Genomic DNA, 144,179 nt, shown 5'->3' with positions numbered 1-144,179 from the left:
GAAAAGGACCAAATAAATAGGAAAACATAAGCCTCCACAAGAAGTAAGTCAGTGCAACAAACATTAGATAATTCTTTAAGTAACTTATCACACTAATCACTTTATCATCATTTTCCTCCAATCCGATCAGAATACCACATCAAGAGCCGAAACCTGAACATCAGATCATTCACGATAATTATCACATCAAGTTTAAGTGTAGCAAATCAATCAATATATCAATAAGGCAAAATTTAACAGACATATCTGTGAAATTAAAACCCCCAATCAATAGATGAAATACCATTTTTAAAACATTTCAAATCATTTCTTGGCTTAAATTAATATTCCATTCACACAGCTTCAACTTCCATAGGCTTACTACACATATACTCGTTCCAAGCAGAAGGTGAAAACAAGAAACAATAATAAATAGAAGGATACCGAATAACACGTTTAGAACAGGAAACCAAGCAAGAGTAGAAGATATGAATGTTTAGAGCCAAGGTAAAAGGTTAATTACAGTTGGAGACATATGTATAATTCAGATGTAGGGTACGCGTAAGGTGGGTCATCAACAACCGAACTATCAGCAATTACCAGGCAATCAACACACAATATCAACACTTACACCGGGATAGAAAATGACCAGGAGAAACACGGGAGACAACACTATTCTGAAATCACATACTCCTTCTACAAGCCCCATATGCAGGTAGAGGATCGATGACTGCAATACCGACTGTACGAGGAGAATAATCCCATACTTATTCTTCTTCATGACAGAACGATAACTTACTATACCAACGACATCATTCAGATGTAACTCTCATTATAAAATGCCTTAGCCACGCAGGTTAATTAAAATGAACGTTTAAATCCACAAGCATAAGTAATATGACCTCAGATGAACAAGATATGGCAGAGAATATAAGAAGTTGAACCAAAAGTCAGGTAACAGACCCAAAAATAAACACATAGTTAAGAATTTTTCCAAAATGAGTTGTAGATACATAAAATGAGTTTTCACCAAATCCACCTTGACACCAAGAGAAAAAAATAAAAGGCAATGTACAACCTCCTCAAGGTGTCCATACTACAACAACCCACATAATAAGACTCAAATAACCACAATACATCACCACTCAAATGACCACCAGTGCCGATGTGTCAGCCACGAAGGTAAAGGACATACAAATCCTCGACAGCATCCCACAAATCACAGAGTGCCCACCCAATATCATTACAACAACCACAATAACACCATCATGACTTCAGAGGAACACAGTCACCTCTCAACGAAACCATAATGCCACCCCAACATAATTCCCAAAATCAAACCCATAATTCAAAACTTCACCGATACACAAGGATCAGAAACCATACCATAAGGTCAAAAGGAGGTACACTCCTTAGGTCATGAATCCTTTAACTATCTCAACATCACTTCACCATAACGGACAGAAGAAGTAAAACTCTAAGTACATTACATGAATCTACAACTCTAATTAAACAATATACAATAAAACAAGTCGAAATTTCCCCCGAAACACCTTAGAAAATGATGATAACAGCGATGAATAGGCAGGGTACCAGATCACCTTACAACGAGAAGTCCACATGGGTACAATACTTCAACAGGATGAAATCACTTTCCTTATACTTCCCCAGTTTCAAGATGGCATAAACACCTAATCAGTAGACTATACCACAATTTCAAAACACTAGAACATAATTGACAGACCAGAACATAAAATGATTTTTCAACTAACACAGGTTCAACTTTCCTCCACAACTACATCACCTAGTTGAATAAGAAGAAGGACAAGCAATTAATCCATAATTAATAATTGTTTCAAGTAACCTAGAACTAGATATCAAACAAGTAAAATCCAAGATAGAAATTGAAAACCATTCATAGCGAGGCATAAATAGGCACGATGAGTTGGAGACCACTAGTACTATTAGATGAAGAGAGCTCAATAAGTTTGTCATCACAACAGATCAACAATAAATGCCAAGGTATGAAACATGAGATCAAACAGGATAGAATTAGGGATATGAGAAACTCAGGAGGGAACACAATCTGGAATCAGGTAACCAGCCTACTTCACAGAATCACACATTCAATTCATCCCACCATGGAACATCCAACCAATTTTAAAAAAGGCAAATTAAATCCTTCAATTGGAAGAACCAACAGGGAAATAACGAGCAAGGACCCATACTACATATACCACGGTTGTCCTTTGCAGAACCTCGGCGTTACCCGGTCTATAAATATGTGATGTCAAGATCACACTGTCGCTCCACAGCAAAACAGGTACCACCCCCAATATTCCCCAGGGGACAAGGTAAATAAAATATAAGTAGTGGAATAGAAGTCAAGTCGATGGAAATGCTCAAGAATCTTTGAAAAGGACAGTTACACTGCAAATGGCCCCCATAAACCATCATTAGTAGGATTCCAGTACCGGCTAGAGGGTTTGTTATTTAGTCCCATACCCAAATATCAAATCCAATAACACAGCAAGATGACAACAACCATGTCAAGAAACATTATAAGAACCACTGAGAGAAATGCCATTGAGTGGCAGGTAAACATAAAATGGGCTTTACATAAAAAGGTTAAACACAAGAGGACGTCTGATCAACAGGCAATGCCTGAAGAGAGGAAGGAAGGAACCAGATCACATGAATCAGATACATAATTACCACGAGGGTGCACAATAACAACAATGCAAGGGACAGTCAGGCATGAGAAACATCAATCACCAAATAAGGTTTACCCCAGGATGAAAACAAACAGAAATTAAGAAAGGCCAGGTAGATTAATCAATACTCAACCAAGGAGATCACGATTAGAGAAACTTGAAGTGGCCCAGACACCTGATGAATATCTCACCACCAAGGTAAGAGGACTTCGACACACCAGAATAGCAGAACACATGCCAGCAATAATTAAGACAGGGAAAACCAGTAAAAACACTACGGTTTAGGTACGAGACCAACAAGTCATCCCAATCAGATATTGATCCACATGGCTCAACCATGATGGTAACTGCCCAATAAACAGTTGACATAAGGAGTAAACCAAATCATTAACCAGGTTAGTAACGATAGAGTCATACAAGGTAGATGGCATTCATATCCAATTCCACACGAGAGCGAAAACATATCACTAATTGATTGTGACATAACCCAGACCTAATCACACAAGAGTGGGTGCATATAACAGCACACATCAAGCTCACCACACATTAGAAGTGGGTATAAAAAACCAAATTTAAGAAATAACAATAATAAGTCAGATAAGGTTAATTAATTTCCAAAACAAGAACACACCAGAGCATAAAACCACATCACTGATTAAATAAATTTTCAAGAAACCATGATGTGCACACCCGATGATCAAATATCAACAATCAAGGTACAGTTACCGACATGAAAATAACAGTGGTTAGTAAAATATAATAAGGCCATAAGCATGCCATTTCTTGGAAGCAGAAGAAAGAACAATATGAGTGGAAACATTGTTAGAGCGCAATCAAACACAGGGAGGGGAATACCTCATGTGCCGGGACTCATCTCCATGTTTTACATCCTCGGCATATGTACAGGCTTCCTCAAGTTCTGCAAAATTACTTGGGCACTTAGTCAAAGATAAAAAGGACCGATATTGAGGAGTAATGCCTTTGATTATACAAGCTACCATCTCTTCTTCCTGTACCACGATTTTAAAAACCTCGCAATAAAATTTCAAATCCAAGACATAGGCCAATAGATTTTCATGCAAGAACTGCGTTCTATAACAATGTTTTGGAACCAGACTTTGTAACGCAAGGGACGGAATAAATCTTGCCAAGATTAACTCGTGAAATTCATTTACACTTAAATTACTGCTAATAGCCTTAGAAATTTCTCTTTTAAGTACACCTTGACAGTTGGGAAATAATACTCTAAAAATTCCCAGAGCATCCATGCAATACACATTAGCCGACTCAGATAATTCTACTAGAAACCGCAGGAATCTGATGGTTTCGTCAATGGAATCTACAGAAAAGGTCATTACATTTTTGAAAAGATCCTTAATAGAATTGGGAGCCGAACATGACCTAATCAACAAATTCTCAACCGCAGGACTAAGTCCGCAGCAATGAGATGAGGATGGATTATTGACGGTCTGAGGAGTAATTAACTCATTAGTGGCACCAAGGTTGTTACCTTCATTAGTTTCAATCTCATCACTTAATGATAACTGACCAACCTTCTTCATGTTAATCATAAAATCGAGTTCAACCGAAACATTAATTACTGAAGTCAACAACGAAGTGCATTGAGACATCAATTCACCTTCAGGTCCAAGAGAAATCAAATCTTGCACCCTGTTAATAAAGTGATTGGTACGAGCTTTTAATCTCCTCAATTGGTAATCTGATGGACTACACTCTTTTAACTGTTTTATAAACACTAATAATTCGTTAATAGAACTGGACATTGCATGCACTGACCTACCCAAGTCGATGCTCATGTTACCTGGATCTACAGGGCAATCAAGAGAGGCCAGAAGCAAGGTAACATCGCCTTCCATAGAACCAGTGGACACCAAACCCCGAATATCGAGCTCGTACAACAGCTCACCCTTCCTCAGCATTCTTGGCAACAACACAGCACGTGCACTCATATTGATATGAAACAGAAAACGCCAAGGTTAGCACTCGACACAAGCCTGTCTTTCCCTTCACAAGTTTAATTTCCTAGACTTAATTGATTTATTATTTCAGCCAAGGTGATATCGATGATTTAACGAAATAGCCAACAGTCACAAGAAACAAGAAAGAAAAATATGCTTTCATAAGATATCAGAACGTAGCTGTACAGAAAACCACGCAATCTGATACCAAACACAAATAACGAGAATAACAGAACGTAGTTGCTATGGCAACCACGCTCTGCTACCAAACACACTCTCACAACATAAGGTTAAAGTCAAGAGTGTTAGCACGACCAGGGATAAATAAGCAAAATTAAATGAAATACTTACAAATTATCCCAACAAAGGGCCGTCGCTGATTGAGGAAGCACTGGACACAAGAGGCCAAGCGAATCAACTTAAAATAAGCTTAATTAATTGGCTGAAATAATAATACCTTGATCAATTTAAAGAAAAACTTTAATAACCCAAAAATCGTAAGGAACATCTGACCTTCTTAAAATAATTTAAATTTTGAGCAATAAATGAAAGAAACTCAATTCAGAATTATAATATAAAAATCAAGTTTTAAGAATGAGGGCTGAAAATCTTCCAGAACAATAAATCAATGTAGTTCAGTTCAACCTAAAATGCTAAGTCAACCCAAATCATTTAAGGTAAGTACCAACTTTCAATCTGTAATTAATATTCAGATCCCTTAAGTAATGGGAGGTCAACTCAAATAAGAAAACTTGAATCAAATATTTCAATATGTAGGCTGAAAACTTCTCCAAACGATTATCTCGGTTACCACAAATGGTATGAGAAACAGTTATAACCCACAACACACATTACTTCAAATGAGTCAGATATAACGCAATGACATGGAATAAATCCACAAGTAGCACAATAATTAGATACCCCACAAGGAACAGTAACTTCAATAAAATCAGTCACACAAGACTGAAGAAAGGTAAGCAACACGGGCAAACAATCCTTCCCAAAAATCAGATGACAGTCAAGACATAATAATTACCCGACACTCATGTGTCAGACACAAAGGAGCAACGCCCCCTTTCGTTTGCATTCTGTTACACGGTAAGTGTAACAGAGTGACAACCACCATGATCAAATCCCAACTCAAGTACCGAGTAATTCATCAGAAAAGCTTTCATCCTAAAACTAATTCCTTTCCTCTTACTTGCTCCGAAGAGCTTAAATATATTTAAATAATAACATAATTATTACGATTTAAGGGAGGAAATAAAGTTAACCACCATAAGCTTAAGCAAACACTTCGTATATAGTAGTTAGTTGGGAGCTCCGCAACGTAAATATACTTTTACTAACATGGAAACTTCAAAACAGCATTAAAGCAAACATTAATATCTTTCATACACTCGAATTCAAATACCAAAGGTATGAGTATTACATTAAAGTATTACATAGATATGATGAAGTCCAGTTTTTTTTTTTTAACTCTTAAAAATTTTAAGCTCGAAAGTCCGAAAGATCAGCTGTAGAAAATCACACATATCGTAGTGTTTAGTAGTGTCCATGTCTCTTAACACAATAATTAGCAGCCTTCGATGGGGTAGGTTAACCATAATAGATATGCTTGAAGCTACTTACAAGGTCAGACGCAAGAAGAAATGAAATCTCTTTAAAATAACAAACCAGTTCTTCAGGCCCTTACGCCCTGATGGAGAAATGTTTATCCAGGATCAAATCCCACAATCATTTTCCTTCTCTTCACGGATAATTTATCCTCAGACCAGAACCAGAAGCGTAATTTTTCAAGGCGTCTTCTTCCAATTCACCAACAAGAATTAAAAAAACTGCAATCGATTTCATTATTGACAAGCCACGATCACTGGCCTAGCAGGGTTAACTACTTCCCGGCTAGATAGCAGCACCGCTTGGTCACCTTCTACGACTGGTTCAAACTCGAACGCCAGATGGCTCACCATTACCAAATCAGAGAAGGTTCAAGGAATCTTGAGATTTGAATTCACCGTGACGCAGACAGTAAGAGACGCATAAATAAAATGCTGAACTGATCGTACATAGCGAGGAATAATACTAAATACATTACAGATTCACGGCTCTGCCACGAAATTTGAAAAGCGGTACGAGGGCTGGAACGGGGTCGGCCCAGCCTCTGGAGATCAACTGAGTAGAGGGTGTCCGATTCCCTCCTCAGCCATCCTAGAAGTGGTTTGCCCTGGTTTCCCACTTCTCTCCCCGGTAAATGCCAGTATGGTACCTAACTTAAGGCCACGGCCGCTTCCTTCCCTCTTCCTATTTATCTCTTCCAATCCCCCCCCCCACAAGGCCTCTGTTCAGTATAGCAGCTAAGGCCGCCTGGGCGAGGTACTGGTCCTTCTCCCCAGTTGTATCCCCCGACCCGAAGTCTCATGCTCCAGGACACTGCTCTTGAGGCGGTAGAGATGGGATCCCTTGCTGAGTCCGAGGAAGAAACCAACCCTGGAGGGTAAACAGATTAAGGAAGAAAGAAAGAAATAATAATAACAATACCTTATCCAGGTTCCCGATGAAGGATGGTAGGTTCTGATGATACCTTACTGCCCTACATTCTCTACAGATACAAAGACAAATCTACATATTTTTAAAATATTTTGTTGTTGTGTTTAATAAGCTTTTCGGGGACATAGGAGCCGATGACGTAGATGTTAAGCCCCTTTAAACAACAACTATCATCACCATCATCATCATTTTTGGGGACAGTATGGGAACAATTTGCAAAAAAAAATGCGAACAAACATTTTAGCTGGCCCCGCTGTGTAGGGATAGCATGCCTCTCTCTTACCCGGAGGCCCCGGGTTCTATTCCCGGCCAAGTCAGAGATTTTTGCCTGGATTTAAGGGCTGGTTCGAGGTCCACTCAGCCTACGTGATTACAATTGAGGAGTTACCCGACGTTGAGATAGCGGCCCCGATCTAGAAAGCCAAGAATGACGGCCGAGAGGATTCGTCGTGTTGACCACACGACACCTCATAATCTGGAAGTCTTCAAGCTGAGCAGCAGTCGCTTGCTGTTGCACCATGCGGTTTGGTATGGACAGACATTTGGCGAAGGGTCCTTTGGAGGGTTCCCGGTGTGTCAGGAGGGGAGAGGGATTTAGACACTCACGTTATTTGTCTTATGCTTATTTGATGTTAAGGGGCAAAAAATTACTACCTGTATAAAACAGTAATTTGGGAAAATATTTGGGGAGGGACTTCTAGGTTTTTTTGTGAAATTAGGATCATAAATGATACGTCTGGACTATATCGAGTTTTGACCTTTACATGGTATTGTCACCCATACCTTTAAATGGAAAACAGCAACAACAAAAAATACAATAATTCGAACTAGCTGTAATTTATATATGATACTATACATAAGGTGTTTTCTTCTTCTGGCACAGACAGTAAGTGTAACTTGTTTATTTATTTTTTATTAGGGTTGTTTATAGTCGCTTAAACTCCAAGGTCTTATCGCAACTCTTACAGATAATTATAATTTTGTGTGGCTATTTCTAGCTGAGTGCAGCCTTTGTAAGGCAGACCCTCCGATGAGGGTGGGCGGCATCTGCCATGTATAGGTAACTGCATGTTATTGTGGTGGAGGATAGTGTTATGTGTGGTGTGTGAGTTGCAGGGATGTTTGGGACAGCACAATCACCCAGCCCCCGGGCCATTGGAATTAACCGAAGGTCGGAACGCTGACCATTCAGCCAACGAGTCGGGCACTCTTACAGATGATTACAGAGTAATAATATTGTAATTGTAAGGACAATATATAAATAAGTATAATGTGTGTAAATATACTAGATTTTTGAGTGCAAGCCAGTGTCCTTGAGGAAGTTGATGACTTTATGACTCAGTGCTGGAGAAGTCAGTGTCACTTCCATTTCCTTAGCTATGTTGTGGTATTAGCGCCAATGGTGATACAGTTGACATTCTGAGATGATATGCTTGACAGTAAAGGAACAGTTACATTTACTGCAGGTGGCAGGTTGTTTATTTTCTAGGAGATAATTGTGGGTGATCTTGGTGTGTCCTATCGTTAGTCGGGAGATTAGGACTTGTTCATGTCTGGTGAGTTTTTGGAGAGGATATATTCTCGTAGATATCATTTCCATTTCTTTTTTGAGGTTTGTGGCATCTTTGATACATTCTGTAATATTGAAATACCCTGTGTTAAGGGTTGCCATATTCCGAAACCCCAAAATGAGGACACCCTCAACGGGATTGATTAGTACGCTCTTACGACTGCTGAATCCCGAATGAAACATAATTAGTTCAATTTTATGGTGCCAAAAAGCTATATTTACATAAGAAACAAACAAAATAAAAAGATAACACTCATCTAAGATACCCACGCTGGACTTAATCTTTTTTAAACAGTTCCTTTTGTTGATACAAATATTTAAACTATTTTTTGGCAATTCACATGTCTAAAATTAAAACTGACCATTGCAAACCTTTTCACAGAATCAACTGCCAGTCTATTTCTCTCCTTTGTCCACTGTGCCTGTATAACGAGCGTTATGGGCCGGCACACCAAAGAAGAATACTGAGGAATTTTAAGTAATTCACTAAATTGTTCTTCACTATTATATGACTATCGCAGCAATACCGTAAACCAGAAAGAAACATGGCGTACATCTGTGGGCGACATGGGAAGTTGAGGGGAAGATTGTATTCCACAAACTTTATCTTGGTGCATTTGTGTACGGGGGTGAGGAGTAAGGAGGGAGCTGTGCCGGTATCGATAGTGCTGGCTGGTGCTGCCAACTGAATGAAAATGAAATCTGAATTGAATCGAGAATATGATCGATCGATATGAAATTTCTAAACCGTTATCATCTTAAGCCAACAACTATGTCACATACACATTATAAAACATTTCTCAATCCAAATCTTGTTCCTAGCATGAATTCTATACTTCGGCTTTGTTGTGTAAACAACAACAGTACTAGTACGTAAAGTGTTCGCCAGATGTCGCACAACGATGCTTAAGCGATTCATAGTTTGTGTTTCAAAGGTTGCCAGTACGAATCTCGAAGATCGCCGAGGTCGACCGATTCAGCACTAGGGTGTAAATGCACCAAGATAAAGTGTGCGGATAATACATGTTTATTCTGAGTCACCTAAAGAAAACATCACAAGTCGAACGTCATGAAATCCAACTCATTAACTCTAAATATGATTAATTATACATCAAAAGTAGCGTTATCGCGTAATTCTATTGTAAATCTAATCGTAATCTCCGTGGGAAAATAACGAAGGGAGAATTCTTTCATCAGCGTCAGGTTGAAAAAGACACACGCTATAAAAAATATTTCATATATGAAACTACGGCCAATAGATGCCGACAAATAACATTATTAACCTTACATGAAATACCATGCAACGTCACCATTAAGCATAGCCCATTACGAAAAGAAATACATTTCTCGAACACAATTTCAACTCTCTAAAATCCACCTGAATTGTTGAGTAGGTTCAGTGATATTTGTAAGATACACTTGAACATATAAAGCACCAGTCATCTAACTCACCTGAATTGATGTCACATCATCCTCTTGTAATTTATACAGAAAAAAAGAACGTAATCCTTATTTTCACTCACGAGAAATGAGGTTAGGTTTAGTTTATGCACCTCATTTGTAATACGCTGAAAACGATTAATTACGTAATTCTTGCACCACAGTTTAAATTTATTTTCGTCTCTCAATCGTAACTCTTGGTCACAATTTTCCGGATCTTTCCGGGGCTAATTTACTTTTCTTTGTAGTAAGGTACGTTGGCTGATATGGGAAAATGCTTCGACAGGCATTATTAGTTTTAACTTTGGAAGTTTGTGTGGCACTTGAATTGGATCACCACCTTATTTAGTTATAATACCTTCCCTCACAATAAATTTGGTATCAAAATGATCAATGCACACAACACTATTGAGCCTTATCATTTGGTTCGATTTTTTCCCTATGAATGCACTTAACCCATTTTTGCCTTAATACTGGATCTTTTAGAAATCTGAATATAGATACTTGTGCACTACCCCCGTAATTGGACTTATCTCCAGGCACGCAGCACATTAAACTAGAAACATACCACACGGGTAACTGAAAAAATAAAGAAAATTCTTTCAGAGAGGAAATGTTTAAAAAATGTTTTACGTCACACCAACACAGATAGGTCTTTTGCCTGGTGTGAAAATGTGAAACCACGGAAAACCATCTTCAGGGCTGCCGACAATAGGGTTCGACCCACTATCTCCCGGATGCAAGCTCACAGAATATAAATAAATGTAATTTACGATTAATAATACTCAAATTTCCGTAATTATTTGTATTTAAAAAATTGATCTTGATCGCAGCTACCTCTAAGCTAGCTAAAAAGATCGATACATTGATTTTAAGCAATGTAAATCTATATTTTCGGGTTTACTAGCATAACAAATCGATCGCAAGCGGATATCAAACGGTGTAATTCAATAACCAACGTAAAAAGTATATGACATTTTAGTGATACGAGATGAAAACAAACATGAAAAGATCTTACTTACAATAAGGCAAACACACCTAGCCAAAATTAGAAACTATCATCGTGGTGATGGTGACTCTACAGGGACGGACTGTTAGTCTGAATTTTCAACACAGTGATTTCGTCCTGTTTTTCAATTGTTATCAAACTGAAAATTTTTAGACTAAGCAGTCCGCAACCTCATTATAAGCATTTATTGTTGGTTTCTGCCTGTACCATCTGTTTTCATTTCTTTTCTTCTTAAGTTTTACACACTTTTTAGATTCAATTATGTTTTATATTAACCTTTTTTCATAGACTTTGTCTCAACGAGTTATTTATAGCTCCATATAATGATGGAAATAGTGTATATTGTATAGTTTTTATTTCCGTCATGTCTCATTTGTTTTTCATTTGTTCGTTAATTATGATTTTAGCACAGTTTTAGCTAGTATTAAGTAAATTACTTTACCCCCCCCCCCTTATTCACTGAAGATGGCTCAAACGAGTCGAAACATGTTTGAATTTTATTACTCCATTTAATGATGGAATTATGTTATGCATTGAATAGGATGATACATTTAATTTTTTCCTTTGTAAAGATCTTACCTCCCAAAAATAAAAAATGCGGGCATTATCAGAAAACATAAAAATGTAAGCGGAACGTTTAAAATACTAACAGATTCGCCTCTGTGGTGTAATAGTTAGCGTGATTAGCTGCCACCTCCAGAGGCCCGGGTTCGACTCCAGGCTCTGCCAAGAAATTTGAAAAATGGTACGAGGGCTGGAACGGGGTCCACTCAGCCTCGGGAGGTCAAATGAGTAGAGGTGGAGGTGCGTTCGATTCCCTACTCAGTCATCCTCGAAGTATTTTTCCGTGGTTTCCCACTTCTCCTCCAGGCAAATGACGGAATGGTACCTAACTTAAGGCCACGTCCACTTCCTTCCCTCTTCCTTGTCTATCCTTTCCATTTTCCCATCTCCCAACAAGGCCCCTGTTCAGCATAGCAGATGTAGCCGCTTGGGCGATGTACTGCTCCTCCTCCCAAGTTGTATCCCCCGACCCAAAGTCTCACCCTCCAGGACACTGCCCTTGAGGCGGTGGAGATGGGAACCCTCGCTGAGTCCGAGGAAATAACCAACCCTGGAGGGCAAACAGATTAAGAAGAAGATGAAATACGGACATGTTCGCATAAATGCGGGCGTATGATGAAACTACGTGGGTGGTTAATACGACTAATTGCCACGGATGCCTCCACCGAGAATTAACTACCTTTACCTACTTGCAGACGTGCGATCCAGTAATACATCCGGAAGGATTTTAATACAAAACATATGAGCTGTAACATTTAACTTACCACCAGGGTACTCTTAGGAAAATTCATGGCGTCGTCAGAGATCATTTTTCACCGGAGTAAGGCCTTTGGAAATGCCTGTGTTCTGGTTCTGTTCATTGCATCTGAGCACAATCTAAAAGCAGAAAATAGAAAAATCATTAGAATGGTAAAATTGACTGACAGAGCAAATGCAACACCAAGAAGGAGTGGTCAGAACTTTATGCCAATTGCAGGGTAGACAGACGTCACTGAGGTATGCTCATGATGTGAAATGCGCCGCTGTGCTGCGCACGTAGCGAACGATAAATGGAACACGGCGTTGGCGAATGGCCCACTTCGTACCGTGATTTCTCAGCCGACAGTCATTGTAGAACGTGTTGTCGTGTGCCACAGGACACGTGTATAGCTAAGAATGCCAGGCCGCCGTCAACGGAGGCATTTCCAGCAGACAGACGACTTTACGAGGGGAATGGTGATCGGGCTGAGAAGGGCAGGTTGGTCGCTTAGTCAAATCGCAGCCGATACCCATAGGGATGTGTCCACGGTGCAGCGCATGTGGCGAAGATGGTTGGCGCAGGGACATGTGGCACGTGCGAGGGGTCCAGGCGCAGCCCGAGTGACGTCAGCACGCGAGGATCGGCGCATCCGCCATCCGCCGCCAAGCGGTGGCAGCCCCGCACGCCACGTCAACCGCCATTCTTCAGCATGTGCAAGACACCCTGGCTGTTCCAATATCGACCAGAACAATTTCCCGTCGATTGGTTGAAGGAGGCCTGCACTCCCGGCGTCCGCTCAGAAGACTACCATTGACTCCACAGCATAGACGTGCACGCCTGGCATGGTGCCGGGCTAGAGCGACTTGGATGAGGGAATGGCGGAACGTCGTGTTCTCCGATGAGTCACGCTTCTGTTCTGTCAGTGATAGTCACCGCAGACGAGTGTGGCGTCGGCGTGGAGAAAGGTCAAATCCGGCAGTAACTGTGGAGCGCCCTACCGCTAGACAACGCGGCATCATGGTTTGGGGCGCTATTGCGTATGATTCCACGTCACCTCTAGTGCGTATTCAAGGCACGTTAAATGCCCACCGCTACGTGCAGCATGTGCTGCGGCCGGTGGCACTCCCGTACCTTCAGGGGCTGCCCAATGCTCTGTTTCAGCAGGATAATGCCCGCCCACACACTGCTCGCATCTCCCAACAGGCTCTACGAGGTGTACAGATGCTTCCGTGGCCAACGTACTCTCCGGATCTCTCACCAATCGAACACGTGTGGGATCTCATTGGACGCCGTTTGCAAACTCTGCCCCAGCCTCGTACGGACGACCAACTGTGGCAAATGGTTGACAGAGAATGGAGAACCATCCCTCAGGACACCATCCGCACTCTTATTGACTCTGTACCTCGACGTGTTTCTGCGTGCATCGCCGCTCGCGGTGGTCCTACATCCTACTGAGTCGATGCCGTGCGCATTGTGTAACCTGCTTATCGGTTTGAAATAAACATCAATTATTCGTCCGTGCCGTCTCTGTTTTTTTCCCCAACTTTCATCCCTTTCGAACCACTCCTTCTTGGTGTTGCATTTGCTCTGTCAGTCAGTGTAAAACGTAAATTAAAAAATTAAATTATGCGCTATGTGTATTTTAAGGAGGAATTGTAAACGTACTAGAAAATATATAAACACATTTTCAGTGTTAAGTTTGCAAGACTCTGCTTATAGTTTCCGATCTTTTATGTTTCATGTACTTTTACCATACGAGGAATAATAATGTAGTTATTCACGATAATAATAATAATAATTTCGTGTGGCTATTTCTAGCCCTCCGGTGAGCGTGTGTAGGTAACTGCGTGTTATTGTGGTGGAGGATAGTGGTATGTGTGGTGTGTGAGTTGCAGGGATGTTGGGGACAGCACAAACACCCAGCCCCCGGGCCATTGGGATTAACCAATGAAGGTTAAAATCCCCGACCCGTCCGGGAATCGAACCCGGGACCCTCTGAACCGAAGGCCAGTACGCTGACCATTCAGCCAACGAGTAGTTATTCACGATTATTACATATCATATCAGGAACTATCCAATCCATACCTCTGGAAAGGTTACCAGTTCTTTCAAACATCCCACCTCTACATCTCCGAAGACAAAAGTCATTGAAGAAAGAATGGCTTAATTGTTGCAACAATCCTCTCCTACAATACATTAAGTCTGCTCATATGAAGACCTTAGGCTGAAATCTAGGAACCCTTCTTGGCTGCTAGGCAAGAGACTGGTTCAAGATAAATTTAATGTAAATGCAGCATGACGCGACAGGTGGAAAGCTTCTAACCCAGACAGATTAGGTTTAATCTTAGATCCAGTTGAGGAACCTCCTGGTTTCAACTTACCGAGGAAAGTCTGGACGTCACTTAACAGAGTCAGAATCCAACATGGCAGATGTAAGTTTAGAAACACAAATGAATTATCATCAAGGACCCCTCCTGTAACTGTTCAGATGTTCCTCAGACCATCCATCACATCGTCATGGAGTGCCCACTCCGTAAATTTAATGGCACAAGGAAGGATATCCACGAAGCCTCCGTGAAGCTATGAATTTGTTAAGAAAATTGGCTATTCAGCTTGAATTGTACTGCAGCTAGTCATTAATTAGTCCTAATTTGTATTTAAATTTACTACTAATATGCACATATTGGTACTATCGCAAGAGTGTATTCTCTTGCCATACGAAATAAATAGATACTCTTTTTTTGCTTGTTGGTGCTTCTGTGTCTGAATTGTCGCAATTTGAGTGCATTTTTGTTGCTTTGTGATGGCTTGTGCCCCACTGGGAGGACCACTGCATTATTACCTTTTTTCGGAAAGTACATTGTCTCTTCGGAAAGTTTTTCTATCAGTTCAGAACTTCTTGAACATTTATTCTGTCTACTTGCGGGATCTGCTACATTGATCTGCTGTCTACATTCCATTCTATCTCGGCCGCGTTTAGATTGATATTCACGCTCTTGAGGTTTTTAAGTAATGCGTCGACCCAACGTTTCTTATATCTTGCCTTTGATCTTCTGCGGATCATTTCCAGGCTGTAACCCGTCTTGGCAATAACAAGTTATGTCAGCTCCAGCTGGTAAAACATACTCAAACCTTCGGAGACAGCTCTCACGCATTTTCTCGTGGATTGGTGCAACGCTAAACAGTTTCCTCAGCATCTTTGTCTCCGCTAGAAATGGGCGGAGTTGTTCTCTTTCTGGAACAGTTCCGGTTATTCTTCTTCTTTCTTTTTTTATCTGTTTACGGTCCAGGGTCGGTTTTTCCCTCGGACTCAACGAGGGATCCCACCTCTACCGCCTCAAGGGCACTGTCCTGGAGCTTCAGACTCTGGGTCGGGGGATACAACTGGGGAGGATTACCAGTACCTCGCCCAGGCGGCCTCATCTGCTATGCTGAACAGGGGCCTTTAGGGCGAATGGGAAGATCGGAAAGGATAGGCAAGGAAGAGGGAAGAAAGCGGCCGTGGCCTTAAGTTAGGTACCATCCCGGCATTCGCCTGGAGGAGAAATGAGAAACCACGGAAAACCACTTCCAGGATGGCTGAGGTGGAAATCGAACCCACCTCTATTCAGTTGACGTCCCGAGGCTGAGTGGACCCCGTTCCAGTCCTCGTACCGCTTTTCAAATTTCGTGGCAAAGCCGGGAATCGAATCCGGGCCTCCGGGGGTGGCAGCTAATCACACTAACCACTACACCACAGAGGGGGACCAGGTTGTTCCTGTATCGAAAAAATGCTGTGTTCCGAGTAATAGTTCAAAATAACAGTCAAACGTTTAGGCAGAGGAGAATAAGAAAATATCAACGAACCTCATAAATGCTCATTCGAAAGATTTTTCCTCGCTGCTTTAATTTTAATTATCTCGTAAACGCTAAAACGTGGTTTTATCACAACATGTTTTGTTTTGCTAGTGGCTTTACGTCGCACCGACACAGATAGGTCTTATGGTGCCAATGGAATATGAAAGGCCTAGCAGTTGGAAGGAAGAGGCCGTGGCCTTAATTAAGGTACAGCCCCAGCATTTTCCTGGTGGGAAAATGGGAAACCGCGGAATACCGTCTTCGGGGCTGCCGGCAGTGGGATTCGAACCCACTATCTCCTGGATGCAAGCTCACAGCCTCGCGCCCCTAACCGCACGGCCAACTCGCCCAGTCACAACATATTGGGTATTAATGAAATATGAAAAGAAAATGCCTTTGCTGGCGAGATGTAGTGTTAACAGTGCACTGTGTCTTCTGGTATGGGCTATATCAAATTTCTTACTTTCACTGACCTGTCTCAGTCTCATCCTTGGCTTTGACAATATGAAAGTGACTGAGTTGTGAGTGATGCTAGAAATACCATTCCTTATGCAGCCAGTCCCTTTTATGAATGGTGTGAAAACATCGCTCATATGATATTGATTTTTCACGACCGCATTGTAATCGAAACCGACTTTCAACCTATTAGGTCGTGTTGCGTACATTTAGTACGTGTTGAAGAGATGTTAAGTACAGAACAAAAATGGTCAACCAGCCACGAGAAACTACCTCACTCCACATTTCCCTAGTACGCCTCTTCAGTGACGCCTAGGCTATTTATAACAGCTGTTGGCGGAGTTGCAGAGGATCAAACCAGCCTTCAGACTGAATACCCAACATACACATGAAAAGAAACACCTTAATTAAATAAATTTTTAGGTTTGTTATGTTGTTCAGGTATTTTATACATTTTATTTAATCATAAATCAGTTTCGACAGACAGAAGAATCTAACAGTTTTATTATATTAACTAAGGTTTTAACTGACAAAGGAAGACAGGTATTGGAAAATATGAAACAGGTAGGCCTAGTTCAATAACATTTGGCATATTGACACTGCCATGTTTTTAGATATGTATATAGCCTGTTTCTAACTCTTCTAATGAACAAAACATAAACAGCCATAAATCTCAGTAAAAGAATGCTCTGACGATGCACGTGGTTTAACGCAGCGAGAATTCATACGAACAAAGATGAAAAATTAGGGTCATGCATACTTATCGCGGATTCGCTGTCTGTCAAAATGCTGACTAAGATGCGCGCCTCTTACAATTTCATATTTCGTGGGTTCCCTTTCCCTACCGCTAACGGCCGTAGCCGTGTTGAAACACCGTGATATCTCCGAAGTTAAGCAACATTGGGCGTGGTCACGATTTGGATGGGTTGCCACGCGCTGTTGTTGTTGTTGTTGTTGTTGTTGTTGTTGTTGTTGGTGGTGGTGGTGGTGGAGGTGGTGGTGGGTGGGGGGGGGTAAGGGAATGGAGGAGCGGAAAGGAACTGGCAACCCTCCGGCTGAGGCACATCTCTGCGGAGGTTCGGACCTGCCTTCGGGCAGAATATACCATTACCTTACCTTTCCCTACCCTTGATGCTCATCTGCTGGTAATTGCAGCCAATGACTAGTTTCAAAGAACATCGAAACCAATGTAGAGAACTAGCATTCACGTTCGCCCGGAGTCGGAACAATCAGTCAACCAGCGGAACATGCGTGGTTCTCAAACACGTAGACCAATCAAGACCGTTGGAGTCGCTCTTGGACCAATATATATTGAACCCATGACCTTTAAAAGAGTTCAATATTTGGAGAGTTACATCACAGCCAACCGGAGTGGTGGCCTAGTGGTCACCATACTTGTCTGCGAACCTTGAAGACGTGAGATTGAGTCTCGTCACTGCTATATTTCTTGTACAAAATAAATAATAGCTGAGGGAACATGAAGATAAAAATGGGAACAAAAATATTACATAAACTGCAGTACACTTTATTTCCTACCTGAAATTAATATAGGCCTAAACGTTCTCACATTTACTGCTGAATTTCTGAAAATGGGAAACCACGGAAAAACACCTTCAGGGCTGTCGACAGTGGGGCTCGAATGCAAGTTCAGGCCTGTACGCCACCACTTGGCAGCTAACGTACTAACGTGGCACCGTTTCAGAAATCTAATTTTATACGTTTTTTTTTTTTTTTTGACATATTTTTCAATATGGTGTCGCGTGCTCAAGCGCACCAAGGTCAAACGTTTGGGTTTTGTATTGCGAGGCCAATTTATAACTCAAAACTACCCGACCTTTTAGAGGACAAGCTCAATGTTTGCTACCTAGCATCTGAATTAATGTGAGAAAACTTACGTCCCACTGACAGTATATAACAGAGCATTAATTTCTGTCCACTCTGGTATAAAATTAATAATAATAAAATAATGAAATACCGTAAAATAAAAATAAAATTAATACCAGTGATTTATACTAAAGTCCGCCTATGTGGTGCAATGGTTAGTGTCGTCAGCTGCCACCCCTGGGGCGCGGGTTCGATTCCCGGCTCTACCACGAAATTTGAAAAGTAGTACGAGGGCTGGAACGGGGTCCACTAAGCCTCGGGAGTTCAACTGAGTAGAGGTGGGTTCGATTCTCACCTCAGCCGTCCTGGAAGTGGTTTTCCGTGGTTTTCCACTTCTCTTCCAGGCAAATGCAGGGATGGTACCTACTGTAATTTAAAGCCACGGCTGCTTCCTTCCCTCTTCCTTGTCTATCCCGTCTAATCTTCCCATCCCTTTCACAAGCATGTGAGGCCACCAGGACGAGGTACTAGTCCTCCTCCCCAGTTGTATCCCCGACCCAAAGTCTCATACTCCTGGACACTGCCCTTGAGGCGGTAGAGGTGGTATCCCTCGCTGAGTCCGAGAGAGAAAACCAACCCTGAAGGTAAACAGATTAAGAAAGAAAGTAAGAAAGAAAGATTTACACTAAAACAATACAAATGAATTAGGTACTGTACAGTCGCTGAAAAGAGAATCTATCTATCTGGCGTACGGCTTTTCGTGCCGGGAGTGTTCAAAGACATGCAGGCCTTTCTATTTGAGACCCATCCGCTACCTGGGTGTCTGAGTAATGGATGTGCTGGAGGCGCCGCTTCCGTTCAAATTTTAAATACTTCCATGAATTCATTGATTTAGAATTTCTAGGCGGTATTATAATTTTGTTTAACTTTCTCTAGTAAATCCGCATGTTGGCTAGGGCACGAACTCACAACCCCCATTTCAAGGTCGGCCGAACTTCAGAGCCCCAGTCCGGCTCCATGGCTAAATGGTTAGCGTGCTGACCTTTTGTCACAGGGGTCCCGGGTCCCGGGTTCGATTCCCGGCAGGGTCGGGAATTTTAACCTTAATTGGTTAATTTCGCTGGCACGAGGGCTGGGTGTATGTGTCATCTTCATCATCTTTTCATCCTCATCACGACGCGCAGGTCGCCTACGAGAGTCAATTCAAAAGACCTGCACCTGGCGAGCCGAACTTTTCCTCGGGCACTCCCGGCACTAAAAGCCATACGCCATTTCATTTCATTTCCAGAGCCCCATTGCAAGGTCGGACATCGGATGGTAGCATGTAGGAACACCCGAGCCCCATGGATGTGATTCTGAAGTTACAGGCAAGATGACGATGTTGTAAGAACGCATAGTAAAGTTATCTTCCGTATTGCTGTTTAGTTTTTCATCAGGTGCATTCTCAAAGTCAGTAGTATATTTAATTAGTGTATGGTGTTATGTATATCGGCGAAGTGAATTTTATCTTGCGCTAAAGGCGAATTAAATTATACATTTGATTCTCCAGTACGCTGCGAACTAGCGTAGATGTATCCCACTGAATCAGCGGGCAAAAGTGGTGTAAATACGGACTGTGGGTCATCGATTACAAAAGTAGTTGTAAGTGTTCAATTGAAAACTACTTAAGGCTCCTTTCCTTTTGTTAACATTTCATGAGAAATTCAATATTGTTGAAAATGATCCACCAAAGCTATATCTTTGTTGAAATAAACAAAGATATTTATTTAGCATTTCAACGAGCCCATTTATGACTATCCCGTGGCTGTGTGGCTGTTAATAATTAAATAGAATGTAGTGTTGGCCCTGCCTTTATTTCCCGAAAGAAAGGAAAGTATGTAACTCGCATGGGTACGACGATTTGAATAGCATTTATAAAGCATATAAAAGACGCAATTATAAAAACGCTTCAAGTTATCTGAAAAATTACGCGAATTGAGTTTTGTTTAAGAGAGTGGTGGTGGTTATTGTTTTAAGAGGAAGTACCACTGGGCAACCATCCTCTATCTTAACACTAATCAGAGGGAAAAAATAGAAAGAATATGACACTTCGAAAAATGAATGAATCGGCCAAAGAAAGACAAGGGCCACGAAGGGCGTGAAAATGAAAGACTCCCTATCCCCCGAAAACCTAATAGCGTCGGGGTGGGAAAAGAACAAGAGTTGACCAAGGAAGGTCGGGTAGGTTAGATGACAGTGAGGAGCCTGGCACAAGTAAATTGAAGGAGTGCCAGTACTCAGCTAAGGGGCCCGTGGTCACCAACCCACGCTCCAAAGTTCAGAGTCCTTGGGGTTTTCCTTTAAGAGAGCAGCATAAAATAGTTATTGGAAAGCACAATGAAACTATTAAACAGCACAGTGAAATTATGTGTCTTTTCATATCTACTGTTTTATTTTCTAGGCCCTCAGGGACCTGTTTTTGATCCCTTGGTTCAACGATTTAATATTCATTCTCTCTCTCTCTCTCTCTCTGAGGTGTTGACTATCACAGGCAAGGGCGCCCATACCGGAGGGCAAGGTGGGGCCGCTCCCTTCCCCCCCCCCCCTTCCCCTACCTCTCAGGGAAAGGCAAAAATCTAATCTAGTCGGGTGTTTTCCTTTCAAGAAAATGATTTAAAAGTCAATATTACGTAGAAGCTTTAGTACCGTTCCCCACCAACAGGCAGGGAACACCGTGGGTTATTCTACCACAGAATACAAGTCGCCATTTATCTTCCAAAATATTAAAAATACTACGTACCCCCAGGTCTGCCACCCCCCTCCCCCCTACAAACTGTCATATGGGCGCTGATGATCACAGGCGCGTTTTGTTTCCTTAATTTTTACCTTACTTATCTACGAAAAACCGGAGAGTTGTTCTAGTTTACAAGAAGTAAAGTAAGCAATATTTTACTTCAACATTTTCATAACCATTCAGTAACTGTTAACAACTGTGTTAGTTTTAACGACCATCGCAAATAAATTCAATAACATGTTTTAGTTGACAGCTTCCTCTAAGTAGAAAACCACGCTAGCCTACGCCCCTTATCCCTTTCAGACCGAGTACGCACAATTGTGCGGGTTCGTATTTTAGTTATCCCTGACCGTATTTGATGTTTTTTCGGCGCTACACCGGACTGCAGTGATTGTGCAGGACACGTGGCGTGTATTTCAATTGATTTTAGTATGCGCTTGACCGCCAGGGCGAAGGAAGAAGAGTTTAAAAAGCACAGTTGATCGGCGAGATGGCAGGAAGCAGTAGTGCCGAAAGTAAGTATTTATTTACTGCGTTTATATTAATCTAGAAGCTTTACTGAATACCGGAATATATTCAATGAAGTGTGTACATTGGTTAGTGAACGTAAATTTTGAAGCTACAGCATCGTACGTGATACAACGAGGTTTTGAATTTTGATACGCACAATTGTGTGGGTCCTGTTTTTCGGATGTTAGTTTTTATTTTGTAAAATAAACTATTAATATGTGTATTGAGGAGCATTTTAGTCAGTTCTTGACGTACAAACAAAAATTCACACCTCCAGTTTTCTTTCAGGTCTGAAAGGGCTATAATGAGGTAGAGAGAGGATTATTTCTTGGTGTCGGCACATAGCCTACTCCAGTCGAATGACACCAAAAAGTCAGTATAAAGCTTAACATCCCAATCCGATGTACGAATCACGAACGCTGCGGAGAAGGCATGCAATCTAGTGATTAGAAATTGAATACTACCACCTCTCCCACTCTGTCGGCCAACATTGAAAATGAATATCCTCAGCCTGTTTCCAATCATTCGACCGGGTCAGCAATGAAATGAATGAAGCCCTCATCTAGCGGCGAGGGTAAAAATTGTGCCACCTGCCACAGCCTGTCGCACTCCTCTGGGGCAATGATTAATGACTGGCAGATGAAATTAAATTATATTGGAGAGTGTTGCTGGAATGAAATATGTCAGAGAAAACCGGAATATTAAGACAAACCTCCCCCCCCCCTGGCTTTGTCCAGCACAGATCTCACATGGAGATTCGAACCACGGAACTAAGCGGTGAGAGACCGGCGCGTTACCATCTGAGCCACGGAGGCTATTTTCGGCCAATATTCTGATACTGACTTTTGTCTTCCCGCGAGCGGGTTTCGAATCGGTTAACCATGCTGTAAGCCAGGGCCTCTCAAACGTCCAAAATCTCACGCGTGCAAATCGAGGCGCAAGAGCCGAGTGCACTGTGCATCGGTCCCGCTCGGCTACTCGGCTCAACTAGGCTCGGATTTGGAGCGCTACGGAGCAAGTGAGGGAGACAGGGGGAGCGAGCGAGACAGGCGTGGGGAAAGAGAGAGGCAGCGCTATTGCTCCAAATCGATGAGTGGGGGTCTGCACTCTGGTCAACCAAGCGAAGTCGTCTTTTGCACCGTGCACAGTGCATGCACCAGGCGCATGCACCCTGAGAGGCCCTGCTGTAAGCCATGGAGACTTGACGCTTTAAAAATCATAGCCATGAAAGATGCTAAAGAACAATGAGCGTACAGTACGGTTCTGTATAAATTCCTGGCAGGTACACGTTTCTCAGATTAAATGCAAGGGACCTACAATACCATACGCTCATTCTTTCTTTCTTTTTAATCTTTCTTGAGGAAAAATGCATAGTAGATTGTCAGTTTTAAAGAACAGTTTAAAGTTTATAGCATAATTGAACTCATCATTTTACGATTGTTTTTTCAGAAGGACAATATTGTGAAGTAGGCTGTGTCTCTCTCTCTCTTTCTCCTCAACCTGATGGTTGGTGGGTAGCATGACTGTCCTCGTCCAACGACCTTCTATCCTGAGCCAGCTGCTTGATTAGTTGATATGGACGTAGCCCTTTAATGCCATCGAGGAGCCCTGCTCCTGGTCCTCCTCTTCTAGTCTTTCCTTCCAGTTTCCCTTCAAGCAGTGTGGTGTGCCATGATGAATGCCGGAATAAATGACCTATTCAACTACATCTTCTTTTCGTGATCATTTTCTCTACACTGATGGTTTCTTCAGCTCTCTCGAGAATTTCTTCATTTGTTGGCCTGTGAGTCCAGAGTTTTCACAATATTCGACGCCAGCACCACATTTTGAATGCATCTATTCTTTTCTTATCAGCCTTTAATAGAGTCTAGGTTTCAGAGCCGGTCGCAATGCTCCAAATGAAGCTCTTAATGAAATGCTTTCTTACTGGTAGGGATATTGCCTTGGAGGTCAACAGGTTTCTTTTTTTATTGAAAGCTTCTTTAGCCTGGGCTATTCGAGAACGGACGTCCTTTTCACACCTCCCATCAGATGTAATGATGCTTCCCAAATAACTGAACTGATTTACTTGAGCCAATTTTTCTCCTTCCAACCAGACATTAACATCCTGTTTACCATCCGAAGTACATTTCATTATCTTGGTTTTTGTTTCGTTAGGCTGTGTATAATGCTCTAATAATTGTTATCTACCACACCTGAGAATAACAAGACACTTGAAAGCTAGGGTTCTTGTAGGGAAAAGAGTAGATGAAAAGAAATGGCGTATGGCTTTTAGTGCCGGGAGTATCCGAGGACAAGTTCGTCTCGCCAAATGCAGGTCTTTTGATTTGACGTCCGTAGGCGACCTGCGCGTCGTGATGAGGATGGAATGATGATGAAGAGGACACATACTGGTACACCTAGCCCCCGTGCCAACCCAATTGTGGTTAAAATTCCCGTCCCTGCTGAGAATCGAACCCAGGACTCCTGTGACCAAAGACCTGCATTCTAACCATTTAGCATGGAACCGGACAGAGCATAGATACTGGAAATATACAGAAAAATATCTAGTTCGCCCATAGTTCGAGGTATGCAGAATAATCCTGCACGTTTTTCCCAATATTTATGAGTAGCGGGCTTTGAACTGGGGATCCCCATACTGGCTTTACAGAAACTTACTTTTCGTTACAAAATAATGCAGTATGACAGTAAATTTTCATTACTTACCCATATAATCCAAGTTCTCCAATTGCACGAAGACATATCACAGTGTATTTGTAATGATGAGGAAATTGACTCATTCTAAGTAATCTTGTCTGAACTTCCTTCCTCACAAATTCGCATGACGCAAATGGCAATGGTTTACTCAGCGCCGCCGCGACTGAGAGAAGAAGCAAGACCGACTCCAATCCTCAGACCTTAATGCTACTCTCGATCGTTCAAAGATGGCGAATCGAGTAGCCGAAATTGTTGGAAATGTGGGTTTGTTTTGGTTTGTTGTTATCGTATGTAGTCGGTGTAATTTTATTAAATTTGACGATAAATGTTAGTTTCTTTGTAGAATATAAGTGTGCGAGTGTATTTATATGAGTCGGTGGGTACATAGGATCTGTAATTATACGCAGTAATGTGAGAATGTGCTTGTTTTGATCGTATTTTTACTCATTAAAAAACATGAGTGCACTAGGTGGACCAGTTTTTAGTCTAACTATGGCAATGCCTCTCATACAACAATTCTTAAGTTTCCTACGAAACAGAACATTAGAAGAGAAATCGATTAGGAATATACATCGTGATTATTTTGAAGTCCATGGCAAAACCGTAGCGTGCATACATACGTAATTTTGAGAATAAGTCTGAGGTTAGGAAATCTAGTCCTCTACTTCCAAACTATTCGTGTTCCTCGAAAAATATTAACTTAGATAGAATATAATTGCTATTTTGTTATTCCGTCAGTGTCTATGTGCTTCAAAGTGTCTAGTGATTTAGATGCAAGTGTATTTTACAATAATCTGTGCTTTGCCTGCGGAAATGTTTGGCTGGTACTTGGAGTATAACAAAACTTATCAGTGTGACGGATGGAGCAATCTGCATACTGTTACACAAAAGAAATAGTGACTTAGAGGATTAACTGGGTTTGTAACGTAGGGTTTTACACTACCAACACCTTCCGATTCATGCTGTGACTATCAGTTATTAAGCTGACTGTGCCGAACTGAAGCTCGTGCATGTGGTTAAATATCAATGTTTAGTCAATAGAGTTTTTCCACTCATGTTATTTAATGGGTAAAAACCTATTAGGCTATATATTTAGTGTCTGAACGTTTCATTACTAAGGTTACTATCCTTGCGTGAAGTGCTGTTATGCCATATCATCATCATTCCGTGTCCGGTCAGCATTTCCAAAATGTAGCAACTCCGATGGCCTTGTTGTTCGCCTCGATTAGGTCCTGTGTAGTGCAGGGATGTTCTAGTAGGGGACAAATAAGCAGGTGGTTCGGATCTTGTGTTACACCACACTCGCAGGATGCGTCTCCATCAGCTGGAAGTATGGCCCATTTTTGCATGTTGGTCTTGCAAAGAGGTACGCCCACCCTAAGACGATTAAGTGATCTCCAAATAGGGTAGGGCAGGTCATTTCCTGGAGCTAGCTCTTCCTTTGCAGGAGTATCAGGCGGCAGCATGCTCTTCCACCTGGTGATGAGGTTAGACTCAGGTGTTCCTACCAGTGGTTGAGTCCTGGTGATGAAGCTCTTTCTCGACTTCGGTCAACAGACTACAGCCTGGTGATCATGCAGTAGGTGGCGAAAATCATTAGTCTGCTTTGTCCTCTCTGCATCAGCAGCAACAGCCCTTCTGATAGCGGGGGGAGCTATTCCAACAATCGGGTAGAGTTTGTCAACTGGGGTTGGCTTCAGACATCCCGACAAGATACGTACGGTCTCGTTGATTGCAATGTCAACCTCCTTGGTGTGAGTGGATGCACTCCACACAGGTGAAGCGTACTCTGCAGCGGACACACACAAAGCAAGAGCATGTCAACATAATCATTTCGGGTGTACTTGATCTGAGTGACACCGAGCTCGAAAGCTGCAGTCGCTTAAGTGCGCCAGTGTCCAGTATTCGGGAGATAGTAGGTTCGAACCCCACTGTCGGCAGCCCTTAACATGGCTTTCCTTGGTTTCCCATTTTCACACCAGGCAAATGCTGGGGCTGTACCTTAATTAAGGCCACGGCCGCTTCCTTCTCACTCCTAGACCTTTCCTGTCCCATCGTCGCCATAAGACCTATCTGTGTCGGTGCGACGTAAAGCAATTATCAAAAAACTAGCAATGATCTGAGTGACTCAGACGGTTAAGGCGCTGGCCTTCTGATCCCAAGTTGCTGGATTCGATCATGACTCAGTCCGGTGGTATTTGATGGTGCTCGTGTCGGTAGATTTACTGGCACGTAAAGGAACTATTGCAGGACTAAATTTCGGCATTTCGACGTTTCCGAAACCCGTAAAAAAATGTAGTTAGTAGGACGTAAAACGAATAACATTATGATTTCGGGTGTACTTCCCATTCATTGGGTGGTGAATTTAAGAAATTATCTACCACTTCAAAACTAAGGCAACAAGTTATGTTTGTGTTTCACAGTTCTCATGAGAGCGAATAAATCGAGGAATTTTGCACCTTAATTTATTTTGAAATATTCAAAATGATGATAGAAATATCATTTTAACAGTTTTATCACATATTTTCATCTATCCAGCGAAGTGAAATCTAAGAGAAAACGTTATTTGACGAATTGAAATGTCTAAATAATCAGCTTGTTGGTCTCTTTTCCAGTAGAATATATGTGATTCTAGTTGATTATATGTGGTGCGTACTTGTTAACGAAGCGATTTCATACGTGTAAAAGTGATTTTCCTTACGATGTTACATTTATCATATTAAATTACGGCCGTTTATATAAAATGCACGTGATATTTTCGTGTTAGCCAATACCAGCAATTCGACTACTTCGGCCGCCATGTTTTTCTTATATTACGGTCTGAGGATTGGAGTCGGTCTTGGAAGAACCACAGCACAAGATGACATAAGACTGACACAAGCCGTCTAATGCGACGTAATGTTTGAGACAAAATATCCAGCCACACTTGGAACTAGTTTCATGGAACGTAGGAAAGATCTTGGGTTCATATGAACTCGATAAGACGTACCGTACAAAGAGTTTATTTAGTTTATAAGAGAGAACTCCCGTGGTACAGAATACCTGTACCCAGTGATTTAGTTGGAACAAAATATTTACAGGAACTCACCTTATTAATTCAGAAATTTCCAAATGGACAAATATTGGGTGTCAAAATCAGCGGCCTCATGTTTCCGACAAGTGTTTCATCAGCTGAACGTCTCCCCTTTCGTAGCCACGACTTGACATATGGTTGTGGGTTAAATATATGCACAGGAGGTCCAACGCTGCTTATGAAAATAAGTTCGCTTGATCTTGCAACCAACAGCCTATTTCTCTTTTCGGTGTGGATCTCATTCATAGTACTGAAAACTCTTTCAGCTTCTGCTAAAGAGATGGGAATGGTCTGTACAGTCTTGATTAAAGGCACCAGCTCCACTGGAATTTCCTTGGTCTCGACATGCTTTGTAAAAGCATTAATGTACCTCCTCTTGTCTGACAGGAGTTGGATGGGTTGCCACGCGCTGTTGGTGGGGGGTAAGGGAATGGAGGAGCGGAAAGGAACTCCGGCTCAGGAACACCTCTGCGGAGTTTCGAACCTGCCTTCGGGCAGAATAACCCTTACTATTTTGTCTGACATGTGGAAAAAGTCACTAAGGTTACCAACACTCTCATCACCATAGCAGATATCCAAAGTAAGTGGAGGGCCAATTATGTTTGTATAGTATAGTACCACTGATAACTTTTGTCATTCTCTCATGTCTCTGCTGACTAGAGCTGGAAACAAGATGAGATGATGTGCACACATTTTCCATAAGCCTGTTATTTAAACTGTTCACAAGACTTCTGAAAAACTGCTTTATGTCAATTTTTACAACTTTTTTACAATCATGCAATCCTATGTTTCTAAACTTTTTGTTTTCTGCTGCTTTAAGGACTGTTCTATGGTATTCTCCAGAAGCTGAGTTACACATAGATTCTAACAATTTTATAGTGCGCTTCATTGCATTTTGAGCCTCTGTCAGACTTGTCTCTCTTTTCTGCAACTCTAATGACAAATCAGCTAACTCAACAAGAGCATCATACATAATTGTGATATTTTCTAGAAATTCTACACATGTTAACATATTTTCTAGCCCTTGGAATTTTGCCCTTTCTTTGGAGTCTCTCTGGTGGTCATTTTTGGCCTCACTAAAATGTTTTAATAGTGCACTATAGTTTTCCCAGACAGCGTTTACAGTTCTCTGGCTTGATGCTACCAATCTTACTGTAAATATTTTCCCAAACTTCTTAACTCTTTGTTTCAGTGAAGCAGCACAATTTGTCAAAGAAAGAATGGAAATGGTTAACACCTGTAACTTCATTTCTTGTATCAGAAACGGCCAATTCCAAGCGATGGTTTAAACAGTGCCAGCTTACTATATCTGGAAACAACTTTAAAAACTGTGCTCCAACTCAATTTTTTCTACCTAACATTACAGGGGCCCCATCAAATGCTACACCAACTAAATGTTCTGCCAGAAAGTTGTCATTCATCCCATATGAAGAAAGATTTTTCAATATCTCTCGAGTAATAACATCTGCTGTAGTTGATTCAAGTTCTATCAAGTCCCAGAAAAAGAAACAACTTCAGAATTATCTGAAAGAGCACATCTCAAACATAATACTAAAACAGTTTTTACACAGACTATTGTTGATTTGTCAATCATAATACTGATTCTCCTCTGATTTTCTGTTATAGATTTTGCTATTTTATTTCTCATTTCCTGTGAAATGTGTTCAATAATATTAGCACAAGTAAAATTTGTATGAAGAACTCGTCCCATATCTAAACCGTTTAATTGTTGAAGTTCAACATAAGCCTGTAGGTCTACGAAGGGTCTATTTCTTTCGCAATTGAGTATGCTGTTCAAAATACTCGAACAGTAGTTTCTAGGTGATTGACACTCATAGTGTCCAAGCAACTTTCAAATATCTTTTTATTAGATTCTGATTTTTGTAACATTTACTTGTACATATTACTCAGCTGTATCACACTAACGTCTTTCATTTCATCTACCACACTTCACATTGTAAATTATAAATCCATAAGATTCTTACCATTAAAATAACATGTTTTAGGATTTTGCCAAAAATTGTTTATTCTTTAATATGGCTGATGATGACCCCTAGGAGGGTCGAAACTAGTCCCATGTAATTTAAAATATTGTAAATACATCTTAGTATTGAATAGGTGGAAACCTCTATTGTGTTATAATTCATATGTTATTCTCAGTTCAATATGGACCAGCAACATGAAATTCATAACCCTTGATATCTTTGCTGTATCCTAGTACTATATTAACAGAAATCATATTATTTTTATACCTGAACATAAATAAAGCTTGAGAGTATTTAATCTGGCATTGTACTGGTAATATGTTTGTTTCCTGAAAAACATCCACAGATGGTTTTTGTAAATCAAATCCATACATAATTTTTAAAGCTCTCTTTTGGAGTATTTCTAGGTCCTTTACAGCTTCCTGTGTACAATTTCCCCCATATTATATTCATATACATAAGGTGTGAATGTATGAGGGAGGTATATATGTTTCTTAAGTGTTGGTTATTTATTCCATAGTCCTCCAATCTTTTCAGTACTCCAGTTACACTAATATTTTTTTTTTCTTTAGATCTGAGATATGCTCATTCCAACTTAAGTTATTGTCTAAAGCCAGGCCTAAATATGAAAACTGCTTTACTCTTTCAATGAGCTCATTGCTAATTTTTATTACATTACAGGTATTGATAATTTGGGTTGGTTTATGAAATATCATGTATTTTGTTTCTGAGGTGCTTATTACTAGATTATTTTTGTTCAGCCATGATGTTAGTATGTCCAGATTTTTTTGCATATACTCCGTAATCTTTTGTTCGCAACTGCTGTCATAAAATAATAAATATATCATCTGAAAAAATGAATATCTTAACTTACCAGTAAACTCAAGATAACCTATATCATTAATAAATATTAGAAACAGTAATGGCCCCAGCACGGACCCTTGTGGGACACCATGTTTAACATTGTACATGGGCCCTTTAGTTTCAGTGATATTAACATATTGCTTCCTATCAGTTAAGTAATTTTTAAACCACTAAAAGGCTATTCCTCTAAATCCTGAATTTGTTAGTTTATTAAGTAGTAGGATATGGTTAACTGTGTCAAATGCCTTTGCAAGATCTATGAAAAGTCCAGCTGCTATTTTATTATTATCTAATGCATTCTGTATAAGGGTCACTATGTCAAAAGCAACTGAAAGTGTACTATGTTTGGGTAGGAAGCCATACTGAAATTTGAAGAAGAAATGTGTTTTTATTAGGAAATTCAAGACTTGTTTTATTTATTACTACTTCAAGTACTTCTGCTAGTGAAGATACTATACATAGTGGCCTGTAATTACTGGGGTCACTGTTCCTTTCTTAAGAACTGGTACCACTCTTGCAATTTTACATTTATCTGGTATTACTTCTGTTTTCAAATAATTTGGAAATGTATCGAACATTTTGCTTCATAAATGATTCCAATCCCTAAGTTCCCCTTCCTATAAAAGAAAATTTGCCCCAATTGGTCCTCTTTATCTCCTCTCAAGCTTATTCGTCTACAAATATCATCCCACCATTTCTCTACTGACAGCTCAGAACATGGCGTTAAGTCGAGCAGCTCGTGTTCGTATTCCAAAGTCTTCCCACCCCCAAAGTAGGCAACAATTTCTTTACACTGCTGTGTCGGAAATCACCCAGAACAAGTCATGCTGCTTTCCTTAGGTCCATATTCACCAACAGGAGTAAGATAAGAAAACCGAGATAACCGTTATATTTTTGTTCAGCAACATTATCTCGGTTTAAAATTGTTACCGGAGAAAGCTTGGCCGGTACAGTAGAATATAGCCTTTCAAGATGGCAGCTCGTAGATGATTGAAATATTTAACTGAAAGAGAAAATCACAGCGACGAGGAATATAACCAAGATTATGCAACAAAATGCCCGAGGTGGATAAAAAGAACGTGCTACATACTTTGAGGATTATGATGACACTAATTTTCAAACATATTTCAGATTATGTAAAGCTTCATGTGTTCATACTCTGAATACATCCCGCAATTATTTGCATAGCTTGGTTGAGTTGTTTATCTATTTTCTTAGTGTCAGCACTATTGATCCAGGTTGGACAGCAGTATTCAGCAACAGAATATGATAGGGCTAAGGCTGTGGATTATAGGATGCTACTATTAGCTTCCCATGATGTACCAGCAAGTTTTTGAAGAATACTGCATTATTTCTAGTTTTAATTTTAGCAGCCACATTCGAGAGATGTTGCTTGAAGGTCAGAACATAACCTGGAATTCCCAACACATAGGTGAATTCTTAATGATAGATTATATTCTGTATGATACATGACTGGATGATTTTTTAATGAAGAACTAAGGTATATGGCCTCATATATAATGTGTAGTCAATAATTTGTTTTATTGTTCTCTATTGGTGATACAAAGCTGGAACAGGCAGATAAAATTATTTAGGTTGTGTGTTCTCTCAGGATGGTAGTATAGTAAGTGAGATTGCATCAAGGTGCAGTAAAGCTAATGCAGTGAGCTCGCAGTTGCAATCAACAGTGTTCTGTAAGAAGTGCTGATCTTCTTAGGGCTGGAGGTGGAATATTGCTGAGAACAGGTAGCCATAGTGTGTTCATATTCCGAATACATCCCGCAATTATTTGCATAGCTTGGTTGAGTTGTTTACCTATCTTCTTAGTGTCAGCACTATCGATCCAGGTTGGACAGCAGTATTCAGCAACAGAATATGATAGGGCTAAGGCTGTGGATTACAGGATGTTAGTATTAGCTTCCCATGATGTACCAGCAAGTTTTTGAAGAATACTGCATTATTTCTAGTTTTAATTTTAGCAGCCACATTCGAGAGATGTTGCTTGAAGATCAGAGTTCCATCTAGCGATATTCTCAAGTATTTTGATGTACTACAATATGGGAGTACTTGGTTTCTGAACCTAATACCTAGTTTGTATTTGGTATTTGACAGTCTGTTGTGTAAGTGTAATGCAGATACCACTGTTTTCTGGGGATTTAGGTGGAGCCACTGTTTCTTAAAGTATATATCCATGGCTTCGAGATCAGTGGATAAAATAGTTTCAGCATTAGGAAAGTCGGAGCACTGAATCATCAAACAAATGTCATCAGCGTATTCCTATAGAGCAAGCAGGATTCAGATCTGGAAGAAGCTGTAACGAGAAGGTATTTTCTCTCACTACCCCAATGGTCTTCCAAGACAAAGCTCACCCTAATTAGAACTCTGATCTTCCCTATCGCGACCTATGCAGCAGAAATTTGGACGATGAAGATGGCGGATTGCCGCAGGATTGATGCTCTAGAAATGTGGTGCTATAGGAGATTACTGCAAATACCATGGACAGCACACCGTACTAATGAATCGATCCTGCAACAGCTCGGCATCAGAACAAGACTGTCAACCCTTATCAGCCAAAAACAACTCGGATATTTTGGTCATATTAACAGGAGACAGGAGGCCATGGAGATATTTATCATAGAGGGAAAAGTGGCGGCCGAAGACCTATAGGACGTGCACCGTTACGATGGATGGACCAGATCAAGAGCTTGACCAGGATGAGCTTACAGCAAGCAAGTCACCATGCCCAAAGCAGAGACTCCTGGAGGCAGATCACCAAAAGTCTTGTCGCGTGATGCCACTGCACCCTTACGAAGGGTTGGACTCAAAGGGAGAGACCCCGTTGGTATTAAGTTTGAAAGCATAGGTAGCTTCATGTCCTTCATGGCCCTTCTCTTTCTTTTCCTCTTCTGATTAGTGTTACAAGAGGATGGTTGCCCAGTAGTACTTCCTCTTAAAACAATAATCACCACCACCCATATCATCCCAGTAAAATATAATATAACAGTACTGGACACAAAAGCAGTTGCTACAAATATTTATTCCCACATTATGGCTGCAGTGTACTGTCCACCTAAAATACAGGGAACTTATGAACAATGACAAGCAACCTTGATGTGGGAATATTGTTCAGTCATGGAAATGAACTAGCTGGTGATGATGATGATGATGATGATGATGGTGGTGGTGGTGGTGGTGGTGGTGGTGGTGGTTAAGAGGATGGAAGAGGGAAGAATGCTGAAGAGGAGATGAAAGAGACAGAAGGAGGGAGGGCAAGAGAGAGACCAAGACTAAGGTGGTTTTCATACGCATGGTCATCGTCCCTTATTGATAAAAAAGACAGTGAACAAGACCGTCAAAATGAGAAGGAAAAATTGAAGGAACAATCACCAGAAAAACAAGAAAAAGGGAATCATAAAAGAAAGAGAGGATGTGGAAGAGTGGGGCTTGGAAGCCTAGTCGTCGAATGCTATGACACTGGGTTTACCACATGCAGTATTATCCCTGGGATTTTTTTAATTGCTTTTTTTACAGACCGCCCGGCTAACATAACCAAGATATGTGCTAGTTACATTATATTAATACATATTTCAGTCACTGGGTGGTCCAAATTCAAATGTAAATACTGTAAAACTATTTATTTATATTATAAATCTTCAATATTGTCACCATAATTGCATCGGTTACATCAGAGTTTAAATGTTTAGCTTGACTGCGTGAGCAGTGTCTGGAACCGCATGAGAGCACTATTCTGCATGAAGTCACAAACCCACATGGCACCCCATAGCAATCAACTGGTAAGCCCTGGTGTTACATAAACGAGCAGCAGAATGTTAGAAGTTCAAAATATTCTGTTGTGACTTGTTTGTGATAATAACGCTAAAATAGTTGGATTTTGCATTTAATGTTTACCTGTCTGATATTATTGTTAATGCCCTGAAGGGAAAAAATTAAAAGTTTATCATATTCATTTTTATATAGTATTCCCTGCCCAGCTACTTATTCCTGCCACCAGGTTGACAAAAATTTCTGGAAAGATTACTGAACACATGTTCTGTATACCTAGTTTTACAAATGCAGTCATTTTGATTGCTATTTTCTAGATGGTTATATTTAATGTATTGATGTTATAAGCAATTTTTATGAAGCATCAAAACATTATACAACTTTACATTTGTATTCATATAATTGTGATAACAAATAATTCCATCTTCCAACACTTAAATTTATTTGCTAAGCTATGAATTACTACATATGTTTAGCTTCATGTCTTGTCATTTTATAATAATACATGTTTTGTTCTATTTTTTGAAACTTTTTTTTTTTTCAATTCAATCACTACTGATCTGCATTTAGGGCAGTCGCCCAGGTGGCAGATTCCCTATCTGTTGCTTTCCTATCCTTTTCTTAAATAATTGCAAAGAAATTGGCAATTTATTGAACAACTCCCTTGGTAAGTTATTCCAGTCCCTAACTCCCCTTCCCACAAATGGATATTTGGCCCAATTTGTCCTCTTGAATTCCAACATTATCTTCATATTGTGAACTTTCCTACTTTTAAAGATAACACTCAAACTTATTCATCTACTAATGTCATTCCACGCCATCTCTCCACTGACAGCTCGGAACATACCACTTATTTTGCAGGTTACCGGGTAAAAATTTAATTTTTTGTCCTTATTGAAGAGCTACTTGTGATACAAATTCTTATAATTTTATTAAATACCACCTATTCAGTACATAATAAGCTAATGAGGACTTATATCTTTATTAAATTGTTAACATAGTACGTGTTTTGCTCCTTTTTTGTGAGCATCATCAGCCAATTAACATTTACCCAAGGTTTAATAAGATCGTGAACATATTCTATTGAGCTAAAATACCGTATGCTTTGTAAATATGACTGACAAATCTTATAATATACTACAAATCATATAACAATAAAAATTATGTCTTTTTTTTTTTTTTTTTTTTTTTGCTAGGGGCTTTACGTCGCACCGACACAGATAGGTCTTATGGCGACGATGGGATGGGAAAGGCCTAGGAGTTGGAAGGAAGCGGCCGTGGCCTTAATTAAGGTACAGCCCCAGCATTTGCCTGGTGTGAAAATGGGAAACCACGGAAAACCATCTTCAGGGCTGCCGATAGTGGGATTCGAACCTACTATCTCCCGGATGCAAGCTCACAGCCGCGCGCCTCTACGCGCACGGCCAACTCGCCCGGTAATTATGTCTTTAAATAACTGTAGTTCTCAAAAGGCTGTGAGTAACACTAGACAATTACGCAGCAACAGGAAGGATATATCAACAAGCTCAATTTGGAAACGTACAGTGTTCATTCAAATTCTACTTCACATTAGAATGTTTTCATTTTACCTACAAATTCATCCAGAAACAAAACTGACGTATTGACAATATAGGATAAATGCCAATACATTTTGCACCAGTGTTATTCCAGTAACATTGAGAACAAGATAATGGTTCATAATATAGACAATTATCAACTGCATAAAATTGTTAATATAGTCAACAAAGGTTTAATAACAATTACACAAGTCAACAAATACTGAATCAATACAATTAGCCAAATCTAAAATGGTTTTTTAAAATGGTTTTAAAAGGATGTTCAACAGATGAGTTTCGTCAATAAATTTAAAGGACAATGTTAACACTAAGATTTTAGACAAATGTGTTTTAACTTAAAGACAATTTTTTTTGTTATATGATTTGTAGTATATTATAAGGCCTTCGACTCTGTAAATAGAAGAGTTATATGGCAAACACTTGAAGAATATGGTATACCACAAAAGATTCTAAATATTATAAAGGATATATACGAGTGTTATAAATGTCAGGTTCTGCATATGGGAGATCTTACTGAACCAATAGATGCAACTTCGGGAGTTTGACAGGGCTGTATTCTTTCTCTGACATTTTTCCTACTTGTGTTAGATAGTGTGCTGAGGAAAGTGTATCAAGGTCGAAAAAGGGGGATCCAGTGGGGCTTACAAGATAGGTTAGAAGACCTTGTTTTTGCAGATGACATCTGCCTACTGGCTCAACAGTTCAGAGATATGGAAGAGATTAAGTGGTTGAAGAAGGAGGTAGGGGATGCTGGACTTAAAATAAATATTAATAAGACCAAGGAGATGAGGGTCAATTCCAAGACTGATGATAAATTGTCTATAGATGATAAGGAGATAGAACAAGTAGACTCCATCATATATCTTGGGAGTATGGTTACTACGACTGGAGGAGCAGAAGAAGACATTAAGAGTCGTATCAAGAAAGCAAATGGTGCTTTTGTTCAATTGTATCCTATATGGAGAAACAAGAACATTTCTAAAAAAAAACTAAGCTACGTCTTTTTAACACAAATGTTAAGTCCGTTCGGCTATACAACTGTGAAACGTGGAAAGTTACCCAGAAGATGACTAAACAACTGCAAGTCTTCATGAATCGCTGTCTAAGACGTACCCTCAACAGAAGATGCCCGGATGTTATTTCAAATGAAGATCTATGGGAAGAAACTAATCAGCAGCCAATTGAAATGCAAATAAGGAAGAGAAAATAGCGTTGGATATACTTTAAGAAGCCCGCTGGAGCCATTGAAAAGACAGCGCTCGACTGGAACCCCCAAGGCGCTAGAAAGCGCGGACATCCGAAGAAGACCTGGGAAAAGACGATTGAAAAGGAATGTCTAACAGTGGGAAAAACTTGGAACGAAGTGAAGAGGTTAGCCAACAATAGGAACAGATGGAAGTGTTTCACAGAAGCCCTATGCTCCAGAGGAGCAACAGGAAATAAGTCAAGTAAGTCAAGTATATTATAAGATTTGTCAGTCATGTTTACAAAGCATATGGTATTTTACCTCAATAGAATATGTTCACGATCTTATTAAACTTTGGGTAAATGTTAATTGGCTGATGATGCTCACAAAAAGGAGCAAAACATGTACCATGTTAACAATTTAACAAGGATATAAGTCCTCATTAGCTTTTATGTATTGAATAGGTGGTATTTAATAAAATTGTAAGAATTTGTATCACATACCACTTAGTCGAGCAGTTCATCTCCTTTCTCCCAAGTCTTTCCAGCCCAAAACTTTGCAACATTTTTGTAACGCTACTATTTTGTTGGAAATCACCCAGAACAAATCAAACTGCTTTTCTTTGGAATTTTTAATACAACTTTTTTCATTGCGTGCTGATATAGAGAATACCTTAAAGAAATTGGGGTAGAGTTCCACTTAAGCAACATTTTCTTTTTTGCTAGTGGCTTTATGTTGCACCGACACAGATAGGCCTTATGGCGACGATAGGATAGGAAAGGCCTAGGAGTTGGAAGGAAGCAACCGTGGCCTTAATTAAAGTACAGCCCCAGCATTTGCCTGGTGTGAAAATGGGAAACCACGGAAAACCATCTTCAGAGCTGCCGACAGTGGGATTCGAACCCACTATCTCCTGGAAGCAAGCTCACAGCCGCACGCCTCTAACCGCACGGCCAACTCGCCCGGTCATGTAAGCAACACTTCAATATACGATAGAAATATTTATTTCATGTTGTTATACTACTGCAGTTTCGATGCCTGTGGTACCATCTTCAGTAACAGAGAAACAAATTTTTTTAAAGAATAAATTAGCATATAACAAGAATACTGACAATCACTACTGATCTGCATTTAGGGCAGTCACTCAGGTGGCAGATTCCCTATCTGTTGTTTACCTAGCCTTTTCTTAAATGATTGCAAAGAAATCAGAAATTTATTGAATATCTTCCTTGGTAAGTTATTCCAGTCCCTAACTCTCATTCCTATAAATGAATATTTGCCCCATTTTGTCCTTTTGAATCCGAACATTTTCTTCATATTGTGATCTTTCCTACTTTTAAAGACACCACTCAAACTTATTCGTCTACTAATGTCATTCCACTCCATCTCTCCACTGACAACTCGGAACATACTACTTAAATTAAGAACTAGTGTTAGGTCTAATGGTCCACCCAATCAATACACAAATTATGTTTGTCCAACCCTTGTCCTGTTTCTCTACGGGGTGGGATATGAGGTGAGATGAATCTGTCGTAGTGGGTTCTTATAACCAGATGCCATTCCTGACGTCAACCTCATAAGAGGAGTTAATGAGATGAAATGAATGACGTGATGTATGATAGCAGGAAGGGAGAGGGTGAAACCTGGGGCCAGCGCATAGCCTACTCCTGTCAAATAGCACCAAGGGGTCTGCTCAAGGCTTAACGCCACTATCCGATGGATGAACCACCATCAACAGCGTCATATGCCCTCATTCCATATGAGCACTGCGGAGAGGTTTGGAATTTAATCCAGGCTTTTTGCACACAATCTAGTGATTAAAAATTGTTTACCACCACCTCTCCTACCCTTCCGGCCAACATTCGGATGGTGAAAATTGTTTCGACCAATGGGACTCCAACCGGCTAACCACGGTGTCAGACCGTTTAGACTTCAACGCCTTAACGATCATGGCCACCAGGTGGGCTTAAGGGTAAAAATTGTAGCGTGATTTTTGGAAAAACTTGTATTCTGTGTAAAATGATTTGTCAAATGTGATATCAGATAAGATCGATGTAAAATACTGATAACGCAAAATAGGCCTAAATCCTCAGATGGCACTTGGCTGCATTGTGCATATCAAAGCATGCTAAAATAATAACCATCAAATGCCTTCATTTGGTGCTTAACTGATTGATGCATAACACCTACAGCATAATTTGTATCTAGAATAAGTATTATTTTGAAATTTCATTCATAATAATGTACATAGTTCACTTTCATGCAACTATTATAGATCTAAACATGGAAATCTTACTGTAAGTATAATTATCAAGTCTGTCAAAATCAAATATCCATTCCTTGGGCAGGTTTACAATTTGCTTTACGTTGAACCGACACAGATAGGTCTTCTGGCAACGATGTAATAGGAAATTGCTAGGAGTGGGAAGGAAGCGACCATGACCTTAATTAAGGTACAGCCCTAGCATTTGCCTGGTGTGAAAATGGTAAACCACAGAAAAACATCTTCAGAGCTGCCGACAGTGGGATTCGAATCCACTATCTTCCAAATGCAAGCTGACAGCTACATGACACGAACTGTGCAGCCGCGGTTGTACGGTACTGTTCAAAACTTCTGACTTATTTTCCTCTAAACTTCATGAATGGCGCATAGCCAGTTGATGCATAACACCGTCCAATTGTTCTGTGTTAAAAAAAAACATGGTGCAACAATACAGCAGTTCTTCGCCTGCCAAAATGACTGCTGCCTAGCCATATGGCCTGTAGATACTGGACTGCCACCTGGTCGGCATGATGAAATTCTCAGTTTAGCTCTCGTCACCAGAATGTTAAAGCATTTCAAAATTACTGAGAACTTTGTGAAGTTGATAAAAATTTAAGAGTGGTTAAACAAGGAATAATAGTCAATCCTCTCATGGATGGTTAATGTTACGAAGTACGTCCAGAAAGTAAGTTCCGTTTGGTAATAAAACTAAATTGTGTACAGATACAGAAAAAATATTTATTGCACAAAATTCTACAACTCTTAAACTACTTTTCCACATAACTGCCGAAATTTTGCAGCATTTGTCATAGCGGGGCACAAGTTTTTGTATACCTTCTTCATAGAAGTTTGCCGCCTGTGTCTTCAACCAGCTGGAAACATTTTCTTTCAGCTCTTCGTCACTGTTGAAGTGTTGACCGCCAAGGAAAGACTTGAGATGTAAGAACAGATGAAAGTCGCTAGGAGGAAGGTCAGGGCTGTACGGAGGATGGTCAAACACATCCCAGTCAAATCCCTGTAGGAGGTTTTTCGTCACATTTGCAGTGTGTGGTCGTGCGTTGTCGTGAAGGAAAACAACACCTTTTGACAGCAATCCTTGGCGCTTATTCTGCATTGCGCGGCGCAATTTCCTAAGTGTCTCGCAATAAACATCTGCTTTCATTGTTTGACCACGCGGTAAGAAATCAATGAGTAAGATGCCTTTGCAGTCCCAGAACACTGTGCACATCATTTTTCGAGGTGTCAAGATTTGTTACGGCTTAACCGTTGCTGGGGATGAAGTGTGCCTCCATTCCATTGATTGCCGCTTACTTTCAGGGGTGTTGTAAGAAACCCAAGTTTCATCTCCTGTGACTACCTGTGTCAGAAATTCTTCGCCGCCTTCATTATAACGGGTCAAAAACTGAAGTGCACTACCCATCCGTTTTGTTTTGTGTTGTGTTGCTCAGTAAAAATCTTTGGTACCCAACATGAGCAAAGATTACGAAATTTCAGTTTTTCGGTAACAATTTCATGAATTAGTGATCGTGAGATTTGGGGAAATTCCATAGCGAGAGCAGTAATTGTAAACTTGCGGTTTTCCCGGATCTTGTCATCAATCGCGTGAACCAGTTCTTCTGTAACCAAAGATGGACGCCCACTTCGTTCTTCATCGTGCACGTCACTACGTCCTTCATTGAACTGTCGGACCCACCTTCTCACCATTGAATCACTCATCGCATTTTGTCTGTAAACTTCGCAAATTTGCCGATAAATTTCAATTGGTTTCACTTTCCTAGCATTCAGAAAACGAATCACAGATCTGATTTTCAATCAACACCGACATTGTAAACAAGCACAACAAAGTTTACGTGGCTGACAGTGATCTCAAAATGGCACACGCTTGTTCTCCTTGATACAGAGCGTCTAACGTGCATGTGCGGAACTGTGATCGCACCTCTGCAGTGGAGATAAATTGAAACGGAACTTACTTTCTGGACGTGCCTCGTATTATTATTATTAGTCATATACAGTCGTACCAGCACACTAAATTTTATTTCAGAACCAGTTTTCGGACTCTAAGTTCCATCATCAGTGTTGACATTATTTTAAAAACATTTGATTTTACACGAGTGTGTTGTCACACTGAGTTTTAAAATACTTAAAATGGAGCCCTGTTGAGATCAACTGTAAAATAAGAAAAAGTGTAAAAGTATGCACACAATACATATAAAACTTAATAATGGTGTAAAAAATATATAACATACCATAGGAAGGGCTGGATTATCCTCGTGATCTAGATTAGACAAACGTTCAGCTTTAAGTATGGGGCACGCTGGAAGCACATGATAATACGTCACCTCAAGGTTGTGAACAATATGTTGCTTGCGACTGTTTTATTAAAAATTTTATCAGGTTCCATTATCTGCGCCAAGAATAAATATTTTTGTGGGTATTTAGTTCGTATCCATAAGTACATTTAACAAATAATTTCATGTACTTTTCGATCCCTAAAAAGTTATGATTATTGTTATAAATGTGGTCTGCAAAAGCTGAATATTTATTGTAGTTTATTGCCTTGAAATGTTCTTGATATCTTTGATTTAAGGCTCTGCCAGTCCTTCCTATGTAAAGCATTTTGCAGTCGTTACAAGTGAGCCTATATACTCCCGAATTGGTGTGGACATCTTTTTTGTTGATACTATGTGCATTATATATATATATATATATATATATACACACACACGAGTATGTTCTGATATTTTATTCCTGGTTCTAAATGCTGTTTTGAGTTGAAATTTCTTAAATATATTAGCAATTTTAAAACACTTGATTTCCAAAATGCATAAATGTTACAAATTGACTACGTTCAGACATTTCCTTTCTTCTCTCATGGTTTTTCTTTTTTTTTTTCTCCATTTTCTTTCTTACGTATAATGTTGTCTATCATTTCTGGGTTGTAGCCATTTGCTTTAGCAATTTGTTTTATTATTCTAATTTCTTTCAGTTTGTTTTCAATACTCATGGGAAGTTTTAATATTCTATTCATATAGCTGTTGTAAGCTGCTTGTTTGTGAGTTCCTGGGTGGTTGGAGTTTTTGTTGATGGTGGTGATGGACTGTGTGGGTTTACTAAAAATATCAAAATTTATCCTATTGCTGTTTTTTATTAATGTGAGGTCCAAGAAATATAACTTTTTATCGTTTTCTTTTTCCATAGTGAATTTCATGTTGCTGTCAAGCAAATTTAAACAACCCAGAAGTGTTTCGGGAGTAATGAGGTCTCCGTTTAAAAATACTACCATGTCGTTAACATAACGGACACATAATTTTATTTCCTTCTGATGTATGTCCAAGATGGTTTTCTCAAGGTTTCTCAAGGTTGACTAAGAAACCTGACAGCAGACCTTCCATTGGTAAACCTGTGTTTTGCTGGTAGTACTTCCCACTGAAATCGAAGTAATTCTCTCTCTCTCTCTTTCCTAGCGTTTATCCCAAATTATGAGGTACACTGTTTTGCTACATCTCCTCCATTTCGCCCTATTGCTGACATCTTCATGTTTTAAACCAACGTCACGCATGTCGGCTTTGATATTGTCAGTCCACCGCTTTAAAGGCCTTCCACGTGGTCGTGTTCCTCCCGGATCAACTTGGAGAGCTGTTTTAGCAACAGAGCCATCCGGCCTTCTCATAATGTGACCGTACCAGTGGAGACGCGCTTCCCTCACTTTCTCCACAATTGGAGCGACGCCAAGCCTTTGTCGAACATCTTCATTTCTTATGTGGTCACATCGAGTCAGTCCAAGAGTCCATCGAAGCATCTTCATTTCCATTGTATGAAGAGTCTGCTTGTGCTTTTTTATCATTGGATGACATTCTGCCCCGTAAATAGCTGCTGGGCGTACCACGGTCTTGTAAATTTTTGCCTTTAGATGGTGAGGCATCTTTCTATCGCAGAGGACTCCGGTAACTTGTCTCCACTCGTGCTCGTGTATCAAAAGTGACATCACATTTCGAAGTGACAACTGACCCTAGGTATTTAAAATGCATGGTTTTCTGCAAGTCTTGATTATTGATCCTTATGGTCCCACTAGTTTGGGGGCCACATTCTAGGTATTCGGTTTTCTGGGTGTTGAGGCGCAGACAATTCTCAGCTAATTTGTCACTCCAAGTTTGTTTCTGGTGTTGGAGTACAAGGCGTGTTTGCTGGGCAATTACCACATTATCCGCATAAAGAAGGGTCCAGGGATGCGCTGTCTGTAAGTCAGCCGTTGCTGTATCCAAGCAGAGAATAAATAATAAAGGCGATAGAGCTGAGCCCTGATGTACACCCACGATGATATAAAAAGGCGGAGAGATTCCATTAATGTATGAAGGCTTTCACGGCCGGTGTCAATATAATAAAATTCTTCCGGGCTGTTATGCCGTGGTCCACTCCTCTCGCTTCTCCCAGACGTTTCGACTACTGCTGCGGTAGTCATCTTCTGTGGCGTCGTGTAGATACGCTCTCCTGTATCCCGCTGGCGACTGCAAAAGTTGTTTGGGAAGCAGCTGTATTTATATGTAAGTGTGTGGCCTCCAATTGGTTCGCGCTGTGCAAACCGACATCTGATTGACTATCTGAAAGCACGACCTCCGATTGGGTCGCGCCGAGCAGCTTGACGTTTGGTTGGCTATCTGAACACACGACCTCTGATTGGTTCGCGCCGGGCATGGATTCTGACTGGGTCGCTCCGAGAAGAGATTCCAGCTGGACTTCGGACCACACGCCTGAAAAGCCTTACATCGGATATGTTTTTCACACTAGTTGTATTATGATACATAAGTTGTACCCTGCTTACATAGGCTTCCGGGACTTCATGACTACAAAGTGCTCGCCAGATGAGGTCATGCGGGAAATGCCATGTGTACACTCTTCTGCCTCTCCCTATGTTTTCCCATCAATAGACATGTAGCATGGATGGCATCGATTGTGCTGCAGCCCTTAACAAAACTACACTGGTTGGATGTTACTGTGACAATGTTTCTGAGCCTGTTGTCCAGCACTCGTTCAAATATCTTCAGTGTATGGCAGAGGAGTCAAATAGGGCGGTATGTTGAGCAGTCGCTCACGTCTCCTTTACCCTTCCAGATTGGGACTGTCGTGCTAGTTGTCCATGCACGAGGAAGTTTGTTCTCGATGATGATCTGGTTGAAGAGTGCGGGAAGGAATTCTGCAGCGGGCTTGCCAAGAATTTTCCAGATTTCTGCTGGTATGTCATCTGGGCCAGTTGCTTTACCATTCATCTTCTTTATCGTAATCATTACTTCCTCTGCCATAATCAAAGGCACGGGTCCATAGACGGGATCAGAGCTTGCAATTGGTGGATGATCAAATTCTTTGTTGCTGATATCTGCAAAATAGTCTGACCATCGTTGAAGGATAGCTTGTTGGTCTCATAGTAATTTGTTGTCAGCTCTCTTGATACGCATGACGTATCCAATGTCCTGGGTTGAACGGTTATGGAACTTCGCTAGGCGATAAACATTATTTTCTCCTGCTGGTGTGTCAAGCTGGTCGTACAGATCCTGGTAACAATGATGTTTTGCAGCAGCTACTGCTCTTTTCGCTGCTGATTTCAGCACTTTATACCTCTGAAGGTCAGTATCCAGGCGTGTCTTCCACCAAGTCTTAAAGGCTACCTTTTTCTCCTTGATAGCTTATTGGACTTCATCATCCCACCACCAAGTCTGTTTATCAATGTATTTTCGCCCGGGTTTTGTTTTCCCTAGATTTACTGTTGCTGCCTGATGTATCTGTTTTACAGCATCTTTCCCACATGTCCTCAACTGACTGGTCAGGCTTCACTAAGAAGATGGTTAATGCTGTCTTCATTTCGTTCTTGTGGACATTCATTTTCCACCACTTGATACGCTCAGGTCCAGTTTTAGGTGTCTTAGAACGTTTGACAGTTTTTCGAATATCCAGAACAAGCAAGCGGTGTTGGGGGGCAATGTTGTTATATGGGATCACTTTGGTACCATCTTCAAGTCTTGTTGTCGAACCATCCAGTAATCGATATGAGTTGCATGACCTCCACTGGTATATGTAGCTAGATGTGTTATCCTTTTCTTGAAAAATGTGTTGGTCACAACTAGGTCATGAGCCTCTGCACAATCAAGTATACGAAATCCCTCATCGTTTCGCGTGCCAAGACCATATCCTCCATGACATCGCCCATATCTATCCCGTTGAGATCCAACATGTCCATTTTATCGAAGTAATTATTGTCTAATATTAGATTTAACAAATTTATTGTTTCATTAACTTCTATGTGACTTTGTCTTGGTTCTGTAAGTTTTCTTCTATTAAGTCTATGGTTGGAATACATGTTGGTCATATCACATGATACCATTATAGTTTCCTCGTTTATTTTCGTTGATTGTATTTTGGAAATGGCTTCCAAAGAGTTTGATATTGATTTATTGTTTTCTAATTGATGTGCTTTTTTAGATGTTTGAGTAAAAATTTAGATGGTTGAAATGTGGGACTGTTTCAACAATTTATTTTGTGTCTAACAGGGTAGTTCTTAGTATATGACTAATTATAATAATAAGTACCACCATCAGCACTGTTAATAAGATGGCTTTGATGTTTTATAATGATTGTAATTGGTTAATGTTATCCAGTTTCTTACGAGACACCATAATAATAAACAATTTGCAGTAATTAATCCTAAACTTCGTACATATATTTCAAATTTCTTGAGGCTTACAAAAAATGTTATATTTAATTGTTTAAAAAAAAGTACAACAGTACTGAAAAAATTGTACCAATGAATGGCGATTGTTGTCTATGCAAGCACCAGAATATTAAGGAAGATAAATACTAACAAGTTGCAAAGACATAATAATTATTCTCCTCTCCAAGGGCTCATAACTTGTGGAGTGGAGCGGCAACTTCCTGTCACTCTCATCTCTTTCATCTTTCTGGCTGCTTAGTTTTACTTCCCCTTAAAGCAAAAATCACAAACACCTCTCTGATCTGTGCTCGCTAGGTCAACACGTATTCTCCCCTGAACCTGATGGTAATAATGTTATTGGTTTTACATCCCTCTTAATTATGTTTCTTTAGAGTTTTCAGAGACGCAGAAGTGCCGGAATTTCGTCCTCTGGGAGTTCTTTTGCATTCCCTACAGTGTACTAGCTTTGGCGGTACATATGTCTAATAATATCCCAGTTTCATACCTAACTTTTATACTATTGTTCCAACGACTTGTGGTACTGCTGGCCAGCAGCGGCAATTGGAAATTAAAAGTAGGGGGCCAAAAATAAAACATTTACAGTCAGCAAAGTACCTGGGTTTGTGGAATGGTGGAGTGGGGAAGGGGTTATACATCAAAACTGAAAGAAAAAAGAAGCTACAAAATTGTAAATTTTTACGCTGATTAAGCAAAAAATACAAAGTAAAGGTTGGTCCGCCTCTGTGGTGTAGTTGTTAGTGTGATTAGTTGCCACTCCCGGAGGCCCGGGTTCGATTCCCGGATATGCCATAAAATTTGAAAAGTGGTACAAGGGCTGGAATGGGGTCCACTCAGCCTTGGGAGGTCAACTGAGTAGAGGGGGTTCAATTCCCACCTCATCCATCCTGGAAGTGGTTTTCTGTGGTGTTCCACTTCTCCTCCAGGCAATTGCCAGGATGGTACCTAACTTAAGGCCACAGCCGTCCACCTCTGCGGTGTAGAGGGCAACGCATCCACCTGATTAATTCCCCTGGTCTGGGGACTGGGTATTTGTGTCGGCGTTAACATTCCTTTCCTCACATTCAACACATTACAGTTCCACCATTACATAATACACGCAGTTTCCTCACATATGGTGCCAGTAGGGGCAAAAGATCTACATAGATCGACGCCCCGAACTAATAGCATAAGGAAAAAAAAAAAAAAAAAAAAAGAAGGCCAGGGCCACTTCCTTCCCTCTTCCTTTCCTATCGCTTCCATTCTTCCCATCCCGTCACAAGACCCCTGTTCAGCATAGCAAGTGGGGCCGCCTGGGTGAGGTACTGGTCCTCCTCCTCCTCAGTTGTATCCCTGACCCAAAGTCTCATACTCCAGGACACTGCCCTTGAGGCAGTAGAGGTGGGATCCCTCACTGAGTCCGAGGGAAAAACCAACCCTGGAGGGTAAACAGATTAAGAGAGAACATAGAAAGGTTACCGAGCTCGATAGCTGCAGTCGCTTAAGTGCGGCCAGTATCCAGTATTCGGGAGATAGTAGGTTCGAACCCCACTGTCGGCAGCCCTGAAAATGGTTTTCCGTGGTTTCCCATTTTCACACCAGGCAAATGCTGGGGCTGTACCTTAATTAAGGCCACGGCCGCTTCCTTCCCACTCCTAGCCCTTCCCTGTCCCATCGTCGCCATAAGACCTATCTGTGTCGGTGCGACATAAAACAACTAGCAAAAAAAAAAACATAGAAAGGTAAATATTGACAGCCTGCCAACTTAACTGTGATAATAATAGTTTTTGATATTTTGATTCAGTACTACACAATACCTGACACTTTCATCAAAGGAACAACAATTACACATGTATTACAATTAAATAGAAGTACGGCGTGATTCTACAATTAGAAATCATTTAGTATTTGACTGCACAGTCAGTAAAAAAAAAGAAGAAATAAACAGACAATAAAGAGACTGCCAGACTGAAAAATGCGCGCGGCAAACGGGTGAATCGTACCTCAGCAAAGAGAATGTGTACCTCAGTGTCCAACTTAGCAAAGAATATCCCCTGCTTCTGTTCCTCACAGAAGATGCAAAATGTCCACTACTTGCTGCGGCGTTATATAAATAGGTTAACCACGACGAACGACATTCTATGCGTCTTTCCGCTGATAATTTTGTTAGTAATTAGCTGATAAGACAACAGGGCTTGTACAAATTGCTTGTTTTAAGAATTCCCATAATTCCTTGTTTTAGCCAGCTGAAGCTGAATACATATGTAATGTTTTCTCCCCAAAGTGCGGGGGCGACTGCCCCCCTTCGCCCCCTTGTCAGCGCTCCTGCTGATGGCCTTTTTGAACACTTCCAATTACGACCTGATTCGTCCAGGATCAAATCCACTGACTTAGAACCGTCTGAGCCACTAAACCTATGTCCGATGATATTAGCTTTGCAGGCTCAAGGGAACCTTTCATTCGCACGTCGTTCGTGCCCCTTCCCCGTCCTTAGAATATATTTTTGTTCCTCACGGGTCAAACTCCTGCTTCTTCCAGGATTCGTTTTAGGAGGGGTTCTAGTGTTCAGCAACTTGAAAGAACCTTCTATATCGTTTTCGAACTGAAGTTAAGCAACAATGTAACTTGACGCAATTTTGTCTAACTTTTAATCTATGCAATTATGAAATTAATAGCAGCAGAAGAGAGAGGCGAAATGGTCTTTCTGGAAAGTAAGAAATTGCTTGTCTCTTAATTATTCGTAATAGGCGGGCACTTTTGTTTGCATCGTTGGCCACACTGACGTGATTGAGAAAAATGAATGTAAGAAATTCAAAATGGCCGACATCTAAAAAGTGATAAATAATTTTCACGTGATAAATTATGCTTTTAATGCAACATTTCCTGTTGTGCCATCACATAATTCCTGCAGTGTCACATAGGTCTAATAATATCCCACTTTGATACCTAACGTTTACACCATTGTTACAACGAACTATGGTACTACATGAAGTGAAAGCCATAAGAAGGTTAGTGTTGGCGATTTGCCCGACTGATTACAGCCGGATTTCCTTGTACGATTTTTTCGTAGATAATGTACAACTTCAGCTTTTGGAATGCTTCTCATAAGGTTTGTATTTCTTTTTATAATGAGTATATTTTCTGGTTTAATGAATGAAGTACAAGTTCAAATTGTGAACTGTCATAAGTTTACCTTGAGGCTGTTTGGACCAGTTCCTGTCAATCATTGGCCGAAATATTTCATGTGTTCCCCACTCCACTCCCACGAAAATACTACCGAATACACCTGTCATAAAATGATTTAAATGCCCATCCCTCTGTCAGTGACTGACTGGAAAGATATTATATAATGTTAGCTTATTATCTTAAAGTAATGTTTATTGCTTCATTGGCAAGTTTATGTGAAGTTTACACACTTAGCCGTAAGGTATCCAGTGCGGTGTTTACACGTTACTGCATGAGTGATAAGTTTCGATTACTGTGTTATCATAAGCATGAATCAGTCCAAAGATACTAATTTTAACCGTTTCATTTCTGTTTTCAGTAGTCTCCGGATATTATGAAAGAAATGGAAGCACCTTTAATAGAATTTTTCATTCAACATCTGCTGAAATTTTGACGACAATTTTTAAAGATTTTCTAGGAAATGTAATTTGCATGTAATGATTTCTTTTGAGCTGTACAGAATTTTGAGAATATTTTGTAAGTCATTCAAGACTTCAATGCTTCAATGCATTTGTTATAAAACAATATAGGTGCATGTCAAGGTGTAAAGAGTTAGGATACCTTTACTTCGAATCAAGTACAAGAGGAAGTAAAAAAATGAGGTTTGAACCACCTCATGTTTATCATGTGCACTATTCTTGAAGGCTGATTTAAAGAAGATGGCAGGTGTGACACTAAAAGAATAAAGTACATGCCGTGGGATGATGGCTACATCAGCCACATCTAGGCAAAACAGGCGGTTGGATTCATCTGTCAGTTTCTCAAGGTCACGTGGACCAAGTCAGCAGACTGAAGATGAAGACGACGATGATGTCATCCAGATATCCTTGGCTGCTTACATCCAAAGCGATTTGGCTCAAAGCAGTCAAAGGCTGGGATGTTGTGGTGTATGTTTGCCTATACCATTTGAGCGAGCTGCCCGACAATCATGGTGGGATCCACGATTTGATTCTGAGATTCTTGAAGGCCAGTACAAGCGCAGTTCCTTCCCACAAGTGCGACTAAGATTCCAGTAAGTATATTATCATATGCATTTCTATTAGACGTATTGTCCAAAGTTTTATTGTGATTTTACTTTCAGGCAGCACAATGGTCAGATGATATTTATCATGGGTAATCTTATACTGAAGAAATTCAGTAAATGTAGTCCAAAACATATACTGGTTCTTCATTTATATCACAAGCGGCTCTTATAAAGATGTGCCACAGCATAAATGTCGTGCTTCTGTTCATCTAAATTATAATCCTAGTACAGTCTTCATGATGTCCACATATAGGCCCTACCACCTTATCTGATTACCTTTTATAAACTTAAACACCTTTCTTGTCGGCTATGATAACATCAGTAGTTGTGTTTAACTCTCCACGATTTTCTTGGTGTCAGATAGACACCTCTTTATTACAGTCTAAAGGTACCGTATGAACTGATAGTTGCATCAAGCCCAGGCAGTAGAAATAATGGCAGCAGAGGTTACCGAGTTAAATTATTAAGCTCTAAATTGTGATAAGATTTGCATCTCTTCATTAAGTGATAGCAGAGCTTCATATCACTCTTATCTCTCTAGTAGTTTAAGCTTAATATAAGTTAATATTCCTGCATCTAATTAGAAGTATAGGCCCTATCCTTAAATAAATTTGTTATAATTGTAGCAGATTAGCTTAGAAGTTATTTACTGTCAGGAGTTATAGGCCTAAATAAAAGCCTGTGTACAAACATAGAGAAACAAGTTTTTTTTTTTTACGTGATTTAGCATACCAGCCATATTTTTCTGAATTTGGTGTACGTCTCGGCAATTTCTCTCCCAAAATGTAGTCATAAAATTCATTAGGCCTACAGTTCAAGATTTTCATGTTACTCTGTAACAAGAAGATTGCTTTAATCAATGGTACATTTAATCTGTTAGGGAGACCACTGAATGTTCAGGAGGGAAAATATCCTGTCTACGTTTGCATTATGGCTAGGAATACAGAAATATAAAACTTGGCTAAATTTAGAAGTTCTGATACTTGCTCAGGAGATCTGCATCACTGAAAACATGATACCCGCTTTGCATCAGATTCCTTATTTGTGTAACTGTTATCTTGACTTTGAACAATATTTTCATACTCAGAAACAGGTGTGATAACATGAGTTTTTGTAGTGATAGATGGTAAATTGGCAAAATTAATATGGCACTAGTCTTGACTTTTCATAGTAAACTCTGAAATTGGAATTTTTATCAGTTTTGCAGATTTCTCGCAGGATACTTTTCTCAGCACACATAGTAGGAAAAATCCTGTAGGCCTATGAAAATCCTAAGCGCATTTTCCTGTGCCCTGTGTTTCTTGAACTGATTGCAAGGTGTGTTCCCTGATGGGGCAGATGAAGTCCCATCTTCACCACAGATGTTTTTTTGTTTCTTGTTTGGTCGGAGGAGCTATACCAGATGAATGGAGAGTTGCTATTGTAGCCCCTGTGTATAAAGGAAAGGGTGATAGACATAAAGCTGAAAATTACAGGCCAGTAAGTTTGACATGCATTGCACGTAAGCTTTGGGAAGGCATTCTTTCTGATTATATTAGACATGTTTGTGAAATTAATAACTGGTTCGATGGAAGACAGTTTGGTTTTAGGAAAGGTTATTCCACTGAAGCTCAACTTTTAGGATTTCAGCAAGATATAGCAGATATGTTGGATTCTGGAGGTCAAATGGACTGTATCGCGATTGACCTGTCTAAAGCATTTGATAGGGTGGATCATGGGAGACTACTGGCAAAAATGAGTGCAGTTGGACTAGACAAAAGAGTGACCAAATGGGTTGCTATATTTCTAGAAAATAGATCTCAGAGAATTAGAGTAGGTGAAGCTTTATCTGACCCTGTAATAATTAAGAGGGGAATTCCTCAAGGCAGTATTATCGGACCTTTATGTTTTCGTATATATATAAATGATATATGTAAAGGAGTGGAATCGGAGGTAAGGCTTTTTGCGGATGACGTTATTCTCTATAGAGTGATACAAGATTGTGAGCAACTGCAACGTGACCTCGATAATGTTACAAACTAAGTTTATTTTTATGTGAGAAGTAACTAACTTGCTCTAGTAAACCTAGATTGGTGGCTGTGGCATGTAATGCCCAATCTTGTCCATCAGGATAATAAACAGTGCCCCTTTGTCAGATAAGAGTTCTAAGGGACTTTTGCAGGAGTAATTTAAGTGTTAGGGTGGAAACAACCTCTGTACTGTAAAAGTGTAGCATAGTTAAAGGAACTAATCGTCATCGTCATTTCTTCGCTCCAGTAAGCCGGGTGCGTTTGTGTATGAGCCTCCTCCCGTTTGTCCCGTCCATCTACGGATGTTCATGTTTGCAACGGCAGTTTACATCTCCAATTTCAAGGTCACGAGGTCTTCCTCTTGGTCTCTTCCCAGGAACACTGTGGTCAGAGTATGCTGGAGGAGCCCTGTGGGGATCCATTCTTTTCATGTGACCATACCATTGCAATCTCTTCATTTCGAGGCTCTCCAGCGAGCTTCTTTCCAATCCAATCTGTTGTTGGATATCCACATTCCTTATTTTATCCATTTTTGTTCTTTTGTTTGCAAGAATGGAGGAACTTAATTTCTGTTGCCTGAAGACGGCTCTTTGTTTATCCAGTAAGTGTTCCTGCTTCCAGACCATACGTCAGTATAGGTACCAGATATATTTTGTACAAGCTGATCTTGAAAATTAACAGAAATGTTTCATTCCAAAATATTTGACGTACAGCGTGGATGCTTTCTGTATTCTTTTGCTAATGGTATTGTCTGAGGACAGAACAATACCTGAGTACAGGAAATTGTCTACAATATTCATCTCCTCATCTCCAATTCTTAGATGAACACTTGGAGAGTTTCTGCTCATCACCAAGCCAACTGTCTTGGTTTTTTTTTTTACCGGGCGAGTTGGCCATGCGCGTAGAGGCGCGCGGCTGTGAGCTTGCATCCGGGAGATAGTAGGTTCGAATCCCACTATCGGCAGCCCTGAAAATGGTTTTCCGTGGTTTCCCATTTTCACACCAGGCAAATGCTGGGGCTGTACCTTAATTAAGGCCATGGCCGCTTCCTTCCAACTCCTAGGCCTTTCCTATCCCATCGTTGCCATAAGACCTTTCTGTGTCGGTGCGACGTAAAGCCCATAGCAAAAAAAAAAAATGTCTTGGTTTTGCTGATTTTAAGACCTAAGGTATTAAAAACTTCATGCCAAAGATCTATGGCCAGTTTCTGGTACACCTTAGTTATGTATGAGTTACCTAAATGCGCTTGTAACTTTAACTGTGCTGCTAACTTTAATGAGTTTCTGGAAACTAAATCCAGATTTATAAGCCCTGGTAATGAACAGTACAGATATTGTCATGTTTAGTATCTCTCGTCCCCCAATAGATGTCCCTATGCAAATGTTTTTAGGGTTATTTTGGTTTTATCTCGTTACTTTTAATAGCAGAAGTTTTTCTATAATGAAAACTGGTTGGCAAACATGTACACAGTCATCTCAATCAATCTGATTCAGCATGTAATAATCACTCATAATATGAATATATTTATGTACGATCTAATAATGCAAAAATTAAATATATTTCCCCTTCTTTCTTATTCACAGTACACAGACATCTCTTAAATTTCACCTTGATCGTTCTCGTCAGTAAAATTGTACAAATACACCACAATTATCAAACAGATAACTTTTCACAGATCCAGAACACAACAAGCGCAAACAAAAATAATCATATAAATGAAAACGTGCAGGACACTTTAGAACCTATCATTCCGGCACTGAAGTTCTGCACTGATGGTGCGATATCCATTCGTCCTCGCTGCAGCTGTTGCAGACTTTTTTTTTTAGTAGACTGCAAACAACCGGAAACTCCCACTTAAAACGCGCATATGCTGTTTTACTCTTCAAGGATGCTGGACATGTATGGCAAGATCACCGTTTCTTCAGTTTTTCTTCCGTAGCTCAGCGCCGAGTCTTGCGTGCAAAGTGTTGCTTATTCCTGCTCGTATCTCTCTGGGAATTACATGTTATATTACATGTTATAAACCTCATTTTAGGTCCGTATTGAAAATTTAACAGTTCAACAATGATAAAGGTGTTTTAATTTATTCCACCTATTCAATACTTATATTATCACGTTTTAATTCGAATTTTAATAGAAGTTTTAGTCTCTGACAAGATTATAGTTTAATCATAAAACAGTTTTCCATTAGCATCTTTTTATTTTATCATTTTTCACAATTTTATTGTTCTGAATTTTAAGAACAGACTAAACTTTTAACTTCCACTTTTTATTTTAGTTGTATTTTTGATGATTGTATTTAACGTCCACTTTTAATTTAGTTGTATTTTTGATTATTGTATATAGGCTGAAGATGCCCTTAATTGAGGGCGAAACATGTCCCATGTAACTAAGAATTTAATTATGTAACAACTATACGTGATAATATAAGTATTGAATAGGTGGAATAAATTAAAACACCTTTATCATCGTTGATCTCTCTGGGAACTCGCTCATTTATCATTCTTCTTTGACATGTAATTTCACGTGATCGGAGCCAAACCCTTCAAGAATTCCATATTTTTTCGGGCTTTCATGGTACAACTTGAACAACACAAAAGCGTTACCAACTGCAATCTCCTATAACCAAAAGAAAGTAAGCATATCACTACATTTTTCATTAGTAGTTCCCTAATGTACTCCTTGAACTGATGATTTGCAGTTCTTAATAACTTCAACGGACTAGTCATGTGAGATGTTTTACTTACACTGACCACGCAACATGCATCGGCAAAAATACTCTCATAACTGCTGACTTGAAGTCCACTTGAGAATTTCAGTCGAATGTAGCAAGCTTACGCTGACCCAGGGTGTGAAGTATATTAACACAGATAAGAAGGTAACATAAACTACAGCTCCCTGCAAGATTTTTAATTAAAGAAGTCCAGATCTGACTCATTGACTGAATGGTCAGCGTTGAGGCCTTTGGTTTAGAGGGTCCCGGGTTCGATTCCTGGCCGGGTCGGAGATTTTAATTGCGTCTGATTAATCTTCTGACCCAGGGACTGTGTGTTTGTGTTCTCAACACTTTCCTCCTCATACTCAGACAACACACTACACTATCAACCACCACAGAAACACGCAATAGTGATTACATCCCTCCATATAGGGTTGGCATCAGGAAGGGCATTCGGCCGTAAAACAGGGCCAAATCCACATGTGCGCACTTCGCACCCGCGACCACATGGATGCGGGAAAAACTGTAGAAGAAGATGTTTTATGCTTATTGGGAGTCTAAGAGACCTCACGTCATCGGTTAAAGGATATAACAACATTAAAAGGAAGCATTGAAAAGTCAGTATTTATTATTCAGCAGGCTTATATTAAATGCATACCAGTACCTACAGTAAGATATTTATTATTTAGTACAAATGTAAATATTAATGGTAAATACTCCATAATTTCAGATTGGGTGTTCACTAACTGTTGGTGGGACTTATGATTCAAAGCCTGATGAAAGAGATCTTAACATTATAGCTGCACTGAAAGATTGATTTGAGCCTGATGAAAATCTGTTTGATTCAAGTTCTATTTTATTTGGCGGTTCATTTCCCATATTGGAAGATATATCTACAGTAGAGGTGTCATGCTCTGAGGAGAATGTAACCAAAACAGCTGGGACAGATGACACCGTACAAATGGAATCAGTGACTAAAGCCAGTGATAATGTGGAAGTAAATGTACTGAACGAAATATTTTTGACTCCAGCACACCCAAGCATGTTAAAACTACAATGAATGTCTGTAAATACAGTATATTATAACCAATTCATTACCACTTACTAATGTTTGCAAAACTAATATAAGACCTTGTACAAAACACTATGGAGTAATACCAGTATAGTTGGTCCATTATTGGACATTATAAATTTTCCAGCAAACTATTTCTGATTGCCAGCATTTTGCCCCAGTGTGTTAAATTGGACTCATCAGTTGGTAAATAGCACACCTACCGAGCAAGATGCATGGCTAGTGCATACCGTCGAGGCCACTGCGTAGGCTGCTTGGAGCCACCGGCAGTGCCAATGCACTTTGAGAGACTTTAATACCAATATAGTTGGTCCGTTATTGGACATTGTTAATTTTCCAGCTAAATAATTCCTGGTTGCCAGCGTTTCGTCCCAGTGTGCTAAATTGGGCTCATCAGTTGGTAAATAGCATTGGATAGGTACCTAATAGACATCTCATCTCTGTGATCTCAGTTCAATATGGAAACTTCAATGAAGCTCATATCTTTGAATAACTGTTGTTCTGGAAACTCATTTTAAACCTATCACCATGTTAAGTCTCTGATAACTATGCATCTACAGATAACTATCATTCCAGAAGCCGGCCACTAGTCTAGTTTGTACTTACACTTCCATCTCGCCCCATACCATTAAATCTTCAGAAAAAGCTCGGGCATTATTTGTTGGATCCTTCCTTTTAACCACTTTTAAAACTTCATCAATTATGATTATGAAGAGGAATGGTGAAACACTGCTCTCTTCCTGGACTCCACTCTTCGTTTTGAACCAACCCAATCTTCCATCCTAGACCTGGACACAACTCTTGGTTTCACCATTTCATCGTTGTACTCTTGCTATGATGTCATCAGGCACTTTCATATGTCTCAAACATTCCCATATACATCTACGTCATACATGATCATATGCTTTCTTAATGTCTAGATAAAACAGTTATAAGTAGGGTTCGGAATTTAAAAGACCTAAAGAAGTACAAAATATGCAAGCAAATATGCCCTAAAAACTAGCTAAATATGACATAAAAACTATAAAATATGACCTAAAAAAACTATAAAATACGACATTAATTTTTGGGATAAGTAGATTATCACTAACATACAGTAAATGTTTTAAGTGACAAAACGTGATCAGCGATAATACACCAGACACATTTAATCATACAAACTCACAGAGAGCTACAGTACATTAAAATTTTTAACATTCATTCAGTATCATAGCCTTGAGGTACAGTTCTTGCTCGGATTTCCTAAAAGAAAACAAAAAATCCTGAAGTATTAGAATGCTTTATGATATCTGTCGGCGTAAATTAGAAAACGCTGCCTAACAGGAAGTTTGAGTTCATAATCGTACATGCCTCTTAATCTTCTTCTTTGCCAGCATTGCACAGCACAACCATGTGCATTTCAGGCTATCGAAAAGAAACCTCTCTTCGAAGGTCGCTCAGTACTTTTTTTTGTATGGGAGAAGCTCCTTTCTACGTCACATGATGTCACAGGAGCGTATTTAAACATAGTCAGTTCACTGCTGCTTAGCTGCGGGTCGTTTTCGCCTAAACCAGATCCATTACCCTCTAAAATGGCACCAATTCTGTACATTGTTGCGTATCCTTCATTTGCACTCGCCACCTTACTAAGTTCGTTCTTCGCCGCAACTGTTTGTTCTACTTTCGATACCATGTCCTTTACTATTCCCAAACTCTCACATAATTCTAAACCAGCAGTTTCTAGGTGAGAGATAGTTTTCGATAGATCTCTATAATTTGCTAGTTGCTTTACGTCGCACCGACACAGATAGGTCTTATGGCGATGATGGGACAGGGAAGGGCTAGGAGTGGGAAGGAAACGGCCGTGGCCTTAATTAAGGTACAGCCCCAGCATTTGCCAGGTGTGAAAATGGGAAACCACGGAAAACCATTTTCAGGGCTGCCGACAGTGGGGTTCGAACCTACTATCTCCCGAATATTGGATACAGGCCGCACTTAAGCGACTGCAGCTATCGAGCTCGGTCTATAATTTGAAGAAATATATACTAATTGTCCCGACAAATCATTGGAAAACAGTTCCTGTGCAATTTTTATTGACGATGCCTCACTGTCAAAAGTAGAAACAATTTCTTGCACAGTTTCATAGTGTTCACCGTAGTATTCTACTGCATTAAGCCACGTTCCTCATCGGGTGAGCACTGGCTTAGGAGGAAGAGGAAACAAAGTCGCGTGATCTTTGAATTTTGCCACCTTCAGTGGAGCCTTCACGAATATTTTCTTGACGTTTGATATTAACCGGTCAACATCAGAAAAATTCTGCCATATTTCTTCAGCAACTCTGTGCAGTCCGTGAGCAAGACACGTTAAATGGACCATTTTTGGGTAAAGTACCTTAAGTCCCCTTGCTGATTTCACCATGTATGGTGCAGCATCGGTTAATAACAGCAAGATTCATTCTTGTTTAACTTCACCATCCCACAAAAGCTTCATGGCATTGTCAAAAAGTATTGCAATTGTGGAATGGTTAGCTGCGTCTGGATCCTCCGAATGAAGTAAATATACATCGCCCGGACGATCCACGAGAAGCATGACAATTATGACATTCGCAACATACCTACCACAAACATCCGTAGTTTCATCAACGGATAACCAGACGCTATTGTTGCCTACACCAATTCTAATTTTTCGAAGTGCATCTTCATAACAGGAGGGCAAATAACTTTTTCGCAATGTTGCCTGTATATTTAGTTAAGAATTTTCGGAAGTGTTTGTTGTTCACTTCGTTAAGCGGAATATTGGTAGATACCAACATTTCGTACAGGCCTTTTGAGAAATCGGAAAGTTTGGTTGACGAAGATTTCGCTGTATCAAACAAAAGAGCCTGCCTGCTCTGTTCAGAAGACTTTTGATTCACGCAGCCGTAGCACAGTGCTGTTTCTCGTTAAATCGGTTCATCGCTGCTACCTTAACTTCACACGCTTTACAAAAAAGAATTGTTCCGTCAGTACTGAACGTCTCTCCACCAAACTCTTTCACATACTTTCTTAACTTTACAGCTTCACTACACTTCACTTTCAGCATGATGGGGTTTACTGCAGTACTACAAGTGTGACCAATCTGTTGAAATCCATTGGTAGTGAAAGAGCAAGGCAGCTTTAACTCGACCCTGCAAGTAAGAACTGGGCGAGATATAACATGGCATTTCCTTGTTTGCTTAGTGCTTCTGAGCTAAATATATCTACTGGAGTGACATCCTATTGAAAAGCGGATACACACTATCGTCATGTTCCGTGACCTCACGTGTACAGTGTCGCAATCTAACTTGTCCAGAATGATGTGCTAAATGACGTCCGTAGAGGAGCGCCTTCTTAGAATCAGGTCTTCTAAACCTGCTACCTGCCTGTTCCGGGAAAAGAAAGAAAAATATATCAACTACACTATTCGGAAATCCGGTGTTTGAAACTCGACGCAGATAACGTACCTTGTTAACGACGCTTCAATTTAAACAAAAATGCTGAAATTGTAACCAAATATGACCTTATATCACTAAAATGAGCAAAAAATGGCCAAAATATGCATTTATAGGCAACATCAAATTGCTTTAAACGTGGTCAGGGACCCGTCATTCAAACTTATTTTTCAGATTTTGGACAAAATGAGCTCATATCAGACGTAAGGCTTTTCAGGCATTTCGTCTTAGATCTGACACTAGACTCATCAGAGTGGGATGTGTCAGACCCTGCCCACTGACGCTGGGGTGTAAAGAAAGCAAACGCCTGAGAAGCCTTACATCTGGAATGTTTTTGACATGCTCTATTGGTGAAAAATATCTAATTCCCTCCATGGGAATTTAGAATTTTCCATTCGGAATTGCTAAGCGGGCAATAATTCCATTGTGGAGATTTATCTCCCTTATGCAGTTATCAGACTGTGCCTCTTATAAGGGCTTCTGATAAGTTCACCTGCATACACCCCAGCGTCAGTGGGTGGGGTCTGACACATCCCACTCTGATGAGTCTAGTGTCAGACTTAAGACGAAACGCTGATTAATAGAGCAAACGCCTGAAAAGCCTTACATCTGATATGTTTTTGACATGCTCTGTTGGTGAAAAGTATCTAATTCCCTTCATGGGAATTTAGAAATTTAAAATGAGCTCAGCTTTTCCCTGACATCCGAACCTTAGTTATAAGTGTTTTACCTTTCTCCCAATACTAATATCAAAATTAAGAACAATCCTATTAATCATTGATACAGTGATAGCATTTCCCTTATGCTTGTGTTGTTATTGGTGGAAATCTAATAAATTTGTTTTTCTTTTGTTTCAGGTATGCCCTGTTATATGTGATAGTTGTTTCATTATCATGGTTGATTTATTTTATTGCTACTGGTTTAAGCGGAATGACTCACAACTGGATGGCGATTGCTGGAACATTTGCAGCTCTTCTTCTTGCTGTAGTTTCACTTTTTGTTCTGACATATACTCAGTTATATCGCCGTTACACTCTTCCAGTATCATTGTGTATTGCCATCACAATGGCTCTATTATCCATTTTATTTGTCATATTGGATTCTTCAAATAACAGATCTCCTGATATTACTCCTGTTGGACAATTTTCTCTTTGTATTGAAATTCTTTTGATTATGTACACTGTGATACCATTGCCCTTGTATGTTTGTGTTATTATCGGTGGCGTATACTCCATTGTATTTGAAAGTTTGACAGCAATGTTAAATTATTCAGATGTGAATGGTGTTAAAGATGGATATGGTGTTGTCGTTAGGGCTCTGCTTCAATTGTGTGTACATTTTATCGGTATACACATTTTGATAATGACAAATGTTCGTATGCGTGGCACTTTCATGAAGGTTGGGCAATCCTTATTGGTTCGTAGGCAACTGGAAATGGAGAAACAGTTGAAAGAGAAGATGATTCTGTCTGTAATGCCACCAAAAGTTGCCAATTGGTTGATGCTTGAGACTGGAGGTGGAAGGGAGGAAGATCATAGAGGATTTTCAACCCACATAGGATCTACTCAACATAGGGCCGGGGGAGACATCCGATCACTTTTCCGTCCATTCAACATGCATCGAATGGAGAATGTCAGTATATTATTTGCAGATATTGTTGGTTTTACTAGAATGAGTTCAAACAAAAGTGCTGAGGAACTGGTGGGTATTTTGAATGACCTGTTCGAACGTTTTGATGACCTCTGTGCAACAAATGGCTGTGAGAAAATCTCCACACTTGGGGATTGCTACTACTGTGTCGCGGGATGTCCAGAGCCCAAACCAGATCATGCCAAAGCTTGTGTGGAGATGGGATTGGGAATGATCGAGGCCATCAAACAGTTCGATGCCGAGACAAACGAAGGTAAGTTGAAGAATTCTAGTTAACCTACAATAATTCCCATTTTTAAGCAGTGGCTATATAAAATCTTCCCTATGTGGGTAAATAATGTCCCTATGTATTCAGCATGAACATTTACTAGAATAAAGGGTCACTCTGTGGATCAGTTGTAGAATTTCGGCTTCCACATCCTGGATACAAACCCGACAGAGGTTGTCACATTTTTTGAAGGCCGGAAAAAATATCCATTCAACACTATGTCATGTCATAATTTTTAACTTTCATTTCTATGTTGTCGTTTGCCTTAATATGATAGCAATCAGTCAAGGGATGTTCCACCATTCAATACTTTATACAATGTGTATCATTTATACCTTTAATAAATGAAGACCAGTTTTAATCCTCTTGGAATCATCATCAGTTCAAGTACATAAAACAGATAAGGTAGCAAGATTAACACACATTTTACATAGAATATGCCTTAAAAATACACTTCAAAGGATTAACATGAGTTGTATGTCATAAAAACATGTTGAATTTTAAATGACTTCCTTAGAGTCTAAGTCACTATAATAAATTGAGCACGAATATGTCATGTCATAAGAGTTGGCATTTTAAATACCTTTTGTGAATATTCTACATTCCACCCAACAAAATTAACTCAGCTCTGAGAGTTTTACTACAGCAGCAAATTGGAAGGTTGTTATTAGTACACTGACTCCTAGGTGACACCACTTTAGAAGGTTTGCAACTGGCTGTACGATAGTGGTGGTGGGTTTTTTCTTGTGGTTAATGTCGCACTAACACGTGGCAGGATCTCAGCAACGGAAGGGTGGGAGAAGGCTAAGGTTGGGAAGGTAGCGGCCATGACCTTAATTACGGTACTGAAAACTGGAAACCATGCAAAATTATCTTCAGGACTGCTGACAGAGTTTGAACCCATCATCTTCCAAATGCAAGCTTACAACTACGCTACCCTAACCTCATGATCAGCTTGCTCATTTTTTAAAATTATTACTACGAGGTTCCCCAAATTAATGTTTACACTTTTTCAGCATTGATAACTAGAACATGAATAACAAGAAGCATGAACTTTTTGTTAGTCACTAACCTTACAGTTACAAAAGTTAACAGTGGCTGTCATCAGTAGTAATAGATCACCTGGAATTATGTAGAAAAAAAGCAGCAAAAAGCTGATAAGGATTCCATGAGGGATTCGCAGGCAGTCACAGTTGCATCTCTCACGACATCCTGTGTCTGCAGCATTGGGTGTGCACACTGTTCACTGTTCTTCAGAGTTCCTACACATAAAAATCTAATGGTGTTAAACCGAGAGATCTGGGTGTATACTTGGCACTTTCTCATTAGCCTATCCACCTCCCAACAAAAGTTTCATCCAGGAGCACTCGTACATCTCTTTAGTAATGTTGTGCACAATTTCGTGGGGGAAAAAGCCTTCTTCATTTGGGTAGAGTTGATGAATGGTTTTTTCTTCTTGAGGCGCCTTCTCCTAGTGTAGATCCGAATGGGGGAATAAAAACTCCGGATAATAATTTTACGTTAAACAGAGCCATGCCATGTGAACTTAAAGGGATATCCTTCAGGATCTTTAATGCAGTGGTTTCCCGTTGCCTTCCGCATCCTAATGCCCTTGACCAGTTGTAGGTTCTTCCGCCTTTTGGGACCATTTCCTATCCCAAGGACAATAGAGTGCCCTAACCGCTACCCGCTCATCCACCCTCAAGGAGACTGTTGGCACTTGGTAGAGGGGATCTTCTTATACCAGAAGATACTCGGTCCCTTCATTCGTTACCGCCTGCAATAACAAAATTGTCATAAACAGTCATTGCCCCCTCTTTACCGCTGGGAGGTGAATGTCAGGATTTCACCGTCATTGAAACCATAATGGCTTTTCTCATTTTCTCTGGATCTTCAGAGAGGGATGAATGGCTGGCACAATAATTTCCTGCAATATTGTATGGTATCTTTCACCTGTCACTGTTCCTTCAAAGAAGAATGGCCTCACAAGTCCTCTGGCAGACATATGACACCACACTGTTAATTCAGGAAGATTAACAGCTCACTCTACCATTATGTGGAAATTTTCATTGGCCCAGTGCATAAAGTCATGGCAATTGACCATTCCATTTAATTTAAAAGTTGTGTCATCAGACCAGACGATCAGATTGATCAAACAATTCATTGCTGTTGCACACGCTCACAACCCACTCACAAAATTTGACACGCCTGTCTGGGTCGTCCTCATTTTTAGTGTGAAGTAACTTGAGAATGAAGACCCTCCATTTAATTGCTTTCAAATATGATGGCCATTTAATTCACATAGGGGCTGCCTGGCCTAGGCAGTAAAGGCGTTCTCGGTTCACCCGGAAGGACGTGGGTTTGATTTCCCATCAGGAATTATTACACGTGATAACATTCATTTTAGGGTCTGTATTGAAAGTATTTGTATTAAATAACACTAGTATGTTTTTATTGTTTGCCCACCTATTCAGTACAATACAATCTTAAAAATTAGGACTTTGTCCTTATCAAAATTGTTAACACAAAATTAATACATTGGATGGTACATGTTTTGCCTATCAGTAGTAGGCATCATCAGCCATATTTTTACCTGAGGAATAGATCAGGTACCTGATTGGAGATGACTTATGAATACTGTTAAAAACTATGTCTTGTAAAGTGGATTAGAGATTGTTAAACAACTATTACGATATAAAATGTAGTATACTATTACTTAATAATATTTGTGTTAATATTTGAGTCTAAAAACATGACAGTTATTTGAGCATTATGACATAGGTAGTTGATTCTTGATGTTAAAAGATATATTACAATAAAGTTAAAAATTAGAAAGCACAGTCCAATTAATTGTCAAATGGCGTGTTGTTAAAAACTTGAGGAAAGTTGAGCATTGGTAGTAGTCCTTGGTTCTTGAAGTTGATAAGTATTGATTTTCATTTATATGCTTATAAATTTTGAAGAATTTTCATATGGCATGGTTCTTTTTGAGATAATATTAGTTAGAATGCTGGTGCTGTAGGTTATAATGGAGTTTGTGTAGATGTCATTGGGCCATCTTCTTTGATGTAGTATTTGTGGGAAGAGTTTGTGAGAGGTGTAACTCTTTGCTGTTGGACGTGTTGAAATGAGCGTACTAGTCGAAAGGGAGCGTTGTTGTAGTAAAAGTTGTTGTCAATTGGTGGGTATTGAATAGGTGGGCAAACAATAAAAACATCCCCATCAGAAAGTTGAAAAGTTTAAGAAACAAGATTTCCACTTTCGGAGGAGCACGGCTCTGAGGTTCACTCAGCCTACACCAAAAATGAGTACCAGGTTAATTCCTAGGGGCAAAGGTGGCCGAGCGTAGAGCTAACCACTCTATCCCATAAAGTGTGAAGGTAAATTCAAACTCATGTCCTCACACCAAGGTGGTGCAGCTCTCTTTTCAGGCACACGCCCAATGGAGGTGAGCTTCATGTACCATTTCAACCACATACCAGCTCTCCTACCATTATTAAATTTCTGGCAGTACCGGGAATCGAACCCAGGCCCCCAAGGACGGCAGCTAATAACACTCACCGTTACGCTACGGAGGCGGACAAAAGTAAACGTGTGTCCTCATTCCGAGGTGGTGCAGCTCTTTTCAGGCACACCCCTAATGGAGGTGAACTGCATGTACCATTTCAACCACATATCAGCCCTCCTACCATTCTCAAATGTCCGGCAGTACCGGGAATTGAACCCCCCCCCCCTCCCGAGGACCGCAGCTAATAACACTAACCGTTACACTACGGAGGCAGACAGCACTGAGGTTATGGATAGTGGAAGCCTTTACTTTCCACCCTTCCAAGGACCTTCATGGCCTGTACAGAGATGGCTTTGCTTTGCTTTTACTTGATTTACTTACAGCTGACTCACGCGAACCCTACTGTATAGACTTTGACTTCTCGAGAAAACCGTTGAAAGTCTCCAACATTGATTCCATAGTTCTTTCATCCATTTTCATTCTCTTATTGTTCTGCTGTCCCTTCTTCACATCAAACACAGTTCCTTCACTCTCAGACTTTTCACACAATCTTGTAGTTATGTCGCACATAACGGTGGCGCAGTATCAAATTCTACCCTACATTGTTTCTGTACCTGCTGGACTGAATGGCTCAGATAGTTGAGGCGCTAGCCTTCTGACCCCAACTTGGCAGGTTCAATCCTGACTCAGTCCGGTGGTATTTGAAGGTGCTCAGATACACCTGCCTTGTGTTGGTAGATTTACTGGCACGTAAAAGATCTCCTGCAACACTAAATTCTGGCACCTCGATGTCTCTGAAAACTGTAAAAGTAGTTAGTAGGATGTAAAAACAATTAACATTATTATTGTTTCTGCACTTCAGTCATTTTCTCACATTTCCACTTTAAGTCCATTTATAATAATGTTATTGGCCTTACGTCCCACTAACTACTTTTACGGTTTTCAGAGACGCCAAGGTGCCGGAATTTAGCCCCGCTGGAGTTCTTTTACGTGCCAGTAAATCTACCGACATGGGACTAACTTGTTTGAGCACCTTCAAATACCACCAGACTAAGCCAGGATCGAACCTGCCTAGTTGGGGTCAGAAAGCCAGTGCCTCAACCGTCTGAGCCACTCAGCCTGACCAAAAAAAATTCATTTATATAAATCTTATTCACCTCAGTCATTTTGTCTACAATTGTATGTCTGCAGCTAGTGGTTGCAGATGGAACTAAAATCAACAGAATGATTATATGTGCTTGCACACTCTTAACGTTATCATCATTACTTGTAATTCAAACAGTCCCATCAGGTTTTCTTTGATGTTTTCCCTGTGGTAGTAATGTTAGAAGAGAAACCCGCTAGGTGGCCACGATCGTTAAGCCGTTGAAGCCTACATGGTCTTGACACTGTGGTTAGCTGGTTCGAGTACCATTGGTCGAAAAAATTTCACCATCAGAATGGTGGCTGGGAGGGTAGAAGAGGTGATGCTATACAATTTCTAATCACTACATTGCGTGCCAAAAGCCCGGATTAAATTCCAAACTTCTCTGCAGTGCTCATATGGAGTGAAGTCATGTGACGCTCTTGATGGTGATTTGTCCGTCAGATGGCGATGTTAAGCCTTAAGCAGACCCCTTGGTGCTATTCAACAGCAGTAGGCTATGTGCCAGCACTGGGTTTCACCCTCTCCCTTCCTACTATCATATATCATGTCATTCATTTCATCTCGTTAACTGCTCAGATGAGGTTGATGTCAGGAAAGGCATCCAGTCATAAAAAACTCACCACGGCAGATTTCATCTCGCACATACCAGACCCCATAGAGAAATGGGACAAGGGTTGGACAAACAAGCAATAATATTTGAAGAGAGTATTAATTTTTTTACAATCTGTTTTACATAGCACTGACATGGATAGGTCTTACTGCGATGATTGGCTAGGAAAGGATTAGTAAAGGGAAGGAAGCAACTATGGCCTTTTAATTAAGGTACATGGTATCAAAATGGGAAATCACGGAAAAACCACCTTCAGGGCTGCTGACCCTGGTGTTTGAACCCACTTCTATGCTGGGCTTTATTGGTTTATTGGCTCAGAAGATTGAGGCGTTGGCCTTCTAACCACAACTTGGCAGTTTCTATCCTGACACAAATATGTCAGGCTCGCTTTGGCTGGCTCATAAAAGTACTCCTGCAGGACAAAATTCTGGCACCTCTGCATCTCCAGAAACCATTAAAGTGGTTAGTGGGAAGTAAAGCAAGTAACATTATTATTATTGCCACTTGTTCGGTTCAAAGAGTGTAAACATCAATTTGGGACATCCTGTATTATTATTATTATTATTATTATTATTATTATTATTATTATTGGTAGAATGAGTTTTTGATTCAAAGTACCAACAGGGGTTGGGACTGTAATCTTTCCGTCTTATTGTTTATTGCTTAAGTGGATTATTTGCTGCGAGTTGGCTGTGCGGTTAGAGGCGCGCAGCTGTGAGCTTGCATCCGGGAGATAGTGGGTTCGAGCCCTACTGTTGGCAGCCCTGAAGATGGTTTTCCGTGGTTTCCCATTTTCACACCAGGCGAATACTGGGGCTGTACCTTGATTAAAGCCACGACCGCTTCCTTACCACTCCTAGCCCTTTCCTATCCCATCATCGCCATAAGACGTGTCGGTGCGACGTAAAACCATTTTTTTTTTTTTTTATTTTTTTTTAATGTTATGAAAATTAGCATTTCCAAGTCTAATGTTAGTAGGGAAGAAACCTCAAAGAATGGGAATACAAAACTAGAATAGGAGGATCTTTTCAAATTCTTAGGATGTGTTCTCCCAGGATGATAGTATAGTAAGTGAAATTGAATCATAGTGTAGTAAGGCTAATGCAAAGAGCTTGCAGTTGTGATCATTGGTATTCTGTAAGAAAGAAGTTGCCTCTTGAGCAAAATTATCATTATTTCATTAAGTTTACAGATCAGTTTTGCTGTATGAGAGTGAATGCTAGGTGGACTCAGGATATCTTATTTGTAAGTTGAAAGTAACTGACTTAAAGATTACAAGAATGTCATTACATTGTACTTACGGGCACAGTAGAGCGAATACATAGCTATCAGAAGAAGGTAAAGGAACTCTGTGTGCAGCGCTGCTTAGCGATTCATTCAGATCAAAGCTCATTCAAGGACATTCCATTTTCTCAAGAAGTACCTGTCAGATTTTGAAAATAATAACCCATCCACTCCCACCCCTTGAATTTGCAATGTCCATATCTCTAATGCTAAGAGTAGGAAACGGTGTAGTAGGTACCTTTACTTCAGCAGATATTGATACTCTGGAAAAATACTACAAATTTGATTATAAGCCTCTTGGTAGCCTTACTGGAGGTGGATCAATAGCCAGGATCCTGGCTATTTTGATCTTAGGTAGTAGGAACAGCAGCTGAAGATGCCTAAAAATATAGGTGAAACATGTCCCGCTTAAGACATAATAATGTAACAATTTTTATGTAAATCAATAAAAAACATTGTATTGAAAAGGTGGACTCCCAAAAAAGCTTTATTTTAGAAAGGTATACGTTGCTCAATACGGACCCAACGATGAAATTTATAACTTGTAAAATCTTTAGTGATTTGCAAGTTGTTTGAGATAATGTTTTAAGTGTGCATCCAGAAGACAAAACACTTGCATATTTTCTCATAATGTGATACAAGCTTTTAAGAAATGTTGATAAAGTTATTTGTACTGTGGAAAAGTACTAAATATCTATTAAAAATACTTGAATTGTGCAGGAACTTCTTTCAGCTCTAAATAATAGGCACTTGTAACATCTGTGTGTTAATTTTTTAGGTGTCAACATGAGAGTTGGTGTACATACTGGTACTGTCCTGTGTGGGATTGTGGGCACACGCCGCTTCAAGTTTGATGTGTGGTCTAATGATGTCACACTTGCCAACCAGATGGAGTCCACCGGTAGGCCAGGCCAGGTTCATATCTCAGAAACCACACGATCCTTCTTGGAAGATTCTTACTGGCTAGAAGAAGGACAATTGGTAAATGGTATGTAAATTTATCACATAAATCTGCACCTACCGACCTCGTACGATAAACATTTCATTATGATCCGTATTGACAGTAGTTACAATTGGTAGATAAAATGGGTCCATCTGTTCAATACTACACTACTAAAACATGTAACTACCATATATTTGGTCAAAAATCAGCTACATTATCATATAATTAGTACATGGGACCGGTTTTGGTCGCTTGGGCCATTATTAGTTGTAAAGATTTTTTTTTAAATTGGCACAACTAAACACATAAAAGGCCATGAAACAAACAGAGACATCTAAAAAAAGGTACACATTACAATCAATCCCTGATAGAAAACTTCGTGGCACTTAAGTCCATGCTTCACAAATATTGTACAATGAATTTAGACCTCTGCATAATACATTAAACATGCCAAGATATCAATATAAGAGAACACACGTTAAATCAATCTCCGTCGGAAAGCTTGGTGACACTTGTGTCTATGCATCTTAAAATGTTGTGTCCTGGTTTTGAATTGGTGAGTTATTGTGTGGAGTACATTCTTGACTTGCTTGATCTTACCAAATAACTTATGTACACTTGTGAGTGATTGAGGGGGGCATCAATAGTTCTCGCAAAAATAGACATTGGTCCAGTAGGTGTTCTGTCGATAGGGATTAGACTGATGTCTTCTTAGAGGACTCTCTAGTACCTGGTAGCTTTTCAGGTTCACATTTAATGAACTGTGGATCCTCCATTATCTTCAAGTCATTTTTTACTCACTGCAGTAAATTTGATTTCCTGTAGACATATATATAACATCTTTTTGTGTTGCTAATTTTACTATTTAACTTTCGTTCTTCGCTAGGCTGAGGATGTCCCCAACTTCGCTGTAAGAATAAAAACTTGTGTAAGTATTGTAAAGGTGGAACTTTTAATGTTAATATCTTTAAACTGATTAAAGTTGACAATATGGGCTAAACATGTCATATTACTTGTAATGACATTTATGTTTGCCTACCTTTTTTTTTTTTTTTTTTTTTTTTTTTTTCCGTATCATTTGTTTCATTGTGTGGCTCTTCTTTCTGTTTGGTTGGTTGTTTATCAAATGTGGTATTTTATGTCATAATAGTGTAATTGCTTCCTTTCTTTAATTTCAGTCTTTACATTTGTACGATTATGATCTGCTATTCTTTCTCATTAAGGAATTATGACCTACTTTATACGGGGCCGTAAAAGTGACCCTTTCTCGATGGATCCGGTTACCGTCCTCGTGCAGCCTCCATCAACACCACCAGTTTCCCCATTGTCTCCACCTCGCGCAAGAGTGCAGTCTTGTGGCCCTACTGCAGTCATCGGAGGAGGTCCAGTCAAACGCCCTCATTACCTCCAGCTTGTGACTGGCAGCATGAAAGCTTGTTCTCTGCCCAGCATTCTGGACTCAGATAATGATGATGATTCTGAGACCAGGGAAGGTGGTGACTCTGGTGGAGGCAAGAGTCCAACATCGTTGGTGAGCTGCGGAAAATTCTCTCCTCGGGCAAAAACTTGGAGATACCATGGCAACAAATTTAAAAGGAGAACAGGTATGCCAACTCTTTCAGATTCATTTTTTTTTTTTTTTTTTTTATCAAAAGTGGTGTGTGTTTCAGTAATTTACCCTACTGTTCATAACTATTCAAACACAACATTAATAATAATAATAATAATAATAATAATAATAATGATGCCCTAATCAATGGTTTTATGAACATTTAATAAGAAGCGCATTATGGTATGCTGCATTTCATAGTCAGTCTATCCATATATTGGCTTTTTTATCCTACAGTTCTTGATGTAAAGCTCAGTATTGTGTAGTAGAAGGCAATGGTACTTTTAATCGCAGTTCTGTATAGAATGGTTGTCTTGTGAACTCATAGGTTAGTATTGAAGGAGCTTTTTTTTTTTTTTTTCAGGCAGAGAGCTTTTTTAAGATACAAGGCCTTCACTCTTTCTAGTGTAGCTAGATTATCCTTCAACAGGTGTTCCCAGATAATGTCTAAGGCTTGTCATGATAGGCTCTGTTTGTACAGACGTGCACATTAATGGTGTCCCGACATAAACAATCAACACTGCCCCACTCTAGTACTGAAAAGAAGGGGAGAGAGTGAAGGGGTAGTGTTGAAGGCCTATCAAGTACAAAACATGGGGGAAGGGAGTGAAGGGGTAGTGTCGAAGGCACAATGACTCACCTTCTCGCTTAACGCATTGCTGCATGGACTGCATGCAGACAGCCCACTACAAGACTTCGTTGTGATCGAAATGGGCACAGTGGCGGATGTATTGAAGTACAGGATTAGGTTACCTACTCGTCCGGCCCCGCAGTGTACGGGGCAACGCGTCCGGCCGCCCCGGGTTCGATTCCCGGCCGGGTCAGGGTGTTTTAATTGTAAATGATTAATATCCCTGGCCTGGGGACTGCATATTTGTGTCATCTTTAACGTTCCTCACATTCAACACTCAACACTTCCGCAATTCCAATTACATGCAGTTTCATATATTGTGCAAGTAGGGGCAAAGGAATTCTATAGGTCGACGCCCCGAACAAATAGCATTTTAATATAAAAAATTAAAAAATTAATTACAGTATTACAGTATTAAGAGGAAAAGGAGGTTTTTAACCGAAAAGTATTTTATACTAGTTAGGAATATTTTGTAGCTGCGTTATATCGGGTATACCAATCCTTCTTCACCTTGTTCTTGCCATATTTCTATCCATCTCCAAACTGCCTTAAGACTGCATGGTATTGCTTGTGCTATTGCTTGGGGGACCATGTGAGCCTCCCACATGCCAATAATACAGCCTCGATTCACCTGTGATAGGATAGGAGCCATCTTATTACAATGTTACAGTATAACGCTGGAATACACACTCTGTGTATTCAGCACTACCTGTTCACTCCCTTCCCCTCCTTTTCAATACTGGAGTGTCCTTCAACACTATCCCTGTACTCTCTCCCCTCCTTTTCAGTACTGGAGTGGGGCAATGTTGATTGTTTATGTTGGGACACCATTAATGTGCATGCGTGTACATAGCTCTTTTTTTTTTTTTTTTTTTTTTTTTTTTAGCAGTATGTAAGTTATTAGGAACGCTCTGCCATCTGTTGAATATATTTGTAAGCTGGGAAAGGTTAGAGAATCAAAGAGTATCTAGCAGGGAATAGTATTCTTCCGAGATAAGAGGAAGTGTATACTCTCCGGCTTGAAAGGAGGTAGTACAATAGTGAAAGTGAATTCAAGTGTTCCACCTTTTCAGTACAATATATGTTGTACAAGATCATTATTTTACAACATGGTTTATTTGTGGTACTGGTTTCGACCCGTTTTTTGAATCATTATCAGCCTATATTACATCCTGAGCAAGATGACAATAACAAAATATGTAATTATGTGACAGATGTTCACACTTAAAACTAAGGGTTGTGGTTAAAATAGGTAACTATGTTTACAACACTTTAGAGGCATTACAGTCTTGTGTAAACTTGGGGCAGGTGTTGATATCACGCATTCTAATGCTGAGATTATTGAAGGATAATCTAGTTACACTAGAAAGAGTGAAGGCCTCTTATCTGCCGACCCGCATTAAACACCTCCCCCTTACCTCCACATTCCACAAGTCCCTCCCCTCCCTTCTTCCCACCCATACCACCGCTCTGTCCTCGCACACCACACGCTTCAGTCTCTTATCTCCTCTCTAAAAGTTCATCTACATGGCACGCTAAACAAGGTGAGCCTCAACTAGTTTTCCTTTTTTTTTTCTTTTGGGTTCATAATCCACATTGAATTGGGAAAATCTTGGGCCAGCACTTTAACAAAGGACCTACATGTACATAATTCTCCACCGTGTGATGTGCCAGCAAAACACAGACTTGAAAATTTTGTCGAACAACTTTGTACAAAAATTGCTTTCGAGGCCCATTTCACCATGTCGGAAAGATATTTCCACCAGAGGAGATAGATTTTAATATGTTTATCAAGTTTTTAACTAACATATTACCATAATCTCAGCATTAGAATGTGTGATATCAACAACTGCATGAAGTTTACACAAGCGTATAATGCCTCTAAAGCGTTCTAAACATTGCTACCTATTTCAACCACAACTCTTACTTTTAAGTGAGAACAGTTGTCACATACTGTGTATCATTGCATGTATACTGTCACATACTTACATATTTTGTTATTGTCATCTTGCTCAGTTTGTAATATAGGCTGATGATGACTCAAAAAATGAGTCGAAACCGATACCACAAATAAACCATGTTGTAAAATAACAATCTTGTACAACATATATTGTATTGAAAAGGTGGAACCCTTGAATTCACTTTTACTATTGTGATTCTCAGTTCAATATGGAACAATAATGAAGTTTTTAACTTTGAGTGACAGGTAGCAATCAAACATCGCTGCATGCAATGACATTACTAAAGATGAAAATCACATATATCAGAATATTAATAAAAGTGTTAGTAGCTGCTTAACAACCTGCTAAGTACCGAATGTTTGGCGGGTTAGGGTAAGCCTTCGCCTGCAATTATTAGAGTGATTTGATATTATGATTACTCAAGTTGGCTGAACTTAGAGACATATCTCACGATTCACCGGCAGGTAATTCTGGAGAGAATAAAGCAAAAATGAAGCATATCGGTCAAGTAGAACGGACGGATGGATTTGCCAAAGCTGTTTTTAGTAAACTCTTTTTAATACATAGATAATAATGTGGCCTCATCTACTGTGTGCAGGCATTCTGATTGAAGCCTTCTAGGCAGTCTGCGCATAAATATGGACATTTTGTTTTATTCTGCCAAATAGCAGAGTAAACCGCATCTCTGTTGACCAATCTGAGGCTGATTTTTAATTAATTTTGTCAGGACTGAACAAATTGGCCATACGGTTAGAGGCACGCAGCTATGAACTTGCATCCGGGAGATAGCGGGTTCAGCAGCACTGAAGATGGTTTTCTGTGGTTTCCCACTTTCACACCAGGCAAATGCTGGGGCTATACCTTAATTAAGGCCACAGCCTCTTCTTTCTCACTCTTATCCCTTTCCTGTTCCAACATCACCATAAGACCTATCAGTGTCAGTGCAACATAAAGCAACTTATAAAAAGGAATTTTGTCACCAAATGTGTCCCCAAAGATTTTTACATGCTGACAACATAAGATATAAGAAAAATATGCAATTGGTCCACTTCAATCAGTATAAAAATATGTTTTGAAAAGAACTTTAAGAATACGTCTTCTGGCCACTTTGGGTCTTCTTCAGCCTTAAAAATAAAATATAAAGTTAACAAAACACTCTAAAACATAACACTAAAAATGAGTTCTTATGAAAAGTAAATCTTGAAATATCTTATCGTCAAAATCACAACAAAGTGACAGTGCCTGAAATGAAATGACTTGAGATTTTTTTTTGGTTTGACCTCAGACTGCTCAATCAACTGGACATAACTCTGTTGTTCAGATGAAATATTTCAGGTTCCATATGGGAATCAGTTTCTACATCATCTGATGGCCCAGCAACCATCAGTTTTTTAAATGAGACAAAGTCTCTCATAGTGCTTTGGCACTGCCTGTGACTTCAAGTAGCTTACGCATTGGCCTCCACTGAATGTACTAGCAATGCGTCTTGGTAGGTGTGCTGGTTATCAACTGATGAGCCCAAATTGGCACACTGGGGCAAAATGCTGGTAACCAAGAATAAGTTAGCTGGAAAATTTATAATTTGCAGTAACAGACCATTTATATTGGAATTATGAATTGACTCATTCAGGACAAATATTTCAGGTTCCCTATGGGAATCGGTATCTACATCATCTGAGGTAATGGTGGTGAAACATCCACAAGACCAGGCAGTATGTAAGCATCCCTCAAAGCCGAAACCAAAGAAACTCGTAGATTTTTTTATTAAATGAATAACAGTGCTCTTAATTGAAGTTTAATTTATATTGTATGTGAATTGATTGTTAAAGATACATCTTTTGCTGTGTATTGTTAATAGTATTACAAAAGTATGTACAGTTCGCAGTGAAATGTACATAAACTGTGTTATTCATGTCATTAACATATTTTCTGGATTTTCTGACATTTGGATCAGACCCAGTCCCACTCGACCCGGGTAAATGGTGTTCTACTGTATATGTAAAGATAAAGGCTCTTCTTTATCTTGAAGAATAGGTGCTTCAGTAATCCAGTACCTATGTTTATTCTTTGTTTTTTGTTTTTCCAGATGAAACTGAGCCATTAGACCTGGAAGGAATACGACATTCTTCTCCTCCCTCGAGAAGGTCTGTTGGACCTGAAGAGCCAGAGAATAATGGTTACCAGCAAGTAAGGATGAACTTTTTATAAGACTATCTTGAAATGATTTTTCTGGCATGATTGTGGAGGTGGGTACTTGAAAGGTAAAAATAACAAGCTCACAGCATCTTATAATCTACCCAGATGAGGATCTTGAGATGCTTTACCAGAAAATTGTGCTTTATTCTTCTACGCTGATATTTGTTATGTATTGATGATATGAATTAACTGTTAAAAGTAATACAGTATACAGGGTGTATCAGAACTATACCGACAAAAAATCAGGTATGCTCTTCGTATTATGTTAAGAAGGATGGTGCAGTCGGATCGGTGGAGAAAATGAGGTTACTTTGTCTCTTCCGGGCACGCGATTCAAATTGACGAACTCGCCGTATTTGCTATGCCAGAGAGCCAGCCGCTGCCTCTTGCTGTGTGTCAGAGAAGGGAAGGAAGGGAAAGGGAGACAGAGGTAATGCTCGATGTTAATGCACAAGTTTCTTGTTTGTTTCGCATAGTCGCTTCCCAGCCTCAGTAAGCAGTGTACAGTTTGTTCTGCACAAATTGACTACTACACAAACACTGTAGAAAGAGAAGATGAACTGGTACTAAGAATACGAGCAGCTTTCCAGGTCATTCGCAATGCACCATACATCCTGAACAGAGTTCAAAGGTCACTACTACACCGTTGTGGACTGTGCATCCAAGTAGGAGGGGTATATATTTAACACATTGACAACGGGCCCCGATCGGAGACTGCTACCCCATTTAGACCAGATAGTTCAAGCCTCGGGAAAGAAATTACACTCCTGCACTGAAACTACTGTAACTCGAAAAGTATTCAAGATATGAACCTCAATCTTGGAACGTGTACTCACTCGGTTACTTAGTAGTCTGTATGGTGTGATACCTTACAAAGCAGTACTGTTTATGGCTCTATTTAACCCATTCAATGCCAAACCTATATACATATATGCATACGTTATCGAACGCCGTGCCACGTCTGCCAAATCCGTATATATACTTGGTGGCGCAGTGTGTACTTCACCGATCTCATATATGAAAGGCATATAGGGTCATGGTTAGCAATTCCGTGGAATTGCTCAAAGAAGTTTTGCACGGCAGATATACCACTCCGTTTCGCGTTTTTTGAAAGCGATCTGATGTTATTTCAGCTTTGTTGAAGTGGAACATGTTTCTTCCTAACGTGTACCCATCATGGCGTCTTGAAGTATACATTCATCTCTTGTTGACAAAGAAATTGAATGTTTCCTCATAAATAGTGATTCTGGAGAGCTGTACTTTGATAATGAAGATGGAGAATATATAGGGGGCGATATTGAACTACAAGAAAGTGTGAGACAAAGTAGTATTGATGAATCTCGTGCAGAATTGTCAACCCCACTCCTCAGATAAATTCTTATTTCCCACAAATGTTAACGATTTTGATAAGACCAGTTCTTGGATCAACAGCGGAGTAGCCGTATGTGTTAACATGCTACAGCTGTGGAGCCAAGCTCTGTATTCGGCAGGTGAGTGGGTTCGAACACCACCGTCAGCTGTCCTGAGATTTTTTTTTCACTCCCAAGCAAATGCCGGGACAGTTCCTATTCATAAACCCCAACCGATTCCTTCCTCTTCTTTACCCAGTTTCATTCACCATCATTCATTTCATATTCAATATCTTCTCAACTGAGGTTGGCATCGGGAAGGGCATCTGGTCGTAAAAACATACTATAAAATATAATCTCACTTCATCCCCGAACCCGTATTGGGCTGCGGGGCTAAGGGGACGATATGCATTTCATTAATAATATCAGTAAAAATTCATCTGTAAAAATGCTTCTTTCTTAAGAAAAACCCAGCCCAGAGGGTTCGCCTGGCCATCAAAACTCGGCAGTGAAAAGGTTAATAGTCTTTCTAAGCACAGAGTAGTATGAATGCCCTGTTTGTGCCATATTCGTGTACTTACTGTTTTCAAGTATGCAATGATTTCTCTTTATGGCTACTCCCCATTTAGTGTTAGCTGTTAGTCGTCAGAAATATCTAAATCACTATCACTCGGTACCTATTATAACCGGTCTGTACATAATTAACCACAATTATTGGTCGCTGTCGGCAACTGAATACGCCGCGCCATGTTGACACCTGCACTGGAGAACTTCCACATATCGGACATTATTTTGTTAAATACATGAAGGTTTAAAGAAAGAAAGATGCAGCGATAATTTATATTCCATGACTACACTGTTTGGAACTCCTAATCTCGTCCGCAATTTCATCAATAATGAAGGAAATATGAGGTGCATAAAAGCGAGAATTCTCATTGAGAAACTACGAAAATTCTCGGGGCTCGTCACCCATGTGACACATCAGACAGTTAATCTGCATATAAATGTTGAAATACTTTGTCGTCACATAGGGCACGTTGCCATGGGCACCATCTTGTACAATGATTCTCGGCGCATAAGAAAAACACCTGTGTAAATACGAAGTTTCCATGGCTACAAAGAACGTACAATTTAAAAAGTACATCGACACTAAAATCTACGATCCCTGTACTCCATAGTTAAAATTATAGCCAGCAGATAGCACAACAAGCTACTAATGATGCCCGTGCGTAAAAACGGAGTTCTCAGGGGCCCGTCAACAACTGCTGGGCACAGTACCACGGAGATCTCCGGGGCCGGTTGTCAATGTGTTAACATCTGATTAACAGGGCGAGTTGGCCGTGAGGTTAGGGTAGCGCAGCTGTGAGCTGCCATCGGGATATAGTGGGTTCGAGCTCCACTGTCGGCAGCCCTGAAGATGGTTTTTCGTGGTTTCCCATTTTCACACCAGGCTAATGCCGGGGCTGTACCTTAATTAAGGCCACGGCCGCTTCCTTCCATTTCCTAGGCCTTTCCTGTCCCATCATCGTCAAAAGACCTATCTGTGTCAGTGCGACGTAAAACAAATAGCAAAAAAATATTCCTTCCCACTTCTAAATCTTTCCGATCCCATCATCTCCTTAAGACCTATCTGTGTCGGTGCAACGTAAAGCAAGTTGTAAAAAATATATATATAATATAATTAAACCATTAGGCGTATTGTTTCCTCCGTTCAGTATTTAATTCCATTTACAATGTTGTGAGTGAAGGAAGACACAATTGTGGAGCAGCAGCATTGCGTCTTCGAGCATGTTAAATAATAAGGAACGTTACTGCGACCAACAGATGAGAGGAGAATTGATCTGGTGCATTCCTTGACTGACAAGTGTGCCTTAATTACAGTGTCTTCTTGTACTTAGTGTGCAGTTACGGCTGTTTAACAAACGAACTGTGGATATTGCCTGTACACTCAACTTCCCCTCCCTCACCTGCTCTTCTCTGAAGCACGGCAACGGCTTGTGCTCTGGCATAGTAAATACAGCGCATTCATCAATTTGAATCATGTACCCAGAAGTAATAAAGAAAACTCATTTTCTCAAAAAGAAAAATATTCTCCGCTAATCCGATAGCACCATCATTCTTAACATAACACGAAGAGCATCCCTGACTTTCTTTTGTCAGTATAGTTCTGTTACACCCTGAATAGAAAGATAAGATCATGGAAGGGAATTCATTAGGATAAACCTAATGACAGGTCAACATTAGAACAGGGAGCACCAGAAAGAGAAGTCAAGGACAGAGATGAAAACACCTCAAGACGAGGGCAATCTCCTCATCTTCATACCCTGCTATCTTCAAATAGAAAGTCTCTCTCCTCGTCAATCCATATTCTTCTTAGCCCCCAGACAAGCTCTTTTCTGTTCCCAAGCTTCATCAGGAGAACAGGCAATAACGCTCACGGAGATGCATCTTGACATATCGTTAGCCTTGATGTGGGAAGATAGGATGAGAAGTAAACCATAGGATGCCGGTAGTATAGCTTTAAGATGTGGGCTTGATGAGGAGGTGGCTTTTCTCTTTGACGGTGGCAGTGTGTGAAGATGTGGAGATTGTCCTTGGCCTCTTGTGTTTTTATGCTTGCCCTTGTCTCCTTTTCTATTGCCTCGCTCTTCCGACACAGAGTTGTTTGCGTTAGTCTTACCATACAGTCCTTTCCTATTTCTGTTCTATGTTTCTGTATATGATTTGATTCTGTGGTACTTTGTTAATTTAATATGCTGTTTCAATGCTGCTGTTTAAAATTATTTTAAATTGAATATCGTTATCATTGAAACTGATCCGTGTTACCCTAGTATCTATCTTAATCAATCAATCAATACTGATCTGCATTTAGGGCAATCGCCCAGATGGCAGATTCCCTGTCTGTTGTTTTCCTAGCCTTTTCTTAAATGATTTCAAAGAAATTGGAAATTTATTGAACATCTCCCTTGGTAAGTTATTCCAATCCCTAACTCCCCTTCCCCTACTGTGGTGTGCGTATAAGCTTCCCACCTGGTTGTCCAGGATACACAAATTGAGTCTCCCTGAATGATCAGGATTGGAATAATTTACCAAGGGAGATGTTCAGTAAATTACAAAATTCTTTGCCATTATTTAAGAAAAGACTAAGTATACAACAGATAGGGAATCCGCCACCTGAGCGACTCTCCTAAGTGTTGATTGATTGATTGATTGATTGATTGATTGATTGATTGATCGATCAATTGATTGATTGATTGATTGATTGATTGATTGATTGATTGATTGTGAGTGTGTAGACTTTTTGATGCACAATACGATACCTTCAATGATCAGGCATACACTGTGCAGTGGTTGGAGTATGTTTTAGGCATCCTATAATGATGTGTACCGCCTCATTAATAGACATCTGCTTGATTTGAAAGAGCAGAATTTCCACCATACAGGTGCTGCATATTCTGCTGCTGAGAAATTTAAGTGCAATTGCTGATGAACATTGGACTGCATTTTCTGGTGATGCTATCCCTTGTTCATTCACCAGACGCAACCAACCAGACTAAAATCAAGGAAAAGCTTTATCCAGTCGACACAACAACTTACTATTATGCCTGGAAATCTCCTATGAGAATCGTTCAAACAAGTACTGAGAAAGGAACCTGGTGTTAGTTACAAATTACTATTCACAACGTGAAAATATCTCAATAGACTGCACACCGGTTATCAAGGTTAAATTTGATTCTTTAATCATGTACCCCTTCCACCTTGCTGGGTGGGGTGACAAAGCACTATATTCCAAGTAATAAATTTCATGTTGGTTCTATACGGAAGAAGAGGATCCCTTCTTTTGGTCACCAGATTACCAAGAAAAATTATAGAGAAACTCTGGTATCTGAAGGATGGATTAAGGAAATTAGAGAGGATATGGAAGAACTAAAAATAACTCTGGACGATTTGCAAAACAGAACAGAAAATGTAAAGAAACTGAAAAACATTAAAATAAGATTTAAACCAAAAATAGACAAACAGCATACAATGAAATGGATATTTACAGATGAGGAACGACAGAAAAGGTCAGAGCGAATGAAAAGGTACTGGGCAATTCAGAAAGAAAACCCATCAACGAAGATGACCAGGAAATAATTGACTGAAATGGTCCAATGGGGTCATAAAAGGAGGTCACCAGACCCATACAATTTAACAAAAATTGAACATATTTACTGAAGGACATGTTTCAATCCAGTTGGGACATCTTCAGCTAGATAGGCCTAGTTGATTGATAATAAAGTATGTAGATAATTTTTAGTCTTCCTTCAGGCTAGCAACCCGTCGGAAGGACATTTGATTGCTTTCAAGTCTTGCAAAAAGTAAAATGCAAGACCGTAACGGGTCACATGGCCCAATACTTGGAAGGAAGATGATGATGATAATTTTTAGTAAACCATTATGCACTTTAAAATAATATTTCACAATTTAAAAGTATGATTATGAAACTTCAAATCAATTTTGCTATTCGAATCGAAACAGACTTTCAATGTATTAGGTCGTGTTACGTACATGTAGCACGTGTTGAAGAGATGTTAAGTACAGAACAAAAATGGCCAGCCGGACACCAGTGGGATCCGAACCCACAACCTCCCGATTTCGCGTCGGTTGCTCTACCAATTGAGCTATGGTGGCGTAGACCATCTTTGTTCTGTTTGAAGGGATCTGAGCTACAGGTCTGGCACTGCTGCTAGCACACTGTAGAGTGCGTTTAAGTCGCCCGTTGTGGGGCGTGTCAATGAATATATTCAATTTTGCTATTACTAAAAATATGGTTTTCTCGTTCATATTTAGATTGATTACGTCCAGAATAAAACATTCGTTTTTAAAAAATTAGTATAAAACAGGAAACATCATAAAAATAGATCAATTGTATTATGCGTTAGTTGAACCTTATTCAGAAAATGCATTGTAGGCCTAATGTCAAGATGGAAGATGAAGATGGCAGGGAAATATGTGATATTTATCTGAATCTTGAAGATGATGTCTAGAAAAGACAAAAGAAAAGGAAAAATTACGAAGAAGTAGAAGGGAATTAAAAGAACAAAATTTGTGTACTCGCTCCCCATTGGCCTCGCTAACTGCCCACCAAGCTGATACCAAACTGTAAGGTCGGCTGATCACTGTGGGATGCTACAGCTGTTGAGGGAAAAGGATAGCAAGGGGGGAGGAAGAGCAGCACCACTGTATGTCACGGAGTACTGGAAGGACACAGTTTAATCGTGATGGAAATGTGATGAAGTCCAGTGTTAGATGCAGAACGGCAGCAGAAGATGAAGAGAAGAACGTCACCCCATGTTCGAATGTGAACTTCCACCCTCGAAATGGAGGCCCAAAAAAACTTCTTATGGGCAATACAGTCAATTCCTTCGTCACATGAAGCTCGCTGAATAGACCTGAGATGTAGTTTGGAGTGCTAAGGAGGAACCTGCTGCTGGTAACCTGCCATTATATAATGTGAAAGGCACTGAATAGACTCGAAACTGGTGTGCCTCGATGTAAAACTTGTCTCGAAAGGTGGGACTATGTAATCACAGATGAGCTTTGTGTATTTGGAAACCTAGAGTATCCAGAACACATTTGGTGTGCAGATAATTAGATGGAGCCTGCATACTGAATGATCAGTTTTGCAGGTACTGGCAAGCTATCCAGAGTGCTGAGTTCTGGGTTTTGCAACACATTTAATTATGCATTTGTTATAATATTTACCTCTTTCACATATTTGTATATACCATTATTATTGCAAGTAGTTATTTTTAAAATTTATCTATGACTTTGTAATTTCTTGTCCTGGGGACATAGAATTCATAGAGCCTGGTTAGTCCAGGTTCAATTTCTGGCCCTGCTGCAGATATTAGACTGATTTGACAGGCTGGAACAGATTACACTCAGCTTCTGGAAGCACATTCAGTTTTAATACTAAACTTGGTGGTCCTATATGTTGCTTTAGAATTTTTCATTTTAGCTTGTGCAAGATGTTGGAATGGTATCTTTCACAGGGCCACTGCCTTCATCAGTGTTTCATTGAATCAACATTTATATAGAGAGGTGCAAAAAATGTATACACATTTCAGCATTAGGAAAGAAAAAAGAATAATATATGGTGAGCTTGCATCTGGGGGATAGTGGGTTCGAACCCCACTGTTGGCAGCCCTGAAGATGGTTTTCTGTGGTTTCCCATTTTCACACCAGGCAAATGCTGGGGCTGTACCTTAATTAAGGCCACGGCCGCTTCCTTCCCATTTCTAAGCCTTTCCTATCCTATCATCACGACGTAAAAAAGTAAATAGCAAAAGAGCGTGTGTACAATATCGATATGAAATCTGGATATTTGGCTACTGTACTGCAATCACTTTAGGTGCACAAAGTGTTCGCTGTTAGCGTCCATGCACTTTGAATTTTGACAAACAACTATAAGAACAGTGGTGACTAAAGTGGTCACACGGATTGCTCTGCAGGTTGTCTTGATTTATTCCTGTAGTGTAGGCTGTGTAGCTGGTTCTGGGTGGTACACCTCATCCTGCAAGGAGCCCCACAAGTAGAAGTCAGGGGAATGTGGTAGTAATCCAGAAGTACCTGTTTGTCTCATCCAAGGCCCTAGTAGAACGTTAGGCTCTCATGACTTGGTGGTAGTATTTTGGTGCACCATCATGCTGGAAGTAAAGTTGCTTGTCTGCACGAAGCTTGCAGATGGCGGGTAAAATGGATGTGCTTAGCACGTTGAGACACGCGAGGCCATTGACCGTATGCTCAAAAAGGAATGGTCCAGTTAATCCTCTGAGCGACAGACCACACCAGACATTAACTCCTGGTAAATTGACTGCTTTCTCCACATGATTCTGTGGATTTTCTAGAGCTCTATAAACACAATTATGATGATTGATTGTACCATCTAATTTAAATTGAGCTTCATCAGACCACACAATTGTTCCTGCTTACTCTACATCCTTCTGTACCACATCTTGAAACCACACACAGTATTGCAGCAGTCACTAACAATAATAATAATAATAATAGTTTTTACTTCCCATTAACTACTTTTACAGTTTTGGGAGATTCCAAGGTGCTTAGTCCCACAGGAGTTATTTTACATGCCAGTAAGTCGACTGACACGAGGCTGACGTGTTTGAGCACTTTCAAATACCACCGGACCGAGCCAGGATCAAACACGCTAAGTTGGGTTCAGAAGGCCAGTGCCTCAACTGTCTGAGCTGCTCAGCCCTGCTAATGCAAGAGTCATTCAGAATAATGTTCATTCATGGCATATAACACTCATGGGTGTGAACACTCAATTTTACTGCTTCCGAATTTGTTGTAAACTCGATTAGCTATTCCCACCTCACGTGCATGTTGGTTGACAGACTGCTGTGAATATCTTGTAGATCGTTGTAACACCGTATCTGAGGGCACAAGACTTGCTGCTATTGCGAATGCATGTGATTGTTAGGTACATTATTTAGGCAGCTCTGTTCCAGACTCGTTTTGTCATCATGGTTGCAATTTTACACTCGTTCTCCACTTGATATACCACTCCAAAACCATCTTACATTGTTTGAACATTAAGCATGCTTGCACCCTTTTGTTTCTCTCTCCTGATTGTCACACGATGGTATAGTGACTGTAGCTCTGTTTATTGACAACATAACACTACACTTTGCCATCATAATTCATTGTTGCAATTTACAAAGTTCATCATATAGGTCCGTATTGATACAGCTTAATTAAGAACTAGTATTAGGTTTAATGGTCCACCCAATCAATACACTTCAGTTTACAAGTGAGAACACATTCAATGTTAAAATATGTTATACATTCTTTGGTACATTAAAAAAGAAAATCCACAGCCTGTTCCCAGTCATTCGACCAGCTCAGGAATGGAATGAATGAAGCTCCCATCTAGCAGCGAGGATAGGAATTGTGCCAGCCGCCGAAGCCTGTCGCACTCATCTGGGGTGATGATTAATGAATGACAGATGAAATGAAATGATATTGGAGATTGTTGCTGGAATGAAATATGACAGGGAAAACCGGAGTACCTGGAGGAAAACCTGTCCTGCCTTCGCTTTGTCCAGCACAAATCTCACATGGAGTGACCGGGATTTGAACCACGGAACCCAATCGTGAGAGGCCGGCGCACTGCCGCCTGAGCCACAGAGGCTCTTCTTTGATACATGTTTCATCTAATTTAAGACTTCTTCAGCCATAGCGTTTCGTATCTAATCAAAATTCATAATTATTACTGTCTAATAATTTAAAATGGATGAACCCATGTCCTTTCTGGAATGTTTAAAAAACACACTACAAACAATATACAATTTTCCATAAAACTGTCCATCACTTTCTTACAAAAATTCTTCACATGTTGAAATTTGATTCTAAATCATATTTCTTGAGATTTGACATATGGTAGCTTCAGTGTACTGACTAAGGTAGAATTTGAACTTTGGCTTTGAAAATGGGAAAATGGGACCTTATCATCAACTGAAAAATACTGAAGCTTTAAATCTAATGACATTTTTTTCAATAGACAAGGTCCAGTCCCATTCTCTCATTTCCGAGGCCAAAATTCAAATTCTACCTTAGTACACTGAAGCTACCGTATGTCAATTCTCAAGAAATATTATTATTTAGAATTAAATTTCAACATGTGAAGAATTTTTGTAAGAAAGTGATGGACAGTTTTATGGAAAAACAGTGTGTATTGTTTTTAGTGTATTTTTAAACGTTTCAGAAAGGACATGAGTTCATCCATTTAAAATTATTAGACAGTAATAATTATGTGTTTTGATTAGATACGAGCCACTATGGCTGAAGTCTTAAATTAGACGAAACATGTACCAAAGAATGTATAACATATTTTAACAATGAATGTGTTCTCTCATGTAAAGTGAAATGTATTGATTGGGTGGACCATTAAGCCTAATACTAGTTCTTAATTCATTTCGAGATTTAGAAACTCGCATAAATAACTGTTATGGAAATGTGTATACATTTTATAGACCTTTCTGCTTATTGTATAGTAAGCCTTCACCTCATCCCATTTCTTCTTCTACACCAGTTTTATCTCTTGATATTAACAAGCTTATTTCTGTTTTGCTCATTCAGGAGACCTTTCTTGGTTTTCGGTCTTGTTGTAGGAAGTGTAGCTTTAGATGTGGATATTCCTTATGGAGGTAATTTCTTAAATCATGTCAGCTGTGAGATATCTTCCAAACAGGGTGGTCGGAAACAATGTGGACAAGGTGTAAGAGCTTACGAGAATTGGTCATGCTGATAAATAATTTGGAAGAAATAATTCGATATCTCGCATCATTGTCATTTTATCAACTGCTGAAGTTAGCCACTTCACGGGCAAATTCAAATGGGCTTTGCACGGCAGTGTTCCTAAATCTGCACGTGACTTAAGAATGGCTTGAGAGCCATGCCAAGAAATCGGCATCAAACACACCATTGGTTTCTGCCAGCGTCACTGTAGCCTACTTGGTTTGGTGCAATCTTGTCACCTTCCCTCGCAAAATCCACCAAATCAACACAGTACAGTAGAACCTCGATAATTCGAAATCGGTTAATTCAAAATCTCACCTAATTCGAAGAAACTCTCATTCCCAGAAACATGAGGTACGGTTTTGCATGTTATTTAAATTGTTTAATTCAAAATACGGATAATTTGTAATTCGAAGAATAATGTCGGTCCCATTACTGAAATTTAGGTTTTTAATTCAAAACTGCCTTTATATTTTTAAAAATATGATGACATTGTAGTTTGGGGAGATAATGAAGAGGAAGTACAGACACAAGTTTATTTATGCAATGAGGAGATAAGAAATTTTGGGATGAAGATTAGTACTGCGAAAAGTAAGACTTTGATCATGACAAGAGGTAACAGAAAATTCATGGAAGTGATAAAAATAGGAAATGAACCTCTTAAAGTAGTGAAAAATTTTAAATATTTGGGCAGCGTGATATCACAGGAAGGAAATTTGGATGGAGAAATTGGTTTAAGAATACAGCAGTCTGCAAGCTTCTACCAGTGTGTGTGAGAGACATTGTATGGAACAAAGATGTGCCACCGAGCTCGATAGCTGCAGTCGCTTAAGTGCGGCCAGTATCCAGTATTCGGGAGATAGTAGGTTCGAATCCCACTGTCGGCAGCCCTGAAAATGGTTTTCCGTGGTTTCCCATTTTCACACCAGGCAAATGCTGGGGCTGTACCTTAATTAAGGCCACGGCTGTTGTGGACTGTATTGCAAATAGAGGAGTCGATAGCAATAAAGTACTAGAAGAGGAATGGTGGAAAGATTGAGTAAGATGGAGAGCTTTGGTACAGTACCCTACCCAAAGAGAATCTAGAAAAGGGGATGGAAGAAGAAGAAGGAGGAGGTTTACGGAGTACTTTAAATTCAAAATTATTCCGCATCAGGATAGAACAAGTCTTCCAGAATGTGCAGGGGTAGCTTTCTGTGTCTACAGTGTGCTTCATATTTGCTAAGTTCGAGTGAAATCTTAATTCTTTTGTATTCAGCATTTTAAGTAATGCCACAATATCACGTAGTAGGCAGTGTGTGGAGAAGCAGAATCCACGAACACTGGCAATGCCAACACTTGGCAAAAAAAGCGTGGCTCATATAATCAGTCCGTACGCTCCGAACAATATTGCCATTGTCGATGTAACTGCATTGTTTTCTTTTTTAATGCCGAGCCCAAACGGGCTTACGATTTTAAAGGAGAGAGGTGCCAGGCCAAAAATCGTACAAGGGTGGGGTCACTGTACTGTGTTCTCTGTTGCAGTGCAGACGGAAATGCGAGACTTCCTCCCCTCGTCATAGGAAAGTTCGAAAAGCCATGATGTTTTAAGGGCGTCGGGTACTTTCCGTGCAAGTACAAGGCATCTAAAATGTATACAGTAATGGGTCTTAGAATACTTTATAATGCGGGAGGGTTTGGCGTTTCTGAATATTATGAGAGAAGTGCCATGGTGGGAAATCGTACTACAAAGATAGCGAGAGACTCCAATAGCCTTCAAATACACACAGTGAATTTACATCATTGCTGCATTATCTTAAGATATAACACTGTTGCCATGACTTATGAAACGATCCTGATATGTGTTTCCACGCTTTTACTTTTCTCTCTTCTTCTCACCCTGCTCTGTCTTTGTGTATCCTTCATTGCATTCCTATGTTTGTTCATAAAATTTTATATTTGATTTATGTTCAAACACATGTTTGTTCCCTCTCCATACTTACATGTGTCTTCAAAATTGGTCTGTTGCTTCATGGATTTCTATAGTGAACCTAAGAATTTGTGCTGCTTTTTCTTAAATTGCTTAAGGTAGGGTGAAAAATTGTTTGCTCTATTGGATATTCTTCAATAAGTTCCTCAAAATTTATATGTTTACAAACTTTACCAGATCACCTAGCAGACTATCGTATAAATTAAGTTGGAGAAATGTTTTGTCTGTTTGTTCTGCCATAACTTGAAATGGCGTGAAACATTTCAATAACATTTTATGAACATTAGGTGCATTCTTTCCTTAAACTACCCTGTATGCTGTGGAGATAACAAGGTGCATGCAGTAAATAATAATAATAATAATAATAATAATAATAATAATAATAATTAGGGTGTGGCCTCCGGAGAGGCCTAGTGCAGGTCTTTCAGTTTGACGCCGTGTAGGCGACCTGTGCGTTTGTGAGAATGGTGCCCTATTTATCTGATACTGAAAATGTCGCAATCACCCAGCCCCGGAGCCATAGGAATCAACTAATGAAAGTTAAAATCCCCAGCCTGACGAGGAATCGAATCTGGGGCCCCTTTAACACGTTGGGTGCCACATGCCGCCATATGGCGTCACGGTGGTCTTCAAATTTGAGATGGCGTGACGCCATATGGCGGCACACCGTTCTTGAAATCAGAGTTGGCGTGATGCCATATGGCAGCACAGTTGAGTTTCAGGCGATGGACCATAGATAATCAGCTGTGACATCTATGCGCGTAAAATTGTTACTACGTGAAAGGCGAACTTCAGGGTCTATTCCAGCTATGTATTTTTACTCTATGCAACCATGTGGCGCCACAGTGTTCTTCCGAAGCCACTGACTGGCCAGTGGTTATTGTCACAGGTGAAAGCGCGCCAGGCATTGTTTATTCCTCGTTTACGTACGTATTATCACTCAGTTTATATAGTTGTGCAAAAATATAAAAAATGGAAGATATTGGTAATAATCATACGAGGGAACACATACGTGTGTTACACTCGGATTCGGTTGAAATTTGGTAGGAATATTCGTGGGAGGCAGTAGAATGCTAAGGTGAAAACTGCATGTACCCAGCGCAAGTTTAAACGCCAAAATTGAACAAATAAATAGTCATAGAATTAGAAGTGCCGCGGGAGTATCGGGGTGTGGCGCAGAGGTAGGGAGGAGCGAAGCAGCGGACGTGAACCAACCGGGCTGCGTCGAGCTGCGCCAGCAGTCAGGTAGCGTATAGTTAGCGCGTTTCCCTTAACTTCCCGATCAGATGTGCAAAACGTAAATATGAAAATAGCACATGAAACAAGTGTACAAAGGACGATGTTTGAACAACGATGCCAATAAGGTTTGAAAAATTACAATGAGTAACAAGAACTCGGGCGTGCTGAGACGCATATTTTCATTGTTTAGAGTTATCAGAAAACTGTTCACAACAATATGTAATGTAATATAAGTACTTGTTTTGCATTTTACTAGGTTTTCATAAATATTGCGTTAATCTGAATTAGCAAATAAATATCCCGTATTTGAAATTCGTATTGCACATTCCATGACAAAAAATTCTGTGACACCATATGGCGTCACGCTATATTTTATCTTTCCTAAAAATTGATGTGACACCATATGGCGTCACACATGACCATGGTATGGTGAGATAAAATTTACTTAGTACATCATATAAATACATCCCAAGATTATATAAACAGACTACAACGCGTACAATTGCTTTGGCACCAGCGGAATGCAATTCAAAAACATGCCTGGCACCAGTGGAATAGTGTGCTACAATCGGCTCGGCACTCAACGTGTTAACCAAAGGTGAGCATGCTAACCATTTAGCCATGGAGCCGGACATGCAGTAAATGAAAATGTAGAGCAAATTAGGAAATTATGCTTGACATTGAGCCTTAAAACTTTTAGCTTTTCCAAATGATGGTACGTGTAGGGAAAAGAAAAGATGGTAAAGAAATTTTACAATCTTAACTAGATTTACAAAAAAATAACCAAAAGCAAATGACTGTGTCCAATAAATAGTTTACAATAACTATTTTTTTTATAGTTTCTCTTTACTGATTCCAGAGCAGTAAAAGGTTTGCATTACTATTGCAAAAAAACGTGCGATAATTAAAATAACCTACCCTGTAGGGGAGTAAATTTTTATGATGATGAAGACCATTCACAGGAAGTATTTCCATTGAATACTTTTTTGAGATATACCAAACCAAACCGCATGGCACTACAGCCCTTGGCCTACCAAGCGACCACTGCTCAGCCCGAAGACCTGCAGATTACGAGGTGTCGTGTGGTCAGCCCGACGAATCCTCTCGGCCGTTATTCTTGGCTTTCTAGACCGGGGCCGCTATCTCACCGTCAGATAGCTCCTCAATTCTAATCACATAGGCTGAGTGGACCTCGAACCAGCCCTCGGGTCCAGGTAAAAATCCCTGACCTGACCAAGAATCGAACCCAGGGCCTCCGAGTGAGAGGCAGGCACGCTACCCCTACACCACGGGGCCGGCACTTTTTGAGATATGGGCTCTGAAAATGCTTAGTAAATTAATTGCCCAACTAGGTGGAGTGTGTCTATTCAACAGAACAGGAGGTAAGGTGCACAGCTCCAGCTTGTTTGAAGGCATTCTAGTCACGGTGCCTCATTTTGCTAGTGTGCCTTCATACTCTTATTCATGATATAGTGGTTACTTTAATTATCAGTGGAAAAATATAGTTTCCTCTTTGTTGACTTATCGCTTTCAGACCTGAAAAAAACTGGCAGTGTGAATTTTTGTTTGTACGTCAAAAACTGACTAAAATGCTCTTAAATACATATCTTTTTAGTTTATTCTACAAAATAAAAATTAACATCTGAAGAAAAAGCACCTGCACATTTGTGCGTGTCAGGACTTAATTCACTACTTACAAAAAAGAAAAATTACCTCAATGCATGTGAATATACATATGTACATGATCAAATGTTCTATTTTACAATGGGAAATAATTTAAAACAATTAAATCTTCGTTCAAACACATGTAAACATTACATTTTCTACACTGAGGACGAGTTTTGCTTTTATTGCCCTTTTGACAGCAGTACCTTGTCGTCAGACCTGAAAGAAAACTGGAGATGTGAATTTTTGTTTGTACATCAAAAACTTACTAAAAATCTCTCAACTACATGTCTTTACAGTTTATTTTACAAAATAAGAACTATCGGCTGAAAAACAGAACCCACACAATTGTGCATGACAGGACTTAATTCACTACTTACAAAAATAAAAAATTTCAACTCAGTACATGTGAATATACACATGTGCATGATCAAATGTTCTATTGTACAGTGTGGAACGATTTTAAACAATTAAAATCTTATACATTACATTTCTCACGTAGAGTACGAGTTCTGCTTTCACAATCCCTTTGGTGGCAGCACCCAGCACTCCCGCATGCATTGCCTGTAGGGAAACCTAGCCCGCACAATTGTGCGTATCAACATTCAAAACCTCATGGAATTACATATGAAATAAATAAATACTTACTTTAGGCATTACTGCTTCCCGCCATCTTGCCGATGAACTGTATTTTTAAACTCTTCTTCCTGTCCCCTGGTGGTCAAGCACTAAATAAAAACAGCTGAAATACATGCTATGTGTCCCGCACAAGCACTGCAGTCCGGTCTAGCACCAAGAAAACGTCAAATGAGCTCAGACATAAAAAAAATACGAACCCGCACAATTGTGCATACATGGTCTGAAAGGGTTATGATTCAGTTTAATTACTTTTTTTGCCTATAAACTACAGGTATGCTAATGTACATTAATTATAATACAAATACCTACTTAAAGAAAGTAGACCTGAACCGCATAAGCAACTAATTTTAGGGATATCAGCAGAAACCTCATTTGCAAAGTATTTCAGCATGTTATAAATGGAAGTTATTATTGTCTTCATAACTTCTAGCTGCAAAGTTGATATCAAAATAGCATGTTTCTTATAAAGTAAATTCCAAACTGATTTCACTAGTAAATGAGATGTGTGCCAAACTGCACATTCAGCTCTGTAAGAACATATGTATTGTAAATAAACATTTCTTGAGGAATAGAATAATTACATCTCTTATTTTCCATGTCAGTTTTTCCAGCATATTGTACACAAACCACCCGGAAGCGCATTTTAGCATCGACTCTCATTAGAAACTGTTTACCTCACCACTTATCCTATTACAGAGAACTCTCCTCCACCTGACATGTTGGTCAAGACCTAACTACCCTCCCACTAGTTCTGCTGCACATACTTTTCTGAGATAACTGCTTGTCCAGTATTTATATATTAATAACCAGGCAATATCTATTTGTATTATTGGAATTTTTATGCTTCCATGATATATATTTTGGACATTGTCATAGGTGGTCAAAGATTCTTTGTAATACCAAGAGATATCCTCCTTTGCTATAGCCTGTTGGTATCTATATTTAAATATTTTATTTTTTTAAATTTATTAGGTCTTGCCTGAGGATATTTATTGGTATTGACTATTTTGGAATTTTGTTTAGCATAGAGTTTTTTGTGTTGTAGTGCTTGGTTTTTTTTTAGATGGTAAAAATATTTAATGTCTTAATTGTTGATGTCCATTTGGTAAAGATCATGAACGTGTATATTCAATTGCACAGACTCCTTTTCAGTTTTTAAAAGCAAACAAATTACCTTTTAGGAGTATTTATTATTATTATTAATTCGTTTTGGCCAGCTAGGGACCACACTATTTCAACCGTTTTCTGTCTTGAGCTTCAACATTCGCCCAGTACTCCCTCATCCATCTTCGGTGAGCTTCCTTCCGTTCTTTGGTCCACGTCTTGCCTGTCTTCATTTTAGATTTTGTTTGAAAACTCTGTAGACCTTCAAGTTTCTTCTTTAAAGGGTCACATTGCAAGATGTCATCATGTAAGATCCCCCAGAAATTCCCTCTTCAGTACCTTGAGTGAGGTGTTGGAAGTGTGCATTGTGTAGTTCTCCACCGTCACAGAGTTTGGTCTTCGCTCCCAAATAACCCCTCTTCTTGAGATTGTTCTTGGATCTTCCAGTGACACTCGTCAAACAGCTCATTGATCTCAATGTTGCCCAATGTAGTCTGATGTTCAGAAGGTGAAGATTCAAAGGGTATCATCCACCCAGAGAGATGATGTGTTCCTGCTCACCACAGGTTCCAACAAATTGTTGTTGGTCGATCATTCAGGGCAGTGATGGTGTTGAGGAATCTCTTTCTTGATTTCAGTCTCTTAGGTGGAGTTTGATCTCCAAACAGTGGATAGGCCCTTTGCGGTCTGTTCTCTTGTACACTAGTGTCCAAAAGTTAAGCATAAATTACGAGTAAGCAGGGCAACAGGAAATAGACCGCAAATCGCACAACATATGCACCTACCAACCTTACGTGTTCGCTCTGTATAGGAAAGGAGTGTTCCCTGCTTTGACTAGCGGCGTAACCGCAAGGTAAACAAGCCAGTGCCTGCACCCCCTCGGAGTGTAGCCTCATTGTGAATGTGATAACATAACTGGACAACGACGCCATTTGAACCCCGGTTTGCAGGGTAGAATACTAGGCTGCCAGGAAAGCAGGCCAGACACAGATCGAAGTCACCATATCGTTGAATGTGCCACAAAGTGTCATTTTCACGCTTTGGAGACGATTTCGAGACACAGGAGATGTTAGTCGTAGGCCAGTACTAGGTCCACCAAGGGTAACCTCCCCACAGCAGGACCGATATCTGGTCTTAACCGCCCGACGAAATCAGAGTGCACCTGTAAGACAATTGTCGGCGGAGCTTGCAGCTGTCTCAGGGGTTGCTGTTTCCCGGCAAACTGTGTACCGGAGGCTCAGAACAGCAGGGCTGTTTGGCCGACGTCCAATGGTGTACGTCCCGCTCACTCCAGCACGGAGACTGTGGAGCCGTCAACATCGAAACTGAACCATGAATGAATGGAGGCATGTGCTCTTCACAGATGAATCCCACTTCAGTTTGCAGAACGATTCCCATCACACATTAATCCAGAGAGAACCACCCCATTCAACCATCCGCATTGATTTTAATTTATTTCAAATTTTAAATTTATGTAGATTTTGAGAAAAACAAGGTACCTGTTTGAGATGTTCTTAAAAAGATAAATACTTCGTGATTTCACCTAAGCAGTGTAATACAGTTGAAGATGTTCCAAAATGGAATGAAATATATACTCTGTATGATTAATTGATTTGCTTAATGCAAATATAAGTATCAAATAGGTGGAAATTTTTACTGTTATTGTTTCTTTGAGAACCGGGTAGCCGATACAACTGCAGGAACATCGTGGAGCGGGACCAGTATGGTGTTGGTGGCATCATGGTGTGGGGCGGTATCATGTTGAATGGCCGTACGGACCTGCACATCTTCATGGGTGGTCCGAGGAACACTGTTAACGCTCGAAGATACAGGGATGAGGAACTGAGACGACATGTTCGACTCTTCAGAGGTGCGGTTGGTCCAGACTTCCTCTTAATTGACGACAATGCCCGACCGCACTACGCTGCTGCTCTGGTGGATGAATTTCTGGCTGGGGAAGACACTCATTGCATGGACTGGCCAGCAAGGTCTGCTGGTCTGAATCCTATAGAACATGCCAGGGATGCATTGGGGAGGCGAATTGCATCCTGTCAGTCTCCACCAAGGACCCTCCAAGACCTTTGCATTGCCCTCTCGGAGGAATGGGATCGACTGCCACAGAAGCTCTTGGACCATCTGATAGAGAGCATGCCACGTCGCTGCGAAGCATGTGTGGCCGTTAGGGTTAACCATGCACCCTATTAACAGCATATTTTGTTGTGGAAGACATTGCCAAGTTTTGTTAGTTGTTGTCAAAGGTGTACCTTAGCTATGAGAACCTTTCTGACACTGTTTTTTTGGACAAGTTGTGTGACATGGTGTGTGATTCAGCTTCCATTTGTTCATCAATCCGTCTTACATTCCTATCAGGCGGTATGGCCTCGTTTAGTGATTGTGCTTAACTTTTGAACACTAGTGTACCTTGTCCCAACCTCTCACCATATACGAGGGTTATTTTTTAAGTAAAGTCTGGGACTGCAGCCAAGAAATACGGGTCCGCATTGAACACGTGAGAAGCCTCTTCATGCAGATGAAGAAACTGCTCAACAACCACAACCTACAACTAAACCTAAGGTTTCGTCTGGTCCGTGCCTACATCTTTCCCACGTTACTTTATGGAATGGAAGGCTGGTCACTTACTCAAGCCCTCCGCAATAGACTGGAAGCATTCGAAATGTGGGTGTACAGACGGATGCCGGCCATATAATGCGGAATGATAAGTACAGAATCCTGCAGCTTGTTATACAAGGAAGAATAGAAGGACGTAGGAGTCCTGATAGACGACGAATTCTATGGATGAAGAACCTCGTAGACTGGTATGGGTTGGACACGATGTCTCTGTTCTGTGTCGCTGTATCCAAATTCCAGATCGCCATGTTGACCTCCAACCTTCGCTAGAAGGTGGCATATTAAGAAGAAGGTCTGATTAGCTGCAGCTATGTAAATTTCGTGCTGCTGTAGAAATGAGCCAGCTCCCGGCATGTCTTGCTCACAAGCAGACTCCATTTGCAGTCAATGTGTCTTGTTGTGCTTTTTATGCTGTCAGGTTAAAATGTTTAAGACAACTGTAAAATATGGTCTGTAATTTAGTTTTTGACAGCAAGTAATGTGTCAGTGGCGAACATTCACCACCATATATATATGTGAGGTGTACGGCCTTAGTGCAGTGAATGACAGCAAAGTGCATCAACGGGTAAGGTCATTCAAGGACAAACAGGGCAATGTTCATGGTGAACTGCGATCAGGCCGACCTTCAGTAATCACTGATGATTTGGTACGCTTAGTTGACACAAAAATTTGTGAAGATCAGCGGTTCACAATTTCCACTTTGTATCTGAAATTTCAACAAATTTCCAGGTCATTGCTGTACAGCATAGTTGCAGTTGCAGTTCAGAAAATGTTGTTTGCAATGTGTTTCCAGGCTGCTCTCTGAGGAACACACACACACACAAAAAGAGAGAAAGAACGGCCCATGCTTTGAAATTTCTGATCCGATACAACGTGGAAGGAAAGGATATTTTGGACCACATTGTCATAGTGGACGAGACACTGGTGTCTCACATGACTTCAGAAACAAAGCGGCAGTCAATGGAATAGCGACACATGAATTCTCCAACCAAAGTTAAAACCAAATAGACAATTTCAATGTGCAAGATTATGGCACCTGTGGTTTGGGATAGGTGTGATGTTCTGCTAGTCGAATTCGTGCTACAAGGAACAACAGTAAATGCAGCTGCGTACTGGATGACCTTGAGGAACCTTCGGTGCACCATATAAAATAAGTGACATGGCCTACTATCATCTGGAGTTTTGTTGCTGCATGACAATGCACAGCCTCGTTCTGCTGCTCAAACTCAAGTTAATCAGATTCTTTGGATGGGAGCAAATGGACCACCCACCATTCAGCCCGGATTTTGCACCCCGCTACCTGAAGGGGTTTCTCGCTGGTCAGTGGTTTGACACAGATGAACAGCAGTGAACACAGCAGTTGAAGATAGGTTATCGTGACAGGTGGTTGAGTTCCATGATGTGGGCTTAAACATACTAGTAGAACACTATGATAAATGTTTAAACAAAGTTAGAAATTACAGTATATAACAAAATAGCTTAAGGTGTGAGAAATAAAATTAAAACAGATTTTGGAGTCTCTCTACTAGTTTTGTTTTTATTGGAACACTGTCCTTACTTTAAAAAAATTTACCATCATATCAGGTGGAGCAATACCAGTCATAAATAAAGCTTCTCGGTGCAAGTTGCTTTCAGGCACCCTGTAATTGCTCTGGAGATTTCATTGAGAGCTGTATCTACCTGCTTTGTGGGTTAAGATGAACCACACAGAATTTGTATGCTGAGCCACAGAGAAACTGAAGGCAAGAGCTGACATCCTCATTGCACTTGGATGTACACCCCATTTATTACAGCTCAACTTTTGAAGGATGTTGTTGCAGAGGAGACATTTAACCCAGCGTTGATGCTGTGCTTCTTGTATATTAGAGACCGATCCAAGGTCACTCCCTAGTACTTTGGAGAAAAACGCAGCTAAAACTGAAGTGTCTTTTTATTCATCTTAATAATAGAGAATCCAGTAGAACACTGGAAGTGTATATGGATGCTACACGCCTTACCCACAATAAAGAACTGCCATTTTTGGGTGTCGCTCTAGATAGAACTCTGTCTTATAAATTACACCTCACAAAAACTGCTGCTAAACTGAAAACAAGAAATAATATCATTCAAAAACTTAGTGGAACCACGTGGAGACCATCTGCGACAACTCTGTAGACCTCTGCGGTGGAATACTGTGCATCAGTATGGTTGAACAGTGCCCATGTAAACAAAATTGACGTCCAACTTATATAGTTTTTTTTTTTTTTTTTTTTTCTCAGAAGACATCAGTTCACAAAGTGTGAATGACCACAAGGATTGTGAAGTTTTACAATTTAGGCAATAGGAACCAAAAATATTAAAACTATTGTACAGAAAGGAAACGCTAGGTGATTTATCATTTAGGAGTAGTATAAATGATGCTTTATGATTGTCACCAAATCTTTTAAAATGTCCACTATAATTTTTTCCAAAGTTGTGTGCTGAATTCCAAGCATTTTCAATATTTCCTACGTATGCTTAGGTACACTGCCTCTGCTTCCAAATAGCAAACCCCTCATGGATCAGGAAGAATCAGGTCTGCACCCATCATCTGGTTGCCTGTCCTAAGTCACATACCATCCCCAAATCTTCAAAGAAAAAGAAGCATTGATTAGGGAATACAATAAGATCTTAGTAAACCCTGGATCACCACTGCATTCTGATATTCCTGACCTCAGAATCAACAGACTTCGTTCAAGACATCCTCCTCTCGCACTTGGAAATAATCCCATTAGATATAACATCATTGATTCCTGGAGAAGAGAATGGCTTCAAAATGCTCAAGAAACATGTTGGCTGTTACCTTGTATCTTTGAGATGGTCCCTGGGTTGATCTACCTCACAAGGTATGGACAACACTCAATCGGTTGAGAATAATGCTTGGAAGATTTTGAGACTCACTCTTCAAGTGGGAAGTGCAATCCTCGCCCACATGTAACTGCGGCACACCACGGCAGACCATTTAACGTATTAGGGAAGACTGGAGAAATGGGGCTTATGGAAGAGAGTATGAAGAAATCCTAATGGCAACCCTGAATTCCATCAGATACATCCTAGAACAAAATGTTTGTTTATGATGATGAATGTGATGAATGTAATTATGTATTCAAAAAGCCATACACTAAATATTTGGAGAAAAACAGTGCTTCATTTGTTTACCCTCTCACTGTACACACAGCTGCCTATTAGCTTCCCATTTTTCATTGAAAAGTGCACGCCTGAGTCATATTAGGGTAGAAGGGGCCAGACTGAAGGATTTAGATGTATGAAATATCATAGCATCAGAGGCAACTTTAACCCATTGGAGATTTTTTTTTTCACTGCAGGCGAGAAGAGAGTCACATGTCTACTTGTTTGTTTTGTTTACTATGTGTTTCCAGAAACCATTTCCCTTGAACTGATCAAAAACATCCATTTATGTAGATGGATCATTCAGCTACCTGAAAATCAATTACCTTTAACCTAGTTTTACCATGGGGGCATGATTAGCTCAGTGGCTAGATGCTAGCTTTCCACCAGGAAGGCTGAGTTTCAAATCCCGATCGATTCTGGGTCGAGATTTTCATCTCAAGAATTACATTGTTTCAGGAAGAGCATCCAGTCTTAAACTACTGGTCAAAACCAAAATGAACCTGGATGGCTCCAGCGACCCCAGAAATAATTGGGATAAGCTGAAAAAAATATCAGCTCCTCTAATGACGTTGACATCAGGAAGGGCATCCAGTTGTAAAATCTTGCTACGAAGATTCATCTCAATTCATACCCGACCCATAGACAACAATATTGGCTTTACGTCTCGCCGACACAGATAGGTCTTATGGTGACGATGGGACAGGAGTGGGAAAGAAGCAGCCCTGGCCTTAAATTAAGGTACAGCCCCAGCATTTGCCTGGTTTGAAAATGTGAAACCACAGAAAACCATATTCAGGACTGCTGACAGTGGGGTTCGAACCCACTATCTCCCGAATGCAAGCTCAGCTGCGTGCCCCTAACCACATGGCCAGCTCACTCGATTGACCCCGTAGAAAAATGAGACAATGGTTGAACATACATATATGCTAGTTTTACCAGGTAAATTTAGTTTTATAATGCTGTTCATGTCATCAGTCCAAATTCAATCACACATTTTGTTTTGATTTGATAATTCCTCACTGTCATCACTACTTTCATTAATACTGCCTTTACCATTACTGTTTATAGATTCTGCTTCATCAAGTTCGCATCATTTTCATCCACTGTTTCATTTACCCACTCTGTAAATTGCTCAGATTCCAGGAACTGCTCATAGCCGTTTGAGCTGAGTGCTGCCATATTGTTTACACATATAAACACAGAACATCACTACCTTGAAAAATTACAGCTTGTCACAAAAATATCAATGTTATATTACCAGTTAACAGCAAGGAATGCATTGCACTAAAGAAACTAGCCCCACCTGTGAGGAAAAGTAAGATATGCAAGCTCAGGACAGACATTGTCTGTCTTCTGTCGTAACAACAATTGGAAGCTGTGGAAAGGCATTGGCCGCCTTTTGTCTCCATTCCGATTAAGGTGAGATGAATTGAAGACAAGCTACTGGAAAACTGCCAATGCTGGTATGGCAGTAGAATAACATTCACAGTGCCCTGCCTATCATAAGAGGTGATTGAAAGGGGCCCCAGGGGCTCTTAAGTTGGGAGTGTGGGTTGGCTACTGTAGGGCCCTTATCTGAGTTCTGGCATTGCTTCCACTTACTTGTGTCAGACTCCTTAGTTCCATCTATTTTTTCCGACCTCTTCTTGTCAACTTTTTATTTATTTAATCCCAAAGGTGTTAGGTTTGTGGATCCTAGGCAGTTTCATTTTCATACCCTTCATGGCCCTTGTCTTCCTCTGGCCTACATATTAATTTTTTAAAGTGTTAGTACCCTTTCATTTTTTCCTGGCAGATTAGTGTTAATAGAGGATGGTTGCCCAGTTGTACTTCCTCTTAAAACAATAATCACCACCACCATCCTGCCCCAGAAATGTTACTGAAAGTGATCATATACTTGATAGAAAGCACACCAACCAGGTAACTTGTTTGCTGTGTTGTGAAGTCAGTGTAATCATTGTTAGTTGGTAGTGTAGGTATGTTAAAATGAGTAGTCAACTTTAAAATCTATGTTAATGTGATGTCATAGATGTGTTGAGCACTATATACAGTGGTAGCAATGTATAGTAGTTGCTTTTTAGAACAATTAATCATCCCCCTGCAGCTGTTTGTTCTTGAGTGTGCTGAATTATTGTATGTTCATAGAGATGTCTGAGTGCTACAAAAAGCAGACAAGGAAGCTTATAGATTTACGTGCTTGTTGATATTGTAATTATAGCTACAGGACCTCCAGTTTTATGTGGACATGACTCTGGGTGTTGTAAACAGGGTATCAACAGTAACTTCTAATTTCAAGATAAAATCATATGTGACGCTCTCCAGGAAACTATACCTTAAGTTGGAAAATCACTTTTTTGGTGTATTTTATATTTTGATAGTAGATAATTTTGCGATAATTTTAACGAAAACCAGATGTCTCTAGCTTAAAAACTGACTCCTTTATGTAACTTTGAAGTTGTAAGACAGATTTTATTGAATTTCGAGAAAATCAATTGGTAAATGGGGTATAGTACTCTGGTAATATATTAAGGATTTATGAAAATCTGACTGTTTCACTGGATAAAGGAATATCAGCTTTGCGTATTAAAATAATTTTCATAAATACTTAGGAGTTTTATTCTCCGGAAATTAAATAATGTAAACATGTTCAAATTGTGAAAAAAGGACGTTTTAGTCTTTCAGCGCTCATACACAGAAGTTCTGTCATAAGTTGTACAAATAAGATAAGGATACAATAATTATTATAATAGTAGTAATAATAATGTTCTGAAACTATACACAGTCGGTATGCAATTAATGATTTACATTACTAATCTATCTTGAATCCTTTAATAACAAAACTGAATTGTTGCTCATTTTTCTGGAATGTTCTTAATTACTTGTGGTTTTCTGTTTGTGAACACATCCGTCTCTCTACTCGGTCCAGGTTCAGTGATCTTAATGTTGCCTGACAGTTGGCACAACGAATCCGCTGTTTCTGCTGTGCAGTACTCTCTAATGTTGTCGAACAGATATTTTGTCCTTTCTATAGTCATGCCTTTTACTTCCAGCTTCGTAGATAGGTTCTAAGAAAAATTATCGGCCTTGCAAATCTTCACACTTACAGTTGGATAGTCCCGTTTTTGTTGACACATAATGACACTGGGTATTTATTTTTTTCACAGTAAAATGACTGATAATTCTGCAATCCAAATTACAGCATCGAGCACAGAAACAAACATTTCTTGGTCGAATGCTATCTCGGCCATCTTGGATCCATTCGGAATACATATGTATTCCTTCCGTTTTCACATCAGACATGTTCCGTTAATATAGGTAAACTTAACATGAACATTAAACTACAATTTACGGGACCAGGAAAATTTTCCAATATGGACAGTTTTCCGGTTTTTACTGTAATAATAATATCATCATCATCATCATCATCATATGGCCCCAGCTACCAGATGGCAGAGAATTTGGAACTTTGTTGGATGACGTATTGCTGAGCTTCTTTAATTAATTTTGTTAGGTAAACACTAAATGTGTCACCAGGGATCTTTTATATGATGACATCATACATCATAGATTGCCAAATGCACTTTTATCGGCCTTTCAAAAATCTGATTCCCTCTGCTGGGCTTGAACCTACAATCTTGAAATCCAGAAGGCGACGCTCTACCACTGATTCATAGAGGGAGTTATTGAGAATGGTGTAAGAATAGGAGGAGATACCGCTACTTAAAAGAATTAATGCCAACTATGTTGCGATTAAACCCAAAACTATGTTAAGTATTAGTTTTAGATCTCTTTGAACAGCCCTTGTAGAGTATGTATTTGTGTAGTACCGGTATTGGAAGTGATAGCTTCATGTACTACATGGAAAAACAATGTTGAAGTGTGTGTCTGTAGAGTGTTGCATGTTATTTGCATTTGTTATCCATTGTTGATGTGTTACATTTTTAGTGATCTCTGGGACAGTATCTTGATTCTTAAAGTAGCAATTAGTTCTACGTGCTCCTTGTATGCAAGTTGTTTGAGATTAGCACATAACAGTATCCTTTGTCAGATAGGTATTGATATGTAACCTTTTCATTCTTAACTAAACTGCTGTGACATGAGAAAAAGTTGCCTATGGAGTTTAAATTTTGTGTTATGGGTGCCATTTGTCTGATGGACAAGATTTACAAGAAACCAATATCCCTCTTAGAATGAATACATGAGGACATAAGGTGCAAAAGCCGCCAAGTCCACATTGACACAATTTTCAGAAATTGAGAAAAACGTGCCTCTGCCTTACAATTTGTTCTTATTGTGTGTGTTTTGGACAAGAGATATGCAAGGGGTTTGGGAATAATATGAGCAAAGAAAAATAAACGTATACCTATTATTTTTGCTGTAAATGTGGATTTTATTTTGGACTTGAAGGGTTTTAGTTGGAATATGATAGTAATCATCAATTCAAAATTCTGTCATGTAGATGAATGTAGATGAATGAGATGCTAAGTCTCTGCAATCAAGTATTTTGTGTTAACAATGAAATATTTCAATAATAAAAAGCTTTTTTACAAGTGTAAATTCAAGAATAATGTTTTAATTGAATTAGTTATGGTTCACCAAATAGATCTTGACAATCGAAAAACATTCACATTGTTTTAAACTCTCAGATCAGGCACACATTCACTCCCGTCCCCTTTACGGGCAGGCTCATCTTCCACTAATTCAGGTAGATTTTCATTGGAAGCACTCCATTTCTTGTTATTCCATTCTGTTGCTTTTTCAGTAAGTTGTCTATGTGTATGAGCTTTCCTTTTTTTCACTTTGACACCATTGACATATTGTTTCCTAATCTCTTTCCCTTCTTGAGAATACTTTTAGGGATATATAGATAAGTGCAGTAATGTGCATCACCCTGAACTGTAACTCCACTGCTTGTTTTCCTCAGTATTATTCTCTTGATCTGACATGGAATTATTTTAACAGAACAATCTTCCATGATATTAATATATTTCTTGGTAATTTAAGAAAATGTACGTGATTTTGTGACCTGATAAACCTCAGTGAAATGAAGCCTATGAACTATGTCACTTGAGATGGATGAGCAGTTTCATTGGCTGTGGAGTTGGTGGTTCTTGCTTGCCATGACCCGAAGGATTTGGCTGTTATTGCTTGAAACTGCAAATTTCTACATTCATTTATAACATAAAATGGCAGATTTTGCTTTGAGTATTAAAATATAAACAAAGAATTCTCCATAGCGCACATAATGGCGTATACAGCTTCAAAATGTCAGAAATTGGACTTTGCGGCTTTTGTATATTATGTCCTCACATATGCATTCTTTATTTACCAACCAGTTTATTGAATCTCGTGTTGTTACACGCCCTATTCTGCAAGTTTTTGTTTCACATTTAAATCTCTCTAGGAGTAATTCAAAATGTTGAGCACCGGGCGAGTTGGCCGTGCGCGTAGAGGCGCGCGGCTGTGAGCTTGCATCCGGGAGATAGTAGGTTCGAATCCCACTATCGGCAGCCCTGAAAATGGTTTTCCGTGGTTTCCCATTTTCACACCAGGCAAATGCTGGGGCTGTACCTTAATTAAGGCCACGGCCACTTCCTTCCAACTCCTAGGCCTTTCCTATCCCATCGTCGCCATAAGACCTATCTGTGTCGGTGCGACGTAAAGCCCCTAGCAAAAAAAAAAATGTTGAGCAGAAACTGGACGCAGCACATAAAGGGGTCAAAGAACAACTTTTGAATAGAAATGTGTAGTCTAGACAAAACCCTGCATCGGATCAAACCCGGAAATTTGTCTGCAGACAAATTGTCCCTTACATCATTTTTGACATTCCTAGGGTTTTGTCCCAGACTGTATGTTCGTGTTCGGAAGTTGTTGAACTTTGTACCTCCTTGGGATACTTCAGTTTCTGAGTACTGAGCAAGTGGCTGCGTGGTTTGGGTCTTGTAGTTATCAGCTTGCATTTGGGAGTTAGTGGGCTCAAACCCCACTGTCGGCAGCCCTGAAGATGGTTTTCCATGGTTTCCCATTGTCACATCAAGCAAATGCTGGGGCTGATCGTTCCCACTCGCAGCCCTTTCCTATCCCATTATCGCCATAAGACCTACTGTGTCATTGCGAGTAAAGCCAATTGTGAAATTGTAAGTTTCTGCATAACTTTCTTGAGTGATCTGTTATATGAACCTCAACTCTGTCAACAGATTTCCTTAAAATGAATTTATACATTCACTATAGGTTCCCAAAAAAAAGTCTTGCAAACATTATTGAGACTATTAGAAATTGTTTTCTTTGGTATAGTTCTTCATTGGCCCACTCTCAGAGGAAAAAGAAATCTCAGGATTTCAGATCTGTAATTTAGACAGGTCGTTTGTATTTGCCACAGCTGCTAATCCATCAGTCTGTGAAATTATCATGCAACCAATCATGAACATATATTCAAACCGAGAAGGTGTATCTTTTGACATTAGCAGAAGCCATGTAGTGTTTTAAGAATATCATATAATTTTACAGGATTCCCAGATATTTTTCAGCATTTATTTTATGGAGAAAGAAAAGCAAGCAAAAACAAGAACATTAGAAGTTGGAATCATTACTTTAAAACTTAGTACATATCAATGCAAACTGCATTTACAGGTAATGGTCTGACACCATGGTTAGCCGGTTCGAGTCCTGTTGGTCAAAAAAGGTTTCACGGTCAGAATGTTGGCCAACAGGGTAGAAGAGGTGATGGTACACAATTTCCAATCTCTAAATTGTGTGCCAAAAACCTAGTTCATTTCCAAACCTCTCCACAGTGTTCATATGGAGCGAGGGCATATGACTCTGTTAATGGTGATTCGTCTGTCAGATGGGGGCATAAAGCCACGAGCAGACCCCTTGATGCTGTTTGACAAGGGTAGGCTGTGTGCCAGTACCAGGTTTCATCCTCTCCCTTCCTGCTATCATATATCATGTCATTCATTTCATCTCATTAACTCCTCTGGTAAGGTTGACGTCAGGAAGGGCATCTGGTTATAAAAACTCCCTACGAAGATTCATCTCGCTTCATACCTGAACCCATGAAGAAACGGGACAAGGGTTGGACATACAGTGTTAAGAAAGGATGGTTACCGAGTTGTCGTCATTCTCAAAAAAATAATCACCAGGTGAGTTGGCCATGCGGTTTGGGGCCTGCAGCTATGAGCTTGCATCCGGGAGATAGTGGGTTCGAACCCCACTTTTGGCAGCCCTGAATATGGTTTTCCGTGGTTTCCCATTTTCACACCAGGCAAACGCTGGGGCTGTAGCTTAATTAAGGCTACAGCCGCTTCCTTCCCATTCCTAGGCCTTTCCTATCCCATCGTTGCCATAAGAGCTATCTGTGTCGGTGCGATGTAAAGCAAATAGTAAATAATAATAATAATAATAATAATAATAATAATAATAATAATAATAATAATAGAGGCTTCAGGTACTGTGTGCAGGAATTTTAATTTATGCCATCTGGGCTGCCTGGTGGTGGTGGTGGTGGTGATTATTGTTTTAAGAGGAAGTACAACTAGGCAACCATCCTCTATTTAACACTAATCAGAGGGAAAAAATGGAAGGGATCCGACACTTCGAAAAATGAAGGTATCGGCCAGAGGAAGACAAGGGCCACGAAGGGCGTGAAAATGAAAGACTCCCTAGCCCTCGCAAACCTAATGGCGTTGGGGTCGGAAAAGAACAAGAGTTGACCAAGGGAGGTCGGATAGGATAGATGAAGGTGAGGAGCCTGGCACAAGTAAGTGGAAGCAATGCCAGGACTCAGCTGAGGGCCCCGTGGTTGCCAACCCATGCTCCAAAATTCAGAGCCCTTGGGGCTCTGGGCTGCCTGCATTTCAGTTTTGGCATTCTGTTTTACACTACCAGATGGCAGAGTAAAGATCTTTGTTGGGCATCCTAAGGCTAAGTTCTAATTCATTTTGTCTGATAATACCAAATGTGATGCCAGACATCTTTAACATGCCAACGTCAACAGAGTACAATGTGATCTAGGCTCATCACTGTACGTTTGCATTAACATGAACATAACAGTGAAAGGGTTAATCTTCTACTTAACCTACTGTGTTGATCAGTCCAACTTCATTCAGTATATTTATTCTCAATTGATCTTTATGTATTTATTTTTTTGTTTGTTTTTACTTACCTATATCAATATCCAGAACTCTTCTTTGTGGATAATTCCTTAGTTTCCAGGATATCACCTCAATTTCACATCAGTTCTTGTACCAAGAATAATCCTTAGGCAGGCAGAATGAAGATATACAATGCAGTAGCAAACACTCGAAAATGAGTAGATTGGTCTTCCAAAGAGAACTCCTTCATCTGTGAGTCCGTAGGTGACTGTACAGCCCATTACGGGAGGCACACAATTTGCCGCAGAGATAGCAGATAGTCCCAGGTGGAGCAGCCACTGTTCTATTTTGCTCTTTTTCTTGTCTACATGGCCTCTTATCATTTGCTATTCGCCTACGGTTTTCTTCAAAAAGTAGTGTGCCGCCATGAATTAATGATCTCCAGTTAAGATATAAATGTAAGACAATTAGATCTGTCAGTAATGGCATACAATAAACTACAGTACCATGCGTTCGTGTATAAATGGCACTCGGCTGGAATTATAGCCTTTGTCTAATGAAAAGCTGTTTCCATTGCGGTCGCTTTTTTGACGTAAAAAATATTTTGGCCCATAACAAATGATATTTAATGCAGTGAAGTTTCTTGCAGAGCACAGCACGTTGAGCGGATGTGATAATGCATCATCATTACAACTGCTTGGTTGGAGAGTTCCTAGTAGCCTCTTGAGGCCAAAACACTCCCCAGTTGACACAGACTATAACTAAACATTAACGCAATTACCGTATATTGAAGTCGAAAAATTTAAGAAACGAGATTTCCACTTCCAGTGGTGCATATAGTCCTGATGTTCACTCGACCTACACCAAAAGTGAGTACCAGGTTAATTCCTGGTGGCAGAGGTGGCCGGGCATAGAGCTAACCACTCTACCCCACCAAGTGCTTAGATTACGGATAGTAGAAGCATTAACATTCCATCCTTCCGTGGTCTTTCATGGCCTGTCCTGATACGATTGAGGGTTGTCCAGGTTTTGTGAGGTAGGTCAAATCCTTTTGGTATTCTTGTAATACAGGGGAAGTTCTGATACTCAGCTGGAACCATGGAAGTCCATTCTCGAATCCAATCCTGCTGCAGGCTGAATTTGTCAGCTAGGATTTTGGCAGTCCTTATTGGTGGATTTCTGGACCGAAGTCTGTTGTTCAAGGCGTTGGGTATATCTCCATGAATTGGCAGATTGGAATTCCTCCGCAGCTTCTGGTACTCGCACAGCAAGGCATTCTTCCTCCGTAGGTGAGGTAGAGGAATGTGGCTCAGAACTGGTAACCAAGAAGTGGGGGTAGATTTTATGGTTCCCGATACGATGCGCAAAGTATAATTTAGCTGTGTGTCAACCAGTTTTGTGTAACAGCTGTTCAGCCAGACTGGAGAGCAATATTGTGCAATTGAGAAAAGGGCAAGGGCTGAAGTTCGTAAGGTCGAAGCAGAAGAACCCCAGGTGGTGCCACACAGTTTGTGGATGATATTGTTCCGTGACTGGAGTTCAGCTTTTGTCATCTTCAGATGTTCCTTGAAGGACAGTGTTCTGTCAACGGTTACTCCGAGGTATTTTGGGTGTCTGTTGTGAGGAAGTATAGTGTTCTGGAATTTGACAGTAAGTTCATGGTGGGCCAGTTTGTTGTTGAAATGGAAACATGAGACTTCAGTTTTACTCAAAATGGCCTAAGTCTCCACTTACGAAAGTACTGATCTAAGGTGGCAAGATCAGCGGTCAGCGTATCTTCGGTGTTCGCCATAGATTTGCCCTGCGTTGCGAATGCCCAGTCATCTGCATAACCAAATGCTTTGGAGGCTGTTTTCAGTAAGTCTGATATAAATAAGTTAAACAGCAGAGGTGCTAGTACCGATCCTTGAGAAAGACCATTTTATTTATTTATTTACATAGTTTACGCCCACATTGGAGCACTTAAATCAAACCCAAATACATTTATGTTAACAAAGAATTTACTGAAGATTTAGCTTGCATCATCTTCTTCCTTTCCCAAAACCTCTTCATTCTGGCTGACCTGGCTGCCCTTTCTTCATCAGATATGACCTATTGTTTGTGTTGTACAGTTTTTAATGACAATCTTATTTGTTTGTTCTTGAGAATCCTTTTTTCTTCTCTATTTTCAATTTGCTTCATTGTAATATTCAGCTCTTCTAAATCATTCTGAACTTCTTTAAACCAATTGTTTTTTGTTTTACTTCTCCAAAAGTAATTAAATAGTTGTTTTATTATATTATTATCATTTAATCTAGAAAGATGACAGAAAAAGGTAATTCTTCTTTTTTCTCAGCGTATCTATTATAGATTCACTTTCCCTATAAACCACTGCATTAGCAATAATCTCCATTGTCCATCCACCTGATGTTTTATATTAACGATTGTTCTGAGTATCCTTCTGTCAACCTTTTGCAGTTTATCAGTTGTTGCTTTCGTGTTCAATTTAAATAGTGTTTCACAACCAGAAGTCGCTTCAGGTTTAATGACAGGACAGTAATGTTGAAGTTTAGCATTTATTGAAAGATTTTTTCTTGTACGTTGGCCATGTAATTTGTTGTGGTTTTTTTAACTTAAATGTTCTGCTTTCTATTAATGATTTTTCATTGGAGTTCCAAGTTATAATTTCACCAAGATATTTAAACTTATTCACAATTTTAATTTGTTTGGTATTGGCTAAGGTAATAGTTGGTGCTGTAACAGGGAGGGTTGGCATTATTTCTGTTTTTTCGTATGAAATTTGTAATCCAACTTTTCTTGCTATGTTATCAAGTTCTTCTATTTGCAATTTAGCTTCTTCCATATCATTAGCAAGTAGTGCAAGATCATCAGCGAATGCTAAACAATTGTGTCTTATTTCTCTGCCAATCTTGATGTTAGGTTGACACATCTTATTCTATTCCCGCATGATTTTTTCCAACACACAATTAAATAATATTGGTGAGAGTCCATCTCCCTGCCGAAGTCCAGTATTAATGTCAAATGGCTTTGAGAGTTCATTTCTAAATCTGACTTTAGATTTAGTGTTCTTAAGGGTAATTCCAATAAGGCAAATAAGTTTTGGATGTAAACCAAATTCTTTTAGGATATTCAGTAATGACTCACGATGGATACTATCATACGCCTTTTTAAAATCAACAAAAGTGATAACTAACTTTTTGTTTCTAACCCTATGATGTTTCATAATCCACTTTAAACTGATAATGTGATCTGGACAACTTCTCCCTGGACGAAAGCCTCCTTGATATTCTCCAAGTTCACAGTCAAGTTGTTCTTGAATTCTCATGTATAATAACTTTGAAAAAATTTTGTAAGTGATATCCAGTGATATCCGATAATTGTTGGGATCTGATCTATCACCTTTCTTATGTAAAGGGTGCATTATCGCCATATTCCACTCTTCGGGCATTTTTTAGTATTCCAAATGTCTATGAGGTATTTATGTAAATTTTGAATGGTTTGTGTATTAGCATTCTTCCATATTTCTGCAGTGAGTTGATTCTCCCCTGAAGCTTTGTAATTTTTTAGTGAATCGATGGCTTTCAACACTTCATTGTAATCTGGTAGTATAACCTTTTCTAATGGTGTTTTATTTTTTGAATGAAGGTCATACTCTAGGTATTGTGTATTGAAAGTGTTGAGCTAAAATTTCTGCATTCTCTTGGTTACTATGTGCCAATTTTCCATTTGTATTTCTCATCATAAGGGTTGGTGCAGTATAGTTTGATTGGTATTGTCGAAATGTTTTATAAAAATCCTTCGTCTTATGTTGTATGAATGCTTCATCTATGGCATTTAATGATTCTTTGTGATAATTTCTCTTAACCCTTCTGATTTCTTTGGCTGTTTGTTTTCTAGCATTATTTAGTTCTTCACGGGACTTTTCTGTTCCCTGTTGTTGATCATTCAACCATGCTTTGTGCCTGTTTTGAATCGCTGTGTTACACTCCACATTCCAACAAGCATGTTTCTTTCATTTTTTTTAACACGAGCAATTTCTTCAGCTATGGTTTTTAATCCAAAAAGAAGTCATGGGAAGATTTTGTTAATAACCTGGAAAGGCTCGGTCAAGCAGCAGGGAAACCTTGCTGGACAGTAATAAAGAATCTTAGGAAGGGAGGGAAAAAGGAAATGAACAGTGTTTTGAGTAATTCAGGTGAACTCATAATAGATCCCAGGGAATCACTGGAGAGGTGGAGGGAATATTTTGAACATCTTCTCAATGTAAAAGGAAATCATCCTGGTGGTGTTTCAAACAGCCAAGCTCATGGGGAGGAGGAAAATGTTGGTGAAATTATGCTTGAGGAAGTGGAAAGGATGGTAAATAAACTCCATTGTCATAAAGCAGCAGGAATAGATGAAATTAGACCTGAAATGGTGAAGTATAGTGGGAAGGCAGGGATGAAATGGCTTCATAGAGTAGTAAAATTAGCGTGGAGTGTTGGTAAGGTACCTTCAGATTGGACAAAAGCAGTAATTGCACCTATCTATAAGCAAGGGAACAGGAAGGATTGCAACAGCTATCAAGGCATCTCATTATTGATTAGTATACCAGGGAAAGTATTCACTGGCATCTTGGAAGGGAGGGTGCGATCAGTCGTTGAGAGGAAGTTGGATGAAAACCAGTGTGTTTCAGACCACAGAGAGGCTGTCAGGATCAGATTTTCAGTATGCGCCAAGTAATTGAAAAATGCTATGAGAGGAATAGGCAGCTGTGTGTGTTTGGTAGATCTAGAGAAAGCATATGACAGGGTACTGAGGGAAAAGATATTCACTGTACTGGGGGACTATGGAATTAAAGGTAGATTATTAAAATCAATCAAAGGCATTTATGTTGACAATTGGGCTTCAGTGAGAATTGATGGTAGAATGAGTTCTTGGTTCAGGGTACTTACAGGGGTTAGACAAGGCTGCAATCTTTCACCTTTGCTGTTCGTAGTTTAGATGGATCATCTGTTGAAAGGTATAAAATGGCAGGGAGGGATTCAGTTAGGTGGAAATGTAATAAGCAGTTTGGCCTATGCTGACGATTTGGTCTTAATGGCAGATTGTGCAGTCTAATATCTTGGAACTTGAAAATAGTTGCAATGAGTATGGTATGAAAATTAGCCTCTCGAAGTCTCAATTGATGTCAGTAGGTAAGAAATTCAACAGAATTGAATGTCAGATTGGTGATACAAAGCTAGAACAGGTCGATAATTTCAAGTATTTAGGTTGTGTGTTCTTCCAGGATGGTAATATAGTAAGTGAGATTGAATCAAGGTGTAGTAAAGCTAATGCAGTGAGCTCGCAGTTGCGATCAACAGTATTCTGTAAGAAGGAAGTCAGCTCCCAGACAAAACTATCTTTACATCGGTCTGTTTTCAGACCAACTTTGCTTTACGGGAGCGAAAGCTGGATGGACTCAGGATGTCTTATTCATAAGTTAGAAGTAACAGACATTAAAGTAGCAAGAATGATTGCTGGTAAAAACAGGTTGGAACAATGGCAGAAGGGTACTCGGAATGAGCAGATAAAGGCTAATTTAGGAATGAACTCGATGGATGAAGCTGTACGCATAAACCGGCTTCGGTGGTGGGGTCATGTGAGGCAAATGGAAGAGGATAGGTTACCTAGGAGAATAATGGACTCTGCTATGGAGGGTAAGAGAAGTAGAGGTAGACCAAGACGACGATGGTTAGACTCGGTTTCTAACGATTTAAAGATAAGAGGTATAGAACTAAATGAGGCCACAACACTAGTTGCAAATCGAGGATTGTGGCGATGTTTAGTAAATTCACAGAGGCTTGCAGACTGAACGCTGAAAGGCATAACAGTCTATAATTATAATGTGTGTGTGTGTGTGTGTGTGTGTGTGTGTGTGTGTGTGTGTGTGTGTGTGTGTGTGTGTGTGTGTGTGTGTGTGTGTGTGTGTGTGTGTGTGTGTGTGTGTGTGTGTGTGTGTGTGTGTGTGTGTGTGTGTGTGTGTGTGTGTGTGTGTGTGTGTGTGTGTGTGTGTGTGTGTGTGTGTGTGTGTGTGTGTGTGTGTGTGTGTGTGATTTTTAATTTTTCAATTACCGCCCCCAAATTGTCGCCTAGAGGAGTTTTAGACCTTTCAAAATACAGTTTATTATTTATTAAATAACTAGGGTCATACTTCTTCCTCCTATTGGATTTGGATATTTTGTTCTTCTTTTTTGGCGTTAATTTGATTTAAATCTTGGAAATATAGTGATCTGAATCTATGTGTGCCCCACGGAGTACTTTCACATAATAAATTTCTTTGTGATAATTCTTGTCCATGGCCACATGGTCAATCTGGAACTCCCCCAATTTAATATTAGGGCATTTCCAAGTCATTAGGTTGTGTGGTCTTCTTTTAAACCTTGTAGATTCCAAAATTAATCCATGATCTATACAAAGATCAATTAATCTTTGACCATTCTTATTTGTAAATTTATGTGCTGGCCATTTACCCACTACTGTACGAAATCATTTTTCTTTTCCTATTTTATCATTAAAGTCACCAAGTAAAATTTTAATATGTGTATCAGAGATACCTGATATCATCTGGTCCATTTCTTCCCAAAATTTTTCTGTTTCTTCCTTTTCTTTGTTATTTTTGTCATTTGTTGGGGCATGGACATTTATCAATGTGTATGTTTTATTCTCTACTTTAACTGTTAGGAGTGCCATTCTTGAGGAGGTCGAAAAGAAAGCTTCAATTGAATCTAATATGCTGTTATGGACCAAGAATCCTACTCCAAATTGAGGAACATTCTGCATCACTCTTTTCCCTGGAGGACCTTTGTAAAGGCGATATCCTCCTGATTCTAATGGGTCCTGATCTGTATTGCGCAATTCTTAAAGAGCTGTTATTACTATCTTATGCTGGTCCAATACATCTGTTAAATGTTTTAACTTGCCAACTTTCATAATTGAATTGATATTTAATGTTGCAAAAAATGAAAATTGTCCTGGTTTATTGAATTTCAGTCTTTTCTTAACCTGATGTGTCTGCATGTCATGTGTTGGGCTTCCAGGCACTCCGACTCGCCTTGATCTTCTACGTGACACCCCACCGTATCCGAGTGGTGTCTTTGTTTGGACCTGCTGATTTTGTATGTTCAAACTGGTGGATTTATTCGTGAGAAGACTAATCATATTTGGCTGATTATCTGATCAATGATCAATGTTTCTGACCGTAGTCAGGGTTTACCATTCCAGATGTGATCTGGAAGGATTAATGAAATATGGATTGATGAATGATGAATTTGTGGAGTGGGTCTTTAATGGAGTGGTTTCCCGTTGCCTTCTCCATCCTATGCCGTTGGCCATCTAGTGGCTCTTCCGCCTTTAGGAGCAATTTCTCACTCCAAGGGCAAAAGAGTGCCCTTCCTTCTATCCGCTCATCCGCCCTCCTAGGAGGCCGTTGGCACTTGATAGAGGGTGGTCTCCTTATACCGGGAGATACTCGGTCCCTTCATTCGTTAGCCACCTGTATATAATCTATATATACAGCCGTTGCCCCCTCTCTACCACGGGGAGGTGAATGTCAGGATTTCACCATCATTGAAACTGGGACCAAAAGGCATTTCCCAATTTCTCCAGTTCTTAAGAGTGGGAGGAAGACCATTATTAAGGATCCTTTCCTTACTTGTCTTGTTTCCAAAAATTACACGAAACCTCCTGTCTATAAGCATGTTTTCGATGAGCTTTGCAATCTTCTTGCAAGGTATTACTCGAAGCAGTTTGTAGATAAGTCCTTGTCTTCATACTGTATTGTATGCTGCAGTAAGGTCCACGAACACAACTGAGGTATTTAGTTGATTTTGAAAAACAGCTTCAATGTGTGTAGTCAGAGAGAGAACCTGGTCTTTGCAACTTCGATTTGGGTGAAAGTCCACTTGTTCAATGGATAGATGGTCAAAAATACTGAGCCAATTCTGTTGTAAAGAAGTCTCTCCAGTAATTTGTAAACCACACTCAGAAGTGCAATTGGGTGGTTGCTTTGAGGATTTTTACAAGATTTGCCTGGTTTGAGAATGGCAATGATCTTTGTCTGTTTCAGAAATCAAGGGATGGACCCTGTTTCTAAGATTGCTAACCAGATCATTGCATACTTCCCAGCATGCACTAAAAATTCTGAGTGAATGCCATCAAAACCAGGGGCTTTTCCTAATTTCACATCTTTCAAAGTCGTAGCAACTTCCTCTCGAGAGAATGGACAAGAAAATGTGCTGCCCTCAAGACTGTCTGTTTTCAAAGCTCTGATTTCCCTTTTGATTGCAGTGGTATGGTCGCGATCCTTCGGAGCATTTGAACTTGACACGATATGAGATGCAACTTTATGGGGGTTTATAGGAATAGTGTCTGGAGCTACTCGGCTCCCATCTCCTAATTTCCTTAACAAGGACCATGCCTTCCTGCTTGAATATTTAAAGTTGAGGTTTTCAACTGTTTCTATCCATTTCTGTCTGCGAGCAGTATCCAGGCTGTGTAATAGTTGATCAGCTGTGTTCTTGTCTCCAGTTGTTTGGAATTCTTGATACAGTTCTTCACTAGCTTCGCTCTATCCAGGAATATATTCCTTTCGATAACCCCTTGGTATAAACTTCTTTGCTTGCTTATTACGGCACCTGTGAATCTCTCATAGTTGTCACTTGTTGGGGGAATCCATCCCAATACCGTATCAAGCTGTTCAGTAAGGGCAGGCCAATTTGTCTTTCGGAAGATCCAGCGTGGATGAGGAGTAGTTGAAACAATAGGGACTTTTATTCCGATCTCTATACAACTGGCCGGTGCTGGCTATGAGGAAAGCTGGAGAGAACTTTTCACGTAACTGGTAGGGGAGTGCAGTTGTTAGTAGACACAAAACACAAATCAGGATTAGACTCTTGTCCCCATGCTGCTGATCTAAAAGTGCAGAGATCTTTAGCATCATAAATAAGATGGAGGTTGTGATCCTCAGCCCATGAAACCAAAGATTACCCATTCTCATCACTAGAAGTGAATCTTCATTGTTCATGATGACTGTTAAAATCTCCGAGGTAGACAGCTGGATGTGGCTGGTGTTGGAGAACACCCTGGCCATTGCTCAGCTGGAGGTTTATACACACATTAGTGACTGTAATGTCTCCTATTCTGGTGATCACAGAGTGAATGTTTTCAGCAGTACTTGTAGTGCACAGCGAGGCATTTTCAACAGCGTGTCTTACATATGTTGCGACCCTGTATGCATGATGGAATGTAGCTCCTAAAAGATCATAGCCAGGAATTTTTCCTCTAGAGTGCAGTTGATCTTCATCTGTTGCATGAGTTTCCTGGATAACAATCGAGTCAATATTTTTATCGAGGGATATTCTCAATAGCTCAACTCATTCCTTCTATGTTGAGCTGGAGAATTCTGATATTGGTCTTAGATTTCTATATAGCGGGCCCTTAGAAGGACCATTTCCATTAGATTTTGTCATTGTGATGAGTTTTAAGCCAGAAGATCACTAGGATTATCTGGCTATCGAATGCTGACATTCAGTTCGGTAATGGAAAACTATTTTCCAACTACCTTAGCAGGGGCACCATGAGCAGAAATCAGCTTCACCCCCGAATAATATGATTTATAGTGCCTACACAGACACAGAATTTAGTAGCTATCTTTCTTTGTCTCATGGAAGTATTCTGTAATAATGTTGCACTTGCACTATGCTTCCTGGGGCTGTATCCATTTAAGATGGGACTAATCTCCTCAAAAGTATACCACATGCAAATAAATGCTTTAACCTAAAAGTAAAAAAGTCATCACACAGAACAGTTTCCATTCACTCAACAGACAATGCATAGAAAGGATGGGATAAATAGCAGTGTGTAGCACACTGTTGCCAACCATTGGGAAGTTATAAAAAGGAAAGCCTATTCTGATTAATTTGCATGAGACTGTATATGTGCTCACACAGTGAACCTGAATATCTATTGAACAGGCTGGAGAGAAGCATTGTGACCATTAGAATCGGACAAGCTATTTGCTCTGGTGTGGGGGCTGGGAAGATACTGCATTATAATGTAAAATTTGAAGTTCAGACTGTATGTTGGAGAAGTTTGCTATGTTCTGATGATATGAAAATTGTATAATGCTGCTTACATGTTCCTATTAAGTTCAGTAATACGGTGATGGATATTTCTGGTGTTTGTACTATAAAGGTCCTAAACTTTCCATATGCTATTAATACTGTGCTGCTTAAAGCCAATAAAAGAGTTTAGATTTGTCTTGTGCTTAAATATTGTCTAACAGAAGGGTTTAAATTGGTTTAGGTATGTTGCTTTTCTTGTTGTGGGTGTCTTTGTGCTGTATAGTCCACTGTGAATGTGCTATTGCAGCTTGATGCTAATGGCAGTGATCGTCTACAAGCAGAGACCACACTTGTCCAGCTGGATTTACCTGGTGTGCCAGGCCACGAGGACCGCCTGAGTATGTGCCCGTCGATCAACAGCCGCAAGGATTCTGGCATTCGTAGCAATAGTCGACGCAGCAGTATACAACAGCAGGTGCTTGCTTTCTCTTTATCAAGCACCGCACTTAACATTCATACCTATTGCACTTTTAGAATATCTTTATAAACGGTGGTAGGAAAACAATGTGAACGGAGTATATGAGCATTAGAGTGTTGGTCTTACTAATAAGTCATTTGCCGGGCTGAGTGGCTCAGACGGTTGAGGCGCTGGCCTTCTGACCCCAACTTGGCAGGTTTGATCCTGGCTCAGTCCAGTAGTATTTGAAGGTGCTCAAATACATCAGCCTCGTGTCGGTAGATTTACTGGCACGTAAGAGAACTCCTGAGAGACTAAATTCCAGCACCTCGGCATCTCCGAAAACTGTAAAGAGTAGTTAGTGGGACGTAAAGCAAAATAGCATTATTATTATTATTATTATTATTATTAATAAGTCATTTGAAAAAATTACGTCGATATCTCCCGCCGTTGACATTTTATCAGCTGCTGAAGTTAGCCGACCAGATTGCTTCGCGGGTGAATTCAAATGGACTTTACGAAGCGGTGTTGCTAAATCTGCACGTGGCTTGGTCGGGCTTGAGAGCCATGGTGAGAAATGAGCACCAAACACTAACGCATGTGTTTCAGCCAATACCACCGTAGCATGCTTGCTATGGGTCGAGCCTATCAGCAGGCACGTCCCTGTTGTCCCTCGCCTTGAGAAGTTTTTTCTTCTATTGGTAATGTCAAGCAGTCATAAGCCACGTGCAGATTTAGCAACACCGCCTCGCAAAGCCCATCTGAAGTCACCCCCTGCAGGGATCTGATTGGCTAACTTCAGCAGCATACAATCTGACAACGGTGTGAGATATCGACGTAATTTTTTCAGATTGCTTATCAGTATGACCAGTGCTTTAACGTTCATATACTCGACTCACATTGTTTCCGAGCACCCTGTATATATCTGCACACACACACATGACGAACCAGCTGCCCCTTATAATTTTTGAAGATATGTAATCTATAACTGTTAGGTTGTTCAGTCTGTCAAAACGAATGTATGATTAAATAAATTTAGAAACAACCTGAAAAAGAAAAATTATGATAACAGAATTATAACTGAAGAGGGAACAATTTAATTAAAAATAGAATGACATGTTTTGTTCTTGAAAGAACATTATCAGATTATAACAAATCACGCTCAAAAATATTTAGAAATGTACAACGATTTATGTTTCAATACTTGAAATTTGTAACTTATTTTAATGAAGTCCTCCAACAGTCCTTCCACACTCCTTATTAGTCTAGCAAGGTGGTGTAATACTTTTAAAAATAGGAGAGGATTTCCAGCAATCAATACTTATTTATTGTATATATTAAACTACAGGACCGGTTTCGACCTCATATTCAAGGTCATCTTCAGCTGAACCATACATACATATTTATATAATGAAGCTTTGATTAAGATTGTGGTGTTGAAGGAATGCCATATGATGATGATGTACATTTAGTTACATACAAATGGGGCACGTCTTAGCGTGAACTGGCGTGTATGTCATTCTGTACAATATTGCGACTGTATGTCTAAAATTTTGAAGGTCTTAAAACTAGTGTATAAAACACGTCTTTTCCTAAACTAACTTATATATATGTACAAGATGTCTTGGATCAATTTTTTAGAGAGTCTGTAAACAGCAGGTGGCATAAAACTATGTTATAAGGTGCAGCTGGTTCACTGGGTATGGCAAGCAGTAAGTTACTATGTAAGCACACATGAATGGAGTTCACAGATAACATTTCAGCTGCAAACTTCAGTGAAGAATGTAACAGAATTGTGGTGACCTTTGTTGAAAACTAGACACTACTGTATTGCTTCCATTTGTGCCTGTCTCCTCACTTTCAACCTTCCGATCAGACATTCCTTGGTCAACTCTTGTTCTCTTCCGACCCCAGTGGTATTAGGTTTGCGAGGCCTTGGGTATCTTTCATTTTCATGCCAGTCTTTTGCCAATACCTTCGAGGGACTGGACTCCTTCTATTTTCATTTCTGCTTGGTGTTACGAGAGGATGGTGGCCCAGTTGTAGAGTGCGATTACTATCTGATGGCCCAAACTTGCGCGAAGCCCCAAGCTTGGAGGGGGAAGGAAGGTAGTAGAGAGGGTAACTGTTGCTGTGCTGCTGGAGCAAAATGAAGCTTTGTCATACTAACGTAGTCGCCAGGAGCCAATGTGAATGCTTCAGTAGCAACAAACGAAGTGAACGTTCCTCCTTCCTCACTTACATTGCAGCACATGGACTTGTCTGCATACAAAACTCATTCGGTATGCAACTAAGGTTTTGTGCCATCAGGTAGTAATTGCGCTCTTCTCTTGTCTTGCCTATCTCCCTCATTTGTTTACCTTACTACAGTGTTTACTTTCGAACAATTCTTGTTCCGTCTTCCACTGTTGGTGAAAATTTTGGACCCATGTATTTCTTTTATGTGTACTCTACCGCCGTGTGCCTACACAGTATGTTGCTGCTCTCTGTATCTGTTTCCTATACATATATTATATTTTGCTCTTGTTAGCTTTCTTACATAAGCATTTAGAATACTTTGTTCTTTAGGAAAAAAAAATAATGTACTAAATACTGAAGTAATTTCATGACACTCGGTTTTAACAGATTAGATTTAACTGAAGAGACAGTCAATTAGTAACACTTTTTTTTAAATTCATACAGCAGCAATTAAAAAAGAAACAGTTTTGAGACATACATGTTTATCCATTTTATACTGTTCGAACTGAACAAAAATTTGAAGCAAGATGTAATTCCTAGATTCTTTCTTAAAATGAAAATATGATTCTTTGATTTGTTTCAAATTCTACTGATTATTGTCAATGGGCCGATGACCTTCGATGTTAGGCCCCTTAAAACAACAAGCAACAAGATTATTGTCAAAATTAACTTGAGTTTTACTTTTTATAATGAAGAGAATAATGGTACTATAATATTATTTTTATCATCTTCAGTAACTTGAATCAAACATCATGTTTTAATACAGAGAGTATGTGGAGATTGCATCTTTTATTACTTGTGATAAGTTTCTATTGTCTGCTATCCACATGCATTACTAAAGTGGAGTGTTTGTGATATGTTTTGTCTGATCTAGTCATTGGGTTGGAACTCTTCTTTGGCCCTCTTATTCCCTCAGTGATGGTTTTCTCTAAACAGGCTCTCTTCTAATAGTGTGCCTAAAGTATTTGGCAATCAATTGTTTCACCATTATATTGAGCCACGTAAAACAGTGCTTACATAAAAAAGGTCGACCCTCAACTGAACCACTTCTTGTGTTTGATCACCAGAACTGTCAACAGCACCCCATATAAGTGGCTTCCCATCCTAAGTCACATCCCTCCTTCATACCTTCATATGCACTGCTTTAGTTCCAGAGTATTATAAAATGAAGATCTTACAGGCATATGCCTTGACAGACTGCATTCAAGGTATCCTCTGGACCTTACCGGCAACAATTTCAACCAAAGCAAACAATGATCACATGACTGGAAAGCATTCTCATTTCTAAAGCTTCGTGGTATGCCTTGCATCACAAAATGTGTCCCTGGATTTTATCTACCTCAAGGAGTTTGGTAAACTCTTGATGGTGTACAGACAAAGCACAGAGTTTGCAGGGACTTTCTACATAAGTGGAAAAAATCCTCTTCCACAGTGTGAATGCAGGGATGATGGACAAGCTGTCCACCACATCACTCAAGAATGTCTTGTACTTGCCTAATAAGGGACACCAAAGACTTTGTCTTAGCAACACCATAGTCCATTGATTATGTAGGGTGCCACAGGAGGAAACTTCAATATTCAGGGATATGACAGGAACGATCATTTGAAGCAAAATACTTCACATGGACACATGCCCGAATGGTTTCCGAGGTAGAACAAATTTAATGTGCATTTGTTTGTAGGCTAGTGGCGCGCATGCATGTGTCTTACCCACCCATCCTCTTTGACATTTTATTCTAGCCCAGCCTACCTTGTTGCTCGGGATATCTTTTTGCCATTAATCTAGCCTGTTGAATGCGCAGTTGTCCATGGTGTGTTGTGAGTGAAGTAGTGCGAGTAATTGAGTGTGTATCAGGTAGAGCATTGGTTAACGGTGTTTGTACACGTGCTGGCTAAAATATCCCACATCTACACTAAGAAAGAATGTGCAGATATTATGGCTTCTGCAATGGTAGTACTCCTGCTGCTGTCGAGGAATACCATCTGCTCTTTCCAACACTCAAATTCCTCATCGTACTGTGTTTGCCAGAGTTTCCAGCACTTTGTGTGAAACTGGTATTCCTCCAAGTTCCCATTTTTCTTCTGAACATATAGTTGAACAACCTGTGCAGAAACAGTCACACATTGTTGAAATGGTGCAGCATAGTCCTACTACCAGCACACAGTGACTTTCTGCTCGTATCGTTGACCCACGAACTCGTATATGGCGAACATTACATGCGGAAAACTTGAACCCATTTCAGAGCGTCAGAGATTTTGGATGGGTAAGACACATACGTCCGCGCCACTAGCCCAAAAAACATATATACATTAAATGTTTTCTATCTTGGAAACCATCTGGAATAGGGCATGTATCCATTTGTTGCTTCAAATAATCATTTCTGTCATATCCCTGGATATTGACCATTCCTCCTGGCACACCTGTATTAAAAAAATAATTTAAAACTGCGATTATATTGAAAGTCATATGCTTAGATCAGGGCCTCTCAGGGTGCATGTGCGTGGTGCATGCACTGTGCACGGTGCGAAAGATGACTTCGCTTGGTTGACCAGAGTGCAGACTCACACTCCTCGATTTGGAGCAATAGCGCTTACTCTCTCTTTCCTAACGCCTGTCTCGCTCCCTCCCCCTGTCTCCCTCTTCCCCACTTGTTACGTAGCGCTCCAAATCCGAGCTTAGTTGAGCCGAGTACATCCGAGCATAGCCGAGCTTAGCCGATTAGCCCAGAGACGAAGCGTTGGTCCAAGTCGAACCGAGCGGCACCGATGCACAGTGCACGGAGCTCTTGCGCCTCGATCTGCACGCGTGACAGTTTTGGCGTTTGAGAGGCCCTGGCTTAGATTAAATAAGCTAAGTCATGTTTCCATTGTGAGCTTTCTTTATGCAGAAATAATTTGTTCTTGTAGGAGTCTTAAGTTATTCTCGGCATCCACCGCCAGCAGTACATTTCATAGGCATGAATACACCTTAGGTCATTCTTTTCACCTGTCCAGCATTCAGATACTTAAGGAGAATGAGAAATGATAGAGCATTAACAAATCACATCTTGGTATCTAATCAGATATCTTGGATTTCTTGTATGCTTTCTATACATAATTTTAATTTACTATGCTTAATTGCATAACATTGAATGTAGCCAGATTACTTATGCAAGTAATATAATGAAGGAGAGTGAAACAATAAAATTAATTTCAAGTAATTGACCAGAGGTCCTAGATTTTTAGAATTTTAGATTTCTAAATAATAATAAATATTTTTTGTCTGTATTATATACCATATACATGTGAATAATCCCTGCATGCTATTTTTAGGATGGTAAATTCTTGTGTTTTATTCACTAAAAATGAATCCTGTTGTTTTAAAAAGAACGCACCATAATCTTTGCCCACGTCAAAATTTTTCATTCACGAAAGCACAGCCCATTTTCGATGTATTGATGATGCTTTGCTATTTTTTTCCCCCGAAACACTCGGTGATTATTATTTGTTTCTTGAAGTCGAATTTTTCTTTCTCACCGGTCACAAATAAAACTTTTGCCAATATCGCACTTTCTTCCCGCTGCACAATTTCCAGTATTCTGTGCATCTTCAATAACGCAAAGTCTTTTCTTTGGTTGTATACTAGTAATTATGGGAACTTGTTGCACTTGCACCCATACGCAACACTTGATTCATATATCTCTTCTGACTCGGTAAATGGCGCATTGTTCAACACTGAAATATTAGAAGGGCAGAAACAACCTTATCCCAAATAATATGCACACCTGCATTTTCTAGTGCCGACTTTCAAAACGAGAGATGTGCGGAGTATTTGCATATATGGTATTTTCAGGATTAAGGGTATCCCTTATGAACAATGTTACTCCTATTCCAGATATTTGTTATGAATGGCATTGCACATGGAGAGCTGTTAGCACATAGAGTGAGTGGCTATTGTACATCGAGCCAGTCTTCGCTCAACGAATGTGATGCAGGTAAGTGAAACACTCGGCAAAAGTTCGACGTACCTTGTATGCCTCATGTGGTACAATTTAGACTTTCTTTTATCCTAAACTATTACCTGGGAATTTGTTAATTTCTATAAATCTATCCCACTTCTCCTACATCCAGATAAGTTCTGAAGGTATCGTAGCAATCACCATCTCGTGAATTTCCAATTAATTATCTTTATGATCACTTGGCCCTACGACAAAGATGTTGATCTTGGAAGCTTGCAGAAGTGTGAAATACATATCAACAAGGGAAGTCCCATGAACATCTGTGTATGAAGTATTACATGTTCAAAATATAATTGCTCTCTATACCATACTAGGAACTGCTGCTTGTTTAAGTCTAGTGCTCTGACTTATAGCTTTGTCACCAGGTACAGTAGTGTGTTAATTCATTAACCCCAACCGCCAGCTCTCAGCTGTTCCAATAAAGCAGGTCCATTTACTAACACACAGCTCTAAGCCAGTTGCGACATTGTGGCTATTCTTTCTTGTATTTACGTTTAATCTCAACAGATGGCGTGAAGTATTATATATCATGTTGAAGGATCTAAACTATCAATCATTTTAAAGCTTGCTCAAGTTTGCTCTTTGCATATCACAGAAGACTCTCAAGACATTTCATGGTTGCTTATTTGAGAGAAGATTATGACATTGTTACATTTGTTCTAACTTGTTTCCTACTATCAACAGATGGCATTACATGATATACTGTCTTTTTATGTAAAGAATGGTAGAGGAAAGTTCAAACTGTCGATATGTATGTATGTATTTTTTTATTCCGTTGGAATGCAAGTTTTGCAGCAGGTATCTTACTTTGTCCACGCACTAAGTCAGCAGTTTTTTTATTATAGTCATGACCGGTTGTAAGAGAAAATATTAGGAAAATTTGCTAATGAGTGCACTAATTCAAGATGTATTGGAAAATAGTGAATGTGTTTATTCCGCTTCAGCCTCGCAGTGTAGATGTAGTGTGCCTGCCTCCTACCTGGAGCCCCGGGTTCGATTCCCACCCAGGTCAGGGATGTTTACCCAACACTGAGGGCTGGTTCGAGGTCCACTCAGCCTATGTGATTATAATTGAGAAGCTATGTAATGGATAGATAGCGGCTCTGGTCTAGAAAGACAAGAATAATGGCCAAGAGGACTCGTTGTGCTGACCACATGACATCCTGTAATCTGCAGGCCTTCGGGCTGAGCAGCGGTAGCTTGGTAGGCAAAGGCCTTTTGAGGCTGTTGCACCATGGGGTTTTGAGTGGATTATTCTGCACAAGTGATTATATATAGTAGTAGCTCCGAAGAACCTGCAGGCTCGAGTTCTAGTTCGAATCCCAGTTCAGTGTCAACGTTAGATGAAAGTATCAGTAACAAACCTGTCCAAAAGTGCAAAATGAAGGAAAACATGGGATGAGGGATGGAAATGGTCCAAGAATACAGGCGCAGGTAATGAAGAACCGGAAAATTTTCTTTTAGCGGAAATTCTGGAATAAATGCACAAATAAACAGAAATGTTTGGTGGCTTTACACATCCCTGAGCGCTTCTGAATATACCACACCTCAAAAAACTACTGAACATCATTTTCGTTACCTCTAAACACCATTCCAGCATGATGGATGAAATTCTTCATTTTTGACCAAAACCATTTTTCAAGGCAGGTTTAAAGTGAAAACGTTACGATGGCAATGGGTTAAAACTAAGACTGCCTAGTTAATTAGTTGGTCAGTCCTTGATGATACAGCAGTTCCTTTCACTATAATGCCGCTAGCCCCTGAAAAATCAGCACACATTCCATTCTGAATTTGTCTTATTGTTTTTTCCTTTGTAACACACAGATTGTTCTCTAAAAATAATCTTGTTCTGTTGGTAATGTGAGACTCGCGATGACTCTACTTCATCCGCTGGCATGCCTGCTGCTCCCCGCCCCCTGGTGCTTAATATACACTAGTTCCCCTGTGCCTGAGTGCAATAGTATTTTGAACATGTTATCAAAAGCAGAGATCTCAATATTTCTCGATACAAGGTGGTAGATAGAGGAGAGTATCACAAATATTATTTTTAGTCAGAACAGTAAACATGGCCAAGAATATTCAGCTATAGAAGAAAAATAAATAAATTTTAATGCATTTAGATCATACCAGAACACTTGATGCTTCACCTACAGAGTGTACATTAAATATCCTCCAGAAAATGAAGTACTGAGCAATACCAGATTGAAGGGGTAATTTAAGAGTTAATCTTTCTCATAACCTTTAGATGAGATATCAATAAAATTGCACTGAAGTTTACTGTTTCTTGATTGGGAATACCGAATACTCTTAGAATATAGTGTAAATTAATTATTAATATTCCTCCTTGTCTTCAAGCCATACAGTATATCCTGCACCTAGTAGTAACTATGTCATGACCTCTTCTTTCTCTACATCATCATTGAATATTTATCGTCTTTGTCTCTTCAGGTTAGGAAATAAGTGAAAAATCACCCAATAAAATGTGCAGACTACGTGACTAATAACCATAAATTTCACATTTGAAACTGCATGGTGACGGTACAGTGTAAGGCCATTTACTTGCAAATTCTGTACATAAACTTCTGTCCTTTTTGTTTATGTTTACATTTTCCTGGGTGGAAAATTCTTAGCTGAAATACGCACAAAAGTGCCGTTTGTCACGACTAACAGATTCGTACAGTGCCACAGCAAGTAGTGGAGGCTCACGCAGCAGTGTGTAACGTGCTGTAAGGAAGGGTAGCAGGGGTATATTTTTGCCAATGTCATGGACACTGTGATATGATTCACCTGCTTGCTGCATGCATTCATCAGTCTGGCAGTCTCTTTATTGTCTGTTCGTGTGTAGTCAAATATTAAACGATTTTTAATTGGATGATCATGCTGTACTTCTATTTAATTGTAATAGATGTGTAATTATTGTTCCTTTGGTGAAAGTTTTATTGTAAAGTACTGAATCAAAATCTCAAATAAACTTTTATTACTGTACTTAAGATGATGGACTTCAAATCCTCACCTCTCTGCTGAAATTCGATCAGAGAGCATTAGAAAAATCATTTTATAGCTATTTTGTTTTAGTTTTGATGTATACCCCCTCCCGACCACTGTATCTCTCAAACCCAGGTACTTGTTGTTATCCATAAATGTTTTTGTGTTTACCCCCTCCCCCTCCCACTTCTAATTCCCAATCGCTGCTACTGTTTGTAAGCAGAGTAGAGAAAATACCTAGCTGTGAAAAGAAGATAAGGGAACACACTACATAGCCCGTGCCTGACCACCTGATTGGGGATTGATATGCATTCATCCCACAGCTGACAAATGAAGCCTGGTTTGAAGACATTCCATTTTCTTGAGAAGGTCATGTCAGATTTTGAAAATAATTTGAAATCCATATCTCAAATCCTAGGTGAAGGAAACAGTGTAGTTTCATTTTAAAAATTAGTACCGTAATTTCAGAAGGTATTGTGACAATGAGGTCGAGAGAACAGGGGAGCTGGTGAGAGACAACATATCGACTAGCAGCGGGCTACACAGTAGCCACCTTTTCAATACTTTGTGATATTTAGTCATTACATATGTGATATTACAATGTCTAATTGCGGGAAATGTTTCACCTAACTTTTATAGGCATCTTCAGCCGCTTTCCTATATCTAAGAGAAAAATTGCTAACCTAATCCTAGGCTCATAATATACTTGTTTGTCACTGGTAAAAATTGTTGAAATAACAAACTAACTACCAGTGACAAGCAAGTATATTATGAGCCTAGGATTTAGTTAGCAATTTTAATCTTAGATATAGGAAAGCAGCTGAAAATGCCTATAAGAGTTAAGTGAAACATGTCCTGCAATTAAACATTGTAATATATAGGTAATTACCAAAAATCATGTAAAGTATTGAAACAGATGACTCTCAAGGGACATTCTTTCATAAAAACATAAATTGTTCAATACAGACCCAATTATGAAATTTATAACTTGTAACTACACAGTAGCACCGACGAATTGTTGAGGCTTGTGATAAGGAAGCAGCAGAAGAAGCTGGAAGCTGATTAACAATGGAGCAGGCACCCAGAATGATCTGGAAGTGGAAACTGCTAAAATCTTCTGCTGGTCTATATAAAGAGTAGAGCAAGCAACAGTGAGCCAGTCTTGAGTGGGTCAGTGGCAAATTAATGCAAGCAGTTACAGCATGGTCACGAGTCCATGACGAATCATGCAGTGAAAAGTCAGTCTGTTATTAGACAGCTTATCGGAGTTCAACAAGGCTTGTTAGTTGCAAACTGAACTGTTCTGGAACAACAATGTGCTGTGTATGACATGTTGGAGAACAGGAGTTTGATGTTTGTACGAAGAGGTTACGAATAAAAATTGTGTAGTGTGGAAAACTTGGGCGCGGTGAACTTAAATGTTGATAGTCGTTTATTTATTTACATATTTTATGACCACATTGGAGCACTTAAATCAAATCATATACATGTAAGTCTTCAAAGAATTAACTGGGAATTTAGCTTTCATAATCTTCCTCCTCTCCCAAAACCTCTTCATTCTTTCCAACCTGGCCGCCCTTTCTTCATTAGATACATTGTTTTCATTACAAAGTTTTTAGTTTAATTCTTATATGTTTGTTCTCCAGAATCCTTTTCTCTATTTGCGATTTGTTGCATTGTAATATGACTCTTTTAAACCATCTTGGACTTCATTGACCGATTATTTTTTGTTTTATTTTTCCGAAAGAGGTTAAATAGTTGTTTCAGTAGCCTGGTTTCATCTAATCTTGATATATGACAGAAAAATACAGTTCTCCTTTTTCTCATTGTGTCTATTATTGACTCACTTTCCCGGTATACCACTACATTAAGCAACAATCTCCCTTCACCATCTTCCTGGTGATAACGTAATAAATTTAGTGGATAGTAAAACACACTACTTCTCAGAATGTTAATTTTAGTTTTGGGGACCCTGATAACCTGCCACAATACTGACACCCTGGAAAAGTAATCATCATCATCATCATCAATGTCCCACTCCAGTCGCCCGGATGTGGTTAACAAGCCTCCTCCACTCCTTTCTGTCTTTCCACATTTCCTGCTCCATTACTTCCGCAACATTCAATCCAGTTTCTCTAATGTCCTTCCAAATCTGATCCATACACCTTCTTCTCAGTCTTCCAATTGGTCTTTTTCCCTTAACTTCTCTTTCCAATTCCCTTCTTGCTAACCCCCATTCTTTTTACATGGAAAAGTATTCCAAATTTAATTACAAGCCACTTGGTAATTGTACTCATTTCTCGAGGTGCACATGGCCCTGAGGTTCACTCAGCCTACACCAAAAATAAGTACCATATTAATTCCTGGGGGCAAAGGCGGCCGGGCATGGAACTAACCAAAGTTCCAGCACATTTTTAAAAACATGTACATGTTAGTGGCCTTGTACCACTAACATTGCAGCTCACGCTGTATGTACATTGAGTCCTCAATGCATTGTTAAACCTTGGAGAACACAATGATATCAGTTTGCTTTGTGTACCAGATCACAGAGGTGTTGTGGAAACTGAAAAAACTGATAATCTTACTAGACAAGGATCAGCATCATGCTTTCTAGGACAAGAACCAGCTCTTGGAATATGGTGCCTAACTGTTCCATTAAGGAAATTGTCAGGAGCTGGTCCAGGGACGAACACCCCAAAAAGTGGAATGGAACAACTATTTATTGAAGTACCCTGTAAGATGACAACTGAAACAGTACTTAAGTGCAGTAGAACTCTGTTAAGATTTAGCACTCCTCACAGGACATGCACCTGTGAAGAAGCATTTAAATAAAATGGGAATTCTAAAGAACAACCTAGAATGTAAGACAACCGAGCTCGATAGCTGCAGTCACTTAAGTGCGGCCAGTATCCAGTATTCGGGAGATAGTAGGTTCGAACCCCACTGTCGGCAGCCCTGAAGATGGTTTTCCGTGGTTTCCCATTTTCACACCAGGCAAATGCTGGGGCTGTACCTTAATTAAGGCCACGGCCGCTTCCTTCCCACTCCTAGCCCTTTCCTGTCCCATCATCGCCATAAGACCTATCTGTGTCAGTGCGACGTAAAACAACTAGCAAAAAAAAAAAAATGTAAGACTACACAGAAAGGAAATAGAAACTACCCTTCATATAATCTGTACACGCAAGGCTCTATTGCGAAAGAGGTACAACATATTTGGCAATACAAACATACTCGCTACTGGGACTATATACTTAATGAAGAACACAGGAATAATAGACAGGTCTTAACACTGAACAGGGTAGTCCTATAAGTTAATAGGCTGCAGTGTATACAAAGCGGGCCCTTGTTACAACCCAAAGAAAATGTTGTGTCCTCAGCCCAAAGGCTAGTTGAATCCTCAACAGTGTTACCATTATCTGTTAATAATATAATAATGTTATTTGCTTTATGTCCCACTAACTACATTTTACATGTTTTTTCCCTCCATCACCTGTTAAAGAAAGCTTGGACATCACTAATGTGGCATACAAAGGATGTGAGGAGTGGTGCTATTTCCTGGTTGTTTTTCTCACCGAGCCAGAAGTTGCTATTCCTATATGCAAGTTTTCTTGGGCACTCAGCTCCCTAGTCCTCACTTGGTAGGTTTCAGTCATTTTATACGTGAATCTAGTAACCGGCCCAATATCTTGTGGTAAAGTGTCAGGCTCGTGATCCCAAGTTCACATGATCAATACCGGCTGAGGTAGTGATTTTTGAAGAGCAGTCAGAAATATTGGTATTGGGTACATGTCGTTGTTGGCATGTTAAACATCCCTGGTAGTTCACTCGGTGTCACCCGACAAAATTAATTTTAACTCGGCCATGAGTCCATTCCAGTAGAATTTGACTTCCATTGCTAGATAGCAGCATAGTCAGAATGCTGAAATTGGTACACAGCCCCCCCCCCCCTAGATGGTACCACTGCAGAAGGTCTGCTCTATGGTAACATACGATTGTTGTTATTACTGCAAAACTTTCAGTCTTGTTATACTTGCAACACTAGAGCGTTGTCTTCTATTAACACATTGTGTACAGACACTGTAGTAGCGAGTAAAACTGCAGATAACGGGCCATGAGAATTCTTGTTCGTGCACTTTATTATTATTTCACGTCTTGCGATTACTTCCATTGTAGGGTGGGGAAGTTTATTCTCGCAGCGTTGAGTAGAAACATCATAGATACGAACAATAAACTTTTATAACGTTTTTAATTCATAATTTTTCTGCTATGATGAATAAAACACAGGAAGTTCTTCACATTCTCGCATTTTTGCCTACACGGCAAGCCATGTTGATGTTAGTTTGAATGAAGAGGAAAGAATTAATTAATTATGCTCTAATAGCTTATCAGATGTCCCTATTAGTGATGCAGAAGTAAATTTAGATATCTCAAGTGATTTGCAACCTTGAACTTTAACAAGTGAGCATAAAAATTGTTGTATTGCTTGTTTAAGTTATCTCAGTTATTCAGAAAGTGAGGATGTAAATAGAAATATGTATGGTGTTGACTGTGCGGATGGTTTTGTGAAGCGTGATCCTCCCAGAAATCTGGAACTATTTCAAGGTAATACCAAGGCTACTTGGAGTCCCTGGCAGTGCCAATGCGCTATGAGCACTAGCCATGTGTCTTGGTAGGTATGCTAGTTACCAACTGATGAGCCCAAATTGGCACACAGGGGCAAAACGCTGGCAACAGGAATGAGTTAGCTGGAAAATTTATAATATCCAATTATATTGGTATTATAAATTTACTCATTTGGGACAAGTATTTCTGGTTCGCAATGGGAATCGATTTCTGTAACATATTCCAAGGTAATCACGGGCTTACATATAATACCATTGTTCCTCGTAGCATTGGGGAAATAATTGATAGGTTATGTGGTGAAGAACTGTTCAATCTCTTCGTTGAGCAATCTGATCTTTATTGCCTGCTAAATGCAAATAGGTATAAGGAATCCCCTAAAAACTTGAAATGGGTGCACACTTCTATGGAAGAAATGAAGAGATTCGTAGCTATAGTTATATATATGAGGCTGGTGATGGAAGAGAGGAGCAAGGATCACTAGAGGACCAGTCCAATTACTGGGACTCCTGAATTTATATGTTGTGCATGACACTTCAGTAGACGATAAGTGAAGTCAGTTTTTGAACATTTTGTAAAATGTTTCAAAGAACTGTATAAACCTTCTCAGGAACTGTCACTCGATGAGGCAGTGTTTCTGTAGACAGGTAGACTTAGGTTCAGGACGTATAATCGAGGCAAATTAGTGAGTACGACATTCTGGTCCGTATGGTTTGAGAAGCCAGAACAGGATACATAAGATCCGTAGAGATTTATACTGCCGAGGGGAAAAAAGCTGGATTAAACCATCCTAAGTGTTGTGAAACCTCTTTTAAACAATCACCACATTTACCAAGACCACTACTAACAACAGCATAGGTTCAGCTGAGGCCTTACTGAAAAGGGAGACCATAGTCTGTGGTACCATTAGAGCCAACAAGCTCAACTCAAAACATTTGTTTATTCAGGAAAGGAACTGAAGACTGATGCAAGCATCTGTTGCTGATAGGGTAAAGTTCTCCAAACTTGGAAGGACAAGCGAGAGGTACAGATGATAAGCACATTGCACCAAGGTGCCATTGGTTCTTTATAAATAGGAGAAGAAAGCACAATGAGAAATTATTGTGCAACTTAGAGCATAATAAATTTATGAAGACAATAAACTGGAGCAAAAAGATAGAGGTATGGCTTATAAATTGTGCACTGTTGAATGCTTTCTGTCTCTGGAAGACACAGAACCCACACAGCATATTGAGGTACAAGAACTTCCTTCTAGAAGTAGCAGTGTACACTGGATGTGATACTGTTGATGAGGACAGTGAGGCATATAAGATTAGCCCATGGGCCGAACTTCGCACTATGATCCCATCTAGAGATTGTGAGGTGACGTGAAGAAACACAAGCTGGAAGTGATCGTAGGAGGAGGAAAAAAGAAATAAGCCACAAAGCCGTACAAAGTGTGCAGCGCTAAAAAGATGAGGAAGGAAACCAGCTACATGTGCCACTTTTGCCAAGTGCCACTCCACAGGGGGCAATGCTTCACATGCTACCAGACCCTTAACACTTACTAGGGATATTGGGGAGTCCTTTTGCCAAATTTTATTAAGGCAGGGCAGGTAACAATAGAGTTACGAGTGGGAATCAAATATGAATGGGATTTTATTTTTTGTTTAAATTCATGTATTGAAAACCACAAGGCAATTGCAATTTATTTTTTCACATAGTTTCCTGCTTTGGAAATGCATTTGTCCCAGTTTATGGGCAGCTTTTTGATGCCCTCATCGTAAAAAGAACAGGGTCGTATCGCCAGCCAGTTGCGCATGAAGTCTTATTGTTATTATTCCAGTCTTCCACACTCCCATCATCTTCAAATTGTTGCCCTTCTAGAGCTTCTTTAAGCGGTTCGAATAAATGGAAATCGCAGGGCGATAAGTCTGGGCTGTAAGGAGGATGATCAAGTGTAGTCCAGTGCATTTCCTGTAGCTTGGAGAGAGAGCTGCAGTATGGGACCACGTGGAGGAGGAGGACTTGTCAAATCGGTTGGGCTCATATTTTGCAGCGAAACTAAGGTTAAGTTATGAGTAGGTTCCCACCTTCCAAATGTTTTTGTCTGTAATGATTGTTCGAGGACGCGATCGTGTTGCTGATTTTCCTCAAGTTCTCATCCTTCCTTGAACTTTTTATGCCAGGCAAATACATGTCCTTGACAATGTTTGATCACCAAACTGTGCAGTCAATCTCTGGCAAACTTCCACCACTGTAACTCCTTCACAAGCAAGAAATTTTATAATTATGCGTTGTGCAGTAGAGAGATGCACCTGTTGCTCCGACATTGTGAGCATTACTGATGAAATGGCAGGAAATATCTAACAGCATGCTCTCCCAACTCCTAATGGTCGTGCCTAAGCATAGCAGAAGCGTGGGGCCAGTCCTACCAACCGTTGATGTTCAGGAACAAAAATCCCATTTATATTTGATCGACCTTCGTATGACTGATTGTTTATAAAAGTGTATTCCCATTGTAAGATTGTTAAAAATGTTCATGCACAGCCTGTACACAAATAGCTTGTTCATGTGATAATTATCGAGCAAAAATATTTGAAAGGGCACTAGAAAAAGAGAATGAGAAGAAAGGGGAAAGACAAATACAAGAAGAGCAATATGGCTTTCAGAATGGAAGATCAACACTAGACCCCATCTTCAGGGAAAACCAATGGGAATACAGAAGAGATATGGTGATGATATTCCTTGGTTTAGGAAAGGCTTACAATGGTGTATGCCGCATAAACATATGGAAAGTAATAATGCAGCGGGAAGGATTTGGAAAACAAATGATAGAATATGTGCAGGCAATGACAAAAATTGTTGTAGCAGTGTCCAGGCACATGGGGGAGGACAGAGTAGTTTTAGAATGAAACTGGACTGCAACAAGAAGTGTGCTGTCACTACTGTTATTCATGATGGTTATGGACAAAATTGTAAAGAGTAAAATGTGGGGACAGGGAGCTGAAGGTAATGGTGTTTTCAGGTGATTTTGTGGTGTGGGGAGCAAACAGAGGAAGAACAATGGCAACTCGATTATTGAAAATAATGGACTGAAAACCAGTGAGGAAAAGAGTAAGACAATGGTTTTGATTACAGGGGAAAGGAATTATAAAACTAAAGGGACAAAACCTTGAAATTGTGGAGAGCTTCAAGCATTTGGAAAGTGAACTGAATCAGGATGCAGGACTGGACATGGAGATCAGTAAAACGATTTAGTAGGGAAATGTATTCTACCAGAGTGTGAGACATCTGGTGTAGAGAAAGGAAGTACCAATGAAGTATAAAGAGGTGATGTATAAGATGCACTACTACCCAACACTGATATTTGCAGCGGAGACCTGGACACTGACAAACAGACGGGAGAACCCAGGCAAGTGTGAGAGGAAAGACAAGAAAGGACAGAGTAAGAAATGGGGGCATCAGGAATGAAATCAGTGGAAAAGTTTTACGACAGAATGGAGAGGGATAAACTTATATTAAGAGGATGGAAAAAAGGAGGGACATCAAAGCAGATGATGGAGAGCCAAACAGGAGGAGGGAGGACAAGAGGGAGACCCAGACTAAGGTGGTTTGAAAATAAATGAGAATAGTATCATTAGAAGGAACCTGGATTGAAACACAGTTAAGAAGGAACAATGGTGGTTAGATAGAGGAAGATGGAAAGGGACCATAAACATCCCAACCCGAGAGGAGGTGGGTGAGGGAAATGGATGATGATGATGATGAATTCCCTGTTTTTAGCAGTTTGGAGAGTTCATTACATGAAATAAATAATCTCTATGGCTGATGCGACATCAACTGCATCAGATGTAAGTTAGGAGCTCTGAACTCCTCTTCAGAAAGGTGCTTGTACAACTGCTCATAACCAAAGTAGAAAAATAATAGCTGAAGTGGCAAATTACTGGGACTTTGAAAAGGAGAACCATCAGCTGATGTTCCTGCTCAGCAAATATATAGAACACTGCCATATACCGATCGAGTTGGCTGTGCGGTTAGGGGCACACAGCTGTGGACTTGCATTCAGGGAATAGTGGGTTCGAACCCCACTGTAGGCAGCCCTGAAGATAGTTTTCTGTGGTTTCCCATTTTCACACCAGGCAATTGCTGGGGTTGTACCTTAATTAAGACCACAGCCGCTTCCTTCCCAGTCCTAGCTTTTTTATATCCCATCATCCCCGTAAGACCTATCTGTGTCGGTGCGACGTAAAGCAAATAGTCTGCTGTGTATACTGAGAAAAGTTTTAACACTAAGGAGAATCACATCTTTTATGGGTCTCATCCTAGAGAATCTCCAGAAATGCCTGGCAAAGTAAGGTAGACCTATAAACAGAGTACAGTAATAAGTTATCACTACCATTACCATTAGAAATAAATCTACAAAGATTTGCAGTGAAAATTTACTGCACATACAGGAAGTCAGAGGAACAGATTGCCCATAATCAATTACTAGACTCACCGGTAAGCTGAAGCAGCATGGGCAGGCATTCAGTTTCATTATGGTATGCCTAAATTATTAGTTAGGAGGTAATAGTGAGTGAAGTTTAAAATGAATGTAGATCTTACCTTTCATCAAAGCACCTGCTGAAAATGATGTTCAATCAATCAGTTAATCAATCAATCACTACTGATCTGTATTTAGGGCAGTCGCCCAGGTGGCAGATTCCCTATCTGTTTTCCTAGCCGTTTCTTAAATGATTTCAAAGAAATTGGAAATTTATTGATACAATTTCTTGATACAAATGTTGCATCAGATCAGATTTCTTCTTACCGAGCGAGTGGCTGCGTAGTTTGAGTCACGTAGCTGGCAGCTTACATTCGGGAGATAGTAGGTTCAAACCCCACTGTCAACAGCTCTAAATATGGTTTTCCGTGGCTTTCTGTTTTCACACCAGGCAAATGCTGGAACTGTACTTTTATTAAGGCCGTGGTTGCCATAAGACCTAACTGATTCAGTGTGATGTAAAGCAGATTGTAAAAAGGAACCCTCTTGATGTAATTGAAGGCTGTTTCAATATTCTTAGAAACCCCCTTACACTTCATCTAGAACCTGACAATATCATCATCATTTCCTCATATCTAGCTCCTGCCGGGTCGGGGTATTTATGGCACTTCTCCATCTTCCTCTTTCCTTTCACCATTCCTCTTCCACGATCTTGTCTGAGTCTAAATTTCGTCGTCTTATGCTGCTCTTCACTGATTCAATCCACCTTGTTCTAGGCCTTCCTCTTGCTCTCTTGTCCTCATGTTTTGCCTCCAGCATCTGTCTTGGAATTCTGTTCTCCTCCATCCTCTTTACATGTCCAAACTACCTTAGTTTATTCTTTTCAATTCTCTCATTTAGCTTTACTTCCTTTCTAACATCTTCATTTCGTACTCTGTCTTTCCTTGTCTTTCCTATCAAACTTCTTAGGAATTTCATCTCACTGGCTTGAATTCTACTCTCTTGCCTGCTAGTCAGAGTCCAAGTCTCAGCTGCATAAGTCAGCATGGGTACATAGTACACTTTGTACATTATCTCTTTACTTTTCCATGGTACTTCTTTGCACCAAACAAGTTTTCTTACACTTTGGTAGAATGCGTTGCCCTGCTGTACCTTCCTGCTAATCTCCATGTCCACCCTGGCATTTTGCATTAATTCACTTCCTAGGTATTTAAAGCTGTCCACAATTTCCAGACTCCGACTTCCAATTTTCACATTGCCTTTCCCCTCTCACATCACCATAGCCTAGCTTTTATCTGTACTGATTTTCATGCTTTTTTTTTTTCGTTCAGTACATCTGGTTGTTGCACTTCTTTGCTGTTCTTTCCCCATCATCTGCAAATAGCAGTATCTTCATCTCTTTATCTCCATAGGCTTCCTTTGTTTCCTTTACAATTTTGTCCATGACCATAATAAACAAAAGAGGTGACAGCACACTCCCCTGTCTTAGTCCAGTCTTATTCCTAAACCATTCTGTCTTTCCAACTGGGGTCAGTACCCTGCTAACACAGTTGTTGTACATTGCTTGCACCATTTCTAACATTTCTCTTCCAAGTCTCTTTTTAACTACGGTTTCCCAAACCTTCTCTCGGGGGACATTATCATATGCCTTTTCTACATCTATGAAAGTCATGACCTGATCCTTTCCATATTCCCAGTTCTTTTCCATCAGCTCTCTCACTGCTAAAGATTGGATCCACTGTAGATCTTCCACTCCTGAACCCATATTGTTCTTCTTGTAACTCTCCTTCAATCTTTCTTCTCATTCTTCTTTCTAATATCCTTTCCAATATTTTAACTACCTGCGATATAAGTGTGATTTCTCTATAGTTACTACAAACTTTCTTGTGCCCTTTCTTAAATACTGGTAGTATTATCCCTTTTTTCCAGTCCTCTGGTACACATTTTTGTTTCCAGATACACTTTAGTAGTTGGTACAAACATTGCATACCAACAGGTCCAGCAACCTTTAGCATTTCCACATTGATTTCATCCATCCCTGTTGCTTTTTCCCATCTTCTTCTTTTGTACCACTAACTCTATCGCCAGCATTGTTATATCATCCTCTGTTGTTGAGTCCTCACACTGTATTGCTTCTATCTATGCTGCAGAGTTGTTCACATTCAATAACATATCAAAATAACTCCTTCCATCTTCTCTCTATCTCTTCTGGGTGTATTAACAATTCCCCATCTTCCTTTGTTGCTAGCTTTGTAATAACTCTTTCTGTCCTCTTATTTCTTACAAGTTCACATACTGTATATGAGTTGACTATGTTTGTAAGTACAGGAGATATTATAAGTAGAATTTTGTAAACAATATAAATTTATTAAGGATGAGGTGTGTGTTTAATAGAAATAATTTTTAGCGTAAATTGTGTAATATTGTATTCTAGGAAAATTTTCTTCTTTTCTTGTTAATTTAAAATTTAGTGCTTGGCAATAATGTATTTTAGAGTACCAGTTGCCACCGAGGTAGACACCCCATTTGCAAATAAAGAGATTTTGATTTGATTTGATTTTAAGTACATACAGCATCCGTTTACTGCCACTTACATCCATTTTTTGTGTGAATTCTTCCCAAATCATCTTCTCCTACCACCTTCTAACATCTCCATTTGCAGTTGAGATACTTCCTCTTGCTTTCTTCTGTTTGATCTCAGTTCCATTCTTGCCAGGCTGTCTTCTTTTCTTTCTCCACTTTCCTAGCTGCCTCTGTGGATCAGTGGTAGAGTGTCAGCCTCCAGATCCCAAGATAGCGGGTTCAAACCCGGCAGAGGTAGTTGGATTTTTGAAGGGCGGAAAAAAGTCCATTCGACACTCCATGTCGTACGATGTCGGCATGTAAAAGATCTCTGCTGACACATTTGGTGTTTACCCGACAAAATTCATTAAATCTCAGCCATAGATGCCCAAGAGAGTTTCTGTTTACTCGGTCTGCCCTCTAGTGGGCCTAGAGTAAAATGGAATGTCGAAATTGACGAGCAGATAGCCAGATGGCGTCAGATTGAAATGTCTTCACACGGTAGCTGAGGCCATATGATTATTATTATTACCACTTTCCTCACTTCCTCATTCCACTACGATGTCTCCTTTTCTTTCACTTTTGTAGATGTTCTGCCACAAGCATTCTCTGCTGCACCAACAAATGCCTTTTTAAAATTGGCCCACTCCTCTTCTACATTTTCCACTTCAGTAACTGGGATTTGTTGCTTCAGTTTCTCCTGAAAATCTTCCTGTACATTTTTTCTTTCATTTCCATACTTTTATTTTACTTTCTCTTATCTCTTTTAGTTTTTCCATTTTTCCCAACCATAATTTTGCCACCACAACTCTATGGTCCCCATCAAATGCTTCTCCTGGTAAAGCTGTCACATCCATCAACTTCCTGTGATTTGTCCTTTCCACCAAAAAGTAGTCAATTACTGATTTTGTTCTTCTGTCACCCCACCCGTATCTCATAATTTTCCTGCTGTTTTTCTTTGGAAACTTATATATTCCCCACTATCAGTCCATTCACTTCAGAGAAGTCCACTAGTTCCCCTCCTTCACGATTTTTTTTCCCGTATCCATATGGACCAGTGACTTCTTCCTTTCCTTGTCTCTCGTTTCTGACCTGTGCATTCAGATCTCCCATAATAACCTCTTCCACACCTGAAATTTCTCTTTCTACTTTCTCCAAGAATCCTTCAATATCTTGTTCCCTGTTTCCCGTCTGTGGTGCATGAACCTGTATGAAGTCCATCACTTCAGTCTGTTCTTCATTACTCTGTCACTCACACATTCTACCACTTCAACATACTCCTCCAATTGCTTCAAGATGATTAGTCCCACTCCGTTTATTGCCTCTTGGCCACCACTCCAGTATAATGTGTATCCTTTCCTCAATTTATTCCTTCCGTTACCTTTCCATTTCACTTCGCTCAGCCCCATCATTTCCACTTTCTCCTTCTCCATGAAGTGTACTACTTCCTCCGCCTTTCCTGTCAGGGTCATAAGATTTACTTTTCATATCTTAATGTTGGTTACTAGTCGCCCATTTCTCACAGTTGCCCCAGTACCCTAAGAACTGCACATCACCTGTAAGGGATGCCCTAACCTTCTCCGATGCTGATTTTTTTTTTTTTTTGCTAGTGGCTTTACGTCGCACCGACACAGATAGATGTTATGGCAACAGTGGGATAGGAAAGGCCTGGGAGTTGGAAGGAAGCGGCCGTGGCCTTAATTAAGGTACAGCCCTAGCATTTGCCTGGTGTGAAAATGGGAAACCACGGAAAACCATCTTCAGCGCTGCTGACAGTGGGATCGATGCTGATTTACTAGTACCGTATCATGTATCGGCTATTATTACGATGGGGTCACCACTCCGAAAGGCATTTTATACCTACTGCCAGGTGTAATTCTAGGCCGCTCCACTGGAGTACAGACGCCTTCTGTAGGCGCTCCTCTGGAGTACAAACACTACAAGTTTCCCGTTTCTGCCACCGATACCGTACCGAAGTGTACCTTCTCCGCCACTGATGCCGTTGGGGTCGTCACCCATACCCTAGGCTTGGGCCCACCATATCTGTGACCTCTGAAGTGAGGGGTGTCCCCAGTATTTTAAAGCCCCCAGGAACTGGGCTTAGAACCTGACAATAAAATCACACAATCACAATAAAATCACTTCAGTTTCCTTCGTTTTGGAAAATAAGGTGAATATGTCCGATTCCAAAATCTGGATATTCATCTTTAATTAATAACTATCATGGATTTCTTCCTTGACAGTCTACGCCTATAAATTTAGTTAACCTGTCATAAGAAATTTCGAAAGAGCTAAACAAAGGGGATCAGATGGCCATTGTATTCCCCAATTTTGAAAAGACTTTTGACAAAATTGATCATGATATACTTTTAAATAAAGTATATGTGAATTGATAGGTAGTTGTTAGTACGTTGGTTAGAGGTTTGTTAGTTTGCAAAATAATCCATAGCTCTAGCCCTTCAGGCAAGTAACACAATGTTGGTAACATCCTAGGTATATGAGCTACAAATTTTAGGTAAATAAAATATAATAAATTACAATCCTTTTCTTAATCAGTATTATCCAGTCGATTAGATTAGCAGTTTGCCTTTTTCTACCACTATGAGCACTAATGTGAGTCAGTGCATTGTTTCACTTAAGTACCACTACGAGTGCTAATGTGAGTCAATGCAGAGTTTCACTTAAACCCTTATAATTACATTCGGTGTGGACATGTTTTCAAAAAATCAAAAAATACCTGAGGGTATTGAACCAAGGAACACGTTACAGGAAGAATTATATAAATAAGTTAATTTGGCTAGGATTAATATCATAAAGAAAACGATTAAGGAACGAAGCTACGTATTTTAGGCTTTTTTCCGGAACTGTGTTTAGGCCGGAAGTGATTTTTTAATTTTTTTTTTTTTTAATTTGATAGAGCTACCCAAGACTCACAATTTGAAACTTTTCCAGGCCCTGTAGCCCTTCAACTTTTGGCACAATTGAGAAAATAGCTTAATTTTTTGTTTTTCATATTATGGGAACCCTTTCTTTGTCTGCTAAGAAATGTTTTCAACATTAAAAAATGTGTGTGTTCATTTGGTGTTATTCTGCTGGGTTAAAGTAGCTCTAGGTAATTTAGTTATATATTTGATATAAATTAATTCATGTAATTGTATCTGTGAAAAAATATTATAGATATTTCACAGGTATAGTACCAATAAATATAGTGGGTACTTTTTATTTGGGTCCTATAATAAGCCCTGTTTTATACAAATGGCAAATAAATACATTTTTAAAATTCCAAAAATATTTCACATGCCCGTCAAGTGATTTAATTCTCTAGGGCTTCAACAGTACATGGATTGTTCTTTTACATTTTCTGTTTTAAAACAGACCCTTTTCTGAATAACTTCATTATGAATTGTCTTGAGGCATTGTGGCACCACGGAAACAACATAGAAATTTGCAAACACAGTTTTGTCATGATTTATTTAGGAGAAATGTCTCAACTAGAAATATCCATTGTCCAGCACTACTCGTCACCGTACTAATAGCTAATACAAGTACCATTCAACAATAAGTGTAGGAATGCAGCACTAATGTGCATTCCACAAGAGCTCCACTTGTAAACTAAACATCCATTCCATACACTTACAGCTAACCGTGCTTACTGCACGTCAGCACTAGCTAAAGTGCCAGTAACTTTTTGCTGCCTCCTTTATAATAAAAGCTTGTCTATTGCTCTCTTTCTTTCTTTCTTTCTTTCTTTCTTTCTTTCTTTCTTTCTTTCTTTCTTTCTTTCTTTCGTTTGTTTGTTCCCTCATTCTATTCTTCAATCCAGGATATACAGTATGCTAAGTAGCTACATTACATCATGTTTTCTTTCCATTCCTTTTCTCTTTGGTTGTATGTATAAAGTAATAGTATTGTTGAGAGTAAGCTTGATTTAATACTTTTCCCCATTTGTTCCACTCCCTTTGGTTGGTAGTACTGCAGAAATAAATGCCAAAATTGCACTCTTCTTCTTCTCTTTGTATTGTATTATGATCAGAGATAAGTATCTTGAAATGTTCATATATCAGAAATGAATTTGTTACTTGTTAAGATGTTATTATTCAACTAAGGAGAAATCAGTTAAGTATTAAATGTTCACCTAATTGTTTATACAGTATTTAATGTTTCTTTTTGTTGTTAAGATGTTGAAGGGAGGCGTAGTCACCTGCCTCCACCACTGGGAGATAACATTGGTGTCTGTTTTCACAAACTCCGTAAGCAGTCAGACCTCCAACTGATCCGGTGTGTCCAGGATGTTATTTCGCATCGTAGTTACTTTGTGAAGCCACCTCTTAGCGGACTCTCCCTCTTCTTCCGTCAGAAAGAGATGGAGAAGGAGTACAGAGCTCACGCCCACCGTGTCACCGAAAAGAAGAGTGATTCACCGACCACACTAGCAACGTCTCGATACAACACCTACTTCGATATCCTCATCTCTGCTATGATCTTCATTGCTGTTGCTATCTCTCTCTACCTCCTGTTTATACCTTCTGTTTTGTGGATCATTGTTAGTGTTTTAGCTTCAGGTATACAGACGTTTGCTGTCATATTGTGCATACGACAACTTTTACAAGTTAGATATAGAACATGGTCAAGAAGGAACTTGTCCCGCAGAATACTTGCTATGTTTTCAAGCTGGTACCCTTGGCATATTGTTGGGGCAGTGCTGGTAAGTTTACCTATTATTTCAGTCCTTGTAAACTTCTCTTGTGATAATTTTCAGACTGCATCTGATGCTGATTTTTACTACAGCTATTTGCTGTTTGTAGGACTTGTACATTTTTGTAATTTTACTCAACTGAACTGTTGGATGAAAAGCATTTTAGCAACTGTGGCTGGAATTTTGTATATATCTTTAGTAACTAGTCATGCTTACCCTTTCCCTGTCATGAACAATAGTTCACTTCCATCATCACCTGGAGAAGATGGAAGTGCAGATAGCTTTAATAATCCAAACGTGTTTTTAAATCATAGTCATCATTTTGGTACCTCTACCTCATTGTCTTTTCCTATGAACAAACAGACTGACATCACTAACTCAAGCACAAAGTATTGTATGATGGGACATGTCTATCGTAGCACTAATTTGTACCGTGCAGAGATTTTCATCGATGTTCTCTTGTTGCTCATCCTAGTATGGTTTCTTAACAGAGAATTTGAAATAAGTTACAGATTAAGTTTTCATGGTAACATCGTAGCTGCCCGTGACAAAGCCAAAGTTCAAAGTATGAAGAACCAAGCTGATTGGTTGTTACATAATATTATCCCTAAGCATGTAGCTGACCAACTGAAGAACACAGCTAAATATTCAGAAAATCATCATAATGTTGGGATTATTTTTGCCAGTATTGTTAATTTCAATGAAATGTATGATGAATCATATTTGGGAGGAAAAGAGTATTTAAGAGTATTAAATGAGTTGATTGGTGATTTTGATGAGTTGTTAACAAAGCCTGAATTTAAAAATGTTGAGAAAATCAAGACTATTGGTAGCACTTTTATGGCAGCTTCCGGCTTAAATCCTGAGATTCGAAGATCGAATAAACATCCCAATCAACATTTATTTGAACTGATGGACTTTGCTATGGCCATGCAGAAAGTCATTGATGATTTTAATAGAGATCTATTAGAGTTCAACCTTATTCTGAGAGTCGGTTATAACTTTGGGGACGTAACTGCTGGTGTTATTGGTACAACTAAACTGTACTATGACATTTGGGGAGATGCTGTAAATATTGCTAGTCGCATGGATTCCACGGGTGTTCCTGGAAGGATTCAGGTTGCTGGTACATGTGTACCTGTTCTGTCTGAACGGTACGAGTTTGAACCGCGAGGGTCTGTATATGTCAAAGGGAAGGACAATATGAATGTGTTCCTATTGAAAGGTATTCGTGAGGATAATGTTATCATTGATGACGGTTGAAACCATGATTTCTATTGTTTTTTAATAAATTATATTTGGATATTTAAATCCAAAGAAAACTGTTCAACTCATGGTAGTTGGCTAAGGTATTATTGGAAGGAATGTTTGTGCATGTGCATATTTTAATGCATAGTTTCCACAGATTGGGAGTGCATATTTTATTTCGTATACCTTGGCAAAGTTCAGTGATAATTGCGGTAACCCTATTTAAGAGTTTGTGAAGATCACTGTATTTTTCAGCTGGTTACATGATTCAGCTTCACTTTCATGGATGATATTTGGAGAAAGATAACTATGCTAAGAA

At 39.7% G+C, this 144,179-nt stretch overlaps 1 protein-coding gene across 1 annotated transcript; it reads left to right on the top strand.

Annotated features, from left to right (window-relative positions):
* Positions 1 to 48,914: 48,914 nt before the first annotated feature.
* Positions 48,915 to 143,875, top strand: Ac13E (Adenylyl cyclase 13E). Its single transcript, XM_067156071.2, has 9 exons — positions 48,915 to 49,175; positions 49,611 to 50,303; positions 60,418 to 61,463; positions 68,806 to 69,015; positions 70,194 to 70,574; positions 75,258 to 75,358; positions 116,899 to 117,066; positions 123,161 to 123,260; positions 142,095 to 143,875. Exons 2-9 carry the CDS (start codon positions 49,993 to 49,995, stop codon positions 143,873 to 143,875), a joined length of 4,098 nt encoding a protein of 1,365 aa, XP_067012172.2. The 5' UTR covers positions 48,915 to 49,175; positions 49,611 to 49,992.
* Positions 143,876 to 144,179: the final 304 nt, after the last annotated feature.

Source organism: Anabrus simplex, chromosome 12 (genome assembly GCF_040414725.1).
Source record: "Anabrus simplex isolate iqAnaSimp1 chromosome 12, ASM4041472v1, whole genome shotgun sequence".
Lineage (NCBI taxonomy): Eukaryota > Metazoa > Arthropoda > Insecta > Orthoptera > Tettigoniidae > Anabrus > Anabrus simplex.
Note: the sequence above shows the minus strand (reverse complement) of the source record. Positions and strands in the feature narration are given on the sequence as shown.

Coding starts and splice junctions, on each gene's coding strand:
- Ac13E (XM_067156071.2), top strand. CDS start 49,993: ATGATGGCTACATCAGCCACATCTAGGCAAAACAGGCGGTTGGATTCA. Junction 50,304..60,417: donor CAAGTGCGACTAAGATTCCA/GTAAGTATATTA, acceptor CTTTTGTTTCAG/GTATGCCCTGTTATATGTGA. Junction 70,575..75,257: donor CAAATTTAAAAGGAGAACAG/GTATGCCAACTC, acceptor TTGTTTTTCCAG/ATGAAACTGAGCCATTAGAC.